The sequence below is a fragment of the Trichechus manatus genome, unplaced genomic scaffold (genome assembly GCF_000243295.1).
Source record: "Trichechus manatus latirostris isolate Lorelei unplaced genomic scaffold, TriManLat1.0 scaffold00018, whole genome shotgun sequence".
NCBI lineage: Eukaryota > Metazoa > Chordata > Mammalia > Sirenia > Trichechidae > Trichechus > Trichechus manatus.
Window position 1 is genome coordinate 24,087,486 of NW_004443954.1, and position 103,935 is coordinate 24,191,420.

Here is a 103,935-nt window from a genome sequence, read left to right on the forward strand (position 1 = left end):
TGACAGACTGGAGAAACCCTGAGAGTGGCCCCTGGACACCCTTTAAGCTCAGTGGTGAAGCCCCACCCGAAGTTCACCGTTCAGCCGGGGATTGGACAGCCTCATAAAACAGAATGGGACTAATGAGGCACAGCAGTGCAGGGACAAGGACTAGAAGGCAGAAGGGGACAGGAAAGCTGGTGATAGGGAACCCAAGGTTGAGAAGGAACAGTGTTGACATGTCATGGGGTTAACCATTGTCATAGGGCAATATGTGTACTGTTTAATGAGAAACTATTTGATCTGAAAACCTTCATCTAAGGTACCAAAAAAAAAAAAAAAGAAATATCTATGTGAGATCAAACTGACACCAACAACTCAAAAGATTTGATGGGAAGCCTAGGGGACAGTGAGTTGAAGATAATGGTGATGGAATAATTTGGAAAAGGACCGTTAGAATAGCAGCACAACTGGAAGAATGTAATCGATGTCACTGAATTGCACATGTAGAAACTTTTGAAATGGTGTAACTTTGGCTATGTATATTTTCACCAAAAAAAAGTTCCTCAAGGTCAAGAAGGGAGAGTGTTGACATGTCATGGGGTTGTTAACAAATGTCATAAAACAATATGTGTACTGATTGTTCAATGAGAAACTATTTGTTCTGTAAGCCTTCATCTGAAGTACGATAAAAAATTTTTTTTAAAATAAATTAAAAAAAGAAAACAATCATGATGAACTTACGTACCTAGAGCAGAAAGACTCATACAAAGCTGTTTACTTAAAATATGGTCTGTGTTCTGGTGCCAGATCTGCGGCAACTACAGAATTAGAGAGTAAGCATTCAGAAACTCATAGTAATTTGAAATTGCAAACATTTTTATTGTATTTTAAAAAAAAATTATTGGTTTGTAATGGATTGAAAAAAAAAAACAACCGAACTGATCCATCAGCAGTTTTGAGAAGCATGGATATAAAGCAAAACTATCAGAAATGCAAGGAGAAACAGACAAAACCATGATCATAGTAGACTTCAGTGTACCTTTCTTAGAAATGTACAGATCAAATAGAACAATAATAGGATATAAAATAAATAAACCAATTGACAACCTTGATTTAACAGATAGCTCTGTACTCAACAAAGAGCACATTTTCTTTTCAAATATCTATGGAACATTTTAAAAAATTACTGTGTATTAGACCTCAGAAAAGCTCTAAAAATTGCAGGAAGTAGAAATCATATAGGATATTTTCTCTTGCCACAATGAAATAAACTAGAAATTAACATCAAAAGGGTAGCCAAGAGCCCCCAGTTCCATACCCCATACCACATGCAGAAGAAAAACTTGAAAATAATAAATTATTTTGGAGAAAGAAATCAAAATGGAAATTATAGAATATATGCAAATAAATAATGAAAGCACTACTTTAAAGCTTATGGACTGTAATCCATGCAGCACTCAAAGAACATATAAATGTTTATATATGTTTAGTATATTTATTACAATATGCGACTGAGGAAGCTAGTAAGACAAAAAGATAAAATTTCAAAAAGCTAGGTTATTTAAGTTTACTAAGACAATACTCTGGCAAGTCTGATCAAGAAAAACAGAAAAATAAGTAAAAAGGACTAGTGACATGACTCTTTGTGTGTCATTGGTTTCTACTCACAGCGACCCCATAGGACAGAGAACTGCCCCATAGGGTCTCCTAGGCTGAAATCTTTACAGGAGCATATTGCCAGGTCTTTTCTTCTCTAGAGTGGCTAGTGGTTTTGAACCACCAACCTTTCAGTTAGCAGCCGAACGCTTAACCATTGCATCACCAGAGTTCCTACACTAAGAGAGAGAAAGAAAGAGGGAGAGGGAGAGAGACAGATTGTGTGTGTTAGGTCAGTCCCTGGGAGGCACAAATGGTTAAATGCTTGACTATCAATGAAAAAAGGCCAGGCGATCTCCTTCCAAAAATCCTGTGGAGTGCAGTTGTACTTTGCAACACATGGGGTCGACATGAGTCAGAACTGACTTGACAGCAACTGGTTTGGTTTTATATATTTTTAATACATAATTATATATATAATTAAGCATAAAGGTTAGATTCCAAATTAGTGGAAAGTTTATTTAATAGAAAATGATGACACAATTAGCACTTTATTTGGCAAAGTATTAGATGCCTAACACACACAGTTGGGTAATAAATCTATGAATAAATTGCTCATACCTCACAAGTAATCAGGACATGCAAAGTAAAATAACTTTATCAGGTGGCTAACAATTCGAAGTGAAAATATGCAATGCTGGTGAGAGCGTAGGGAAAATTGGCCCTTTTCACATCTGGTTGATGAGTACACTTTTGGAGGGCAACTTGATGTGCTCTACCAAATACGACCTGAACATTTCACGTCTAGTGATCCACGCTACTTAGAGATACACCGCAGCACTACCTGCAGCTACAAAAACCAGAAACAATTTAAATGTTCATAATTGGAGAATGGTTAAAGTATTTCTCATAGTTTTGTATAATGTTAAGGCAGATGAATGTATTGATATGGAAAAATATGCAAGACATATTCTTAAAAACAAAACAAAACAAAACCAAGTATCAGAATAATATAATGCCACCCCACCCTGCACTGTGTGTAGGTTTTTACTGCAGAGGGAAGGTCCCGAAGGATACATACCGAGGTGTCAGCAGCGGTTATCTCTGAAAGGGGAGGGAAATGTGGGAGATGGGTGTGGAGAAGGGGCTTAAGGGAGAGGTTCACTTTTTTAGTTGTTCACTTTGTATTTAAATGGTCAAAGTATATACAGACGTACCTCAGAGATACTGTAGGTTTGGTTCCAGACCACTGCAATAAAGCTAGTATCGCAATAAAGTGAGTCACACGAATTTTCTGGTTTCCCAGCGCATATAAAAGTTATGTTTACACTACACTGCAGTCTATTAAGTGTGCAGTAACATTATGTCTAAAAAAAGTGCATACCTTAATTAAAAGTTACTTTATTGCTAAAAAATGCTAACCATTATCTGAACCTTCAGTGAATCATAATCTTTTTGCTGGTGGAGGGTCTTGCTTTGATGTTGATGGCTGCCGACTGATCAGGGCAGTGGTTGCTGAAGGTTGGGGTGGCTGTGGCAATTCCTTAAAATAAGACAATGAAGTTTGCCAGATCGATTGACTCTTCCTTTAACAAAAGATTTCTCTGCAGCACGCGATGCTGTTTGATAGCTTTTTATCCACAATAGAACTCCTTTCAAAACTGGAGTCAATCCTCTCAAACCCTGCTGCTGCTTTAATCAACTAAGTTTATGTAATATTCTAAATCCTTTGTTGTCGTCTCAACAATGTTCACAGCATCTTCACCAGGAGTGGATTCCATCTCAAGAAACCACTGTGTTTGCTCATCCACAAGAAGCAACTCCTCATCCATTAAAGTTTTATCATGAGATTGCAGCAATTCAGTCACATCTTTTGGCTCCACTTCTAATTCTAGTTCTCTTGCTATTTCCACCACATCTAGTTGCTTCCTCCACTGAAGTCTTGAACCCCTCAAAGTCATCCATGAGAGTTGGAATCAACTTCCCAACTCCTGTTAATGTTGATATTTTGACCCCCTCCCATGAACAACGTATGTTCTTAATGGCATCCAGAAAGATGAATTCTTATCCTTTCCTGTCTCAGCTTTTGACAAATCTTTCCTAAGTTTAAACATTTTCAGCTTTTGATTTAAAATGAGATGCGCGACTCTACCTTTCACTTGAACAGTTAAATGGTTAATCTTAAACATTTATGGATTAAATTCACTGTCTTATATGGGTGTGGTTCGTGGCACCCCAAAACAATTACAATAGTAACATCAAAGATCATTGATCACAGATCACCATAACAGATACAATAACGAAAGTTTGAAATATTTCAAGAATTACCAAAACGTGTCACAGTGACAAAGTGAGCACATGCTGTTGGAAAAACAGCACCGACAGACTTGCTCGACGCAGGGTTGCCACAAACCTTCAATTTGTAAAAAACGCAGTATCTGCGAAGTGTAGTAAAGTGAAGCACACTGAAACAGGTATGCTCGAAATTTTATAAAATTCTTTAAAAAGCTTTGCAATTTAACAAGGGAAGAAAGGAAAGGTTGGACAAGAAAAGGGCTGCTGACTTCCTCTCTTCTGTTTTATTCTAAGCAGCTCCAGGGGCTTCATTTTTCATCGATTTTATACATTTGGCTTCTTGGTAAGGTTTTGTTTGAACACAGGGTTCACACAATAGACCTGAACATTTCTTATGACCCTTGAGCACTAACATTCTATAAAAGAGCCTATGTTTCTTATATCCATGTGGGATTAGTGGGCAGGAACATTTAAATCTTGGTTAAGCTTCCTGTTCCACCCATATAAATTCATATATGTTTATGTATAAGACAAATTAGTTTTAATACTAATAATACACAAACAAGAAAATGTGTGGAAAAAGTCTGTGTATGAAAGGTTAAGAGACAAAAAACTAAAAAAACAGTCGGTGACTGTGGAAATGTTTCACCCTTGTCTCCTATCTGAAGGGGTTAGGTCACACTTTAGCTCTAGGGACCGTGTACAGAACTATTTATGATCAATGCTGCCATTACCTTTAAAATGGTGGCAAGTATATGACATATACCCTGATGCTACATTGGGAAAAAAGCATAAACACCAAGAACATGTGAACTGACAGTGATGTTGCAAATTAAAAAGTTTAACCTTTACTGAACAGCTCAAACGCTACTGCATTGTAGGGCAATTAGGCATATACTGTAAAATTTTAAGATACTAAAGTTAGCATTGCTTCTCGATAACCACAAAGTTTTTATTTAACAAAATAATCCTAATTTTCTAGTATTTATCGAAAACAAAAAGCATTTACTCAATTTCCCAGTCCCATGCCAGCCAAAATCATGTCTTTTTAAAGTTTAACACACTCACCTTATTAAAAGACAAAGGTCTCAGATTCAGTCCCCAATGGCAAATGTGTCGCTGTCTTACCTTGGATATATGTCTGATCTAGCATCATTTTTACCTACTTGTGAAAATGAGTGGACATACTTTTTAGGTGAATAATTAAGCAACACACAGTCCTCCTGTTTTTTTTTTTTTTTTTGTCATTTTAATAGAAAAAATACAAGCTCCCATATTACAAAATATATTTCATATTGTTTTTTCAACAGACAATGAATGTAAAAACACTACAAAATAAAAGGATATTGAAAAGCAAATTCCAGATGGAGACAAGACGTATAATGAAGACATTTCTAGAAAAAAGCCTGAAGAAATTTATACTCTGGGAATTGAAAAGATTGCTTTAAAGGACATACGACCCAGAAGCAAGAAAAAAAATGACCGATTATATAAAAATTTAAAACTTGTGTATGGCAAAAAACAAAAACCACAAAATTAAGAGAGAATTCTCTAATTTACAAAGAACTCATACACATTAATAGAAAAAGATAATAGTTCAAAAGAAAAATTGGTAAAAGACGGGAATAGGCAGTTCAAAGGATGAAAACTATTAAAAAGTCCAAATATATGAATATATACTCAAATCTCATTCATAATTAAGAAAACACATACAACCAATAAGACAAAATTTTCTTCACCCAAGAGACAGCAAAAATTAAAATGCCTGATGAAGCTCGAGGCTGGCTGGTGAGGGTGAAGGGAAATCCATACTTCAGTCACTGCTGGTGGGAGTACACATGGGTCCAACTTTATTGAAAGGCAATTTGGCATAATCTACCAAAATTAAAATGTACAAACTCCAGCAATCTGACTGCTAAAAATCTGTCCTATGTGTATATTTGTTCAAAAGCATATATTCTACTTATGGGGAATGCAAAATACTTGGTAATAACAATAAACCGAAAACAGCCCAAGTGTCCATTAATTGGGAACTGGTTAAATTTATTACGGCATGGCCATAAAATAGAAATACAAGACGATTGTGGAAAAAAAAGAATGAAGTATATCTGTATGTACTAAGCTGTATCACTTAAAAAAAAAAAAAAATGGGAGGGGGCATAGAACAGTGCATCAAGAGAAAAAATGGTATACTAGGGTATACTGCAATTCTTTTCTGTTCTCCAAAGGAACTAACAAACTTAGCTATTTTAAGATAGATTCTATGTTAAAAAAGAAGCCCTGTTGGTGCAATGGTTAAGCTCTCGCTGCTAACCGGAACACTGGCAGCCCCACAGGAGAAAGACCTGGTGATCTGCTCCCATAATTACAACCTAGAAAACCCTATGGGGTAGTTCTACTCTATCATATGGGGTCACTATGAGTTGAAATCGACTTGTCGGCTCTTAACAAAAACGATAACATATTAAAAAAAACACAATATATGAACATAAAAAAAAGATGCTAAACCCAAACAAAGAAAATTAAACATAAACACACACGCACCCTAACATAAAGTGCAGGGGCAAGCCTGCCCTCTTCATACAAGATCCTTATATCCAAACTTAAGATGTACATGGTAAATATTACCCAAGGATCTCAAAGTACTTTATTAATATTCATTAATATATTATAGTGACATTAATATAATAATTCATTAATATAATATTCATTAATATAATATAGTGACAAGCTCCATCTCACATGCTGATATAAGACTACTGGGTCCAAAACATCAGTGAACAGGAAGAAATTCCAGGTGTTTGTGTCTGAGGGATGCTCTGACCACTATGCGATCTTTTCTCCTCATGCCACTTCAACTATGTTTCAGAGGCTGATCTTCGGATCAGGTCACCAAAATAAGCAGTGATTGTCTTCAATTTATTGTTAAGAAAATTTTGCTCTATTTCTACCTCCCCTCCAGGTCCAGCTAAGGAAGCCACCTAAAAAAGGAACAGAAGAAAGTCACATAAGCACAATTTCAAACAAACCTTTCACTTTCATCCACAGTGCTTTATCAAACAATACCAAGATTCTGGCTTCAAATAATGAGGCCTCTCAAATGCTCACTGTTACTTCTCAGGTAGGTATTAACGCAATAATTTATGGCAGAAATGCTGGTTGTTTTAGACATTTTTGACCTGATGGGTAAATCCACGGTGCTATGTTGCTGTACTTGACCTCATCTCTCCAATGCCAGAAATTAAGGAACTCAGAGACGAAGGGAAAATGAATAAATCCTTCTCAAACATCAGGTTAATTTACTAACATAGAAATTTGAAGAATAACCCCTTTCCTGAAAAACTTTCTCCTCTTCCACTTCATCTGCTACATCTTACCCTCTCACTCCTTCAACGACGTTTACTGACCATCTGTTACATGATACTAGGAGTACATTAAAAAGTAAGACAGATATGACTGCTGCGCTCATGAGGATTCTAGGCTCTACTGACCACTTTTCCATCCCCAATTGGTGTCTTCTGATGTTCTTTCAGCTTGGACCAACTCCTCCACCTGTTACTCTTTTTAAGTATACTAGAATATAGTGAAGGAACACTGCTGACTCAATAGTTAAGTGCTCTGTTGCTAAATCAAAGGCCAGCAGTTCGAACCCACCAGCCACTCCACAGGAGAAAAGACCTGCAGATTTGCTCCTGTAAAGATTACAGCCTTGGAAACCCTATGGGGCAATTCTACTCTGTCCTATAGGATCGCTATGAGTTGGACTGACTTGATGGCACACAACAACATAGTTGATTATTAAACTCTTCATTAAACCAACAGCACTGTTCACTCCCCACCTCCACATAGTTAACATCAAAAGGATGTCAAATGAATGACTGGACAACATGGGCAGTTAGCTGCTAATGATTCTTTTGTTCCATAAAATAATGCTTACATTTGACTCTGTAACTCTCCAAACCAGCAATGCTCTACCCTAAGTTCTTACACAAACGTGGTTCTATTTTCGTTCCAACTTTTCTCCATCCAGCCTCTCAGAGGCCTATTACAGTGAAAATATATTACCTGCTACCCCATGATCACGTCACCAGAGATCAGCTTATTCATGCAGCAATAAGGAACACCAAGGGAAAGGGAGGGGGAGCCCAGTGGACAGCCCTGAGCAGTCAGGTAGAACATAAGACAGTGAGGGACAGAGAAGGGATACCTGGGATGATTAGGGACAAATAATAGGAAACATGCATTTTCTGTAATTAATTCTGTAATTGTATTGGCAAAACTTTAGTTGTATATTTTACAAAGACAGGTGCTCAGTCTAGTTTGGTTTAGAGGGTTGAGAGAATCTAATTGCAGAGGTATTATATATATTATACCAGCATCTGGTAGAAGGTAAAATTTATCGTGCATTACCAATGAGTATGTATTTTAAAGTATTTCAACTTCCTCTAAATTAAAAAAAAAAAAAAAAAAAAGTCACAGATACAAAAATAGGAAAGAAATAATAGGTCACTGTATGGTACCTTCTTAAAAGAAAAAAAAAGTTGGCAATAACAATGTCAACCCCCACATCTACCCCCAAGGGAACATAAAAGAAATGGGCTGTGTTTATATCAATGGACAAAGATGAATAAAACACACACCCTAATATTTCTTATTAAGGAATACAGTATTTAAAGTGAAACTGGAAATTTGAAAATAGCCAAGTAGTCTTACAGTAATATTTTGGTATTTTTGGGTCAGCCAAATTTTTCACAAGGAAGGTCAAAATGAGGAATTTTGTCTTTAGTTAACCAGTAAAAGGTGTTTTGGTCAGTATATCTAAAACATAATTGTTTTATAATAATTTTTCTATGTGTTAAGTTATAACTTAAGTTCATCTAAACCAAAAAACTAAATATTGTTTTTGTCATGTGTAAATATACATGAAAAAGCAATATACATTTAACATTTTCTCGACTGTACAGTGTTTCATAGATTGCATAGTATTTTTTTTTAATATGGAATAAAGAAGACTTCCAAATTAAATATTCAGATTACAATACATTCTAATTTCCAAAATGCTAACATGTGAAAAATAGGTATAGATTATAATTCAGAGAAATCAAGCAGCATTTCTCCCATTCCTTTAAGCAAGTGACTGTATTTAAAAAAAGTGAGATGGGCAAAGCTGCAGGTTTTTCGTTTCTTTTTTTGTGGGGGAGTGGAGTAGGAGGATGAGTGGATAGAAGAAAAATACAGGTAGAAGAAAAGAGGAGAGAATAACCAAAGCAAAACAGTAAAAACAGCTGAAACAGCAGCAAAAAACCTGCTAGGATAGGTCAAGCAGGAAAAAAAGCAAACCTAAAGGCAAATTTTAATCCCAGTTCTACCAATAATCTGCTGCATCAATTTAGAAAGCCATTTCAATAGGCTTTGGCTTCCCAGATCTGAAAAACAGGAATAGCATCTATCTTCCCAAAAGGAGCATTCTGAGGGAAAGAAAAAGCAATTTCTGAAATTTACTTGGCGGGTGGGAGGGGGTGGGTGGGGGGTAGAATTAACTGATCCTATACAAACGCATGAAGTCCCTGGGTGGTGCAAATGGTTAACTTGCTCAGTTGCTAACCAAAAGGTTGGAGGTTTGACTCTACTACTTCAGAAAAATCTACTTCTGAAAAATCAGCCACTGAAAACACTATGGAGCACAGTTCTACTCTGACACACATTGGGTTGCCACGAGTCAGAATCGACTTGATGGCAACTAGTTTTCGGTTTTATACAAATGTGTGGGTATATTTTTTAATAAGCTGCCAACAGAATTATATTTTAAAAATTCTCTGAGAAGACAGGGTGGTTTCTTCTTCCTCTCTTTACACTTTTTCCTAAGCCTGGACTTGGGTGCTTATGAAAACAAATAGGAATGAAGATATACTTACTTGACCTCATAAATTTATTAGTTAATAAATTACTTTATTCAACAACTATTTACTGAAAGCCTACAGGCTCCTGCTCCAGGCAGTGGTGTATAGCAAAAATAAAGACCAAACTCTCTGCCCTCATGGATCTTATGTTCTAGCTGGAAGAGTCAGGTAACAGATAAATAAAACAAGTGTAGGTTCCTGATCCTGGAAGAACAGGTAAAATACATCGGATCTGTATGTCAAAATATAATAAGAAAACAAGTATCTGTTTAGTGTTTAGAAAGGAACTTAAAAAATATACCATGTTATTTTCAAGTCTTCTGATTATAATAATTCCTAACTTTAGCTTTTTTGTACTTTATTCACATTTTCACAACTACATACATTTTAAAGGTTAGAATTTTGGACTGTAGGTTAGGTAGTTCCAGCCAGTAAATAATACCTTGCTTTAAGCAAACTTATTGTCATCAATTTCCAGCTGTCCTTATCTTTCACCAGCAGGTGTAACTGACAAAATGCTATTTGGTTCCTTCCGCTTTCTTAAAGCTTAATAAACTGAGGATGGGAGGGGTGGGGTGAAGACAGAGGGAAAAGAAGAGGAGTAGATGGAGAAGTAAAGCTCTGGATTACATGCCATATGTTTGTGACACATTAAATATACCAGAGACCTATCAAAAGAAACCACAATTCATTAGGACTGGAACTAGACTAAGGACTGTACTTTTTATAAAACAACTAGATTTTATGTCAGGCAATAAAGTTGTTCTTTGGAGGCTGTCGATGTAGAAATGGGAGAAGGTTCACAATTAAGGTGATGACTTTAGTAAAAGACATGGAAGATTTAAGGGTTATGTAAACATTAACAGAAACCCTGGTAGTGCAGTGGTTAAGAGCTATGGCTGCTAACCAAAAGGTCAGCAGTTCGAATCTACCAGCCGCTCCTTGAAAACTCTACACGGCAGTTCTACTCTGTCCTATAGGTCACTATGATCAGAATCAACTCTATGGCAACGGGTTTTTTTAAACACAACTGCATTTTTCAAAACCTAAAACTGACTTAAATTAAACTGTATAATGAGTGAATGAGAAAAGGTAACTTCCAAACTAGATCCCAATGGAAGAACAGATAATAAATACTAAGAACAGGAACATGTTATTGTAAGAAAGATGCAGAAAAATTAGAGTGCAGAAAAAAATGTCCTATTACTACACTAGAGAAGTGATTAAACGTACAAACCATGCCAGGTAAAGATGAAGACCACTTGTGTGGGGCCCACAGACCTGCCAGTCATGGTGGCAGGACCCACAGGAACGTGACTGTGTGCAGATACCTGGTGCCACACGGGGAAGTGCCCCCACCCCATGGCTCCTTCCTGCCCGTTTCCTCTGCCACAATCAACTAGTAACTACACAAAAATAAAGGTAAGTCAGGTATACAAATTTCTGATGAACACTTCTCTGGGAGGTAAAAGAAGAAAATATTATTTTTATCAGTGGAAAGCCAGGCAACAACCAAACTTACAGATATTAAAATTAGTTCCATTTCTCTGTACATGATAAACAGAAATGAGATTTCTATGCTTAAAGCAAATAAATCTTCATTTTTTTGTTAAAAGTTTTTCAGATAACTTTCTTAATGTTGCCAGAGGCTCTCACAGATACCCTTATTTCCTGTTTCTTTCTTTACTAAATATTTAGTAAAATAAATGTGATTAAAAAAGCCACCGTCGTCAACAAGAGCCACTAGCACACAGATGTGAGGTCAGAAAAATCCTCCTGGACATCAAAACCTAACCTACTTCAGTCTCCTAAGACAGGGCTGCCAATGATCACTTCACTAAGCTTTGTCCCTTACCCAGAACAGGAAACTGGAAATGGAGCCTTGGTGATGCAGTGGTTAAGGGCTCGGGTGGTTCAAACTTACCAGCCGCTCATGGGAGAAAGATGTAGCAGTCTGCTTCCATAAAGATTACAGCCTCGGAAACCCTATGGGGGCAGTTCTACTCTGTCCTATGGGGTTGTTATGAGTTGGAAGCAGGCTTTGAACCGGTTTGAACCAATTTAGTCATGGCCAACAAGCAAAATTAGAACAGGCTCAAATTTTTAAAATTTGAGTGAAGCGAAATGATAACCAGAATGGGAAAAATTACAGGTCAAAGCCCTGGAATGGGAGACTTGGAAGAGGCATAGTGAGCCCTTTCAGGGGCCTGATGCAGGAGACTGGATTATTGCCAAGATTGTGGGGTGTGACACATATCCAAAGTGGCGTGGTTGGCTGCCATTTTTGAGCAGGGCACCGTTTCCAACTCTGCTAGTCAAGAGATTTGGTTGCTATGTAACGAGCAGGCTGCCCTTGTTTTCTAAGAGGGAGATTAAGTTTCTAGCAGGGCTTTGACCCGTAATTTTACTTTCTGGTTATCGTCCTGGTTCCCCCACATTAAAAAAATTTAAGTCCGTTCAGGTTTCAATTTGTCGGCCATGAATTAACCAGGCAGAAATGAAGTCTGCGTTGGAATCGACTTGATGGCAACAGGATATGGAGAATAATAATATATGCAGCACAACAACAAACAATACTGAGCTAATGGTCCAGTGGCAAACTTTCTAAGAGAAAACTTGGCTAATAAACATTAGAAGCTGATTAATTTTTTATCCTTAATTGCAAAGTATGATTAAGCAGTGGATTTCAATAAGAATAGAGTTGGTTAAAAACCTGGGTACCAGTCATTAGAAGAATGAGTGGTATACGTGGCAGGCAGAGCTCACCAGCAAGTGCTTCTGTGTTTTGGTGACTGAGTCCTCCACTGTCTTTCTCACCAAATAGGAATGGAACAGACAGCAGAAATTCTTTTGTAAGTCCCTTTGATTCTCTCATCACTTCAAATTTTATTCACTGCTCGCAATCTCATGTTGGGCTAACAACTGTGGTAACAGATGAATCTTTTCTGCCACTCAGGGACAGAATGGTATAATGTGCTCACAACACTAACCTTGTGATTGTGGGGCAGAATAAATAGGCAAATACTGACCTTCCCTAGTTTACTCGAGGCTGATGATTTGACTTGAGTGATCCAATGAAATATGTGGTCCAATAAACTCTACATGTACCATTCATTCAAGAAGTATTTACTATGCTCCTGTGTTATATCTGTGTGTGTTTGTGTATATGTGTATGCAACATAGTTACTTTAATAGGATGAATGCACTTTTGAGTACCTGAGTTTTAAAGGTTGTGTTCTTCTCTGATAACTTCCTCCTTCCAATTAAAGTCTACATTTATATACGTGATGTAACTTTCATGGCTACAGCCTGGCGGGAAACTGACCTTCACAGACATTTCTATAGGAAAAACGCAGCCTGAATTTCAAAGAGCAGACTCATAAACTTGGGAAACCCAATCCATTTATAACTGCAGGTTGTCATGACATGTTAAATGTTTCTTAACAAAGTCAGCTTCCCTGTAACTCTGTGATCTCTCTCAATCTTGCAATATTATCTCTTACCTCATTTTAAAAATCTACATATGAATAAATTTTCTCCATTTTAAAAACAAAAAAATGATTTTCCCACTGGAATTCTATCTAAATTCAGCACCAAACATACTAATGTACTTGAAATTTCACCCAGTTCCTTTCTTTTATTATTCTCTAGTGTCTTTACAGGGAGCTCTGGTGCACAGTGATTAAGCACTCAGCTGCTAACCAAAAGCTCGGTGGTTTGAATCAACCAGCCACTCCATGGGAGAAAGATGTGGCAGTCTGCTTCCATAAAGATTACAGCCTTGGAAACCCTCTGGGGCAGTTCTACACTGTCCTACAAGGTCGCCGTGCATCAGAATCGACTCAACAGCAGTGGGGTTGGGCTAGTGCCTTTACTCCCTCTAGAGGTGGAAGATATGAATGAACTACCAACTCTTAATTCTAGCAGTTTTCCAAAGGGATCAAAAACGTGTTAAAGAAAAAAGTTAACTCTTTCTCTTGGGCGATTTAACTAGAAAAAATTAACCACAGTAACATTTACACTAAACAGTAAATTTATTTTTTCTCTTTTAATTGTTGTAGTTTAAGGGAAAGTTTACAATTCAAATTAGTCTCTTAAACAAAAATTTATACATGCATTGTTATGTGACTCTAATTGCCTTCCCATACTGTGACAGCACACTCCTCCTTTCCACTCCTGATTTCCCGTGTCCATTCAACCAGCTCCTGACCCTCTCTGCCTTCTCATCTCACCTCTGGGCAGAAGCTGCCCATTTAGTCTCATGCACACTCTTTGTGAGTATCATTTTATGTCCCATAGTCCAGTCTAATCTTCGTCTGAAGAGTTGGCCTCGGGAATTGTTTTAGTTCTGGGTTGACAGAGAGTCCGGGGGCTGCCACTAGTCTCAGTCAGATCATTAAGTCTGGTCTTTTTACTAGAGTTTGAGTTCTGCACCCCAGCTTTCTCCTGCTCTATCAGGGACTCTGTTGTGTTCCCTGTCAGGGCGGTCATTGGTGGTAGCCAGGCACCATCTAGTTCTTCTGGTCTCAGGATGATGCAATCTCTGGTTTATGTGGCCCTTTCTGTCTCTTTAAACTTTAAAATTTCTGATTGTCATTCAAGTACCCAAATATGCCCATCTACATTTAATATCAGGATGACAATATAATCCAGCAAAGATCATACCACCTCTTATGAGATTAGTTATGAAGTGTAATATTTACATATGAAAGAAACAAAACTTACAAATCAATAGCTTCAACCTTATCTGGGAGTCTAAAAAGCAGCTCTGAGCCACATGAATGTAGATACTAGGTTAAATATCAAATTTGATATAAAATTTATAAAATCATACCTTTATCTTGTAACTGGAACAGCACATACTATTTTGAGAGGCCTAATATTTAGACCCACCATCCGTTTGTTGTACTGTGGTGGCTTGTGTGTTGCTATGATGCTGGACGCTATGCCACCAGTAATTCAAATACCAGCAGGGTTACCCCAGGTTTCAGCAGAGCTTCCAAACTAAGACAGACTAGGAAAAAAGGCCTGGTGATCCACATCTGAAAACTAGCCAATGAAAACACCATGGATCACAACAGAATACTGTCTAATATAGTGCTGGAAGACAAGCCTCTTAGGTTGGAAGGGCCTAAAATGACACAGTGGCTGCAACAACGGACTGGGTGCAGGAATGGACAAAGTTTTATTCTGTTATATATGAGGTCATCATGAGTCAGGGGCCGAATCATCAGCAACTGGTAACTAACAACATTTAGACACCAAATCTGTTGCCCTCGAGTTGATTCCGACTCATAGAAACCCTTTAGGACAGAGAAGAACTGCCCCATAGGGTTTCTAAGGAGTGGCTGGTGGATTCGAACTGCAGACCTTTTTGGCTGGCAGCTGAGCTCTTAACCACTGTGCCACCAGGGCTCCCACTTAGACACAATGGCTCATAAATAGATGACTGCCGGCAGGATCTAATTTTATCTCCTAATTCCGAGCAGGAGCCCAGGCTTGCTAATTTCATTTCTCCTTTTAACCCACAGAATCTCAACTCTGGCAGCATGCTACATTCATCTGAGGCTTTGAAAATATGTATGCTTGGGCCCAATTCCAGAAAATAAATCACAGAGAATCCTTCTAGGTGGGCCAGAGAATTGGTAATTTTTAAAAGCCACTCGGGATTCTCATATATAGCCAGAAATGAGAGCCAGTGTTCCAAAGACTAAGTAGTTAATCAAGAATAGGAGGGTATGGCAAATTATTGTTTTGAGTAAGTCCACAAAAGCAAGCGTGTCTGGTTTCTGGTAGAAGGAAGAGAAAGTGTATTATCTGGGATGTGTATTTTTAAATTTTATGATTTCACAAGCATTAAAGCTATCTATTCTTTTCCCCTAGAGAAGGCATGTCATCTTTTCATATTGGCCCTCTTTAAAATCTTACTAACATTGAAATTCTTTCCACAATTACTTTTATAATAGGCTCTTCTAAGTAAAAGACACAAGACTTTATTGAGGGATTAAGGGCTAGAGGTACTGTTAGGAGTATTTTACCTACATATTTCATTTATTCCTCAGAACCACCACAAAGCTAATCACCACTACCAGAAAGCTAGTAAGTGGCAGGACTGAGACTTAACTCAGGGTGGACTGTTAATAGCCATTTTGTTTTAACCCAATTCCTGAATATAATTCACATATTGCCACTTCCATGTCACTGATGTTCCTGCCACCTTTCCTTCAACTCCTGACAATCAAATCCGCTTTACCTCTGAAGTCCAGTTTACATGCTGTATCATCCAGAAGCTTTCCCTGATGTCATCAGCAGAAAGCCAAAGCATTTAATTATGCATTTAATCATTAATTCTTGCATTACTGTTATGTATGTGCTTATCTTCTAATTTCTAGGAAGATGCTGAGCTAGCATGAACGCCGACTCCCTCAAGACCAACACTGGAGACACTATGGGGGAAAACATCAAAATAAAAGATAAGAAATCACTGGAGAGATTCAGGCTGTTTTCTGTTTTGGGTGTGTGTGTAAAGGATGGAGGACTGTGAGTGTTTGTGTGTAGGGGGAGGGTATAATTTGTGTGTGTGTGTGTGGGGGTGTGTGTGGGTGTGTGTGTGTGTGTATGTAGGGAGTGGAGGGCCGTAACTGTGTGTGTGTGTAGGGGGGTGGAGGGTCATGACCGTGTGTGTAGGAGGTGGAGGGTCGTGACTGTGTGTGTAGGGGTGGAGGATCATGACTGTGTGTGTGTCTGTAGGGGGTGAAGGATCATGACTGTGTGTAGTGGTGGAGAGTCAGGACTGTGTGTGTGTAGGGGGTGGAGGGCTGCGAGTGTGTGTGTGTGTGTGTAGGGGTGGAGGGTCGTGACTGTGTGTGTGTAAGGGGTGGAGGATCGTGGCTGTGTGTGTGTGCAGGGGTGGAGGATTGTGACTGTGTGTGTGTGTAGGGCGTGAAGGGTTGTGACTGTGTGTGTGCAAGGGGTGGAGAGCTGTGATTGTGTATGTAGCGGGTAGAGTCGTGACTGTGTGTGTGTGTGTGTGTGGAGGGGGTGGAAGGTCGTGACTGTGTGTGGGTGTATAAGGAGTGGAGGGCTGTGACTATGTGTGTGTATGCAGTGGGTGGAGGGTCATGACTATGTGCGTACGTAGCAGGTGAAGGGATGTGACTGTGTGTATATGTAGGGGGCAAAGGGTCGTGACTGCGTCTGTCTGAGGGGTGAAGGATTGTGACTGTGTCTTTGAGTATGTACGGATGAAGGGTCGTGACTGTGTGTGTGTGTATATGTAGGGGTGAAGGGTCGTGACTGTATGTTTGTCTGTGTGATGTAGGGGTAGAGGGTCCTGACTGTCTGTGTGTGTGTAGGGGGTGAAGGGTCGTGACTGTGTGTGGATGGTCCTGTGTGTGCAGGGAGTGGAGGGTCATGACTCTGGCCTGGAACAGGAGGCGTGTGTCTGTGGGAAGATAAAATACGAAGAAGGGAAACAAGAGATTTGAAACTGCTCTTGCTCCTCCCTCCCCACTGCCTCACTTGCAGAAATGGAGGACTCTGGTCTATGCTCATGAATAAAACAAAGGCATCTAAGAAGAAACCCTGTGCCTGGCAGATGTTGAGAGAAGCAGGTGGGAGCTAACCTCTGGCAGCCACCTTCTCACTTTGCCTACTCTAAATGCCAAAAGCTGGTGACTGACACTCCAGGAGGGAGGACAACCTTGAAATGCTGCCTCTGTCCAGCCTCTCTACCAAAGAGGAAGCCACATCCTGAGATGCTGTTTTGTGAGGTAGTGAGTGAGTTGTGGTCTTGTACCGCCAGGGTTAGCAAGCCCAGAGCTCATCTACCCCATGCCTAGAGGTCATCCCTGGGGTTGACCTAGGCTAGAGCAGTGGTTCTCAACCCAGGCTACACATTACAAGGACCTGCAAGCATCCAGGTAATTGTAAGTGCAGCAGGGTAGAAGCCACTGGATCCTGGCCTGGCCTTTCTCCTTCGGCATTATCTGAGAATCATCAATACTCCTGGGCAAAATTGAGTCCCCTGTCAAATAAGACATCTGAGGACTGCAAGTATTTCATAGAGAAAAACAACAAACTGGATTATAAATTACATTAATGCAGAAAGGCAGTAACAGGTTACAAATTTAAAATTCACGTAAGAGACATATAAAGAAAAATAAGTTATTGGAGTGCAAAAGAAGAAAACAAAGACCAATGCAGAAATATTAAGTACAAAGAATATAACTGCAGAAATAAAAACCACAATAGATGGGATAAACAACAGAATGGATATACCTGAGGAATTAATTACTTGGAAGACCAGATCAAGGTAATCTCCCAGAAGGAAACAGGAAGACAAAACACTAGAAAACACAGATTTAGAAGACTGACATTCACATAATAGATGTCTCAGAAAAAGGAAAAAGATGGTGAGGAGAACATAGTTGAAGAAATAATCGAGCTAAATTCTTCAGAGTAAAAAAAGATGAAAAGATCAGATGAAGAGCTTGGCCAGCTCTCAGAGTGCCATACAGGAGATACAGGAAAAACCCATACCTAGCAACATTTGAATTGGAAGTGAACTGCCAGAGTAAACAAATCAGCCTCAGAAGTAATACAACCAGAACACTTTTTAGAAGTGAGGACAGAGAGACTTCAGCTCCCTTACTTTGGACATGCCATCAGCAAAGAACAATGCTAGAAAAGGACATCACTTTTGGTAAAGCAGAGGGTCAGAGAATGAGAGAAACCTTCAATGAGATGCACTGACATAATGGATACAACAATGGGCTCAAACATACCAATGATTGTGAAGATGGCACAGCACTGGGCAACATTTCTTTCTGTTACACACAAGGTTGCTATGAGTTGGAGCCGACTGGACGGCAACTAACAGCAGTAACATTACAGCAAAATTTAGACTATGAAAGACAAGAGATTTTCACTACAGTGCCTAGCACAAAGCAGATACGTTCAAGTGTTTTCACAAGATGCAACAAAAGATCGACTTAAAGACAACATCAAATCTTTATGAGGCAGTCATTATACCAGATTCAATTCTACTAGGGAAAAAATATCATGATTAAAATAAACGTTTGTGGTAAGAACTGAATAAGGACATTTAAATGTTAGTCGTGTCCTACTCTTCAAGACGATAGTTTAAATTGTTGGTGGCCAAATTAAGGTTTTAGCTGTCTCTGTATTTCTATTTAGGATACTATTTTCAAAAATACCTACCACCTCTATTCTCAAGGTAGGTTTCAGTAGAGGTAGATCTTGGCTTGTTTGGCTATGCAGCATTTGAAACACAACACATTCAATCATCCTTTCAATTACATATTACTATTAAAAACCCAGAGTCCTCTATTTATATATGTATGTATGCCAGGAGCTGTGGGGATTAAGAAGATACAAAAGATCTGGATCTGACAGACACTTCCAACTTTCTAAGAGTTGACAAGCTAGGAACATCTCATAAATGTGTTCTCAGGTAAGGAAATGCGTCTTTTTCTACCCATTCTTTGTAAATAAGCCAGAGGCTCACAGAAGTTCTTCAGTAATGGCTTACCTGGTCAATATCAGCATTTCTCGGAAGAAAGTAAACAATATTATTAGTGATCTTCTGGGAAAGTCTGAAAATTTCAAAGGTGGAGAGTAGTTAAGGAAACAAAAACAGCAGTTATTTTCTGATCAGAGATATGTTCTTTAATTATTGTATCATAACCTAAATGTATTTTGATATGTAATAACAAAGCACAAGTTTAAATTCTCTAATGGCACCTAAGGAGTAGCTTTCTAATTCAGCAGCACAAGGTCCCTGGTAAATCAGAGATTAGAAGTGAAGCCTATTGAATCTATTATCCTAGTGGTAGGAAGCCAAGAGCCAGGAATAGACACTCTCCTGCAGCCATTTCCTAATTACTGTGAAAAGAGAAGGGATAGGAGCACAACGTAAGCCCTCTTTCTAGTAAAGAGTAAAGATGGGCAACTCTGGTCACTGTGATCTATATTCTAAGTTTTAAGCAGCAAGTCAGAAACATGTTTCCTGTTAGAGTCAAAAAGATGATTCCTCTGGGGAGCAGGGGATGAGGAAAGGGGAAAATAATAAATGCTATTCTTTATGAAATAAGCGTTTGCTTCAGTATCTTGGAAGAGTAACCAAAAAAAAAAAAAAAAAAAGACAAAGAATTAGCACACAAGTCAGTGTGAGTTGAAGAAAACTTAAGGCGTGGCCATCTAGATTCTAGGGAGTGGTCTTGAGGAAATCCCCAATTTCCAAACAATATCCTTTAATGCTTTCTAGTTCTTGCTTTGCAATAGTAAAACCGGAATAGCAACCAAAGGAAATATGATCTCACATTTGCTATAACTTTTGGAAATCAACCACCACTTTATTTTTATATATCTACGTTTTAGGCTAAATAGGCTATCAAATGCTATTAGCAAATATCTCCCCTCCTCACCAATTTCTCTCTCTCACACACACACACACAACCTCCTCCTCACGATGGCTGTTATATGTAAACTCTCAGGACTTCCAAAGGATATCCATCAGGAGACATCATCGTCCTAATATCAAAGGTCTCTGCAGTGGCATAGTCTGGTCCTCCCCAAGGAGGGCTGAGGAATACAACATCTGCCTTTAGATGAGAAGCAAGCAGCAGGAAATCTCCACAGATAAACTCTATGTTATCTGCTACCCCATACACTTCTGCATTGTTGCGAGCAAGATCAATCTTCACAGGATCAATATCAATGGCGATCACTAAAAATGGTAAAAACAAAAATGAGTCATTGACATTATCAGTTATATAGATCATCTTTCTAACAGTCTGCTTACCTTCTGTACAATAACCTTCTTTAAAGACTAAAGGAAATTTTGCATATTATTAAGATATTTAGCCCCATATACCAGTGATATAGATTCAACTTAAAAGTTCTTATCTAAAGGAAACCCTGGTGGCGTAGTGGTTAAATGTCACAGCTGCTAACAAAAAGGTGAGCAGTTCAAATCCACGAGGCGCTCCTTGGAAACTCTACGGGGCACTTCTAATCTGTTTTATAGGGTTGCTATGAGTTGGAATTGACTTGACAGCAACAGGTTTGGGTTTTTTGGTTTATTTGCACGCTATGAGAAAGTGTTGTACAAAGAAAATGTGATTAAGGGACCTGGCTTGAAAAATTTTTTCACTCAGTCAGCTTTACTAAATCAAGTGACAATACTTTCTCCTGTAAAATTTTATCTATTTGAGTACACTTTTACCTAGCACATTTACTCTGGCCTGAATTTGCTAACCTCATGGTGCTAGTAGAAACACACAGACCAATCAACCACAGGTACCTCCCGAGTGCCGATGATGTGGGCAGCACCATGCTCTGTGCAGCCTGGACGGCAGACACTTGAAAAGGTCACTGATTGCACGGAAAGCCTATAATGCCAAAATCTCAGAAACGACAAATTTTCCCAAAATGAGACAACCCCCAAAAGAAGACAAATTTGACAACTTCTATAGAAAACACATTAAAAACCTATATAGTCAAGTTACAGAAGAAAAACGTAAAAACATCTGCTGTTGATGTTTAATGAGACATTTTACACAGGAAAAATAATGTTTTCACAGAATAGGCTTTTGTTTAATTCATTGCAATTTTATAGTTACCAAAGCAAACATATGTTAATTTTAGCTCAGTAATTTTAGCTTTCAGTAAACTACTCAAGTGCACCTGAATGTACACTATCATGTTAATGGCAACACTTTACATTTGGAGGGGCTGAGTGGAACCTTGATGAAAATGGAGCTTTTTCCAGAAAATGCCAGTTTCAAAAATTGTTAAAGCTTTTAAGAAATAATGAAATAAATCTTTTATTAAACAATGACTATAAGCACCAATAATGTTTCAAAATCTTGCATTTATAATGCTCTTTTTCTGTTCTAAATAAGCTCACATTTACGTTTAAAAGAGAAAAGATCTTTTTCAGCTATTCAATCTGCTAGGTTTATAGTTCAGGGACAGATGTGCTGATATTAAAAATTCTAAAAAAAATGGCTTTCAACATCAAATCTATTCAGTTAACCCTCCTGTTTTCATCTGCACTTCTCTTGGAAGGCGATTTTGCTTCTGGACTTAACAGAAGAATGTAAGCACTCAATTTATCACATAAATAAAATGCTGACAAATGCAGAATGATACTGTATAGAACCGCACTGACTAGTAATGGCAGCCACTAGCCACAAGTGGCTATTAAATTTGAATTGGTTAAAACGAAATAATACTGAAGATGTAGATCCTTACTCTCACTAGCCATATTTCAAGTGCTCAACAGCCACATGTGGCTATTGGTTACCATATAGGACAGCTCAGATAGAGAACACTTCTATCAATGCGGAAAGTTCTTTTGGGTAGTAGTAATACTGAACTACTAGAATACATAGAAAATGGGAGAAAAGACCTAACAACTGCAAAATGCTTAAGAAAAATCATTTTCAGCCAATAAAAATTTAACATTTTTCTGACTGAACTGGGCTCACAGGACTGATTTATCTGGCAAAAACTGAGAAGAACTTCATGAGTAAATAGCGATTTCAGGGAAAAAAGAAAGTAATTACCATCCTGGTAATTATGAATATAGCTTTTATCCAGTATGCTAGGAAATCATATAAAATTAGCAAATGTCAGGGCTAGGCATAGGAGTAATTGAACAGGGGCCATCGTTCATCAGCACTAGTCTCAAATGATGCTAAACTTCACTTAATCATTTTCTAGCTTCTATATTATGCTTTCCTAGTCAGTATTAAGAAATTTATATAAATTACCACAAAGATGCCTTCCTAGTTAACATTAAGAAAATTACATAAATAATGAAATTCAGTTGAAATCTGCCGAAATGGAAACTAACATTGCTGTGCCAAATATGAAGATACTGGGGAAAAAAAAAAAACATAAGCATCTTTAGAGTATGACAAGAATAAATACCTCTAAAATATCACATTATACTGCATTTAAAAAAGAATTTAGAAAGAACAGGGATATCAGAATCAGAAAAACTGAGTAAAAACCCTGGCTTCACTACTCAGCTATGTCAATTTGGGCAAACTGTTTAATTTCTTCTCATCCCTATACGTCTTCATGTGCTCCTAGACTAAAGATGCATGCAAATGTTGATTCCAAACCAGACAACCGTAAGGATGATGTAATATTTAAAACCAATTTTTAAAGGTTTAGAATGTTAAAGCTGAAAGGTATCACAAAGGTCACCTCAATTTAATGCTCCATTTTTCAGGCGGGTAAATTAAGATGCAATGATATCCAAAGTCATGAAGGAAGTGAGTGGCAAAGTTGGCACTCCCTGTCTACTGTTCTTCCTTTCTAAAGAACAGGTTCTCATTTTAGTATTTTTTGTTTTATAGAATGTTATAATCTTATTCCACCACTTAATAGTTGTGTCTATATAATCTTGGACAAATCTCTTAATCTTTTATGGAGACAGTAAAAACCATGCTTCACAATTTTTCTGAGGATTAAATAAGTTAATACATATAAAGCACTTACAACAGTATCTGATACATACCAGTTACCGGTTGCTATGAAGTCGATTCTGACTCATGGTGACCCTACGTGTGTCAGAGCAGAACTGTGCTCCATACGGTTTTTGATGTTTTTTCAGAAGTAGATCATCATGCCTTTCTTCTAAGGCGCCTCCGGGTGGACTCAAACTTCCAATCAGTTGCTTAGTACCCAAGTATGTTAACTGCTTACACCACCCAGGGGCTCCACTTGATACACAGTGTGTGCTTAACATAAGTTGACTATTATTATTTTAAATACTTGGGATTAAACTATTAATTATATGCTAAATCTCAGCAAAGATATGCTGAAGCACAACAAATGTTCATTGAATGAGTAGAAAATAAAATAGTTCTCTTCCATTAATGGCTAATTACCTTTCTTTTTTGTTAAGGCAAACTGAATGGTATTTCCTCCAACTCCACAGAATGCGTCTACTACAACGTCACATTTGAAGGACTCACTGACTCGGCCAGCAATGTGTTCAGCTATCTTCTCCGGAGTAACGGAAAACCAGCCCTCTGTGAGGAAAGAGTATCTCTGTTAACATGTTCAATTTCAAGAAGCCAAGCCAAGGGCAAACACAGCAAGTATTACTATGTTTTACATACTTTTAAAAAACTTAGCTTCTCTTTCCAAAAAATTATACATCGCCCAGTTTTAAATAAAAGTTTTGCAAAGCTTGTTATAAAAAGTAACAGTACCATTCCTAGTTGCCCCAGACACAACCTTCAATTCTTACCTAGTTCTCTGTAACTTACCTCCATTTCTCCAATAAGAGAATATAATTCTGATTTTTTGTTTTAGGCATTAACTACTGACTAACTACTATGTCAAGCGAAAAGTTAGCTATTCTAACTGGCTAACTTTCCAAACTCCACTGAGTTTCCCAATTATTTCAACCCTATTGTAGAAGCAATGAATAGGATTTGTTCTCGCTACTTTGGGAAAAATTCTCACATCTCCAAAGGGTCAGAAAAAGCAAGCAGATAGCAAAAGGCCTCAGAGCTGTAGTAAAATATACTGCGGTGGGAAGTGCAGAACCCTCATCATTTCAGAAATAAGGTCTTGTGCCCGCTAGAGCAAAGGGATCCTGCCCTCCTACTTTCCCAGCAGAAGAAATTTACGTTTTTAGAAAGTTATTTCTCTGAGCAAAATGATGAGCCAATCTTCCAGTTACCTCACCTTGCTAAACTTTAAATGGTTCCTCACTGCCAGAAGAGTTCAAATATAAACTTCTTTTATGAAATTCAAAACTCTTTTCCAGTCTTATTTCTCTTAACAAACTCACAAGTACTTTCCTCAATATACAACATTTTGGAAGTTATTGTAAGAGGTTCATAGAAGCCCTGAAATTCCACCATAGATCAAGACCTCCTGATTTTGACAGCTAATCAAGACAGATGTCCAGGCAGCCCAAATATGAAAATGCACACTAGTCTGCAAGACTGAGTTAATAAGTTGTTCAAGGTCACAGCAGGAAAGCTCGAGTAAGAACTCAAAGTTTTCAGTGTTAATTCATTAAATTACATTTTTTTGTGCTAGGTATTCCTTCATTGAATGTTCCATATACTAGCTCTATCAACTGCTTTTGTTACCTATGCTAAGATGCAACAAATACAGATTAAATCTGTACCTAAGATTTAAAAAATACATATATATCCATGTTAAAGGGCACTCTATAGAATGGTGAAAAATGTCGAAGTCATGAAAGACAAAAAAGGCTGAGGAACTGTTCCAGGTTAAAGAAAACTAAAGAAACATGAAAACTAAATGCAATACATGATCCCTTCTGGAAGAAAAGAGAAATACTATAAAGGGCATGACTGGGACAATTGATGAAACTGGAAAATGGACTAGAGGTTGATTGGGTGGGACTGTGCAGATAAGATAATTGTGGCTCACCAAAGGGATTGATCAGTTTTGCCTAAAAAGAGAGCCATTACAGAGCAGAGAGAGGAACCCACCACCACCATGGAAGAACAGCCAGGAGCAGAGAACTCTGGACCTGGGATCCTTCACTGAGAACCAGGAGACAGAGAGAACTGCGACACTGAACACAGCGAGAAGTGGTGACAGAGAAACGGCGGCAGGAGAGACTGGCAGGAGATCGTGCAGTGGGCTTCCCAGTCCACAGGGTGAGGAAGCTGCGTGCCTTAGGGCAGGAGGCTTGCTGGTGGAGTAGCGTGCCTCTGGGCACTTACAGGCAAAGCTACAAGATCTCTGTAACACTTGCCTGAGCAGGGCAGAGGCCGAGGGGTAAGAGAGAGGCATGCCTGCGGGCATGACTGGGAAGAGTCTGTCCTGATGGAAAAACTGTATCCTGGGCGTTACTGAACCTCAATTGTAATCTGTTACCCCCTAATAAACCTCATTATCATGAGTATTGTCTGTGAGTTCCGTGTGGCCACTGTAATCAATTATTGAACCCAACAGAGAAGCAGAGAGTGCTGTGGGAGGGATGGTTGTTATCAGAACAGGTAAAGATGGTGGAGAGAGAAGGGATGTCTGATCTCCATCTCATAGGAATCAGCTTTGGGCTGTTGATCTTGATTCTCCTTCCCCCTTGTGAAGTTAGAGGAGGTCAGACTCTGCCCCCATGCCATTTTTACAGGTAATTTTACTACGGTTGTATAAAAAAAAATCCTTGTATTTAGGAAAGACACGTGAAAGTACTAAGAAGTAGGGATGTGATGTGTGCAACCCACAATCAACTGGATCAGAAAAAAATACATGCGTACAGAGAGAGAGAATAATAAACAATTGTGGTAAAATGAAAAACTAGTGAAGCTGGGTAAAGGGGATATGAAAATTCTCTGTACTATTCCAGCAACTTCTCTGTAAATTTGAGATGCTTTCAAATTAAAGTTAAAAATACTTATATACTTTACCTCTGTCCAATTTAATCCCATCATCAAAACGGGAGAAGAGCCTGTACCTCTGGGCCCAGTATTTTGCCAGCTCAGGAACAGCAGCTATCTCAGGAGGCAGGCTATTCACCTTTTTGTTCTTGTTTTTCTTCTTCTTCTTCTTTGTTTCAGCTTAAGTAAACAAAAACAAAACAAAGAATACCGATGCTCACTATGAAAAAAGAAAATCACTCGTGAAATTACCTAAAGGTGTGACACAAAAAATCATTGCTAACTTTGGACTGCACCCAGCATATGCATACAAAGACACACTCAGAGAAGCAGGAGGGTTATTTACAACGGAAACAGCACCACCATTAGATTATAGCCTCCATCTTGCACCTTATCAGCTCCGTGAGCTTGGACAAGTAACCAGGCTCTCTAAGCTCCAACTGTTAATTCCTTAAAAAGGAATAAATGAGTGAATTTAATCAGTATCTTGCCTACTAGGTTCCAGGGTGGCGCAAACGGCTTGCTCTTCGCTACCTAACCTGAAGGTTTGCAGTTCAAACCTATCCAATTGTGCCATGGAAGGGCTGGGGATCAGCTTCCATAAAGACTACAGCCAAGAAAACCCTATGGAGCAGTTCTACTCTATAACACATGGGGTCGTCAAGGGTCACAACTGATTTGACCACAATGGGTTTGTTTTTGCTTTATCTTACCTACTCACCTCATTACACCTGCTCCTCACTTATTTATTCTCGTTATCTGACATTTTGCATTTATGACAATCGTAAAAAAATCTACTATCCAACTGTTTTGTGCATTAACAATGTACCTCTGGCAGTAACAAACAAGTTAGGATGCGAGAGTAACACTGGCTGTGATGGTTATGTGTCAACTTGGCTGGGACATGATTCTCAGTGGTTTGGCAATTATGTAATGATGCAGTCATCCTCCATTTTGTGATCTGATGTGCTCATCTTCCACTTTCGCCTAACACTGACTTTCATGTAACAAGTTGGTCTTTGGAACCTAACCATGTCCATAAGTGATGACTGGGTGTATAGGTATAAAACTTTTATTTCTGTTAGCCAGGACACTTGCTTTGGTTGGTAAAATTATAGAACTCTGAACATTTCCCTTCCCTTCATCTTTAAGATAAAATCTGCCAAGAACTTTTTACACTATAACTTTCAGCCACTAATCTCTGAACCTAGCTATGATCTAGTAGTCATCACAGCCTCTGAGAAACTGAAATGGAGGTCACAGAGCTCCATTCCATAGAGAGGATCTTGCTTATTCAGAAACTTGCTTTTTCTTATATAAACAATTTTCATTAGCTTGGTTATTTGGTTTTAGTTCTGAGCAGATCAGAAGCTCCAACTTAGAAAGATAAGACTGCTGTCACAGTTAAGTATAATGAGCTCAGCAAGAAGTGATGGTTGACAAAAACTAAAACTCTAGCATATTTAAACGGTCCTCAAAGATAGGACTGTCTTAAGATGATCATCTGATCACTGCAAATAGCAAAAAGTGTCATCAAACTTTCTCAACAGAGGAATGATGACATTTTGATGGAACAATTCTTTGTTGGCCAAGACCATCCAATACAGCATTTAACACTCAGTATTAAATGCCAGAATTCCCCAGGTCACTCTAACGACCAAAACCTTCCAAATGCCCCTGAGCAGGCGGTACCACCCCAGGTGAGAATTACCATATTGTGACAACTGGTGTACATGGAAGTAGGCTAGTGTGGGAAAATGGATTTAGAAATCAAAGAACTTGGGACTGAGTCCTAGCTGTACCACGTCCTGGCTATGTGATCTTGGGCAAGCATCTTAATTTCTCTGAGCTTTATTTTCCTTATCTGTAGAGTGAGGTTAATTCTAATTACCTCACTGGACTACCTGATAGGTTAAAGAGAATAAGGCATGTCAAAGATTTTAGAAATCTGCAAGAGCTTATGAACATTAGCTCATGATTTAAACTACCCTAAGTATGCTGTTTAGAAAGGCAAAGCAGTATGTGATACAAAGATCACAGGTCTACACAAACACACACACACAGAAATAAAAGACAAGACTCAAAAGACTCAATAAGGTATATTCCTCAAAACTGAATTAAGAAAAAATATATGAAGGATTATGATAATTGTTTCATAAGGGCAAATCTGAAATAGTTTATCAATAAAATTGACTATTATGTAAATGAAAGCTTCTACCTTATAAACCTCAATGTTCCACTGAATACAATTATTATTTTTCAATTATAAAAAAAATTTGCTATTAAGCACATGAAAAGATGCTCAATATTGTTAATCATTGGGGAAATGCAAACGAACACCACAATGAGATACTACTTTATCCCCACTAGGATGGCTATTATCAGAAAAATGGTAAATAACAAGTGTTAGCAAGGATGTACAGAAATTAGAACCCTTGTGCACTGTTGGTGGAAATGTAAAATGCTATAACTGCTATGGAAAACAATTTGGCTCATCCTCAAAAAGTTACACAGAATTACCCTATGATCCAACCAATTCTACCGTACCCAAAAGATTCGAAAGGAAGGACTCAAACAGATACTAGTAACCGAAGTTCATTGTGGCATTATGCACAATAGCTAAAAGGTGGAAATAACCAAGTGTCCATTAATAGATAAGTGAAGTAACAAAATGTGATATACCCATACAATGGGATATTACTCAACCATAGAGAAATACGAAAATCTGATCCATGCTATGATATAAATGAAACCTGAAAACGTAAGTGAAATACAAAAGTACAATCTCATTTATACAAAATATCTAGAATAGACAAATGTGTAGAGACAGAAAGCAGATTACTGGTCACCAGGGGCTGAGGAAAGGAGGAATGGGGAGTTATTACTTAATGGGTACTAAGTTTCTGTTTGGGGTGATGAAAAGTTTTGGAAGCAAATAGTGCTGCCGTTTCCATGCACAACACTGTGTGACTAGTGCCAACGGACCATATACTTGAAAATGGTCAAAATGGTAAATTTAATGTTGTATATACTTTGCCCCCACACACAAAAAAATGAACATCTGTCTGAAAAAATTCAAACAGTATAAAAGGGCATAAAGTAAAAATGTTACTCTGTTTCCTCCCTATTCATTAAAGCTAACTACTGTGAATACTTTTTTATGTCAATATACCATCAAAAAAACAACCACCACCAACCACAAAAACAAAAAATAAACATAATAAAAAAAAAAGAATTATCAAAAAGAAAGCCAGAGCAACACCAAATTTCAAAAGATCTCACAAGGATTGCCCATGGAACAGAGGGTCAAAGCAGAGACCAATTGCAATGGCATACAAAGTGGTCCTCAAATGCAGTTTCCTATATGCTTCATCTTTTACATTATCACACTTGCTCAGCCAAAAGGAAAGAGTATTCTGCATGCCAAACACAGCCATTAGTGTATTACAGTTAATATGCCTGCTCACGACTTATAAAGAAATAGCAGTGAATCCTTAGGTATACGTGATTCAAAGTGAGGACTACGGAAATACATTAAAGAAAAAATGCATTTATCTAAATCCATTAACAAGTTAAGGGATATTTAGTCTTACCTTCATTTTCTACTTGAAGAGAGTCTGGTTTCTCCTGCTCTTCTGTCACAGTTGCTACTACACTGTCTCCATTTTTTTCTGTTTCAAATTCACCAGGTGAATATACGGTATGACACTTGTCAGGTTCTCGATTACTAGTCTCAAATGGGCTATCACCTTGTGTAACAGACACTTGTTCCTCTGAACCACTACTTGTGCAAGTGTCTTGCGTATCATTGTGAGAAAATGACTCCTTCGATGTTTCCTCATCCATTTGTTCATTAACCCATTTTAAGAATTTCTCTACCTGAAATTTTAAGATGTTAGGAGCATGAATTAATTCCAAACTACACAGAATTTTCCCATCTTTTTTTTTTTTTTTAATTTATTTTGGTTCTTGTAGTTACGACTATATAGAGCAGAACATACATCAAGTCAACAATTTCTGCATGTACAATTCAGTGACACTGATTTCCCACCTGTTTTATCATCTGTAACTTGACTGTCAAGCTATGTCATAATTATTAGCTCTGGTAAGCACACTGCATCACACATGCTCATGTGAGTAATTCTGAGCCAAATGCAATTTCCTATCCTGACATACCATGAACTTATTGAAGATTTCTTTAAAGAGAAGAAAACAGATTAAACACAAGACTATGATCTTTCCTGTTATCAATTAACACTAGGAGATTAAGCCAAACTCGACCAAGTAGCTTTCCATAAAGGGCCCTAATAATATAACTGCAGCATGATGCTACCATTACAAACTTACTTAACTTACTATTGAATCATTAATTTTAATTTTTCAAATTACACAGAGCTCTCTTCAATGGCTCAGGCTACAATCTATGTTAAATGTTACTTATCGTGAAAGAAGAACACTAAAAAGATTTAACGCCAATTTGTCTAAAAGAATAGTGTTTTTTTGGAAAGATCGAGGATAATCTTTTAATGAAGGAGTAGGACCAGTAAAATGAATCGTAATAACTAGGTTTATTCTCTAAAATGTTAATCCAGGCTCCACGTTAGATGTTTGTTCTTGCATCTCTCTAGCAAGAATATTCTTCATAACAGCAAGTATGGCTAACCTTACTGAGAGTTAGTTAATAAGAATGAGCGGTAGACATGGACAACAACCTAGAATCTTCCTCTGAAGGAAATGTGCTAACAGATCAATCAGATACCTAAAGGCACAGCAGCCACATGTATTTTTCCCTCAGCAGTACGTAGCCACTATGTTTCTGCCCTTCATCCACAGATGAACATATGGGGACTACAACATCCAGTGGAGCCCTGGTGGTGCAGAAGTTAAGAGCTCAGCTGCTAACCAAAGAGCGGGCAGTTTGAATCCACCACCCATTCCCTGGAAACCCTAGCGGGGAGCTCTACACTGCACTATAGAGTTGTGATGAGTCGAAATTGACTCAACGGCAATGGGTTTAGCTTTGGTTTTATTACATGTAACATATTATAAGAAAATCCTATAGGATTGACTATACGATACTGGGTAGTCAGTTTCAGATAGAACCAGGGTCACTAAAATATTTATTAAAATATCACCAGCAACCAACTCAACTGAAATATAATAAAAATAAAACCAGCTATAAATTTGTTGCATGCTTTAGAAGTCTGCTGAAGTTAGCAAGGATAATGTACCCTAAGGGTAAAACAAAGTCATCATGGAGTCTGAAATTATATTCCATTGCCCTAAAGAGCTCCCAGAGATGTGATGGATACAAACATTCTGCTCACTGGAATGTGGTGTTTTCCTATAATAGAGAAGGATTACTCATGAAACCAAGCAATTTTCTAATTACTTTTGTTTCCCAGGTACTTGGATAGCAGGTACAGCAAAGTCCAAGAGAAGGGATACGAATATTCCTGTTAACAATGTGTCATGGATTGAATTGTGTCCCCCCAAAAATACCTGTCAACTTGGCTGGGTCATGATTCCCGGTATTGTATAACTGTGTACCATTTTGTAATGTATTTTCTTGTGTTGTAAATTCAATCATTATGATCTAATAAGACGGGATTAGCAGCAGTTACACTGATGAGGTATATAAGATTGGATAGTATCTTAAGGCAATCTCTTTTGAGATATAAATGAAAGAAGTGAGCAGAGACACATGGGAACCTCACAACACCAAGAAAACAGTGCTGAGAGCAGAGTGCGTCCTTTAGACCTGAGGTTCCTGCGCTGAGATGCTCCCAGACCAGGGGAAGACTGATACATCACAAGGACCTTCCTCCAGAGCTGACAGAGAGAGAAAGCCTTCTCCTGGAGGTGATGCCCTGAACTTGGACTTGTAGCCTACTGGACTATGAGAGAACAAACTCCTCTTCGTCAAAGCCATCCACCTGTGGTATTTCCATTATAGCTGCACTAGATGCTTAAGACACAATGTAATATCAATAAACTGGCCTTGAGTTTCATTCTATTAGGATGAACCTGTTACTTCAAAGTTTGATCTTTCACCTTGGATAAACTCAGAATTAAGGCTTACAGTAAAAGCTGTATCAGAATTAGAACTACTAAGATGTTACTTAGACTGAAACAGATGAGAAATTCCCCCTAGACTGTTACTACTAGGCAAGGCAATCCCACCTTTTTATCTTCCTAGACACTACTACTTCATAGCTGTCAAAACACTCCCTTTGCACACTGTTGCTAACTTAATGTTTTTACAAATTTAGTTTACACAATATATGCCTTTCGGAAAGCAAGTGGAAAAGAATCTTAGGTACCTTTATCTCCTGTAGAGACAGGCTTCCTACTTGAATATAACAATTTTAAGAAGGTTGACAGTCCAGCTCACAAAATGAGATTCTATTTTGTAAATATAAAACAAAATTTACACATACCTTACTCAAAGTTTTGCTTTTCTTGCAAAATTGTTTTTCTGATTCTTCGGTAAAGATTTGTTTGTTCTTCGTATCTATTCGTCTTCGCAGGTCCAGGAACTTTGACTTACGCTTCATATTCTTCTCTAGATACTTGACCCGTCGATGACTGATACTTGAAATCCCACCATATCTATGAGCAGAACAGAAGAAGCTGACTCAAACCTTAAGTTCTATGAGTTTAAGAAAAGTTTTAAAGAGAACAAAATGAACAATTATCACTAGTTTTTTTTCCTATTAGCAGCCACCATTTTAATTTCATTTTTAAATTATGAAAATGAAGAAATAAAGTTCAAAAATGCAGAGAAGTTTAAGGTCTAGTTTGTATGTTAATTCTAAACCAAATGTGAAACATCAAAGTTGGGATATCAACATACCAAACACAGAGCAGAAAGCAGAAATTATACAAAAACCAAAAACCCACTGTTGTAGAGTCAATTGTAACTCATGGCAACCCGAGGTGTTAGAGTGGAACTGCTCCATTGGGTTTTCTTGGCTGTAATCTTTACCACTGCCAGGTCTTTCTTCTATGGTGCCACTGTGTGCATTCGAACTGCCAACCTTTAGGTTAGTAGTTGAGTGCAAACCGTTTGTGCCACTGAGGGAGCCTAGAAATTATACAGTGGAATATAATAAAGAAACAGCAGAAAAACATAACCATTGCATGTTATAGGGAATATAATTTTTTCTCAAGGTAGGATGATGTCAAAGTTTTTAACACATATCTGGATATCTTCAAATTATCGAGTGGTCACTAAATTCTTGACCTAAATCAATCTGAGTTTACACAAGAAGAAAATCCCTACTATCAATATGATTAGAGAATGTCTGCTGATGTAACCATCTTAATTTTTATAATCCTAAAAGACTGTATACTGTTAAGCCTTATCTGCTTCACAGCATATGAAGTTACCTGCCATGGAGCCTTCTTTGACTATATCAAGCCTTGTTTGACTCCCTCTCCCTCAACTTATTAGGGACTCAGACTATAATACACAATTAAGTACTTATATAAAATCATAAATAGCTTGGTTTTAAATGCCAGGTCTTGTCTTCTAGCCATATTATAAACTTCTTTATAACAAAAAGTACATCTTATCCTTCTCTTTTTAGTAGAACTGGGCACTTTAAATAGAACGGGATAGTTAAGCTAAATCCTAGTAAACTGAATTAAATATCTAAGAGTGTATTCTAGCAACAGCTACCCAAGTAATTTCTCAATAAAATTACACGTGGGTAGTAATATATTCTGCCAGGAATTTAAAGCAGTATCAGAACAGCCTTTTATATTACTAAACTTAATGATTTTTTAGGCTTATATGATCATATGAAATATAGTTGCCTTGAAGTACCAGAAGGAAGAGATAATCAATAATCTTTAAAAATTACTCATAGTATTATAATTATCTTCATGTACTTCTGAGCTAATTTGGATTTAATTTAGAAGTGAACCTTAAGATAGTCTATGTCCTTCTCTTGCTGACTTCACAATGTGTAGGTATCTATTTGAATTTCACAACTTAAAAAATGAGAAAGTAGGACCTCAAGCCTCAACCCTTAGAAATATCAAAGACCCCAGTGTTGGTTTAAATTGCTGGTGCAAGCTGACATTAACTGTAGGTCTTTAGCGTGCCTTAACTATTCAGCTCGGTCTTCACGTCATGTGCAATAAACTCTTTAGTTGTTCTTATATGATTAGCTACTTATTCATATCTTCCTTATCTTTACACAAATGTCCATAACAGCTTTATCTGTAATAGCAAAATACTAGAAAACAAACCCAATGTCCTTGATAAATAGTTGAACACACTTTGTTAGATCCATACAACAGAGTACTATTCAGCAATAAGAAGCAATGAAGTATTGGTACATGCAATAACCTGGATGGACCTGAAGGGCATGGTGCTTAGATCTTCACTGCACTATTACCTGTAGTAGCCCCAAACAGGAAACAGTCTAGATGTTCATACAACCTAGATGGTTAACTAAACACTACGTCTCTACCAATAGGATTAGGTAAATGTTTTATGTACTGACAAGGAAGGTGTCCATGGTGCACAGTTCAGTAAAAAAAAGCAAGCTGCAGATAATGTACCCTAAGATGCTATTATTTTTCTGTTTTATAAAACAGGAGTAATGTTCATAACATACTACACAGTCATAAAAATACACATATAAATAAATTTGGAAGAATATATGCCAAACTCTTTTAACACTGCCTACCTCTGGTGAATGTTGTAAAGGAGAGATTTTCACTTTTTACCTCTTACTTTGGTTTGAGTTTACTACGTTCGTAACAAATAAAAAAGGTTATTGCAGATTTGAACTTTTCATGGCATGTTTGCTAAATTCCTGTGAGATGCTAGGTGAAAAGAAAAAACTTTGTTTAGAAGTTACAAGATCTGGGTTGAATCCCCCTCTCCAGTAAATGATATGATCTTGACCAAGTCAAAATCTCTGAATTATGTTGCTTTATCTATGAAAGGGGAATAACAAGACTGAATTGTTATGAAGCTCAATCACATTAATATATGTGAATACATCAACTGTAGGGTGGTATCTACAATTCTTACTAACAAAACAGATTAGTGTTTTAACTGTAAAATCTCAAGTGTCATAACATACATTACCACTTATTAACTATCTGAATACCAGAGAAGATACTGAGAAAATGATAGCATTTATGAATAATTACTTTTGTCCTGAGCCATGCTTGAATCCTAGAAGACAACCATTTTCATCAAAGTCTGAATGTGGGTTTTCATCGATGTCCAGTTCATGGCTAAATAAATAAACGTAAACAGTGATAAACCATTACCTCCAGAGCCCAACAGTGCAGGCAAGTATCAAAAGGTGCATATAACCAACCTATGCAAACTTTTTCATCACAATAATCCACCACAGTTCACAAATCTAGGAATGTAGGAAAAGAGTGCTTTTATTAGGATTTTCCAAATGTGATAAAGTATCCAACAGTGTTTGGAACATACTAATAAGTACTCAAATCTTAAACCATGTCATGTAATTATCTCCATTCCTGAACATGGTACAAACATGGACCTCCCCATTTTTTGAAAAACACCCGTAAAAGCTGCAGCCTTAAACTTATCTCCTAGTTCAATTTCCCTAGAGGTTTTCCTTAAAAACAAAGGAAACATTTGAGAAGTATCAACCCAACCAAAATAAAGAAATAGACTGCAAAAGAAAAAATATTATTTAGGAAGAATAAGGCTGTGATACAAGTGATATTAAGAAACCCATATATCAGGGATACCTTTCATAACCTCAACAGTGTGAGCCACAGTGTACCAAGTAAACGAAAACAGTGATGAAATAATTATTACAAAGTTTATCCTTCTAATTAAGTTAAACTCATCAAACATTTACCATGTAACTACCAGGAATATAACTACACACATGGTCCCTGCACTTCAGGACCCAGAGGAACTAGTAGGGAGCTAACAAGCAATGTCTACTAGAAAGAGGGAACACAGTAGAGGCATGCTTTTATGTACTACATTCCTGAGTCTCCTAAACTTGCTCACTGCTCTTTTGAAAGCTGTATTGAACATAAAATCTTAGGTGGAGCAACTCATATTCCGTCAGATAAATGGTTCTGGCTAACGTCCAAATTCTGTAATAATCTACCCTTTCCTTGAGTATCTCTGGCCATTAGCATTTGACCATATCCGACTTTAGATTATTCTCTACTTGTTTCTTTACATGTATGAAGAGTATAATAGAAAGAACACTGCCTTAAGAAGCAGTTGGTCAGGGCACCAGCCTTATAGCTGCCATTCTATTGTTGCTATGTAACTCTGGGTAAGGCCCTTATCCTGCTTTCCTTAGTATTCCTGTGTACATAAGGAGAGCATTAGATTTGATATATCTGAAGTCTATTTGAGGAATAAAACTCTGTGATTATACCCAGACTTTTTTTTTTGGGGGGGGGGGGGAATGAACTTCCATGAGAGAGATCCTATCAAATTATTAAAAACTACCATCCACTGCACACTCATTGTGTGTCAGATAATACATGCCAGTTCCAATCCTTCCAATCATCCCCCCAAAACAGGTACCACTTCCATTTCATAGATGAGAATGCCCAGGGCCTTCTTGTCTGTGTGTCCTGCCTCTTCTCCGCACAGGATTAGCAGTGTTGTACATAGACCAAGTATTTCATAACCACTCACTCATGTCCACAAACACTTATGTTAAGACATTTTGGAGAGAGAGGTGATGTGTAACTTGCCTCCTCTTGAGTTTAGTTGGTTTACATTCAGGTGGATCTTCTTCACTCTCATCTCCATCAATATCATTGGTATGTGGTCTTTCTTTGCTTGTGTTTGCTCCTGAAGATTCCTGTGAATCTAAAGAGGCAGAGATATTGCAGTGGATTTTTCCCCTTTACTATAGGTTTGACAACTCTTCTGCCATTTGCAAAAGCAATCAAAAAATTTCAGTGCCTCTCCTGCAACGAACTGTACACGCACACCAGGCACACTGCCAGACCACACCCAACTACATATTGTGTGTGTCTACCTGCAAAGTCTGAGCATAAAGAAATGCATAGCCATGCCTATTAAGGTTTAAAAGTTTCCATGATGTATTTAAAAAGTCAACTAAAACTACTTCTTCAGAGCTGTTCAAGTAGTACAATTAACCCACAAAGTTACCTTTGTGATAGCATATTCAGATGGAATTTTAATCTAAATGATTCTGAAGACAGCATGATCACAAACGGATTTCTCTTTATTAAGAAGCAAATATATTTCATTTTCCCTGTCTTTGTGCTTTATTTTCAGAGTGGAATAAAGTGGGCAGAGTGGGACTAAAAGTTGCAATGTGCCTGGAGAGTAGACAGGGGAGTGCTTTGATGATTTAGGGAGAACACCCAAACCACAAACAGTAGAAAACACAGTCACATAGAAATGCAACATACACTTTATATTTTGACCTCAAGGGAGGATCTAAATCAAAACTGAACATCCTTAAATTGATCCTAATGGCAGACACACTAGCACTAATTCCAGAAATGGCCAATCTATAAATGTAACTTAGGGAACAGGCAACAGAAGGCAGAGGCTGGGAGAAGGTTTATTATGTTTGCTAAAGGAAGAAAAGTAGAAAGGGAGGATAATCAAAGTAATATAAAGCAATAAAATAGGGGCCAATACATTGACCAAAATACATACTAAAAATTTTATGGTAAAAATAAGTACAGATCAGTATCAGAAGAGTACAGAAACGTAGAGAAGAATATCAGAACACTAATATAAGCTCCACCATAAGAATATATACAGAGAAAATAGAAATAAGGAAGTAGTTAGTTAGACCTCCCCCAGATTCCTTCAGTAACTCTTTTAAGGAAACTCTCAACTAGATGAAGTAAGATCTGCAATCTGAGATGAGCAAAGCAAACCCAATTGTTAAATGAAAGGTTACAAGCTTTTGCTTCACATAGGAATGAGGCTGAGAAGAAAGTCCATATATACCAGACTTCTCCAGCATCAAACATCAAGGACGCCAAGATGACATCTATAATCACTGGGTTTTAGGATGTTCAAGTTACAAAATTTCCTGCTCTCCCATCTCCCAGTGCCACTAGTTCCCTTCTCCCTAGCAAGAATATGCTCATCCTGCCATTCTCAGTGCTTTCTTTACTCCTGACAATGGCACCAGTCCGCACGAGTTTTTTTTTAATCACTTATTCAAGAACCATCCAAGTTTCTTATCCTGTATACTTTACTGATGAGACCTAACTGAAATCTTTCTACGTAGTTAAAAATTAATATCATGCCCTCCTGAGATTCTTTATAAAGCAAGACTTCATTTGTCCAGAATGAATTCCACATATGACTCACAATGAAGTTTGCCTTATGCCAAACTTATGCTCCCAACCACTCTTGAACTCTGTTTCTTATAAATTCATTTGCTCTGGAGAACCTTGGAAGTTCCAAGCTCACTCTAAATTAGATTTCTCATGGGATTTCCAAGTTTTACTTCACTGGCCACCAAGGTATAAGAAGCAGCAACGGTATCTTTGAGAATTCTATGCAAGTATTCTTTTTGTTAATATAAAACGGTAATAATTTGTGATACAAAAATAAGATGGATTAAACCATTTCATTATTATAAGAATGTATTTAACATCACTTAACTCTATCATAAAGGATTAATGTTATTTTGCTAAATAGATTCATTTTGCTATCCATTACTGAACCGAGTAAGTCTCGACTGATCTTACCCTGAGCTGGAGGATTTGTGTTTCTAGTCCTAGTCATGTTGCTTTTCTTGGTTCCTCCATCACATGGTTCACTTTGGCCAGAAGCGGGGCATTCTCTTCTGCTGCTAACTTCACTTAGCTCTTGAAGGCCATCGTGATTTTCAGAAGACTCTAACTGGTTTTGTTCTACTTCCTCTGAATTCAGAATTATATTACAAATTCTATCAAGTATTTCATTATGATCTTTATCACTTGAACTAGAGCTTTTATTACTAATTGTAACAGATGAAGATGGAAAAGAAATTAAGTCCACTTTCACACAATTTTCATCACTGTTGCTGTCAACTTCTGTTTGAGATTCACAAGTATCTGTATCACAGCTTTGTGAAGCATCAAAAGTCCAACCCTGAGCTTCCCAATACTGAAATTGTTCCAAATAATACCAATAGAGTTGACTGTAATGTTGCTCCCATTCTTCCTTTGTGTCAGGAAAGTTCCAAGGTTCAGAAGATAGTGTTTGACCTGTATGTTTTTCTTGCCAGCTTTGCCATAATAGCCCTCCTCCATATTCATTCCAATACTTTTCCCATTTCTCTGTAATTTCTAGTTTTAGAGATAACGTATTTTCAACAGGAAGATTTTCAGTTTCAACGTCTTTTCCGCTTTGAATTTTACATGTTCTGGTGTTCTCATACTGTTCAACTGAAGACGGACCTTCTGAAGCCAAAATGTCGTCTTCGTCATATTCTTCTCTCCAAGATTCTCTCATAATTTCATCTAAGTACTTCTTCTGATGTTTTTTCTTTTTTCTCTTAACTTTATTTTTAGCATTCATAGACACCTATATCAGACAAATGACAACTTGAATATAAATGCACTTCTTAAACTGTAAAACAAACTAGAATCCAAATCTATTTTGACATTAAAATAAACAAAACCCACCCTAGACTTTTAGTTACACAAACAAATGTACTTCACTGTCTATGTTCCCAAGAGAAAGAAAAGGCACACGTGGGGCACATCACAACTTGCAAGTTTGGTTAATTTATAAATACACACTTAAAAAGAGGTGGAATGCTCTACTTCATGACATACATTAGAACTGAGATAAAAAAATAATTCATTGGAATATTTTATGAAGAACACTAAGAAATAGGAAAAATAAAAGTGAATTAATACTTACCTCAAAATTCTTATGCATAGATGTTCCACCAAATTGAAGTGGCAGTCCCATGCTTCTCATGAGTTCAGCCTCAGAATCAAGTTCACTTTCATCTAGGACTATATCTTTGCTGCCATGTGTTTCTGCACTGCCACGGGAAAGATCACCTCCCTCCTCTTCTGTAGTCTGGTCTCCTATAGACAGCATGTTAGCTTAAAGAAAATTTAGAGGCACGTTTTATTGTCCTCATTTTAAAGAAGTAGAACCTGAGACCCAGAGTGATCACATGACTCTCCCAAAGTAGAAGTAAACAAATGCTATGATTTTTAAGATGAGGGAAAAAAAGGACGTAAGGGTAAAGAGCGCTAGTAACAAAAATAGCCAACTAAGAATCAAGAAACAACTTCTAGTTCCAGCTTTGCCTGTCTTCTATCCATCCAGCTGCCCATTCAACTTATATTTATTGAGCATTTGTTCTGCGTCAAGTGCTATGCAAAGTACTGAGGACACAAGAGGGAAAAGGGTAGACAAGGTCTCTGTTCCAAAGGTAGTGTAACCATGGGAAACACACTTAAATTTTCAGATTCTGTACCTGCAAAATTACTGGACTAGATCAGTGGATTTAAAATTATGACTTATGTAGTCACTTTACATTAAAGAAAGGTAAGTGATATATCATCAAGCCTCTCAGATATTTCAGTCACAAATGGGATTTAGATACTGGGATTCTGTGTAAGAGTTGATTTAATGAAGGGGCTCTGGTATTAAAAGTTTGAAATTCACTGAACTGGAAGATCATTTCAAACTGTTTGATTCTATCTAGTTTTTACAGTAAAACTATTTTATTATAATAAGTTTTACTTTATCTTAATAGGATTATCTAATAAATCATACCACTAATCAGACAAATGCCATTCAAATGCTCTGTTTAAAATGTGAGATAATAGCTATTTTGCATATTAGCATACTCAAACTATCTTAAAGATTGCAGCTCAATGATCACAGGCAACAGAACAGGGAGTCTTCCAAAGGAAAAATGGAGACTAATAAAAAAGGAATCTCATGTGCACAAATTCTACTAAAGAGGTTCCTAAATGAGAGAGGCAAAAAGATACCATTTAAATAATGAAGGAGATTCTACCCATCATTCCATTCAATAAACTTATGAAAGCTCAGGAAAAGAGCAAAGTGGGGAAAATGAACCAGCTAACTTTTATGTTTCCTTCACGGTACGCTTATTTTCTTATGTTCTGTGGGCGGCCTTGTGTTTAAGTTAAAAGATTTTCAAGGGTAACCAAGACATGCTTTACTTTTGTCAACCTTATTAAAAGATCTATGTGGAAAGGACAAATGGAGTCCTGGTAGGGAAGTCTAAGAGAGAAAAGAAGGTTTTGTTAATTAGGTTAGGCTTAATGTACAGACCAAATTCTATTTGTTAACTGGGAAAGTTAACCCTTTACTTCATGCAGAAAGCTTTTGAGGTTTACTTGGAATTTATCCTGAATCATTTACCTATATAACAAAACTTTGATGAAGAAACCATACATTCCCAACTTTCCAAACTTCAAATTCCAAGTTGCTCTTATCTAATGGCAACAACTCAAGAAGAAATACTACACAGAAAAAACAGGCTACATCAAGTCCATCCAATAGCTACAGGAAAATACAAGATTTACTTTAACAGGGATTCTAGAACCATGGTATAATAGAGAATGAAGATGGTCTATGATTACAGGATCACTTCTCACTTTTCATATTTTATGCTAAGAAATTAATACAACACTATAACAAATTACAGACAAATGAATACAGTATTACATTACCTGCATTATTGCTATTGCCTTTGACATAGTAGCCTTTTAATCCCAAATTGCACAATATTCGATCCCTGTGAAGCAAATTAAGCAGTCCATATTAAAATAAATTAAGCTATAAATTTAGAGAAAAAGTAAACTCAAGGCAGTATAATTAATAATAATGCTCCTTAGACAGAAAAGCAATCTGCTAATAAATTCTCCTCACCTATAATATATAGTATTACATATCTCAATGGGCTTGTTTTAAGGATTGATAGCTTATGTAAAATATTTAGCATAATGCCTGACACAGTAAGCATTTATAAATATAACTGCTAATTATTAAAATCAAGTGGTAGGTCCTCCTAGATGCTGAAGGGGAAGAATCCTATCCTCCTTATGATATACCAACAATGAGGTGTTTTCTAAACTTTGTTGGAAGAATTGAGTAAAAATAACAGTAAGAAGATTTCACTTATGCATATGTAAATCCACATGCAGATAGGCTAAACTATCCATTGCCCAACAGACCAGAGAGTCATGGTCTGGGCAGAGCTTATTTTGGGGAACTAATATACAACAAAGTTCTCATTTAAATATTTTATCAAACTGAAAAATAAATTAAGATAAAACAATTCAGTCTCACTAACTTTTGAAAAACAAAAAAAAAAAAAACCCAAAAAAAACCCCCATTGCTGTTGAGTCGATTCTGACTCATAGCGACCCTATAGGACAAAGTAGAACTATTCCACAGGGTTTCCAAGGAGCGCCTGGTGGATTTGAACCACTGACCTTTTTGGTTAACAGCCTGAGCTCTTAACCACTACACCACCAGGGTTTCCAATCTTTTAAAACAGCGACTGGTTAAACTTTTCTTTACATATCTACTTCTAAAATTTTTCTTTATCTACTAAGATTAGTAATTATATAAACAAAATAAAAGTAACAGGATACTTCAAAAAAAAAAAGTGGAAGATTTTGTTATTAGTATTTTCATATCAGTAAATTCAGTAACTGAATTGTTACTCCAATGTAACGCCCACAATAAGGCCAATTTCAAGTCCTAGCTAACACTACTTTTGTAATGGAGTTACAATAAATTCAACAAAATAAAATCCTCATATACCTGATCTATTTCATATTCTCCTGTCTCTCTGGCAGCATGCTCATGGCCACCAAGAACACGGGACACTGAAGAGAGAAATGGGAACCACACAGAGGGGATCAGTGGTGCACTGCCAGCACCCAAGGATACGGGGCACTAGGTCCGGTGCAACAGAGGTCCATTACAGTTGGAAGACTGCACATATTGAGTAAATAAGTAAATATGAGGATAATGACAGCCAAGATTCTCCTTGTTGGGGAAGGTTATTTAAAAACACAGAAACAGGGAAGGCTAGAAAGAACCCTAAGGTGTTGGACTAAAATTGGAAATATTGTTACGAGGTCATGGTTTTTAAATTTATATACATAGTAGATATAGATATAGTTTTAAATGTGTGTAGATATGTGTATGTATGTAAAATATACACATATATACATAAATACATATGTGTATATATATATATGGACACACTGTCTAACTCTTGTCTGCTGACAGGGTGTAGAAGCACTGACAATCTAGAAGCAATAACCACAATGAGCACCCAAATCTTGGTATCTAAATACTATTTTCCACTAAAAGGAACTAGGGTGCCTTGGAGAAACAGCAATTCAGTGTTGAAGCATGAACTGTAAAAAATGAGCCTGGGTCACCCTGTTGTGCCAGAAGATTAGGAAGCACTCAAAGAATACTTGGGACATAACAAAAGGACAAAGGAGCAACCACGAAGGGGCCCCATCAGCCAAATCTAAGACAATGAGCACCAAAATAAGTGAGTAAAGAAATAAATGAGGAGAGAAGGGAAGCGCTTCCTTACAGTTGAACGCTAAGTAACGAATGTAGACAGAAGGAAACAGAGAATCACTATCTGCCAACCGTCACAGAGGTAGCTGATTCAGGTGGAAATTGTCAATGAAGGCGAAGGTGTGTGTGTTTGTTGAAGAACACAGTACTGATATAATGCTGGACTAACTCCCTACAAAATACTAATTAATCCAAAGGTTACAGTGGAGAAATCTGACAGACACGAACATGACTAGGTAATCAAGGTCAATATCACTAATCGGTCAACATGAAGTGTCACTGATGTGATGAACAGAGAAGAGTACAGTATGATTTCTGTGGCATTCCTGCCAAGAAGGCAGACCCAACTCTGTTTCTGACAAAACATCAGATGGACTCAGGTTAAGCAGGGTCATCCTTTTTCTGTTGGGTGTGTGAAAGAGTGGGAGTGAAAAATTTTTCTAGATAGGAGGGTATTCACAAGACATAGTAATTAATAATATACAACAGGTTCCTAGGTGGGATCCTGGATCAAAAAAGAAAGAGACACATTGTTGGGACAGCTGGTGAAACTTGGAATTTGAATCCACTACTGTGGGTTATAAAAAAACCTGTGGTTGTCAAGCCAATTCCAACTCATAGAGATCACATGTGTTACATAATAGAACTGTTCCATAGAGTTTTCTTGGTTGTATTGGAATTGAATTCATGACAACAGGTTTGGTTTAGGTTCTTACTATGTTATATGGTGTTTATGTAGGAAAAAATCCTTGTTTTGGGGGAAATATACAACAGACTATTTAAGAGAGCACACACATCCCTGTGGGGAGAGAGATGGTGCAAACACTGGTGATTGTTAACAGTTGGTGAATCTTGGTGTGGGAAAAATGGGAGTTCTTTGTATATTTTTTTATGTTTGAAATCATTTCAACATGAATTACTTAAAAAACAAGCAAACAAGTAAAACACATTATTTATAGTACAGTGTTATAACAATAATAAAAACCAGTAACTCCACATCCCAACATTTTCCTGTGTTCTATTCTAGGCTTTGTACATAAGTACATAAAATATTTAAATAACTATAATCATAGTGCAAATATTATTTTACATTCTGATTTGACAATTTAACACAAGTATTTTTTATGTTACTACCAAGCCAATGGAGCCCTGGTAGTGCAGTGGTTAAGAGCTTGGCTGCTAACTAAAAGGTGTGCAGTTTGAATCCACCAGCCACTCCTTGGAAACCCTATGGGTCAGCTCTACTCTGTCCTGTAGGGTCGCTATGAGTCGGAATCAACTCAAAAGCAACAAGTTTCAGTTCTGGTTTACCAAGCTCCTGTAATGATTCTTTTTAAGAGCTACATATGTATCATTTAAATTACATGTCTTTTTCATACTGATTATGTATAGAAACTTGAATGTAGACATGAAATAGAATATTACTTCCTCTGAACTTTCAGCAGGGCACGCATCCCCCAGGACTTCTCAATGACTACTGGTAGCAATTCCAAGATCACATCTCTAGGGCTAAGCTAAAGAGTTAGTTTGTCTGAGCATTAATTAATCTCAAGGAAAAAGCCATTCTTTTTTGAACTTACAGCAGCTTCTAAAGGTGAAGTAGAGTCTTTAATGTGTAAGATATGTATCAAATTATCTGTAATGACTAGGATGAACATTTTAGATCAAAAAGACTCAACTCAATGTAATGGTAATTGAATTGTATTTTAAATAAAGTTGCTTTAATTCATACCAGTTGAATATTGTTTTCTAGAGGTATAGTGTAACAGAATTTTACTCAACTTTTTATGTTTCATAATTTATATTCCCTCCTTCGTCCTTCTTGGAACAGAGCCTTAATGGAGATAGCACCAGGACCCAAATGGGCTATAGACTAAGTATGGAGAAGCCCTGGCTGGCACTGAAGGCAAGTGGACTCATCTTTCTTGGCCTGCAAATCCAAGATACAGCTAGGTAATCTTTTCTGGTGAGTTCCTTGGTCCTGACCATGCAATCTACATGCCTTCTTAGAATGTAGGTCAGGAAGGTCCAGAGGGAGAAGCAGAAAGATACTTTTTCATGGGTGAGAGGTGAAACAGGTGCCAAAGGTTATTACTAGACATCACAAGACTACTTCCAATAGTTTTGGCTATTATATAATCTTCCAAAAAACCAAACCCATTTCTACCGAGTCAATTTCAACTCATAGCAACACTATAGGAGAGTAGAACTGCCCCATAGGCTTCAATGGAAACAACAGAAAAAGTATGAAATGGAAAACAATTAGTGTCTGGCACTTAGTAAGTAATCAATCTGGTCTATATTTTTTTTTTTCAATTTTGCCAATTCTAGTGGATATTTTTAGTCCTTGTTTTGCTTGACATATTAGCAATCTCCAATGCTGGTTACTCCTTCCTTGAAACACTTGGTGACAGTGTATGTTCTGGGCTTGCCTTCTACCTCTCTGTCCCCAGTTAACACACCTCTTCTCTTCTGACCTTTAAAAAATGTTGGAATTTCTCAAGGATGGATTCCACCGTTCCACTCTCCCTGTTGCTAAATTAATGGCTTCAATTATTATCTAAAAATGGATGGCTTAAGTTCTTATGACAAGCTCAGATGTCTCCAGAGCTCCAAACCAATGTATTCAACTACCTATAACATCTACTATTGGATATTTCATACACTAGCTGCCACTGAGTCGATTCCAACTCATGGCGACCCCACGTGTGTTAGAACAGAAAATGTGCTCCACAGGGTTTTCAATGGCTCATTTTTTGTAAGCAGATTGCCGGTCTTTCTTCCCAGGCGCCTCTAGGTGGACCTGAACCTCCAACCTTTCGGGTGCATTAACATACGCATCATCCAGGTATCTCAAAATCAGTATGTACAAAATTGAACTCACGACCTACTCACTGCTATCCCAAAATAAAAACCATGATTTCCAATGGTCTCCAGCTCACTGACAAGCATCAGCATAAGCCAGAAACCAGAGAGTTATTCTTGACCCAGTCTCCTCCTTTCCATCCTTTATTGCCCACATCCAGACCAATTCCCCAACCCCAACAATTTCTTACCTATCTTTTCCCCAGTTTCCATTTCCACTGCCATTGATCCTAATTCAAACCATCATAATCTCTTCCCTGGATAATGGTCATAAAAGGTTCTCCTCCAAACTATCCTCCATTCTGTTGCTGGAGTAATCTTTTCAAAGTGCAAATCTGATCATGTCACTCCCTACCTTAAAGTCTTATAATCCACAGAGTCCTGCATGTTTTGGCCCTGTCAACTATCTCACCAATACTATCTCCTATCTTTCTTTCCCAGTCACTGTGTTTCAGTTTTGCTGGCTTTCTTTTGAACCTCCAAGGGGTTTACGCAGGGTTCCCCCTCTGGACATGTTTCCTCCCACACAAACTTATGAGTTACCAGCTGTCCTAAGCTGACTCGAACTCATGGCAACTCCATGTTTGTCAGAGCAGGACTGTGCTCTGCAGGGTTTTCAATGGCTGATTTTCTTCCCCCGGAGGTAGATCACGAGGCGTTTCTTCTGAGGTGCCTCCTCAGTTTGTCTCCACTCACTCTTTAGACCTCTATTCAAATGATTACTTCCTCAAAGAAACCTCGTGACCCTTAGAGAAAGATTAAGCTGTTATCATAGCATACTTTCATAGCACTTATAAAAATAATTAACCAGGTGACTGTATAAATGGTTGTCTTAATATTGATCTCCTTTCCAAGAAAGTTAACACAATGGGGGTAGGGACAGGCTCTGTCTCGTATCCCAGGGCCTACCAGGGTACCTAACACAATAAGCATTTGTTGAATGAATGCATGAATACAAAGACAACGGATTTTGTTTTGAGAAGGTCTACTTTTTACATTAAATTTAACAAAACATTTAATTTCTTTTTGGGATAATTTTCAGATTATTTCACAAAAACATGATTGATAATTAAAACAAAATGATTGGGAAGTAGGGCACTCTCAGTACTGTGATTATACCTCAGGCATAAGAAGATATTTTAAAATTCTGTATTGATATGAATAGTAACAATCTCTTCAAACTTAAATTTACCACATTAAACATACCAAAAAGCTATCACATAAGATTCATTTCTACAGCATTTGATTCTCACAATAAGCATGTGAGATAATTAGGCCAAATATGCATATTTTAGAAATGAATAAAGACTTAAGTATTTTAAGTCAAAGATACAAGATTGAGAAAACCATTCCTAGAATCCAGTTCTATATTCTGCTTTTTCCTATACACTAGCTATCTTCCATGCAGGGCAATTTTTGCCTGATCGAAACGTTTTTCAAAGATAAAAATATCTCAAAAACTGATGTAAACATAGCTAAACATTTTATCTTATATAATCATTAATTCTAATTATGTACATTTCAACTTTAATGGATCTTAAGGTTTTCAAAAAGATGTTCACCAAAACAAGTATCCAACTTTAAAACCGCACCTTGTGACGTCACACCCACTAAAACGATTACATTTTAATTCCATTTTCTTGCAATATTTAAATGTGTCCTCAATTTATAAATATGAAACGACATGTTAGCTAGCACTTTTTTTTCGTAACAGCTTCCAAAGTAGGTTCAGTCCTTCACGCACTAATAACGGCAGAAAGTGACCACTCTGTATAATGTCTGGGAACCTTTTTTCTTTAAACATCACCTTGCCTAAGGGTCAAATACTCTAGCCCCAGTTTCAGGGATCAATTACAACTACTTCGGTAACACGTATATTTCTGAGAAATGGTCGTACTAGTAATAAGGAGAAACACGTTCTTACTCCACAAATGCCCTGGTGCAGAGGCAGCGGATCTTATAATCCTCCTCCAGGTCTTCAAAGAAGAGAAACATTTCGGCGACGCGGCTCCACTTTTCGCAGCACATTTTACCCCCTCAGAGGCAGCCCTGTTACACACGGCACCCGCCAGGCCTCCGCTTCGTTACCCGAGACCCACGGGAAGCCTCCCCGGCCCTGCCTGCACTACAGACTAGGGGTTAGGAACGAGCCTGGGACCTCCCGCAAGCTCGAGAGGGGCCGCCAACGGAAGTGGCGGGAGAGGCACGGGAAGGGGTGGTGGCGGCACCGGAAGGGGTGGTGGCGGCACCGGAAGGGGCGGGACCACGGGGGTGTAACACGAAACGCAGCCCGGGCTGCAGCGGCTTTTGGCTTTTTTCTCACGGATGCGCCCGTGGCTCAAATCTCCGAGCTTTACTTAGACGTCCGACCACCGGGAGGCTCCCGCTGCCGCTCGCTCCCGCCCGCCCGAGGTGCGTCGCATCTCTTTCTTGGCTTTTCCGCGTTCCTCTCCGCCCAGCGTTCGGGCCCGCTTGCCGTCTCGCCCGGTTCAGAGCGGGGAAAGCCGCGCGTCGCGTTTCCCGGGGCCGCACATGCGGCCCCGGATCCTCAGTCGAGCGGGAAGGTCCTACCTGAGTTCTTTCTTTTTTCGCTCCTCATTTTCCCTCGCGCTCAAAATCCTCCGATTTGGCGTGTTTCGTCCAAACTTAGGGGGTGAAGCGAGGCTTCTCCTACCTCACTGAAGGTCTCTAGACTTGCCCAGTAGACATTTTTCGAGCCCGCTATGTGTAAAAGCTAAAGGAAAGTATGTGAGGATTACGAGAGTTTAGAGGGAGGCCTTATGGGAAGTGGTTAAGTGTTTGCATCCTTGGAATCCTGGTTATGACCCTTTACTGGTTGTGCACCCGGGCAAGCACCTTAACCTGTCTGAGCTTCATGTTGATAATCTGTAAAATGAAGATGATTTATATTACCTACGTCATAGGGCTGCTGAAAGGGCTTTTGCATCAAAAGGTCTTTACGGTCAAGTCTATTCCCACCCGTAATAATCCTATAGGACAAAGTAGAACTGCCCCATAGGGTTTCCAAGGCTGTAAATCTATATAGAAGCAGACTGCCACATCTTTCTCCCTCGGAGCGCGCTGACCTTTCGATTAGTAGCCGAGCGCTTTAACCACTGAGCCACCAGGGCTCCTCAAACCTTGCTTAGGTGCTGTTAATAGTTTGAGTGGGTGCACATCTTGCAGGCTCCAGGTGCGAGCTCCGTCCCGGTGGTTTGCAGTTATGTAAAGCAGGTCTGCCCTCGACTGCTAATAATCTAATAAGAGGAGTAGATGTAAACATAAGTAGAATAGAGAAAACTGGAGCAGCACTGTTGGATTTGAGAAAGATGTGTGGTATTCGTTGAGATAGCCTAGGCAGCTTCGTCAAGGAACCAAGTCCGGACTTGATTTTGTTGGAGGTTTGTACTATTAAAGACAACGGGCATTGGTATTTCTTTAGAACTGCATAAAACTGAAGTAAAATGCAGACGTTTAGGACGGTCACCAATATTTTGGCCGCATTTACCAGTGCAGACAAAGTATTGGTGGAAAATATGGGTTGAAATAGTAGATTAATTTTAAAATAAAAGGTTTATTCCCATATTCTTTACTTCTGCTCTGCTTTGATGTCAGAGATACGCTGACTTCAGTGACTCAAGGTAAGTGCTGCATAATTACAGATGGTGTGTAATTTTGAGTTGATTCTGACTCATAACAACACTATAGAACAGAGTAGAACTGCCCAATAGGGTTTCCTAAGAACTCAGGTGGAATAAGCTCGAATCCACCAGCTGCTCCTTGGAAACCCTATGGGGCAGTTCTTCACTGTCCTATAGGGTCGGTATGAGTCAGAATCCCCTCAACAGCAAGGGGTTTGTTTGTTTGTTTGTTTCTGGTTAATCTTTACAGGAGCAGATCAGATCTCCAGGTCTTTTCTCCTGCCTGAGCCACTGGTGGGTTCCAGCAGCTACCGTTTTTGGTTAGCAGCCAAGCCCTTAAACATAGTGTCATCAGGGCTTCTAAAATACATCTGTATAAATGTGCGACTTTTTTTTTTTTTTTTTTTATCAGGGGCTAGGTTAAAAAAAAAATTAAAAACTACCAAAAAAAAAAAAAACCCAAACCCGTTGCTGTCAAGTCGATTCCAACTCATAACAACCCTATAGGACAGAGTAGAACTGCCTCACAGTTTCCGAGGAGCCTGGTGGATTTGAACTGCTGACCTTTTGATTAGCAGCTGTAGCTCTTAAACCACTATGCCACCAGGGTTTCCAATGAGAGAATAGTAGTAATCAAATAGAAGATTTTAACTAGAAGTTGAAGGGCATTCTAAGATTTTTTTTTTTCCAAAATAACCTTGAAGGGCAATTCATATCAGAACTTAGAATTTGAAGCTTGAAACCTAAAAGGTGTTTTAAAAAGATGTCCACTAAAAGCAATGGATTTTATATGGTAAAAGGATTGGGTTTGCCAGGTATCTTGACTGAAGTGTTAGATAAACTTCACTGTTTCTCACGGTTTCAAGTAGGATGCTTATTCGCTAAAACTGAGTACTAAACCCTCAAAAAAACCGATTGCTGTCGAGTTGATTCCGACTCATAGCAACCCTATAGGACAGAGTAGAACTGCCCCATAGGGTTTCTGAGGAGCGCCTGGTGGATTTGAACTGCTGACTTTTTGGTTAGTAGCCATAGTTCTTAACTACTGTGTCACCAGGGTTTTGAGTCGATATCGACTGGACGGCAGTGAGGTTGTTTTGTAAAATTGAGTACTAGACCCCTGTTAAACCATTTTTAAATATGCAGAAAAGAAAAGGAAAAATTAATTTGTAGTTCATTGAGTATTTTTTTAAATTGACAGTTTCAGAGTGTTCTCAATGTGGCTGATACACAAAAAGTAAGGAATGGATCTGCTACCATCCGCGATGGTAACAGTACTGGTAATGGGTGTTTAAAAGCAGATATATTCCCTTAAAGTCTCATAGAAAACAAAACAAAAATTTATTAGTTTTTTAAAATATTCCTATAAGGTTAATTATAGTAAATGTACTTCACCATCAATATCAGTTAATGATATTTCAGCTTGTCATCCTTTTTTTACAGATTAAAATTGCATGAATTCCAGATGGGAAAAATGATACTTTCCACGTGATTATAGGACTGTGTTTTATTGTTGGTTTTTTCTTTTTTTGTGTGTGGTAGTAGTAATCTGGAATTTTGGTAACTAAAATATATCTCTCAGAAAACATCTTTTAACAATTACAGTTTTTATTGGATTAAAATAAAGACCATGGTAAGGAGTCAAGTACAGCCTTTGATAAATTGGAGGGGAGAAGGGCTTGGCAAAAGTAGAGAGAAGACAGAAACCGCAATCTTAATATTTTCAGCCTTTCTGTTAAAAAAAAAAAAAAAAGAATGTGTGATGGAAACTAGACTAGGAATTAGGAGAACTGGATTTAAGTTTGGCTCTTCCCTGTACTAGTATTGTGATTGGGCAGGTCCGCTTAGCTTTCTGTGTTTAAATTTTGTTTTCTGCAAAATTAACCACTCACTGAGTTCTAAAGCCTCTTAAGTTATTAAAAGTAAGTCATTTTATCAGCTCCAAAGTGTGCTATTCAGACTCCACTCATAGCTCTCCAGTGGCAAGTTTTAGGACACTGTCCTGGTCCACATTTTTATCAAAAATTTTGGATGAAAACAGTTCAGATCTATAACTAGCCAGCATTTGTTAGGTGCCTACTAGTTATTTGCCAGGCCTTACTCTAAGTATGTACATTTTCTCAGTTAACAATCTATTTTGTTTACTAAATATCCCTGGTGCCTAGAATAGTGTCTGGCACAAAGTGCTTGCTCAGTAAGTATGTGGAATGAATGAATGAATGACCCAGTGATGTAGGTCTTCTCTGGACCACCCCCTTTCGTGTACACTGTAACCTATCATTTCTTGCTTTGTCAAGGACATGCCCCCTGCTGTTTATCTTTCCCCATAGCACCTGTCATCATTTGATGTAGTAGTATTTATTAGTTTTTTTGTTCATTGTCTGTCTTCCCTCTCTTGAATGTGAGCTGCGTGAGGTCATGGATTTTGTTTTATTTACTGCTATATATTTGGAAAATGCTTGATACATAGTATGGTACACAGTGGCTCAGTAAATCTTTATTGAATGAATTATTAACTCTGTTTTTCAGAAGACAAAACTGAGATACAGAGAGGTTAAGTAACTTGTTTAAAGTTGTATAGCCAGAGAGTGATAAAGTCAGTATTCCAGTATAGGGCACCTATTCCCAGTTCATGCTCACCACGCTCTCTGTTCCTGAAGCAGGCTGAAAGGATGGACTATGCGTGTCTTAGAACATGAAAGTTAATAGGATAAAATGTACAGCCTTTGCTGGCTTCAATTTTTTTTTTTTCAGGTACAGTTTGTGGAAATACAAAGTAATACATTTTTAACTGATTATGAGTTAACAGTATGATCTTAAATTCTGTTAATGATACTAATAGCAAACACATGGCACCTATTAAATGTAAGGTATTATTCTAGGATCTTTACATATATTAACTCAGTAAACAGTATCTGTCCTATGGGACAGATAGTATTATCCCAGTTTTACAGATTTTTAGCAAACTTGAGGCACAAAGAGCTTTTTCTACATGCTATTCTCAGTATCAGAGCCCTGGTGGCGCAGTAGTTAAGCGGTTGGCTACTAACCAAAAGGTCTGCAGTTCGAATCCACGAGCCGCTCCTTGGAAACCCCATGGGGCAGTTCTACTCTGTCCTAGAGGGTCGCTGTGAGTTGGAATTGACTTGATGGCAATGAGTTTTTTTTTTTTTTTTAATTCTCAGTATCAAATAACTGGAGTGAAATAACTGGCGAAAGGTTAAGAAGCCAAAATGTGAAGAATAGTTGAAAGAATTAAGAATTCTGACTAGAAAAGGGGATTTGGTGACTCGTGATACCTGTCCTGAAACTTGAGAGGATGTTTAATGGAAGAACTAAGTCCAGAAGGCAAAAGTTATAGTGAGGTAAATCTAAGGGAGACCTTTCTATTAGATTGATGGATGGTTTTGAAGATAAAATGGGACAGCTTTTGAGTTTTCCGTTCTGGAAGGGTTTAAATCAAGACTGGATGACCATTTGTGGAGGAGGTTCTTGCACAAGGCACTGTTTAGATCTCATGAAAGTTTCCATGTAAGCTCTCTCATTGGAGCTCTGCCCATGCACTGTTGCTCTTTCCTCTACTGTATTCATTAAGCATGTATAATAAATCGGAATGAGATTGAGAGTCAAAGGTAATTTTATTACCAGTTTGGGTGAGGAGATGTAATAAAGAAGGTTTTAAAATCACAAGATTTTACAATCCTGTTAGAAATTCACCACTTTTTCCTTTCGTTTTAACCACTCTGTGTTCAAGAACAAGTTTCAGAGTCTCTTCTGACTTCCATTTTGGTCTTTTTTTTCTCTTCTGTTTTTTTAAAGACCTTTTGCTTTCTTTATATATGTCATTCCACAATTTGTCTGGTCTTCAGTCATGTGTTCAATGCATCAAATCTTTTCTTGTTGTGGTCTCTAAGTGCAGGTGGGATATACTCAAGGTTATACTTTGGCTCTTGTGGACTTGTTTTAATTGTCTTTAACTTGAACTAGCATATGAGCAATTGATGGTCTGTTCTGCGGTCAGCCCCTGGCCTTATTCTGACTGATGATGTTGATCTTCTCCATTGTCTCTTTCCACACATGTAGTCAGTTGATTCCTGTGTATTCCAGCTGGCAAGGTCTACGTGTATAGTTGCTGTTTTGCTGTTGAAAAAAGGTATTCCAATGAATAAGTTGTTAGTCTTGCAAAACTCTATTGTGCGATCTCCCGAGTTGTTTCTGTCACCAAGGTCATACTTTCCAACTACTGTTCCTTCCTCTTTGTTTCCAACTTTCACGTTCCAATTACCAGTAATTATCAATTACCAGTCAGCCAACCAACTGAAGAGATCCATTTTCGTGCCCATTCCAAAGAAAGGTGATCCAAAGGAATTCGGAAATTATTGAGCAGTATCATTAATATCACGTGCAAGTCAGAAACAGGCGCAGCAATATATTGACAGGGAACCGCCAGGAATTCATGCCAGATCCGGAAGAGGACATGGAACAAGGGATGTCATTGCAGATGTTAGATGGATCTTGCCTGAAAGCAGAGGATAGCAGAAAGATGTTTACCTGTGTTTTATTGACTATGCAAAGATATAGTCATGGATAACATTGCAAAGAATTGGAATTCTAGAACAGATAATTGTGCTCATGCAGAATCTGTACATAGACCAAGAGACAGTCATTCAAACAGAACAAGGGGATACTCTGTGGTTTAAAATCAGGAACAGTGTGCGTCAGTGTTGTATCCTTTCACCAGACTTATTCAAGTCTATATGCTGAGTACAGAATCCAAGACGCTGGACTATATGAAGAAGAACGTGGCATCAGGATTGGAGGAAGACTGTTTAACAACCTGTGATACGCAGATGACATAAACTTGCTTGTTGAAAGTGAAGAGGACTTGAAGAACTTACTGATGAAGGTCTAAGACTATTGCCTTCAATATGGATTACACCTCAACCTAAAAAAGACAAAAATCCTCACAACTGGACCAATAAGCAACATCACGATAAATGAGAAAAGATTGAAGTTACCACGGATTTCATTTTACTTGGATCCACAGTCAACGCCCATGGAAGCAGCAGTCAAGAAATCAAACGATGCATTGCATTGGGCAAATCTGCTGCAAAAGACCTCTTTAAAATGTTAAAAAGCCGAGATGTCACTTTGGGGACTAAAGTGCACCTGACCCAAGCCATTGGTATTGTCATATGCATGTGAAAGCTGGACAGTGAGTAAGGAAGACCGAAGAAGAATTGAATCATTTGAATTATGGTGTTGGTGAAGAATATTGAATATATCATGAACAGCCAGAAGAAGGAACAAATCTGTCTTGGAAGAGGTATAGCCAGAATGCTCCTTGGAAGCGAAGGTGGTGAGATTTTGTTTCAAATACTTTGGACATGTATCAAGAGGGACCAGTCTCTGGAGAAGGACATCATGCTTAGTAAAGTAAGGGTCAACAAAAAGAGGAAGACTGTCAATGAGATGGATTGTCACAGTGGCTGCAAGAATGGGCTCATACATAGCAACCATCGTGAAGATGGTACAGGATTGGGCAGTGTTTCATTCTGTTGTACATAGGGTCAGTATGAGTCTGAACTGATTTGACGACACCTAACAACAATTAGAAATTGGAAATGAGGCTAGATTACTGTGGCCAGTTGTATTAAGCAGTAAGAATCAGTTCATTAAAATGTTTATTGATTTTTAGAATTAGGAAAGACTCCTTTTTAACTATTTGAAAGGTTATCATAAATTTTGTTAATTTACAGTATTTAAAAACTTTTTAGTGAGATATAATCACGTACCGTAACATTTACCGTTCTAAAGTATACACTTCAGCGGCTTTTAGTATAATCACAAGGTTGTACAACCGTCACTACTATCTAATTCCAGAACATTTTCGTCATACCCGAAAGGCACCTGTGTACCCATTAGCCGTCACTCCCCATTCCCAGCTCCCCTGACCCTTGGCAACCGTTCATTTATGTCTCAATGGATTAGCTTATTCTGAGTATTTCTATAAATGGAATCATATGTTATGTGGCCTTTTGTGTTTGACTTATTTCACTTAATAAAATGTTTTTAAGATTCATCCATGTCATAGCATGTGTCTGAACTTCTTCTCTTTATGGCTAAATAATGTTCCATTGTATGTATACACCACATTTTCTTTATCTGTTCATCAGTTGGTGGGCACTGGCTTGTTTCCATTTTTTGACTATTGTGAATAATGCTGCCGTGAACCTTCACGTACAAATTTTTGCATAAATATATGTTTTCATTTCTCTGGTGTGTATACCTAGGAGTGGAATTGCTGGGTCACATGGTAACTGCTTAATTTTTTAAGGAACTGCTATGCTGTTTTCCACAGTGGCTGCACCATTTTACATTTCCACCAGCAATGCATGAGAATTTCAATTTCTCCACATCCTCATCAGCACTTGGTATTTTCTGTATTTTGGATTACAGCCATTCTAGTGGGAAAAGCTCTCATATTTAATAGTATTAAGTTTTGCTTTGTTGCATTATAAATGATCAAACACTGGTAAATTATAATTTTCGTGATCCTACTGTTTAAATGGATTGATAATAATGTGTACATAAAGTTCAGGTTGTGCTTTTTTATCTTGATGTGTGCTGTGTTCACCTTGTGTTACCATAACATGTCCAGATTTCTTATAAGTAAATGCTATTGGTTACAAGATGGCTAATGTAAATCCTCCGTCCTTGGAAGAAAAATTCAAAGTGCATGCCCTCCTAATAAGTCAGTTAGCAAGATGATTTTGGCATAAAGACAGCATATAATTGCATCTTATGTGTCTGTTTTTCCCTCTTCATGATTTATTCATTTTCTATCTCATTCCTCAAAGGATTTGAGATGATTTTCATTATGATTATATAGTATGAAATAATGATAAAAAATCTCTAAGTGTGGAATCAGAACCAGAGAAAATATGATGAAAGAGGGAAATCTTATGTGGGAAAACACAGTCATAAGGGCTAACATAGTTGTATCATCGAACTTCAAATAGGACTTTATATAGTGACACACATACCTGGGAGACTTGGCTTCAATTCCCAGCCATTGCACCTCATGTGCAACCACAGCCTGTCTGTCACTGGTGGCTTGTGTGTTGCTATGATGCTGAACAGATTTCAGCAGAGCTTCCAGTCTAAGATGAGGAAGAAAGGCCTGGCTATCTTCTTCCAAAAATCAGCCAATGGATCACAATGGTCCAATCCTCACCGTGGGGTTGCTGTGAGTTGGGGGCCATATCAATGCCTGCTAACAACAGCAGCAAACAATGTGTAGACATGCTGTCACTAAAGCAATGGTAGTGTGAGTATAATTTTTAACTGTGATACGCTAATGTGGGGCTGTAGGCATATAGGCCAGACAGTTGTAAATGTCTCTTGTAATTTATTTTATGGAAATTCTAACCCTAGGTATTAATGATCATTTTTTAAATCATGTATTTCTTCTTTTGTATGTTATACTTTATCAGAATACTTACATTGGAGCTTGGGACAAGATACCTAATTTCTGGTAAGTCAAGTGACCGTTTAGAGAGTGAGCTGTACAGCTGTATTTTCAGTCATCTGTGATTTAAAAGAATTTTTAATGACTTTAAAATAATAATAATGCTGATAAATTTTTATTATTGCATAATGTCAGTTTCAAGAGGACAGCTTTTCTGTAAACCTGTTTCTCTATAAAAGACTATCCAAAAAAGAATAGCATTTCCTAAAGAATTGGGTTACTCTTACTGAATCAGATATTGATATTTTTCTTTTGTGAAGAATAGTTGGCTTAATATAACCTAGTTTAAGATACATGTGTTAAACATGATCCACTTTCAGATATGAGTCAATTTGTTAAAATCAATCTGAAATTTCATTCTTCGTCAGCTTTATTTTCCCCTCACAATTACAGCTTACAAATTATTTGAAAAGCTAAATTTCATGAGAGGACAGACGAAAGTTTATAATTTTCACATTTAAATCTGCAATAAAGATAACCGTTAACAATCTATTCATTTTGGTATTAAGAAATGACTATTAGTATTTATGCAAAGCAAAATATTTAATATTTTTGCTGTGAAGAAAGTAACGTTGGATTGTTTTTCACTTCTAGTGACAGGATTTAAGAGCTGCTATGACAATGAAGGAAGAAACTGAATTTATCATTTTCACCTAAAGAAAACATGATAGACAAAAATCAAACCTGTGCTGCAGGACAGGATTCTATGCCCTATATGATTTGTCTGATTCACATACTTGAAGAATGGTTTGGTGTGGAGCAACTGGAGGACTATTTGAATTTTGTAAACTATCTCTTGTGGGTTTTTACACCACTGATACTTTTAATACTTCCTTACTTTACTATCTTTCTTCTCTACCTTACAATTATTTTCTTACACATTTATAAGAGGAAGAATGTATTAAAAGAAGCTTATTCTCATAATTTGTGGGATGGTGCAAGGAAAACCGTGGCAACTCTCTGGGATGGACATGCGGCAGTTTGGCATGGTAAGCAAGAAAACTTTGATCTCTATGTTGCTATACGTATGTGGTGCTGGAACTCTGTCATCATTCTATTTTAATGACTGAGAAGATACTGAAAAATATTATGGAAGGGATACATTTCCTTTCATTTATTTGTGCACATTGTGCATATATATGTGTCCTTAAAATTACTTTTTCTAAGTACGTTAGTTTCCATTAAGAAGCACACAGCATGGCAGACTGTTACCATAAGCTAAAATGTAATAATTTAAGACATTTACAAAAGTAAGAGAATAATTAATTCAAATATTATAGAAGACTATTTTGAAAATGCTTTCATTATTTAGCATCTAATTCTAACCTATTCAAAATAAGTTTTACTTTCCCAGTGTAATATATTTTTAAAAAATGAAATACTAAATATAATTTACACACCAAAATTTACCTTTTTTCTGTTTGATTCATTCCGAAAGTCATCATGTCTTTCTGAATGAGTGAGATGGCAGTAAATTTCCTCTAGTATATTCATTCTTGCCTTTATTACTTGAGAAGTGTGTTTCTTTGTTTGACCATCACTAAAACTGCTCTCTAGTGGCCTATTTTCATGACTTGGTGTTTTTCTTTACCAGTTTTCACTTTGTTATTCTGCTAATTCCTTATTTTTGGTCTTTTGTTTTTAAACTGCACACAAATGCAGAGGATTTGTTAGGCATTAACAAAGATACTACTTTCTGTATCATGTTGAGCAGCAAAGTAGTTTCACAGAAGGACATGGAAGGAAGTGCCGATTTTAAAATATATACTTAAGGATTTATATCACTGAATTATAAGGTTGCCATTAGCGAAATCATTGGTGACATGCCTGTTAGGGAACTTGTTGTCATTTTAGTACTACGTACATACATATTGCATAATTACGAATCTTTGAGTACTTGCTGTGCCACACACTGTCAAATGCATAATATGCATTAATTCCTTTAAACCTCCTAACATTATAGGTTCTGTGTATTATCACCATTTTACCCATGAGGAAACGGGGGCATAGAGAGGTTGTTATTTGCCTAAGGCACACTAGGAAACATCTAGTATTCATCCTCAGGCATTCTGGCTGTAAAGCCTGTGCTCTTTTGTTATTTGTGTCGTGTAATAAGTCTGTCCCAGTTTAGGGATTCAGGGCCAAATGTAGTGTATTCAACAGGTTTGCAAAAAGAAACCGTGTGCCTTTGATGTATTGAATTCTTAATGTTTACTTACTAATACTACAGCTCCTGCCAGTCAGTACAACTCTCCTACCTTCTCATGGTTATTTTATGTGAGACAGATTATACCTCCGTATCCCATGTCTGTGTATCTGCATAACTGCATCTGTGTGAACAGTTGCTGTTCATTGTCTTCAAACAGTGATGCAAAAACTCATTGGTGCTGTTAACAATACTCGTTGGGAATATATATTCCCCTCACACACACCTCTTATATTTCAGGAGAATATATATTGTAAGAAATTCAAATTTATATTTCAGTAGACATGGTTTATCCAAGTGCATGTGCTAAACTTATTTTGAGATATTTTAAAATATGTATTTTTGGCTCAGAGGAAGTAAAATAGATGAAGTTATTAGCCTGTTTTAATGCTTTATTATGATAATAATACTGTATTAGGTAAGTTTAATTATTATTCTAAGTTTAAGTTTTTTAAAAATTGATTTTCTTAACCTGTTGTTCAGTGATATATGTAAAAGGCATTCGTGGGCATGTGTGGATATTCTGTTGATGTCAACACCAAATTTTAATTCATGCTTTTTAAAGAATCTTTAAGAGATTCATTTTTAATAATAAAAGTGCTCATTATAAAAAATGTGGCAAATACAGAAGTATAAATATGAAGAAGAAAAAAGTCATCTAAAATTTACCATTCAAATGAGCTCTTGTCAAAATTTTGTTATATCATTTTTTATACGTGTTTGTGTATTAGTCATACAAGTATTTTTCACGTCATGACGTTATTCTTCAAAAATATAACTTTTAATGACCGCATGGAATTCTATAAATCGTTTAACTAATTTAATTAGTTCATTATTATTGAATATTCAATCTCTTTACAAATTTTTACTATTTTAAGTAGTAAATATTGTGCAAAATTCTATCCAGTGTTTTCTGTGTTAAAGTTAAATATGAATGGAATTTTACCTGTATGCTTGTGTAATATAAGTGCTGTATGTGATTTTTCAAAAAAAACTCTGTGCTTCTCATGTTCTGGGCAACATAATGCCTATATACTACATCTTCAAAAAGCATTAATTTGACATTTCTTAAATACCTACATTTCTAGGTTACAGGGTGATGGGTCTGTGAAGTTCCTACCTTCATATTGTTCACAGTTTTTAAGCTGTAAATAATTTTACTTATTTTTCAAAAAAACGTTATTCCTGGAAAATATGAATGACATTTTAAAAAGCTGGATTCTTAATATTTAACAATTTCCCCTGAAAATTAATGATGAGAGAGAGTTCTCAACAAGATATCCAGATGTTTTTGAGAAAATTAAAAACTATATATTTTAGCAAAACTGTAAAGGTAATGATGACCATAGCTCTCACTTCAGGAAAATAAGGGGTGCTTTGTCTTTGGGAATTTCAGCTGTTTTATCTTTTATTGTGTATGTATGTGTTACTGTGGCTTTTGTTTTTGTTTTGCGAGGTCCAGTTTGTAACTGGTTCAGTTCATTAGCAACAGAAAATTTTGGAAAAATGAAATGGTTTGATTAATTAGGTAGGCTGATAATATGGTTTATTATATTGTGCAAATTAATGATTTTTTAAAAAAACAATAGACCACCGTACCACAAACTCTAAACTTTCTTTGACTTCATATTTTATTATTATTTTTAGAAATGGACACATTTTATTCACTAAAAGTATTCCACAGATTAAACCATATGTAAGAAAGTTTTTATGGAAAATTAAATCAAGAAAATAACCCCTTTCTCCTCCAGTGGCATAAGCACTTTTCCTTTCACCTGTCTATCACTCAGTGAAGGACTCCTCAAAAGTTCCCAACCAGGCTCTACTGAGTTGACTGGGTGACTTTGGGCAAGTTACTTTTCTTTTTACACCGACTATGATTTTTTAAAACTTTATTATTTTAACAAAAATTTAGAATTGTGGTTGCAAAAATAGTACAGGGTCCTCATATATCCTTCACCCAGCTTCCCCTAATGTTAACGTCTTCCGTAACCATAGTGCAATGAGCACATTAACAGTGGTACAATATTGTTAATTAAACTACAGGTCTTATTCAAATTTTACCAGTTTTTCCACTAATGTCCTTTTTCCAGAATCCCACATTGCATTTACATATTGTCATGTGTCTCCTTAGTCTCTTCTTATCTGTGGCAGTTCTTTAGTTTTTTTCTGTCTTTTATTACCTGGACACATTGAATAGTACTGGTCAGTTATTTTATAGACTGTTTCTTTTTCTAGGTCTGATGTTTTGCATACTTGGATTGAGGTTATCCATTTTTAGCAAAGATGCCACAAAAATGATATGTCTTTTTCAGTGTATTATATCAGAGGGTTCATGATGTTGATACGTTTTATTACTGATGATGTTAACTTTGATTACCGGTAATAAGGAGGTGTCTGCCAGGTTTCTGTACTGTAAAGTTTTCCTATTCTGTGAAATGCGTTGTTATAAGGATTCAATGAAATTTCATGTAAAGTATTTAGCAAGTTTTCTATTACATACTAAGTGTTCAATAAAATTATAGAGCACCTTTCTCAGATCATTTGGAAGGCACTAAAATGCATATTCTGCGCGATGATCATTATTAAGTTTAATTCAACACACCTACTATGTTCAAGGTCCTTATATTCAAGATAGTCTTAGGCTATCACATTTCTGACTGTTATCCTCAGAGAAAAAAATGCATTTTCCCATCCAATATACACGTACGTACTATTTTATGAAAAGTGTACTTTCTAATGTGATTTACTCTGTTTTCTATTATACTCTCTTTTATTTAAAAAGAAAAATGTTGGTCATAACCTTCTAAGTGATTTCATAATTGACTAAAATTGATTTCACAACCCACTAGTAAGATTACAACCAGTCTTTAAAAACCAGGTGTGTAGGTTAGCATGTGTAGTTGTTGTTAGTTGCCATCGAGTTGATTCCGGACTCACGGCGACCCCATATCTGTAATAGGAAGTGTGGTGGTTCGGGAAAGAGCATAGACTTTGAAATTAGACAGATGTGGGTTTGCATCCTGGACACACTGTGTGACCTTGAGTGAGTTATATGGACTCTTCTCACTTAGGCTTCCTCATCTGTGCATGGTTTTTGTGAGGACCAAATGAGAACAGTTATTAATGGTTCAGTGCAGTGCCTGCGTGTTGTGACCATAAAAGGCTTGAAAATGTTGGACTAGTGTGGTAAATCCGTGGATGCTTTCTGAGCAGGGAATGGTATGACCACTGTGCTTCAAGAATGACACAGATCCCCTTTTAGCTCAGTGGTGAAGCCTCTCCTGAAGTTCACTGTTCAGCTGGGGATTGGACAGCCTCATAAAACAAAACAGGACTAATGAGACACAGCAGTCCAGGGACAAGGACTAGAAGGCAGGAGGGGACAGGAAAGCTGGTGATAGGGAACCCAAGGTTGAGAAGGGACAGTGTTGACATGTCATGGGGTTGTTAACCATTGTCATAGGGCAATATGTGTACTGTTTAATGAGAAACTATTTGTTCTGCAAACCTTCATTTAAGGTACAAAAAAAAAAAAGAATTATCTATGTGAGATCAGATTGACAACAGCAACTCAAAAGGTTTGATGGGAAGCCTAGGGGACAGTGAGTTGAAGATAATGGTATTGGAATAATTTGGAAAAGGATAGTGAGAATGGCAGCACAACTGGAAGAATGTAATTGATGTCACTGAATTGTACATATAGAAACTTTCAAAATGGGTTAACTTTGGCTATGTATATTTTCACCAAAAAAAAGGTCTTCAAGGTTGAGAAGGGAGAGTGTTGACATGTTGTGGGGTTGTTAACTGATGTCATAAAACAATACGTGTACTGACTGTTTAATGAGAAACTGTTTGTTCTGTAAACCTTCATCCAATGTACAATAAAAAAATTAAAAAAGAAAAAGAATGACACAGATCGACAGATCATGTTTAGTGGCTCTGTGGTGAACTATAGTTTTTGCTAGTAATTGAATTGATGGAGTTGAATTTTTCCCACCCCAGACACAACCATGTGTGCCCCTCAAATGTGTGGTTTGTACATGAGAAAATCAAGGAAGACTGGTGCAAGAGTGAGGAGGTAGCACCCTTACTTGGAGAGAGGAAAGGGAAGGCGTGTCCTGCAGAGGGGTAGCTGGAGAAGGGTCAGAGTTGGGTGCTGTTGGAAGTACTTCGGAATCATGAACTCATGGATTTGGTATTATGTATATAGTTCAATTTTTTCTTAACTTCTTATATTCTGGAAAGCTAGAGAGAACCCAAGGAATATTATGGATAGAATCTCTGAAAGGAGTATTTTTTATTTCTCTGAAAATGTGTCCAATGGGACAATTGATCCTTTTGGTAACTTCAGTCCACCTCAGTGATTCTTTTGTAGAGCCTAAACTGAGTTACTTTAACTAGTAACTCAGCCAGCGTGTCAGTCCATCTCCTTGAGCGTCTTCCTCTTGTCGCTGACTCTACCAAGCATGATGTCCTTCTCCAGGGACTGGCCCCTCCTGATAACATGTCCAAAGTACTTAAGACAAAGTCTCACCATCCTAGCTTCTAAGGAGCATTCTGGTCATACTTCTTCCAAGACAGATTTGTTCTTTCTTCTGGCAGTCCATGACCGCGCTGCCTTTGAATTGATTCCGACTTACAGCAACTGTATTCCTTGCCTACACGATAATTCAAATGCATCAATTCTTCTTTGGCCTTCCTTATTCATCATCCAGCTTTCTCATGCATATGAGGCAGTTGAAAATACCATGCCTTGGGTCAGGCACATTTTAGTCCTCAAAGTGGAATATTTGCTTTTTAATACTTTAAAGAGATCTTTTGCAGTAGATGTGCCCAATGCAGTACATTCTTTGATTTCCTGACTGCTGCTTACATGGGTGTTGATTGTGGATCCAAGCAAAATGAAATCCTTGACAACTTCAATATTTTCAGCGTTTATCATGATGCTGCTTATTTGTCCAATTGTGAGGATTTTTTTTTCTTAATGTTGAGGTGTGATCCATATTGAAGGCTGTAATCTTTGATCTTCATCAGTAAGTGTTTCAAATCCTCTTCACTTTCAGCAAGCAAGGTTGTGTCATCTGCATATCACAGGTTGTTAATCAGTATTCTTCAATCCTGTTGCCTCATTCTTCATATAGTCCAGCTTCTCAGATTATTTGCTCAACATACAGATTGAATAAGTATGGTGAAAAGATAAACCCTGACACACCTTTCCTGATTTTTAATCACACAATATCCCCTTGTTCTGTTGGAACAACTGCCTCTTGATCTGTGTACAGGTTATTCATGAGCACAATTAAGCATCCTGGAATTCCCATTCTTTGCAGTGTTACCCATAATTTGTCATTCACACAGTTGAATACTTTTGCATAGTTGATAAAACACAGGTAAACATCTTTCTGTTATTCCCTGCTTTCAGCCAAGATCCATCTGACATCAGCAAAGATATCCCATGTTCTACATCCTTTTCTGAATTCTGGCAATTCCCTGTTGATGTACTGCTACAACCGTTTTTGAATTGTCTTCAGCAAAATTTTACTTATGTGTGATATTAATGATATTGTTTGATAATTTCTGCGTTCTGTTGTATCATCTTTCTTTGCAATGGGCACAAATTTGAATCGCTTCCATTGAGTTGGCCAGGTGTTCCAAATTTCTTGGCATAGACAAGTGAGCGCTTCCAGCGTTGTATCCATTTGTTGAAACATCTCGATTAGTATTCTGTCAATTCCTGGAGCCTTGTTTTTGGCCTTCAGTGCAACTTGGTACTTCAGTATCATAGGTTCTTGATTATATCCTACCTCCTGAAGTGATTGAACATCGACCAATTATTTTGGTACAGTGACTATGTATTCCTTAGTTAGTTTTTCATTCAAAAATTCATATACCAGTTGTTTTGTGACATTGGTTGCAATCCCTGCAATGTGTCATCACTCTTCCTCTTTCCCTTTCTACCCTGGTTTCTCTGTGTCCATTTGTCCAGTTTTCCTGTCCGTTCCTGCTGTCTCATCTTTGCTTTTGGGCAGGTGTTGCCCATTTGGACTCATATACTTGATTGAACCAAGAAGCACGTTCCTCACATGTGTTATTGTTTGTTTTATAGGCCTGTCCAATCTTTGGCCAAAAGGTGAACTTAAGGAGTGCCTTCAGTTCAGAGTTAGCAGATGTCCGTGGGCCATAGTCTTGGGAGTTCCTCTAGTCTCTGTCATAAGACTAGTAAGTCTGATCTTTTTTTGTAAATCTGAATTTTCTACTACATTTTTCTCCCACTCTGTCAAGGACCCTCTATTGTGACCCTTGTCAGAGTGGTAGGCAGGCACCATCTAGTTCTGGGCTCAGGCTGGTGGAGGTTGTGGTTAATGTGATCCATTAGTCTTTGGACTAATATTTTCCTTGTGTCTTTGGTTTTCTTCATTCTCCTTTGCTCCAAACGTGTTGGGACCAATAGATGTATCTCAGATGGCCACTCACAAGCTTTTAAGACCCCAGATACTACTCACCAAAGTAGGATGTAGAACATTTTCTTTATGAACTATGTTATGCCACTTGGCCTAGATGTCCCCTGAGACCATGGTGTCCAGCCCTCAGCCCCAGTAACTCAGTCCCTTAAGGTGTTTAGATGTGTCCAGGAAGCTTCTATGACTTTGCCTTGGTCAAGTTGTGCTGACTTCCCTTATATTGTGTGTTGTCTTTCTGTTCACCAGAGTTAAGACTTGTCTCCTAGCTAGTGACCTTCCATCTTATTTTGATGCTTCCTGTGTCATTCAATATTTTGCCCATAAAAACCGTTGCTGTCAAGTCAATTCTGACTAGTAGCGACCCTTGAGGCCAGAGTAGAACTGCCTTATAGGGTTTCCAAGGAGCAGCTGGTGGATTCAAACTGCCAACCTTTCAGGTAACAGCTGAGCTCTTAACCACTGTGCCGTGTAGAATCCTTCAATATTGCAACTTGAGGCTTGAATTTTCTCTTCAGTTCTTTCAGCTTGAGAAATGCTGAGCGTGTTCTCCCCTTTTGGTTTTCAACTCCAGGTCTTTGCACAGTTTGTTGTAATAACTTTGTCTCCTTGAGCCGCCCTTTAAAATTTCCTGTTCATCTCTTTTAGTATGTAATTTCTTCCCTTCGCTTTAGCTGCTCTACATTCAAGAGCAAGTGTCAGAGTCTCTTCTGACATCCATTTTGGTTTTTTTTTTTCTTTTCCATCTTTTTAATGACCTTTTGATTTCTTCATGTATGATGTCCTTGTTGTCATCCCACAACTTGTCTGGTCTTCGGTCATGAGTGTTCAGTGCATCAAGTCTATTCTTGAGATGGTCTCTAAATGTGTGTGGGATATACTCAAGGTCGTACTTTGGTTCCCGTGGACTCGTTTAAATTTTCTTCAGCTTCAACTTGAACTTGCATGTGAGCAATTGATAGTCTGTCCCTCAGTCGGCCCCTGGCCTTGTTCTGACTGATGATATTGAGCTTCTCCATTGTCTGTTTCCACAGATGTAGTCGATTTGATTCCTGTATATTCCATCTGGTGACACGTGTATAGTTGCCCTTTTTGTTGTTGAGAGAAGGTATTTCCAATGACTAGGTCATTGGTGTTGCAAAATTCTATCATGCGATCTCTGCCTTGATTTCTATCACTGAGGCCATGCTTTCCAACTACTGATCCTTCTAATTTGTTTCCAACTTTCGCATTCCAATCACCAGTAATTATCAGTGCATCTTGATTGCATGTTTGAGCAATTTCACTCTTCTGAAGTTGGTAAAAATCTTGAATTGCTTCATCTTTGGCATTCATGGTTGGTTCATAAGTTTGAATAATATTCATATTAACTGGTCATCTTGTAGGCCTATGAATATTATCCTATCACTGACATCATTGTACTTCAGGATAGATCTTGAAATGTTCTTTTTGACAATGTGACGCCATTCCTCTTCAATTTGTCATTCCCGGCATTGTATACCATATGATTGTCTGATTCAGAATGGCCAACACCAGTCCCTTTCAGCTCACTAATGCCTAGGATATCTATCTTCAAGCGTTCCATTTCATTTTTGACGACTTCAGTTTTCCTGGATTCATACTTCGTACATTCCATGTTCCGATTACTAATGGATGTTTACGGCTGTTTCTTCTCATTTTGAGTTGTCCCACATCAGCAAATAAAGGTCCCGAAAGCTTTACTCCATCCACTTCAGTAAGGTTGACTCAGCTTTGAGGAGGCAGCTCCTCTCCAGTTGTATTTTGAGTGCCTTCCAACCTCAGGGACTGATCTGCCAGCACTATATCAGGCAAAGTTTGGCAGCTGTTCATAAGATTTTCACTGGCCAATTTTTTTAGAAGTAGATCTTCAGGTCCTTCTTCCTGGACTGTGTTAGTCTGGAAGCTCAGCTGAAACCTGTCCACCATGGGTGATGCTGCTGGTATAGTGTGGCATAGATGTCAGCATCGCAGCAACAAGCAAGCCACGACAGTATGACAGTCTGACAGACGAGTGGTGGAGATTGTGTTATAGGAAAGTTGTAATTTAATTGATGGCTCTTGCCGTGGTTTTTTTCACTCAGTCCCCTTCTCATTTCCTTAGCTCTTCACAACCTGCTTATAATTAGTAGTATCATGTATTCCTATGGTGCTAAATGTCTGGATTATTTTTAAGAAGACTAGCAGATTGAAGAAAGTGTTTGATGGTTCAGAGATGTATGAGTCCTTGAATAATCATGATTAACAGTTGAAAATAGTTGTAAGTTCTTATATTGTCTGTTAGGTTAGAATTTGAAGGTATTTTTTTACCTTCTAGATCCTGATCTTATGTGATTTTTCCATGGAAGCCAATATGTTGTTTTTATTCAGGAACTTTCAAAAAATTAGTTTTCCAAGTATTGTACAAATAACCTTTTTTTCCTAAATCATTTAACTTCAAGTGTCTACATTAAACCAAACCAAACCCATTGCCAGCAAGTTGATTCCAACCCATAGTGACTCTGTAGGACAGAGTAGAACTGCCCCAAACAGTTTCCAAGGCTATAATCTTTATGGAAGCAGACTGCCACATCTTTTTTCCGCGGAACCTTTCAGTAAGCAGTCAAGCACTTAACCACTGCACTACCAGGGCTCCTTGTATCTTCATTACTCTAATGTGTATTTCCTACAAACAAGGATGTTCTCTTAACCTCAATAAAACCATAAAATGAGGAAATTAACATTGTTATATTACTAACATCTAATCTTTAGATCTCATTCAAATTGATAGCCTTTCCATTTGACTGCCTTCTTACAGTTCCCATCTCTGCTGAAGTTCCTAATTTGATTATGTGTGTTGTCTACCTTTTCTACTAGATCCTTTAACATGTCTTTATCATAGTTATTTTACTGTCTGATAGTTTCAACATATGGATCTGGTTCAGCTGATTGTTTTATCCTGAGAGTAGATTATTTTTTTCCTGTTCTTTTGTGTGTCTCATTACTTTTTATTGAATTTTGACATTCTTTGTAAAAGAATGGTAGAGACAGGTAAATGGTGTTTATGCCTGGAAATTGGCACTCTTTATGTCAGGCCATTAGTGAATGGAGTGTCAGTTGATTCAATCTGGCCAGTAGTTGAACTGGGTTTGGATTTTGTTACTGCTATAGTTACCTTCAGTTCAGCACAGACATCAAATTCCTCCTGCTGCTTTGTGCATAGTATAGGGCCTGGAGTGCTGGAGGGTTTTTCTTGATGTTCCTGCTCTATCCTGTATGCCTGTGCTCCTGCCTATCCTGATGTTCCTGCTCTATCCTGTATGCCTGTGCTCCTGCCTATCCTCAGCAGAAGATTGCCTTTGCTTGTGACTCCATGTGAGGCTTTTGGTGGGTCCACAGGAGGGGCAGTTCTTGGCTTTCCTGGTTCTGCCGATGTCTTAGGCAGGCCCTGTGTGCCTCGGGCTCAGGATTGTCTTTCTTGGTGTTCCTTTCCCTCTTCCCTTTGACAATCAAACTTTGCCTCGTATAGGTAGGCGTTTGAGTAGGAGCAAATTTCCTGCCCCTCTCCGCAGTGGTTATATCATTCCAGGATCCTGGGCTTAAGCAAATTTCCTGCTGGCCATCTCTTGCCTCCCAGGAGCAGACACCTTTGCTTCTGCCCCTTCCCCAGCAATAGTGGACTTGAGACTGGGGGGTGGGGAGGATGTTTTCTGCCCCTCCTAGCATCAGATATCCTTTGCACATACCCCTTTCTTAGAGGGGGTAGGAGGGCTTCCTGCACCTCTCCCAGTGTCATAATTTTTGCTTTTCTGAGAGAAGCTTCCAGGAAGCAGGTCATATTTTGTGCCTGTACATGGCTAGGAGAGGCACCCTTGGGTTTCTGGCCCAGCCTCTAATTTTTGTGACAAGCACCCACTGAAGACCTGTGGAGACAGTTAGTGAGTGAGTATGACTCTCTTTGTTTATGTGTGGGACTCATAGGGATTCTACACTCAAACACTAGCCCGTTCTTGGCTTTCAAGAATGTGCTAGCATTTCAGTTGTTTTTTTCTTACCGTTTTTATGAGAGCTGCCTCTTCCTCCCATACTGTTTTTTGTCTCTCCTTGGAGGGGCTTGTCACACTTGGGAGCTCAGCTTGCCTGGTTGCCTTCTAATCTCATCTCTGAAATGCTCCAGAGAAATTACGTTTTTGTAGACTACCCAGCCGTTTCTTGTTAGGGTGGGAGCAACGTTCTCTTGGGCCTATAGTATTTATTCTAGTTTTCCCCTTTTCTGTATTTGTGACCCTTTCTCCAACAGTGAGATACCTGGTTCACGTTATCCTTGATATGTAGACTGATTTGCTCAATACCCCTGTATGTAACCAATCTCCCATCACTGACACTGCCCCCTACCACTTGTGGATACCCTCGCACCCCACTCAGGCTCTGACACCTTGTGCTGGTGAGCCCCCTTTCCCGTGAGCCTCCTCACTCCACTGGGGCACTAACTCCCCACCCCAGACCACCACCCTGCGTGGATGCCTTCTCACGCTGTTCAGGCTGTGACACCCTCCATTAGGCCATACTCCCTGAGGACACTCTCACCCATTCAGACTCTGACACCTGTGCCCGACCACATGTATGTGTGGATGCTCTTCTTACTTCACTCAGAGCTTCCATGCTTACCACCCCCCAGACACTCTTTCTCCACTCAGGCCCTGGCGTCCTCTTCTCCTGTGTGGATGTTCATGACCACTCAGGCTTTGACTCCTTGCTCTGGGTCAGTCCTTCACAGATGCCTACTTCCCTCTGACCCAACTCATGGCTCCAGAACTGACTTGCTCCAGAGGGGACGGGAAGAGAAAGGAAGAGAAGGGGATAGAGGAAGAGAAGTAGGAAGGGTCATGCACGTTTGTAAGAAAAGACTGAGTTTCTGTATTTACTAACCATCTTTTAGTACAAGGAACCCTGGTGGCACAGTGGTTAAGAGCTACAGCTGCTAACCAGCAGGTTGGCAGTTCAAATCCACGAGCTGCTCCTTGGAAACCCTATGAGGCAGTTCTCCTCTGTCCTGTAGGGTCGCTATGAGTTGGAATCAACTCAACGGTAATGGATTTGGTTTTAGTACAAAAAAACCTAATAAGTATATATTAAGTATCTGTCTGTATTTTGTCTTTCTAACAGGTTATGAAGTTCATGGGATGGAAAAAATACCAGAAGAAGGACCAGCACTTATAATTTTTTATCATGGAGCTATTCCAATAGACTTTTACTACTTCATGGCTAAAATTTTTATCCATAAAGGCAGAACTTGCCGAGTAGTAGCTGATCACTTTGTCTTTAAAATCCCAGGTAAACTTTCACTATAGATAGTGGTATAAAAGTGTTCAATTAACATGATTCTATTGTATGGTAGTCTCCATCTTTGAGAGCTCTATATCGTTTGGAAAAACTTTCTGCCTTTTTATGGTAATGCACTTGGAACCTCAGTTTGAGAATATCCGATTAGCTTGCTTAGGTTATAAATCTAAATATAAAAACATTATGGCAAAGTTTATCTAATTTATTTCTTTATTAACAGGTATTTAGTCATTTTTCAAGTTAAACCCTGAGCTTTAACTTTTAAAAAATAAACCATAACCTTTATAAAACAAATTAAGTTATATTTTGATATAGAAGGTAGCTGAGCCTTCATATGATAAATTTTTCCATGAGGTATTGATTTTTGGAGTTTAATTTTGCTGTAATTAGATTTTGATTACTCTTGGTTTGATACCAAACTCAAACCCATTGCCATTGAGTCAATTCTGACTCATAGTGACCCTATAGGACAGAGTAGAACTGCTCCATAGGGTTTCCAAGGCCATAAATCTTTATGGAAGCAGACTTGCCACATCTTTCTCCCATGGGGCGGACTGGTGGGTTCGAACTGCCAACCTGCTGGTTAGCAGCTGAGGGCTTTAAACACTGAACCATCATGGCTCCTTCTTGGTTTGATAGTAAATCAAAATTAGTTTAAAAAAAAATTAGCCAGGATGTATTTTGTCTTCATGTAATAATATATTGCCTGAGAAAAACAATTCTAAAGAGTACGCTGTGTCCATCATCATACCTGACTGGCCTGGTAGACTTACTACTCTAAGGCTGAGGACTGCATACTTTTTCTTCTGTTCATAAAGGCTTTGTACCTTTTTTAAAAAATTGCTCTTAAACTCATTGAGACTAAATCTTGTTTCTTTCTACTGCTAAATCACTAGAAACAAGCCAAGAAAGTGTATAGTGTGCCCTCTGGAATTAAAAGTGCGAAGGCCAACCAATCAACCAGACAGAAATTGAGCAGTGAATTAAACAGCGATCTACTTCAGTGTCTTTCATAAGCTTGGTTAATGCTTTGGGTATCATTGTGTCACTAAAAGGCCGTTCGTACTTTGTGTATAAACTAAATAGGCTATAATGTTTTCCTTTAAAAAGTAATGTAATCACTTTACAACAAATTTAGAAACTAGAGAAAAATCATTATAGTCTCGCCATCCTAACATAACCAGTTATTGTGATTTATTTTTATTTTTCATTTGCATATTTTCCACGTATTACGCAAAATATATTTTTTGAAAATTTAATGGTAGCATTAACATTTTACCACGTTCTACAGGGAACAGTTTTAATGAGTGGCTAAAATATTTACTTAACTAGTTTTCTCTTATGGAACATTAGTTGTTTTCATTTTTTTTCCTTGTAAATAATAGGATGTGAATATCTTTCCAAATTTTTTTTCCTCTTTATGGTTCATTTAATATTTTAACATCAGTTTACCTTAAGTCCTTCATCACTTCCTGAAAATACTCTTGGTTCAGGTAGGCAGAGATCTTTAGACCTATGATAAGTTTGGTTAGTCTGCAGTTTTCACCATACATTCCCATATTTCCTAGTTTCAGATACATACTAACATCGGTCTTATGAAGTTCCAGTTTAGAATTTGATTCAGATACTTAATCACTGACAGGATTGTTTCTTTCATCCATAAATAGTTGTGGTTTGAAAAGCTATAGAATTAGCTGTTTCTGAGTCAAACACCCTCACTTTAACAAAAACTCTTAATGAAAAATTTAATTGTAGAATTTACATCATTTAACTTTTAATTTTAATGGGTATGATGATGGTCTTGCCAGTTTTGGTAGGGCCAGGCATAGTCAGATTCACATTCATTTGAGTGGTTTTCTTTCTTGTAGGGTTAATGGAAGATTAGATTTGTGATTGCTGATGGGATATCATGATTGCTCTAATAAGTACTTTAGACAGTGTTTAACTGTGAGATGCAGTGGAAGGAACTACTGACTAGACATACCTAGATTGGAATTTCTGCTCTGCCACTTAACTAAGTATGTGACTTTGAGCAAGCTCCTTACCTCTGTAAACCCAAGTTTCCTCATCTGTAAAATGGGTGTAAGAATCCCTGTTTTCCAAGATTGTTGTGAGAATTACAGAGTTTGAATATATAAAGTAGCAAGAATAGTTGGTGATCAGTAAGGAGGTGATCAGTAAGAAGTAGCTGTTACTTCACCAGCAATATTAGTCTATGTTAATCTTAAGAGATTTTGCTGACTTAAAAAAAATAAGAATTTACTGATTTAAGTATAGATAGTGCACTTTGTAGGTTGTGATGATTTTTTGCTCTTGAAGAATTGAAGAATAAATACTAAAGATGTATTTAATGCTAATTTTCTTACAGGGTTTAGTTTATTACTTGATGTATTTTGTGCTCTACATGGACCAAGAGAAAAGTGTGTTGAAATTCTGAGGAGTGGTCACTTGTTAGCTATTTCACCGGGTGGAGTTCGAGAAGCCCTAATTAGTGATGAAACCTACAGCATTATATGGGGTAATCGTAAAGGCTTCGCTCAGGTCGCAATTGATGCAAAAGTGGTGAGTTGTATGAGATTAGTTATTAAAGTACAGTTGAATTCAAAATAAAAACTTAGTGAGCAAAAGTATATGAGAATTTAGATATTTTCACTGTAGTGCTTTAAAAATAGCGTATATGACTCTTTACAAAGAAACAAATACTTTATAAAGACTAGAGAAGTACTCCTTGTTCATAGGTAGCCATCTTAAAACAGTCAATCCGGAAATTTGGAAGAGTTCTAGCAAAATTTTGTTTTATATTTTAGAAGCACCTTTTTTCATCTGATCTGTAAAATTCTTTGTATTCCTTCAGTTACATTTTTTTTTTTTTTTTCATAAGTATAACTAGTCAAATTCCATGTATTTTAATTCTTTGGTGTGATTGAATTGGGACCATTTTAGTGACTGTTGTTGATTGGTTTAACTACAATTCTTTTATCTGTGACCAGTTTATATAACAGTAGGACTCAGTATGTCGTATTTTTTGTCAGCATCAACTGTCTGATATTGATGTGATTTTTAAAAGACTTTACAAATGAATTTTTCAGTAAAATTAAGTGTTCCTCCATAATTCTCTGTAATTAGTCTACTTAGTAGATTGGAGAATGTGAGCGCCATTTTGTTTTTTAATTCTGCCTTTGGAAAGTATTTCCCAACTTTTTTTTTGTCTCTGTATTATACTTAATCCTATGAAACATTTATTACTTACAGGATGTTTCTTCTTCATTTTCTGTTTGTCTTGGTTTTGGCTTGTTTGTCAGAAAAAGAAATCATAGTACCTTTGACAGGGTGTTGTCTTCCCCAAGCCAGTTAAAGATTGCTGCCAATAACTCTCAATTTTTTTGAGTACCCATTGCTACCACATAAAGAGACCAGTCTGCGCCCTTAGCTTACCTGTCCATCTTGCAAATAAAAACTTTTGATTAAAAAGGAAAAGATGATGGCTGACTCATTCCTAACCCAAGACCAGTATTTGAAGAATGGAAATTTTCTCTTTATTTTTTAATTACAAAGTTATAATAAAATAAAATGTGTTGAGCTCTAGTCTCTCCTGTACATATGTATGTGTCTTAAATTTGCTGTAGTGCTTTATTAATGTGATTCCAGTAGAAGAGTTAATGTACTTTCCAAGTACTTAATAATGAACAATGTAAGATTTTCAGCAGTACTGTCCTACAGTAGACTATAAGCTCCCTGAGGACAATGCTGTCTTTTTATATTCTAAGTTCCAGTACAATGCACAGTACTTAGTAGGATCTAAGTATGTTGAATTGAGTTGATTTTTGTTTCTTTAAATGCATAATATTTAAGCACTAGAGGAAAGGAGCCCTTTGAATTTAATTTTGTTTATATTATTGGTGATATAGAAATTTAATTTATAGCACATTTTACTTATTTTCCAAAAAATCATAGGCACTGATGTAGAAAACAAAAACTTAGACTATATGAATAATAGACTACAAAAAGATATATGCACGATTGTACAAAAATGAACGATAATCTATGTCATGTATATTAAAACTGATGAAAACTGAAAACCTAATCAAAGTTTAATTTTCAGGTTTATATTTTGTAAGAATTATTTCTCCTCTAAGTCTTAAGATGAGATGACAAAAACATATGAAGTCGTATAAATGTATCATGGGATTCTAATTCCTTATCCATAAATTTGTAGTTTTAAGGAACATATTGCCCGGAAGAAGACTGGAAAGGAAGAAATGATCTAGAGAAAGGGTCGCCTTTCCCAACCCTTTTAAAGAGTTTCTGGATAATTAATTAAGATAACCTGTTGTTGTTGTTGTTAGGTGCCATGGAGTCAGTTCCAACTCATAGTGACCGTATGTACAACAGAACGAAACACTGCCCAGTCCTGCACCATCCTCACAGTCGTTGCTATGTCTGAGCCCATTGTTGCAGCCACTGTGTCAGTCCATCTTGTTTCAAAGTCGTCTTCTTCTTTGCTGACCCTCTACTTCACCAAGCATGACATCCTTCTCCAGGAACTGATCCCTCCTGATAATATGTCCAAAGTATGTGAGATGTAGTCTTGCCGTCCTTGCTTCTAAGGAGCATTCTGGTTGTACTTTTTCCAAGACAGATTTGTAAGTTCTTTTGGCAGTCCATGGTATATTCAGTATTCTTCACCAACACTACAATTCAAAGGCGTCAGTGCTTCTTTGGTCTTCCTTCGTAGGTCATTATATTAAGGTTTTTGTACAAAACTTCAGAAAATTTATGAAACAGCTTTCTACAAGTAGCAAAAGCCTTCAACACTAGTAATTTATAAAATAGCCTTATCAGTTAGATAAATATTATACTATCCAAAATTTTGTAGCGCCTTTACAGTACAGTAAGTAGGTGACATATGTAATTATTCCAGTGTTGCAGATGAGGAAACTCAGGCACAGAGAGATGAAGGGCTTGAAGGATCTGGTCAGAAAGCAAGGCAGAAGCAGAGCAGAGCGCACAGTTCAGGACTTCAGGCAGCTGGTGCTATTGCCATCTCTGACTGCATTTCACAGTGAGTCAGCCGACATCGAGATTAAAAGGGCCTTCCAGATACCGGAGAGAAGTCTTTCGATAATATTTGAATATAGTTACAGATAGCACAAGTATCCCATCTGAAAAAATTCCTTAATAGTCCTCACAAAATTGGTAGTCCTAACCAAAGTTTGAGCGAGAATTTAAGACTATTGTTGCTGGATTAACCACATTTAAATTGTGACATAGTACAGAAAGTAAGGGGAAAAACCCAGATTGTAAATGCAAGTTCATAAAATATTGATAGAAAATAATTAAAGTTCATCTGAAAGGTGATACACTTTTTAATATAATGTAACTTTTATTTTGTGAATTCCTGAGAATTATTACTTTGATGAGAATTTTTAGGTGATCTCATATCTGAGTTGGATGAAAAAGTTAGCCTACTTTGTTTGGAAAGCGAATATCAGATGTGAAAGAAAATAGCATTTTTTTCAATAAAATTATATATTATCTCACTTAATCCATAAAACAGTCTTTGAGATAAGGATAATTATTATTATACTCATTTTATACATGAAGAAACTGAGTCTTAGACATGGTAGCTTGTCCAAATGCTCCCACTTTTTTAAAAAATTTTATTTATTGTTATTGTTGAGAATATGCACAGCAAAACATAAACACCAATTCAACAGTTTCTAAATGTCCCATTTAATGACATTAATTACACTCTTTGAGTTGTGCAGCCATTCTCACTCTTCTTTTTCTGAGTTGTTCCTCACCCATAACATAAATTCACTGCTCCTAGGTTCCTATCTAATCTTCTGAGTTGCTGTTATCAATTTGATCTCATATAGATAGATCTTAAAAGAGAATAATGCTCAAGGCAGACCTTTTTCACTAGTTAAGCTAAACTGTATTGTTTGCTTTTAAGAAAACTTCAGGGGATATTTTTGATTTAAGGTATAAAGGTTGTCTCAGGGCAGTAGTTTCAGGAGTTCCTCCAACCTTCATGGCTTCAGGAAGTCTGGAGTTCATGAGAATTTGAAATTCTGTTCTGCATTTTCCCCCTTTTGATCAGGATTCTTCTATAGAATGTTTGATCAGAATGTTCAATAATGGTATCTGGCACCATCCAGTTCTGGTCTTATGGCAAAGGAGGCAGTTAGTTGTTCATGGAGACAATTAGACACACATTCCATCTCCTCCTCCTATTCCTGACTCTCCTTCTTTTTCTGTTGCTCCTGGTGAATAGAGACCAATTGTTGTGCCTTGGACTTCTGCTTGCAAGCTTTTAAGACCCCAGGTACTACATAGTGAACTAGAAGTTAGAACAGAAGCAGTAAACATCTTATTAGGCCAGTTAACGGGGGTGTCTCATGAAACCATGGCCCTAAACTTCCAAACCAAGGAACCATATCCCATGAGGTGTTTGGTTGTACATAAGCAGCATCAGCAGCTACTCACTCTGTTTTTTTTTAACTGAATTTCTTTTTTTTTTTTTTTTTTTGCCATTTTAAATGTATCTATCACACAACTTTTGCTGGTTCAACTTTTTACAGGTATACAACTTACTGACAATTAAAATAATCGGCTGTGTAACCCTACCCTTAATCAATGTAATTTTTCCATCACCTTAACCCTACCCTTAATCCATGTAATTTTTTCATCACCTTTAAACTGCCGCTTTTCCCCTCCCTCTCACCTCTGGTAACCACTAAGAAACTTTATTCTCTATACATTTTCCTTGTCTTGTCTTTTTATGTAAGTGAGGTTATATATTTGTCCTTTTGTGATTGACTTATTTCATTCAGCATAATGTCTTCCAGCTCTATCCATATTATAGCATGTATCAAGACTTCATTTCTCATGCTGGCTGAGTAGTATCCCATTGTATCTATGTACCACATTTTGTTTATCCATTCCTCTGTTGCTGAGCATTTAGGTTGTTTCCACCTTTTGGTCATTGTGAATAGTGCTGCAGTGAACATTGGTGTACAAGTCTCTGTTTGAATCTCTGCCTTCAAGTCTCTTGGGTACATACCTAGAAGTGGAATTGCTGGGTCATATGGTAGTTCTAGTTTTAGTTTTTTGAGGAACCCCTACACTTTTCTACAACAGTAGTACCATTTTGCATTCCCACCAGCGATGGGTAAGGGTTCCAGTTTCCCCACATCCTCACCAACATTTGTTACTTATTTACTTATTTTATCTTAGCCATCCAAATGAGAGACTGAAATGGTATCTCATTGTGGTTTTGATTTGCATCTCTCTGATGTCTAATGATGCTGAGCATCTTTTCATGTGTTTGGCGGCCACTTGAATGTCCTCTTTGGTGAAATGTCTATTCAAGTCTTTTGCCCATTTTCTGATTGGGTTATTTTTCTTTTTGTTGAGTTGTTGAAGTTTTATGCATATGTTGGTTGTTAGATTCTTGTCGGATATATGGTTTCTGAAGATATTCTCCCAGTTGGTAGCTTGTCTTCACTTTTTTGGTAGAGTCTTTTCATGAACAAAAGTTTTTAATTTTTATGAGGTTCCATTTATTTATTTTGTATTTTTCTGTTTGTGCTTTTGTTATTAGATAAGCCTTTATTGAAAGCTAGGCCTGACAGCGTAACTCTTGCTTGCTTTTCAGAGTTTTGTGCTTTTAGTTTGCACATTTAGGTAGGTCCTTAATCCATTTTGAATTTGTTTTTTGTGTACCATGTGAGGAATGAATCCCATTTCATTTTCTGCATGTGGCAATCAGTTTTCCCAGCACCATTTATTGAAGAGACTGTTCTTTCCCCGTGGAATAGACTTACCACCCTTGTCAAAAATCACTTGACCATAGATGTGTGGGTATATTTCTGGACACCCATTTCTATTCCTTTGGTCTCTGTGTCTATTCTTATACCAGCACCAGGCTGTTTTGATTACTGTGGCTGTATTGTTGTTGTTAGCTGCTGTCGAGTTTGTTCTGACTCATAGCGACCCTGTGTACATCAGAACGAAACACTGCCTAGTCCTGCATCAGCCTCACAATTGTTGCTGTGCTTGAGCCATCATTGCAGCCACTGTATCAGTCTGTGTCATTGGAGGTCTTTCCTGGACCCTTTACTTTACCAAGCATGATGTCTTTCTCCAGGGACTAGTCCCTCTTGATAATATGTCCAAAGTATGTGATAAGAACTCTTTCACCTTCCTCCCTTCTAAGGAGCATTCTGGCTGTACTTCTTCCAAGACAGATTTGTTGGGTCTTCTGGCAGTTTATTCAGTATTCTTTGCCAGCACCGTAATTCAAACGCATTAATTCTTCTTCAGTCTTCTTTATTCATTGTCACGCTTTCGCATGCATATGAGGTGATTGAAAATACCATAGCTTAGGTCAGGTGCATCTTAGTCCTCAAAGTGACATCTTTGCTTTTCAGCATTTTAAAGAGGTCTTTTGCAGTAAATTTGCCCAGTGCAATAAGTTGGTTGATTTCTTGACTGCTGCTTCCATGGGTGTTGATGGTGGATCTAACTAAAATGAAATCCTTGACAACAACCTCATTATTTTCTCTGTGTATCATGATGTTGCTTATTGGTCCAGTGGTGAGGTTTTTTGTTTTCTTTATGTTGTGGTGTAATCAATACCGAAGGCTGTATCTTTGATCTTCATCAGTAAGTGCTTTAAGTTCTCTCCACTTTCAGCAAGCAAGATTGTGTCGTCTGCATAATGCAGGTTATTAGTGAGTCTTCCTCCAATCTGGATGTGGTGTTCTTGATATAGTCTAGCTTCTTGGATTACTTGCTTAGCATACAGATTAAATAAGTGTGGTGAAAGGATACAACCCTGACGCACACCTTTCCTGATTCTAAACCACAAAGTATCTCCTTGTTCTGTTCGAAGGACTGCCTCTTGGTCTAAGCACAGGTTCCACATGAGCACAAGTAAGTGTTCTGGAATTCCTGTTCTTTGCAATGTTATAATTTGTTACGATCTACACAGTCCAGTGCCTCTGTATATTCAATAAACTGCAGATAAACATCTTTTTGGTATTCTCTGCTTTCAACCACAATCCATGTGACATCAGCAATGGTATCCCTGGTTCCACATCCTCTTCTGAATCGGGCTTGAATGTTTGAGGAGTTTTCTGTCAATGTACTGTTGAAACTGCTTTTGAATGATCTTCAGCAAAATTTTACTTGCATGTGATATTAGTGATACTGTTTGATAATTTCCTTATTCCTTTGGATCACCTTTCTTTGGAGTGAGCACAGATATGTGTCTCTTCCAGTCAGTTGGCCAAGTAGCTGTCTTCCAAAGTTCTTGGCATAGACGAGTGAGACTTCCAGCACTGCATCCAGTTGTTGAAATATCTCTAATTAGTTTTCTGTCAATTCCTGGAGCCTTGTTTTTCGCCAGTGCTTTCAGTGCAGCTTGGACTTCTTCCTTCAGTACCACCGCTTCTTGATCATATGCTGCCTCCTGAAATGGTTGAATGTTGACTAGTTCTTTTTGGTACAGTGACTGTATATTCCTTCTATCTTTTTTTGATGCTTCCTGCGTCATTCAGTATTTTGCCCATAGAATTCTTCGGTATTGCAACTCGAAGCTTGAATTTTTGCTTCAGTTCTTTCAGCTTGAAAATGTCAAGCATGTTCTTCCCTTTTGGTTCTCTAACTCCCGTTTTTGCACATTTCATTTATACTTTACTTGGTCTTCTTGAGCCGCCCTTTGAAATCTTCTGTTCACCTCTTTTACTTTATCATTCTTCCATTTGATTTAGCTGCTCTATGTGCAAGAGCAAGTTTCAGAGTCTATGACACTCTATAGTATGTTTTAAAATCAGGAAGTGTAAGTTGTGCTTTGTTCTTCTCTTTCAACATTGCTATTTGAGGCCTCTTGCCATTCCATATAAAGTTGAGGATTTGTTTTTTTGTTTCTGTAAAGAAAGCTGTTGGAATTTTGATTGGGATTACATTGAATCTGTAGATTGCTTTGGGTTGTATTGACCTCTTCACAACATTAAGTCTTCCAGTCAGTGAACATGGAACATCTTTTCATTTATTTAAGTCTTCCTTAATCTCTTTCAGGAGTGTTTTATAGTTTTCATTATATAAGTCCTTCACTTCCCTAATTAGATTTATTCCTAGGTTTTTTATTCTCTTAGATGCTAGTGAAAATGCAATTGTTTCCCTGATTTCCCTTTTAGATTTCTAATTGCTGGTGTATAGAAACCCAGCTGATTTTTGTTGGTTGACCGCTATTAGCTCTAGAATTTTTCTTGTGGACTCTTTGGGATTTTCTATATATAGGATCATATCTCCACAAACAGATATAATTTTACTTTTTCTTTTACAATTTGAATACCTTTAATTTTCTTGATTTATTGCTCTGCTTGGGACTTCTCTATTAAGTATAATCTTGGCTGTTGGCTTTTCACATATGCTCTGTCTTTTATTGAGGAATTTCTGTAGTAGTCCAATCTTCTTTAGGGTTTTCATCAAGAAAGGGTGTTGGATTTTATCAAATGCTTTCTCTGCATTGATAGATGATCATGTGGTTCTTTTCCTTTCTTCTATTGATGTGGTGTATTACATTCATTGATTTTTGATGTTGAACCATCCCTGCATTCCTAGAATAAATCCCATATGGTCATGGTGTATGACTTTTTTAATAGGCTGTTGGATTTTGATCTCTAGTGTTTTGTTGAGAGGATTTTTGCATCTATATTCCTAAGAGATATTAACCCGTAATTTTCTTTTCTTGTGGTGTCTTTTCCTGGTTTTGTTATCAGGGTTTGTTTGCTTCATATAATGAATTAGGGAGTATTCCTTCCTTATCCATCTTTTGGAAGGGTTTAAACAGCATTGGTGTCAATTCTTCTCTAAATGTTAGAATTCTCCAGTGAAGCCATCTGGTCCAGGACCTTTTTTTCTTGGAAGATTTTTCATGACTGATTTGATCTCTTCACTTGTTATGGGTCTGTTGAGATTTTCTATTTCCTGTTGAGTCAGTTTGGATAGGTTGTATGCTTCTACAAATTTGTTTATTTCATCTAGGTTATCCAGTTCGTTGCCATACATTTGTTCAAAATATTATCATAATTTTCTTTATTTCTGTCAGTTGTAATGTCCCCTCTCATTTCTTCTGTTGGTTATTTGCATCTTTCTCTTTTTTTCCTTTGTCAGTCTAACTAAAAGTTTGTCATATTGATGTTCTCAAAGAATCAACTTCTGGTTTTATTGATTCTCTGTTTTTCTGACTTCTATTTTGTTTATTTCTGCTCTGATCTTTGTTATTTTCTTTCTTTTGGTAGGTTCAGGCTTAGTTTTCTCTTCTCTTTCTAGTTCCTAGAGTTGTCAAGTTCGGCTATTAATATCTTTTTTCATGTAAGACATTTATTGCTATAAGTTTCCCTCTGACTGCTGTCTTTGCTGCATCCCATGAATTTTGGTATGTTATGCTTTCATTTTCATTTGACTCTAAGAAATTTGTGATTTCTTCCTTGACCCATTGAAAGTTTAATAATGAGTTGTTTAATTTACATATGAATGTTTGTTTTCCAGGTTTTTTTCTATTACTGATTTCTAGCTTCATTCCATTGTGGTCAGAGAAAATACTTCGTATGATTTCAGAGTTTCTAAATTTGTCAGGACTTGTTTTGTGACCTAATGTGTGGTCTGTCCTGGAGAATGATCCATGTGTAGTGTAAAAAACCAAAAACCTGTTGCCATTAAGTCGATTCCAACTCATAGTGACCCTATAGTAGAACGTATATTTTCCTGTTTTGGGGTGGAGTATTCTATATATGTCTGTTAAATCTGCTTGGTTTATAGTATCATTCAAGTCCTCTGTTTCCTTGTTGATCTCCCTTCTAGATTTCCCTTCAATACTGAAACTGGTGTATTGAAGTCTCCCAGCTATTGTAGCACTATCTACTTCTGTCTTCAATTCTATCAGTGTTAGTTCTATATATTTAGGTGCCCTGATGTTGGGTGCATATATATTTATGACTGTTAAATCTTCTTGATGAATTGACCCTTTTATCCCTATATAATGTCCATCTTTATCTCTTGTAACAGATTTTGTCTTAAAGTCTACTTTGTCTGATATTAAGATTGCCACCCCAACTCTCTTTTGGTTATTATTTACATGGAATATTTTTTTCCATCCTTTCAATTTCAACCAGTTTGTGTTCTTGGATAAGTTGTGTCTTTTGTAAACAGCATATAGTTGGATCATGTTTTTTAAATCCATTCTACCACTCTCTGCCTTTTGATTGGAGCATTTAGTCCATTTACATTCATTGTAATTACTGATAAGAAGTGACTTACTTCTGCCATTTTGTTATTTGTTTTTTGTGTGTCTTAAGCGTTCTTCATCTTTGTCTTTTACTACTGCTTGCTTTTATATTTTGTTGGTTAATTATAGTGAGCCTTTTTGGTTCCTCAGTGTGTGAGTATGTGTGTATGTGTGTGTGTTTTATATATTTTCTTAATGGTTGCCATGAAGATTACATCTAAGAGCTTGTATTTATAACATTCTAGGGTAACTTGGTACCAACTTAACTTCAGTAACATACCAGAAATTCTATATCTATACTGTTCCTCCCCCACCACTTTTGTTGTTGGTATCACTAATTATGTCTTTATATTTCATGCGCCCTGTAACATAATTTTATCCTTGCTTTTTATATATTTGTTATTAAAAAACATGAAGGACAAAACATTTAGAATTATCAAGCATGAATATCTTATTACTAACCCTTATACTTTGCCATGCATTTCCCTTTATTAGGGATCTTTCATGTGTAGCTTAGAATTACTTTCTGTTTTTTTCCCTTCCATCTACAGAACTCCTATTAGTATTTTTTTGTAGTGTCAGTCTGGTGGATATGAACTCTCTCAGCTTCTGTTTGTCTGGGAATATTTTAATTTCACCCTCATCTTGAAGGATAGTATTCTTGGTTGACTTTAAATATATCATTCCATTGCCTTCTGGCCTCTAATGTTTCTGAACAAAAATCGGCACTTAATCTTATTGGGGATCCTTTGTATGTGACTGCTTCTCTCTCACTGCTTTCAGGATTCTCTCCTTATCTTTGATTTTTGAGAGCCTAACTATGTTTTGTGTTGGTGTAGATCTCTTCGGGTTTATCCTGCTTGGTGTTCTTTGAGCTTCTTGGATTTGTAAATTCATGTCCTTCATTAGATTTGGGAAATTTTCTGTCATTATTTTTTCAAATATTCTTTCTTTCCCTTCTCTCGCTCATCTCCTTCTGGAATTCCCATGATGGGTGTACAGTAGCCCCTCCCCCTTTTATCTGCATTTTCACTTTCCGTGGTTTCCATTAACTGTGGTCAACCGCGGTCCAAAAATGTTAAACGAGTAGTGCGATGAAATCTTCCTCTGTCCCACTCTGTCCTACCTGGGGACCACATTCACATAACTTTTATTACAGTATAGTGTTATAATTATTCTATTTTATTATTAGTTATTGTTGTTAATCTCTTACTGTACCTAATTTATCAACAAAACTTTATCATAGGTATGTATGTATGTATAGGATAAAACAATGTATATAGGGTTCAGTACTATCCACGGTTTCAGGCATCCACTTGGGTCTTGCAACATATCCCTTGCGGATAAGGGGGGGACTATTGTATTAAATCTCTTGTTGTCCCATAATTCCATTAATCTGTGCTCAGCCTTGTTGAACCTCCATTCTTGTTGCTCTTCAGCGTCTGTAACTTTAACTGTCTTACCCTCTAATTCACTGATCTTTCTTCTGCCTCATTAAATCTGTTGGTAAGTCCTTCCGTTGTGTTTCTCATTTCAGTTATTGTCCCTTTCAGTACCTCTTTTTTAGATCCTCATTTTGTTATTGCATTGCTTTCCCTATTTCTTTTAGCTCTTCGTCTAAGTTTTCCCTTAATTCTTTAATTATGTTTAATGTTGTATTATATTCTTCCATTTTTTTCATTATTTGGTAATGAGTTGCAGTCAACTCAAAGGCAGGGGATTTTGGCTGGATGCGCTTTCAACTCCCTTTGTCATGTTCATTTGGATCGGCCGTTGTTTCTCTTTTCTTTGTATGTCTTGTTATTTTTTTTGTTGGGACATTGATAGTTTCGAGAGTATTAACTTCCTGTTTTCCCCAGTATTTGGTGTTTTTGCTCGCAGTACTTTCTGCAAGAAACTCTTAGGCTATGTCTTAGTCATCTAGTGCTGCTATAACAGAAAGGCCACAAGTGGATGGTTTCAACAAAGAGAAATTTATTCTCTCACACTCTAGTAGGCTACAAGTCCAAGTTCAGGGCATCAGCCCTAGGGGAAGGCTTTCTCTCTCTGTCGGCTCTGGAGAAAGGTCCTTGTCATCAGTCTTCCCATAATCTAGGAGCATCTCAGCACAGGAACCTCAGGTCCAAAGGACGCGCTCTGCTCCTGGCGCTGCTTTCTTGGTGATATGAGGTCCCCAATTCTATGCTTGCTTCCCTCTCCGTTTATTTCTTGTAAGATAAAAGGTGGTGCAGACCACACCCTAGGGAAACTCCCTTTACATTGGATCAGGGATGTGACCTTAGTAAGGGTGTCACAGTCCCACCCTAATCCTCTTTAACAAAAAATTACAATCACAAAATGTAGGACAACTGTACAACACTGGGCACCATGGCCCAGCCAAATTGATACACACATTTTTGGGGGGACATAATTCAGTCTAAGACAACCACACATTACCGGAAATCATGGCCTGGCCAAATTGATACACACATTTTTTGGGGGACATAATTCAATCCATAACAGGCAGACAGAGCCTTTGGACTTTGCTTTTTCCTCTCCCTCTTTGTGATAGCTGCTTCTCTCTCCCTGGTTTAATTAGGATTCAGAAGTTCTAGATCTCAGTTTTCAACTTTTCAGTCTCTCACAAACACACCAGAGAACACGTGTTCAGTCTCTCCACTGGCAGGCACTGCCATTCAGGTGAAATATTGTATACTAATTAATCTGTACACCAGGAGGCACAGTCCCCTCTCTCTGGTTATTACTCCCTTCCCTATTCTGTTTCTGCAAGCATGTTTTTAGTCAGAAATTCCACACCCAGTGAGGCCCCTGTGGGGCTGGTTGTTGCCCTCTGGTTTTGCCCGAGACTTCCTTCCCTGCTCTGTGGGGGCTGCTTATATCTGAACTGGCATTTAGGGGAAGCACAGGCATATTTTCCTCCATTTCAGGAGGAAGACAGGCTGGCAGTCCCTAGAAGGATCTCCGAGAGATCTGTTGTGGTTGGGAGAGCAGTCTCCACTTGGTTGCCCCACGTCCTGATTGCACCATAGGGAATCTTCTGTAGGAGTTTGTATCAGTCTAGCAGTTACCAATTGGTTGTAGGGTTGTCACACTCCAGATGGACCCCCAGTGAGATCTGCCTTGTTGCTATCAGAGCCCGCCCTGTAGGTTGGCTGTGGGTGTAGCCTCCACTCAAGATGCTTGCTTCCTAGCACACCGCAGCCTCAGTCAGCAGTCCTCAACGCCGACCATAAGGGGGAGCAGACAGACCCAAACTGATCCCCAGGGAGGTCTGTCCTGTTGGTTTCAGAGGCCTGAGCTGTGGAATGCACAGGAAGGCAGGTAGAGTGCTGACTGTGGAGCCAGCTCCACTGCAGGGAGCCTTCTGTAGCAGTTTGCAACAGCTTGACAACCAGCAATTACCAGGTCGGGGAGGAGGTGTCATACTCTGGTCAGATCCCCCATGGAGGTCTGCCTTGTTGCTATCAGAGTCCCTCTGGTGGATTGTTGGCTGCCATTGCAGCCTCCACTCAAGACTTCTGCTTCCTAACACACAGCAGTCTCCGTCAGCAGTCCTCAGCACCAACCGGAAGTGGGGGTAGACTAACCCTAATTGACCCCCAGGGAGGTTTGTCCTGTTGGTTTCAGAGTCCAGAGCAATGGAGTGGGCAGGGAGGCAGGTAGAATGCTGACTATGGGAGAATATTTCACTGTGGGGATCTTCTGTATCAATTCACAGCAGGCTTGTAGGTGACAGTGTCTGGGTTGGGGAGGGCTTGTCACTCTCCAAACAGACCTCTAGGGGTGTCTGCCTTGTTGCTATCAGAGCCCTCCCTATAGTATGTTGTCCACTAAAGATGCCTGCTTCCTAGCACACAGTAGCCTCAGTCAGCAGTCCTCAGCACTGACCAAAGGGGATGCAGACAGACCAGAATTGACTCCGCAGGAGACACATCCCATTGTTTTCAGAGACCTGAGCTGTGGCGTGCACAGGAAGGCAGGTAGACTGTTGACTGGGAGCTGACTGCACTGCACTGGCCTTCTGTACCAATTCGCAGTAGGCTAGCAGCCGACAGTGTCTGCGTGGTGTAAGTGCCAAAAGGGCCCCCAGGATGTCTGCCTTGTTGATTTAGAGCAGAAGCTTAGGGTCCTATCTCTTGGTACAAGCAGGGGCTATGGTGGTTAGGGAAACAGCCTTTTTTTCTGGGGCCACTTCCCCAGTTCACAGCTACCGGTGACCCCTGTGGCTGGAGGGAGGGGCAGGGATGATGGGAGAAGCAGTTTTCCTACTGTATGCAATTCGTTGATTTATTGATTCTTGCCTATCTGCAGTTCCCTGCTGCTTTACTCTGCTTCCTGATTCGGAGTCCCTCGAAGCCAAGCACCATTTCCATGTTGTATTTTTAGGGGAGGGTCGGATCGATGGTCTGTTTATGCTGCCATCTTCCCAGAATCGATTCCCACTTTTTTGTGCCAGGGTTAAGACTTCATGACTATTGTAAACTGATTCCCCAAGAATAATTTTTAAAAATACATTCTCTTGCTCTCTTGCTCTCTCGATCTCTTTCCCTGTTGATGGCTCTCTTGCTCTCACTTGCACGTGTGTGTGCGCGTATACATACAGAGACATGTATATATGTAAACAGAATTCTAGGTTACTTACACAATTACTTTGTGTACAAAGGATGTACAAGAAAAGGAGAAAAATTGTACTGCAGTGTCAAGCTGTAGTAGGGTAATGCTTGTGACTTTAAGGCTGTAAGGTCGAATGCAAATTTAGAAACCATATGCCCAGGCTATAGCCTGAAACACTGAACCTGCTAGGGTCAGCCTTCTCCTGTTTGTTTAGTTGGTTTCAGAGATGTCCAGCCTCCAGAGAGTTGACTGTTTAAGGGATGACACATAACCTGCATAGTCTTTACAGAGATACTTCATAACAAACTTTGTAAGTCAGGCCATTGGCAGACATATCCTGCAGTACTGACCGGAAGAGGCAAAGTGATGTGCATAGGAGTTGAAATCTTTCTGTTCCTCCTTGGACATTCTAAGTTCTCAACTCTAAAGACATTTTATAACTATTTAAAAACATTAGGATTTCAGCCATCATTTTATTTTATAAAACTAGTGGTGGTTTCATAGACCATGATTTTTTAAAAAACAGTTCAGTGTACTTCATCGTATGTGTTAGCTTTGTTAATTAGCTCCGTCAAATTTTAAATCTTCGCCTGACTGCTTTTCTTTACCTAACTTCCCTCCTCTTCCTAATTGCCTTTGAGATTTCTTCTGCCTAGTTCTGATCCTTTGTATTCAGAGAAGGCAAACTAAGTTTTTAGAAACATGGTCTACCTGCTCTGTTTACTCATTCGTTAATTCACCCATCACTTTTTTTTTAAACACCTGATCTATTTCAGGCATTGTTCTAGGTGCTGGGGATACAGCTGTGAACAAACAAATGTCGCTGATATTAGGAGACTTCTGCTCTGATAAGGAGAGACATACAATAAATAATTGTTTAGTTGTATGTGAGGTAATACGTTTTATGAAGAAAGGTGTGCCTGTAGTCTCTTTTCTTCAGTACACCACATTTTACTGTTTCTAAACTTAATAGGGATGACTTTTTGAATATCAGCTTATTTGAATATTTCAAATTCTCATTAAGGCATATAATTCTGTATTGGCCAAATACTGATGGTGGACTATAAGTAACGTGGTCCTTGCCATACGTACACATGCGCACACACGCAGGTTTATCTATTCTAAAACCTTAATTCAGTATAATTTGTGTACCTTTTAAAGTGTTTTATGTTTTATCTACCTCAGTATTTGCAGTGGTATAACCTCTTTATATGGTACTTTATTCATTATTTTATGACCTTTAGTTAAGGTCTCCATTTTTAAAAATCTAAATCATTGATATTCATGGAAAAATAAAAATCATGAACTTGTGAGCCGAAATCCTCTAAAATTAATCATATAAAGAATTCTTTAATGTATAGTTTTTCCTTTTTTTTCAGTTTTTGCTTTTCATTGATGTTAAACATTTTAGATTTAATATGCTCACCAAAGTGGTAATTCTATGACAGCATCTTGCCAAAACCCATGTCATTTTCATTTTATGTAACTTTCCTCTTAGAATCTCTGACTACTATCTTTCAACTTTTACTTCAGTGAACATACTATTCAGTAGCTCATTGAAACCAATTTAATTTACCACATTCATTTTATTTAGTGAGACTAGTGATTACTGTAACTTCTATTTTGAGTTTCATGGGTTTATGTGGAATGTTAGCCAAGTGCTAAGTGAAATACCATATGTTACCACTAGAGGGTAGTGTTTCCAATTTATAGTTTTACAAATGATTAAGTTGAATTTGTTCTGGTAAATCACACTAGTGAAGCGTAACTTTATTTTAAAAGATCTTATTTTCATAATTTCAAACAGACCCTCAAAAATTTGCATTAGTGACTCAATGGAGACATTGAATGGATTAATGTATTTATATTTAATTTGAATTCTCTGTTTTTTTAGCCCATTATTCCTATGTTTACACAAAATATTCGAGAAGGATTTCGATCATTAGGAGGAACAAGTAAGTTCTGATTCATGTGGTTTTTCTAACTTAAGTGTAATATTTAAAATGTAATACTGTATTTAAAATATTTGGGCTTTTGAATTCTGTAAGTAACCCTTCTGAATTATTACTTTAGAAAATGGATATATTATTTAAATATTTTTTGTTCTTTTAAAGGTCTAAATGATAACTGATTCTAGCTAATGGTAGTTCTTAGACTTTAGATTTTTGTTAAGACTATTGTATACATACTGAAACTTACTTGTAATGGCTTTTAAAATTTCAGAGCAAATTACCTAATTTATTGTGTTAACCCATGTTGTTGAGGTTTAGAACAAATTTACATATTGCCCAGACTGTCCTTTTAACTAAACCCTGAAGAAATTACAGCTTAGAAAAGAATGATAATATGATATTGAACTAAAATTAACAACCTAAGGAGATATCATTTGCTTTGTTTTACTTCAGTCATTTGTCTTTTTTTTCCCTTCTACATTTTATTTATTTTATTGTTGTTGAGAATATACACAGTACACCATACACCAGTTCAACAGTTTCTACATGTATAATTTAGTGACATTGATTACATTCTTTGAGTTGTACAACCATTCTCACCCTCCTTTTTTGAGTTGTTCCCTCTTCATTAACAGAAACTCACTGCCGCCTAAGCTTCCTGTCTAATTTTTCAATTTGCTGTTATCAGTTTGATCCCATATAAATAGTTCTTAAAAGAGTATAATGCTCAAGGCAGATTTTTACTAGTTAAGCTTAACTATTGTTCGGTTTTAAGATGACGCCAGGGGATATTTTTGGTTTAAGGTTTAAAGAATATCTCAGGACAATAGTTTTAGGAGTTCATCCACCCCCCATTGCTCCAGAAAGTCTAGAGTCCCCAGGAATTTGAAATTCTGTTCTGCATTTTTCCCCCTTTGATCAGGATTCTTCTATGGAATCTTTGATCAAAATGTTCAGTAGTGATAGCAGGCACCGTCCATATCTTCTGGTCTCTTGGCAAAGGAGGCAGTTGTTCATCGAGGCAATTAGCCATACATTCCATATCCTCTTCCTATTCCTGACTCTCCTTCCTCTTTTGCTAAATAGAGACCAATTGTTGTGCCTTGGATGGTCACTTGGAAGCTTTGAAGACCCCAGGCAATATACAACGAACTAGCAGGTAGAACAGAAGCACTTAACATGCTATTAGGCCAATTAGGTGATATGTCCTATGAAACCATGACCCTAAACCTCCAAACCAAGGAACCAAATCCCTGAGATGTTTGGTTGTATATAAGCAGCCTCAGCAGCTACTTTTTTTCGTCACTATTGTAAATATATCTGTCACGCTTGTCACTTCTTGTTATTTTAATAATTTGAATCATAATACAAAATTTACATTGAAAAGTTCTTTTTGCCTATCATTGTATATTGATAACAAAATAAGCTTCGAATCTAGTTACAGAAGCAAAACAATTAGATGTGCCTTTTTTTTTTTTTTGCAATGTCTATGTTTTATCTTTTCTGTTATGAAGTTTTCAGTTTGTATTAGTACTCTGTGGTTTATATATTATTGTCGATTGATTGTTTTATATTCCTAGCACTATTATTGTTAGTGATCTTAGTGATTGTTATTAATGAGTTCCTCCTGTAGAGCTTTAACCTGCCATTGCTTCTAACTTTGCTATATTGTTGATATTGCATTATGTTTTTGATTCCATTAGATCTTAATTTCCCCCCCTTTTTTTTTTTTCAAATTTAGAATAGAAGGGCAGATTAATGGGATATTTAACTTTTGTGGTGGAATTATTTCTTCTAATTTTTCTCAGTCCATTTCTTCTTCAGAATTAAGTGGCGGGCCAGAAATTATTCCTAATGTGGTTTCTCTAATTGTAAAGTGTTTTTCTTTCTTTGTTTTTGGACTGCTTTTTGACTTTCCTGACTTTAAAATTGAGTACCTTAAAAATGAGTATCTAGTGATTTCTTTTTTTGAGTATAATTTTGGATTCTTTTGATAATTTTTTAAAAACTTACATCCATCAGTTTAGAGTATTACCACTTATTTTTTAAATCCTGCTGAATTTCAGACTTGGTCATTGGCATTAATTAATTCTTTGCTGTATTAGTTTTGTTCTTCCTAATTACAATAATGTTTTTACTTACTTTGCCTATTGTATTGGTGCATTACAGTCTCATTTTACATAAACTTATTTTATGCTTCCATAATTTTTTCTTTTATTCATTTAACTCACTTATTTGTGAGATTTCTAGAATCATCAGCTTCTGCCTTTTGGTTGCCAGCCTTTCCCTTTATTTTGCTATGATAGTAATTGGTTTGTCTTTTAAAGTTTTTATATTTTTAAAAGCTCATCTTTTAAAAAAGTGTTACATGGCATTAGATGGCAAAGTATCACCTCATCAAAAAGTATTAATTTCTATGCGGCGCTTCTCAGCCATCTTCCTTATAAGTCTTACAGAATTAAATTTTGAAGTTTACAATTACATGCTCAGAATCTTTAACCAATTAAAATGATTTTGTTTACTTTAAAACAGGATTGTTTAGATGGCTTTATGAGAAATTCCGCTATCCGTTTTGTCCAATGTATGGAGGTTTTCCAGTAAAGTTACGTACCTATTTAGGTGATCCTATTCCGTATGATCCAAAGATGACAGCAGAAGAATTAGCTGAAAAGGTAATTATTCTTTCTTTCTTAGTCTTAGGAAATATTTGCCTTTTCAATTATTATATTTTAAGATGTCATTTTCTATTCATTGATATATGCTAGGTCAGTGGCTCTCAACTAGGGCTGACATTTGACAATGTCTGGAGACATTTATTATTTTCACAACAGGAGTTTGAGAGTGGGGAGTGCTACTGGTATCTAGTGGGTAGGCCAGGGATGCTGCTAAACATCCTACAATGCACAAGACAGCCCCCACAACAAAGAACTATCTGTGTCAATAGTGCTGAGGTTGAGGCACTGATAATTTAAAAGTTCAGTAAGAGATGTTAGAAGAAGAAAAAAAGCTTCAACCTTCATGAAAAGAAACAAATCATTCCTTCTTGTAGAAATATCTTGGTGGGAAAATAATAGTGGTTGAGAGTGTGGGCTCTGGGTCAGATTGTTCTGGCTCCACTATTTGCCAGCTGTGTGACCTTGAGCAGTCCGTGCCTCACTCTCCTCATCTTCAAAGCAGGGAAGAGAATGTAGTCCCCACTCAGAATTATGTGTGAGAATGGCATGAGATCACACTTGCCATGTGGTAAGTGCTCTGTGAGTGCTGGCTGCCGTTGTTATCCTAGGAACTTACAGTCCAGTAGGTGTGATAAATAACCAAGTCAGTGTTTATAAGGTGTTGCATGTTACAATAATGGCATTCCAACAGCAAAGCTTCTCAGCCTCTGCACTATTGACATTTTGGGTGAGATAATTCTTTGTTGTGGGCTGCTGCCCTGTGCATTGTTGGATGTTTGCCAGCATCCCTGGGCTTCACCCACTAGATGCCCACTCTTGTCATGATAATCAGAATCTTGCTAGACCTTGCCACATGTCCCCTGGGAGCAAACCCAGGGCTTGAGAACCACTGTATTAGGGTATTGTGAAAGCACAAAGGAAAGCTATCTAAATCAGACCAGGGAAGCCTCCTCAAGGGAGGAAGTGCTTGAGTTGAGTTTTGAAAGGCAAAGAGAAGTAGAAACCACATTTTTCTGGGCCTTATATTTCAGACTAACAAATTTATCTACCAAATACATTTCAGTTAGGATATGCTTCTGTTTAGAAGTGGTCGCTACTGTCACTTCTACTGATTTTTTTTTGCGAAAGCAAGCAGAAGTATAACCTTTTTCTTTCCAGTGGTTTATGAAGATTACTGGCTATTACTTTACTTAGAATATTGATGGAGGAAAGATTGCAAGAAGGGAATAAAATTAATTCTGGTGGCCCAAATGAAGGGTAATAAGAATCCTTTTGTGTGTGTGCTTTCATTATACCTAGACCTCCCATCCAGCATTGTAGCTACGTATTAATGAAAGCATACTCTTCAAGAGCAGAGATCATGTTAGTTTTCTGTCTCTGGTTCCCAGCACAGTGTCAGGTGTTTAATTAGATCTCAAGAAATGTTTGATGAGTGGGTGAATGAATAAGATAATGACCCCCTTATCTGTTTGAAAGGGAGAACAAGGTACAGATTTGAAAGATTTTTACAGACGTAGAATCCACCAGATTTGAAAACTAATTCTGTATAGTTACCTGCAGGATATCTGGAAATATATATATGTAGGTTTTTGGAAATATTAGGCTGGGTGATTCAGTCAGCTTTGCTAGGTAATGCCGCACTAACAAACAACCCCAAAATTCCAGAAGCTCATGGGTAAAATTTGTGTCTCATTTGAGGTACGTTTCCGCTGAGGCTCAGCTGCAGCTTTGTTCATGCCCTCTTTACTCTGGGGTTCAGGCTGAAAGAAGAGCCTGATGTGGGGCACTGCCATTCGCATGGCAGAAGGAAAAGGCCAGGACTGGAGCCATGAGGCAGCTCTGAAAGCTTCTGTTTGGAAGTGGCTCCCATCACTCCCACTTACCTTTTATTGGCCACAGCAAGTCACATGGCCACACTGAAGTTCAGTGGGCAGGATGTATAATCCCTCCACAGTATGGCCTGGTAGGGAGGGGCCTGGTGGAAGAGGTGATGAATGACTGTAAGACAGTCAGCCATACCAGGACCCAGCAAGATTCAGGCACTTAGCAAACGATGTATTCAGTGAATCAGCTACAATACTGCATTAGATGGCATGATTCAGATGGAGCAGCTGATGGGGGGGCAGTTTCAGAAAGGTAGCACTGATGATGCGTTGTGTGCTTTCTTATCTATGAACTTCATTCTTAGAAAACTTACTTCCAGTTATTCTACTGGTTCATTAAGTATACTCATAGTTTATTTCTTTTCTACTCTAAAAGTAAAATCCTATAACATTTTATATTAGGGTCAGGACATATTCTCCAAGCAGCATGACTCCTCCTCGGTCCTTAAACAATACCTTCTCAAACACAGCTCCAATACCTTTATACCATGGTTGGAACCTTGCCCTTTGATGTTATGTGTGTGTGTGTGTGTGTGTGTGTGTATACATATATACACACACACACAAATACGTACATATGTAATATATGTAAAAGAATTTATATATATTATATATTATGATACACACACACGTACTATTAAGGCATCAGCAATACCCATCAGTTTTAACTCCCAAATTGCAGTGTGATGGATTGCTTTTCTTATGGCCTTTCTTCCTGTCATATTGTAACTCCCACCCAAGTGATTGAGTGAAAAAAATACCCGTTGCCGTCGAGTTGACTCCGACTCATAGTGACCCTATAGGACAGAGTACAACTGCCCTGTAGAGTTTCCAGGGAGCATCTGGTGGATTCGAACAGCTGTCCTTTTGGTTACCAGCCGAAGCTCTTAACTACTATGCCACCAGGGTTTCCAAGTCATTGAGTAGGACTATGCAAATAAGGTAATTGTGGCCCACCAAAGGGATTGGTCAGTTTTGCCATCCTGCTAGGCTTACAATGAGCCATCCCAGAGGTTGGAGGAGCGGATCTCTCCACCACCAAGTAAAAAGAGCCAGGAGTGGGGTGTGTCCTTTGGACCCGGGATCCTTGCACTGAGAAGCTCCTAGAGCCAGGAGACTGAAACAGAGAGCTGTAATGCTAAAGATGGTGAGAAATGGTGGCAGAGAAGTGGTGGCAGCAGAGGCAGAGTTGGGTTTCCCAGCCCATGGAGCGAGAAAGCTAAGTGCCTGCGGGCAGGAGGCTTGCTAGTGGAGTAGGGTGCTTCCACGCACTTGGTGGAGCTAGGTTTGCTGACCCACAGAGCTAGAGCTGAGCGCCTTCAGGCAGAGGCTTACTGGCAGAGTGGGGTGCCTCGGACACCGATCAGCAGAGCTAGAAGAGCTTTGTAACACTTGCCTGAGCAGGGCAGAGACCAAAGGCCAGAGAGAGCCATGCCTGTGAGCACGGCTGAGAAGAGACTATCTTGATAGTACTGTATCCTGAGTGTCCCTGAACCTGAACTGTAACCTGTTATAATTTAATGACAGAAGGAAGTCATTGGCAATCTTTACAAGAGTTGTATTTTCTTAATGCATAGAACTGATATTTCTTCAGCCAAAACTCCTTCCTTGATACCTCAGTACATGCTAAACAGAGTCTATACATTTTCACTTGGTATTTAGCTCCCTTCATGATTTAATTAAAACTTGATTTTAAAGGTTTATATCCCCCAGGTTTTGAATACATACCTGAGACTTCAGCCAAACTGACTAACTTGTCGTTCCTTAGACAGTTGTTTTCTTGTGGGTTTTTTTTAACTCATACTTTTTCCTTCACTGTTCCTAAAATCTTTCTCATCCTTTGAGACCCAGACCAAACAGTACCTGGTCTTCCCCTGGTCCGTGCCCACCAAAGGGCTCTCAAGTTAGAAGTTCACAGTAATTTCTTGTCACATCTTGGGTGATACATATTACAAATGATCCTACATTTTAATTATTTTGTAGTTATTTCTATTTAGAGACTTGTTTAATGAACATTATAGCTTCCAAAGCTGCACTTCATGGACCACAATCTGTGTCAGTCACTATGCCAAGCGCCTTAGTACATCATCTGAATTTCATTTAATCTATATAATAACTGTGAACTAGGTACTATTCCCATTTTACAGATGTGAAAACCTTTTTGGTTAGACATATTTTTAAAATACATTTTTGGGCTAGGGTTTATTAGTTTTACTTAAAAAAGAAATGAAGCACCAAAATTTATGAAAAGAAGGCTCATTGAAAAAGGTTAGTGTATAAAAAGGAAGTGTGTATGTGTGTGCATGTGTGCACTTATCCACGTGAGTAAAGAACCTTTTTAAATAGCCATAAACTGATTTAAAAGTAATAAAAGGTTGATATTTGCCATGAATTTAATGGGAATCAAATAATTTTAGAAGATTTCTTGATATATCCTAATTGACTTTTCTGTTGCTATGACTTAATTAAAATTTCTGTTAAACTTTTTAGAAATTGAGGTAATGAGCTGAAGTTTGTCAGCTCATTCTTAATTTTTTCACCTTTTCCTACTGTATGGCCTGATGTAATTGTTTGGTGTTTATGATGATGAAGGAAAAACACACTGGAGTTTATTTATGGCTGGAAAGGACTGAAACTTCTATTTGCCTACTGGAAAATTCCCTACTGTTGTTCATTTCTCTCATGTTTTTATTAAGTTCATTTTAGTGTTTATTGTGTCCAAGGCATTGTTATGCACTATGCTGGAGAAATATTAAGATGTTTCTGTCTTAAGGAGCTTGTAGTTTGGTGTAGAAAATAGTCATGTGGGCAATAACTGTAACTCAAGGTATAATAAAAGCAGTATGGGTAATGTGCTTGGGGTGTACTGAAGACATCATTAATTGTGAGGGGAGAAAAACCCAGTTGTCATCAAGTGGACCATGACTCATAGCGAACCTGTGTGTGTCACAGTAAAACTATACTCCATATAGGGTTGTCAGTGACCGATTTTTTGGAAGTAGATTGCCAGGCCTTTCTTCTGAAGTGCCTCTAACCAAACCCCAAACCAAACCCCCTGCTGTTGAGTCAATTCCAACTCATAGCGACCCTGTAGGACAGAGTAAAACTGCCCCATAGGGTTTCCAAGGAGTAGCTGGTAGATTCAAACTGCTGACATTTTGGTTAGCAGCCAAGTGCTTAACCACTGCACTACCAGGGCTCCTTGAAGTGCCTCGAGGTATACTCAAACCGCCAACCTTTTGGTTAACAGCTGAGCACGTTAACCATTTTGCATCACCCAGGAATTCCATCTCAAAACTAGCATTATGCATTTCCTTTCAGTTTTGGGAGGAGATGGGGCTAAATTAGGGAGTACTTCTTGAAAGTAGTAGTGTATAAAAATCTTTACATAATAAATGATCTATATTGAGAACTAAAATAATAATAGATTTTCTTTTGTTTTCTTCATAGACAAAGAATGCTGTTCAAGCTTTGATTGATAAGCACCAAAGAATACCAGGAAACATTATGAGTGCTTTGTTAGAACGTTTTCATAAAAAACAAAAGATCAACTAGAATATGATTTAATACATTTATATTGATATGTTTGGTTCTATGGTACTGACTTATAAATTTTGTAGTGTCTATAATTAGTATTTTTTAAAAATCACATTACTAAGTATCTTTCTTGGAACTTGTTTGTTCAAAATTGTGTTGTTTTAATTTTGTTTTTGCAATCAGTTGTGTCAGAACACTCATTACATGCCTGGTAATTCAGAAAATGATCATATTTCATTTGTAAGTTCCTAATAATGTATGATAAAACATATGGATTCTTGAAGTTAGGTTCATTAATAACAACAATTCAGGTTAAACAAGCATTCCTGAGTACTGCATCTGATTTTTATATTTGTTGCATTAAGTTAATTGTGAAAAAGGACGTAACCCAACGTACAGATGCTTAAGTTAAAAAAGTCCTGCTCTTTGATCTGCTCTTCATTCCCTTCCTGACCTCAGACAAGTCACTTAATGTTCTTGTGCCTCAACAGTTCACCTAATACGATAACACTATGGTGAGGAATATTATTTTAAAGCTCTTTATATTTGCTGCAGTTGATAACTGTAAAACTGAAATTATATCTGAATTAAACAATACCAAGATCTTTTACAGTTTTTATATATCTGTGTATATATATATTTTGTCCTTAGGATGTTTAAATTATTCCTTCAAATATGGTATCCAGTTGCCAAACACAATCAAGAAGATGTATTGTTTTGAAAATTGAGTAAAAAGGAAATTAGGAAAAATAAAATTTTTAATTATGACTATTTTTAGTATTTATTAATTTTTTATAAGATTCTATAAACAAACAATACATGGTGCACTGTGCATTGTCTAACATGGCGTTTAATAGCATAAGGTTAAAAATCACTGTCATGTTCTGCGTTTTGTATGTTACAAGGCTGATTGTAGGCAGACGAAAGTAGAGATAAAGTTCTCTTTTGTCCAACATCATGGCTTATTCATTTTGACTTTGCAACTAGTGAAATGGTTTCTTGTTTCGATAAAAATATACTTGAATGGTAAATTTACATGAACATAAAGCTCTGTGAAAAATTAATGGCTTTTGATTTGTTGTCTCCTTGAAAACTGAATTTTAAAAGTATTTAAACAGAAAAGTATCAGAAATCAAGTTCAGTATCTCCCTTTTGTAGATGTTAAATTACTTGGACTTGCGTATAAATTTTTGTATTACCATTGTGTATTTATGATATGTGTAATGTGCATAAAAGGAAACTGTAAAAATGAAAGTAAAGCAGAATTGTAATCCATTTTCTTATGGCATTGCATGTGATATTTTAAAATGATTATTTTTAAGTTTTACTATTTATACACTTCCCACCCACAATCATATTCTATTCTCTCAGCCACAATGAATAAACTTTTCAATGTAATAAATATATTTTAGTTTCAGTGAAAAGGGTTAATTAATGAATATTTACAGTTTTTTCTCCTCTAGCAAGTGAGCACTGTTTGGTTAAAATTGATAAATACTTCCTGAATTAATGATCATAAAAGAAACGAGAAAACTGTTTGGAGGCAACTAGTGGATTTTAAAGACTGAAGAAAGAACAGAATTCATTGCTAATGTATCAAAAGCTATTATTTCTACAGTATTTAAATTTTACTGCATTATTCTTAAAACTATTTTTTCTGATACTCAGACTAACAGGAAGTCTTCCTATCTCACTTGATAAGATTTTTATCTTTGCTATTTGAATTTAAATACCATTTATATGAGCCAGAGAATATGACTAAATGTAGAAATGTAAGAAATCATGGAAAGGGGATGTATTAGTTCTTGACCCTTTTGGGGGGGTGTTTACTGGTATGAAAGCCAGGGCCTCTCCAGAAGCATGCACACACACATGCATACTTTTATGGTACAATTTTCCTATCCTAAAAAAAAAAAAACTGATTTGAAACCATTTAAAACTTACAGAAGAGTTGCAAGCATGGTGCAAAGTATTCTCCTGTGTACCCCACCCAGATTCTCCAGTTGTTAACATGCTGCTACATTTGTTCTATTCTTTCTTCCTTTCTCATACAGATCTGTATATTTTTTCTCCTAATTCTCTGATAGTAAATTGCGGAGATCATGCCCCTTACTCTTGACTGTAGTCCATCCATTTACAGAACCACAGAGCAATGATCAAAATCAGGAAACTTATTGTTGCTATAATGCTGTCTGTAATACATTGATATAATCCTACAGATCTTACTCAGATTTAACCAGGTGTCTCAGTAATTCCTTTACCTTAATTTTTCTTCTTGATCCAGGATCCATTCTAGGTTACATGTTGCATTTAGTTTTCCTATCTCTTTAGTCGTCTTTAATCTGGAATGGTTTCTTAGCTCTATTTTAGTGACACTGACATTTTTGAAGAGGATAGGGCATTTATTTTGTAGATAATCCTTCAATTTGTTTTTGCCTGATATTTTTTCATGGTTTGATCAAGGTTATGTACTTTTGGCAGAAACACAACATAAATGATGTTGTGCTCTCTCGCCAGTGCTTTGCGTCAGGAGGCATGTCATATTGGTTTGTGTCCTTATTATAAAGTGCTGGGAACTGATCACTCTGTAAGATAGTGTCCACCAGATGTCTTCCCTGTGAAGTTAGGATTTTTCTTCTTTGAAATGAGTAAGTAGTTTACAGAGAGATACCTTGAGACTGTGTAAATATCTGTTCCTCATCAAAATTTCACTATGATTTTAGCATCCTTTGATTGGTTTTTGCCTGAATAAATTATTTCTGTGAGAGCTTAAAAGTGTGATTTTCTAACTCTCTTATTCTACATTTATTAATTGGCATTCTACTATAAGGGCTCAAACAACGATTGTGAAGATGGCACGGGACTAGGCAGTGTTACGTTTTGTTGTACATAGGGTCTATGAGTCGGAATCGACGGCACCCAACAACAGCAGCTTCTATGAGGAAGAATTTTCGATCTCCTCTTCCCCACCTTATTTATTATCAATATAGTCTCATGGGATTCTTACTTTATTCAAAGGGTTATGCATATACTTGTGATTTAAATGTCACATCCTATGAAGCTTATAGCATTTATAAACCACTGAAATAATAGGTGTTGACAGAGTATGTGGATGTGTTTTTGTATTTGTGGATATGATTATTTTTCAGGTTCACAGATGATGCCCATCTGCGTGAGCGTAATTGAGACAGTAGGTGTGAACTCTAGGTCCCTTCCGTATTGCATGTATTGACTCCTGGACATCAGGGTGGTCTGTGGTGTTAGGGTTATTTTGGCATTCTGGGTGGCTTTATGGTATTCTTTTATATTATAGTTCAGTATCTGTTAAACATTTCTTCTGTTTTAGTCATCTCATTTTAATTCTGTCTACAGCTATTTACTTACCTTACTCTTACCTATTCTCTAATATGTACCACCCAGCAGTGTTGAAAGTTAAGTACTCATTATTTATTTGGAACCTTTATTCAAACATTGCATTTATCATTATTCTGCCACTTAGGATTATTACTGAATAGGTCATACAGAATACATTAGTCAACCCAATATGCAAAATCAAATTCAAAGAAGAAACTCTTAAGTTTTTAAATTAGCTATCTATATATATATTATAAAAATCAAGATTATGACCCTAATCTTGATAGCTCTAATTCAGAAGACACCTTTTTCTCAAAGAAATGACTCTTTGCCTCTCCTAAAAAATTACCTTATTTCTAACACAGAACTACCTTTGACTTATTCTGGGTCAATAAATGAAGAAAAAGGATTCTCAACAAAATATAAAATATGTAAAAGATACATACAATATACAAATACAAATGAAATATAATAAAAATATATAAATATAATAAAAGCTCCATAATTTTCTGCCATTGAAAGTGAGCTTGATCTTGGTATCTGTTAACTTGTGGAAGTAAAAGTACACTCTCATTCTTTAATTTTTATTTTATTAAAGCAGTGCATGTGCCAAATAAAGCTTTAATGAAAAAGTGGGAGACCTCTGTCCTATCTCCCCTCTCCTCCCAAGTCTCCCACTCCAGACAAACACACTTTCAGGTGTTCTAACTTCACACTTCCGGTAATGATCTTTAACTAACATGCTTATATACTGCCATTTCTAGGTTTATCTGCTGATTTTCCTACTGATTTCCTACTATGAAAGATAATTTAGTTTTTTTACATCCACTATTCCCCATACCTCCCCTATACCCATTTTTCTAAAAGAGTTATCACAGTTTGAGATTAGTTTTATTTACACTGGTTATTATTGCACATAGTCGTACACACATAGTTAATACAGAACTATTTACGCATAGTTTTTACAATATGTCGAAACCGTAGTGGCAGTGGTTAAGTGCTATGGCTGCTAACCAATAGTTCAGCAGTTCTAATCCACCAGGCGTTCATTGGAAACTCTATGGGGCAGTTCTACTCTGTCCTGTAGGGTCACTATGAGTCGGAATCTACTCAACAGCAACAGGTTTTGGTATTACAATATGCAAATAGGTTTACAGCTGAGACACGCGGTACACTATAATTAGATTTCCTTTCTCGAACAGCTTTCCCCCCTCTCCTGTTGAATTGGTAAACATTTCATTTGATTAATTTTCTATGGGCCCTAATAGTTCTTCCCCAGACAGTTAAGCACATCAGCCAATTTGTTTGCTCCACTCTTTTTCTTGGTGGTAAATCTCCTGGAGTGTTCTGTATTTCTGTTGCAGTCTGAGGTAGTTTCTCTAAACCTGCTGTGTCATCCTAGGAATTCATTTGACTTCTCTCCTTTGAATCCCTGCTTCCTGAATCCTGTTCTTCATTTCTCATGGTTTATGCCCACTTTTGGTGAAACACATCCTCTAATGGTTTCATTTTCTGTTATCTTCTAATATATATTGTTTCTCATTTAAGATGTTTGATACCATTTTGATTCTGACTGCTTTATATGTGATCTCTGGTTATATTGTTTTATCCCAAGTCTCCTCAAATTTTTTGATACTTGTTTAGTTTTTCATTCATTGAGTTAGTAGTTAAATCTGGAAATTTATATTATTTCTAAGAAATTTTGTTTCTATTTTTTGTTTTTAGTATTTAAAATCTCTGAGGAATATATAATGTATCTAAAATGAATATAATATATACATACGTTGGTGTGTGATTTTTCTTTCTTTTTTTTTTTTTTTAAAT

The 103,935-nt window shown here is 37.5% G+C and overlaps 2 protein-coding genes across 10 annotated transcripts; one reads left to right on the forward strand and one right to left on the reverse strand.

Moving 5' to 3' along the window:
* Nucleotides 1–5,105: 5,105 nt before the first annotated feature.
* TGS1 (trimethylguanosine synthase 1) lies at nucleotides 5,106–48,783 on the reverse strand. 6 transcript variants are annotated; one of them, XM_004372587.2, is made up of 13 exons: nucleotides 48,544–48,783; nucleotides 41,876–41,940; nucleotides 40,074–40,246; nucleotides 38,912–39,731; nucleotides 36,917–37,034; nucleotides 35,360–35,446; nucleotides 32,626–32,797; nucleotides 29,779–30,064; nucleotides 26,216–26,365; nucleotides 23,702–23,845; nucleotides 20,307–20,523; nucleotides 19,327–19,405; nucleotides 5,106–6,854 (listed from the first exon to the last, which is right to left on the reverse strand). In XM_004372587.2, exons 1-13 carry the CDS (start codon nucleotides 48,645–48,647, stop codon nucleotides 6,732–6,734), a joined length of 2,538 nt encoding a protein of 845 aa, XP_004372644.1. In that variant the 5' UTR covers nucleotides 48,648–48,783; the 3' UTR covers nucleotides 5,106–6,731. The 6 variants fall into 6 exon arrangements, with proteins under 6 accessions (XP_004372644.1, XP_023583568.1, XP_023583572.1 ...); XM_023727800.1 differs by having other exon boundaries at nucleotides 40,074–40,264; XM_023727804.1 differs by having other exon boundaries at nucleotides 48,517–48,669.
* Nucleotides 48,784–48,905: 122 nt separating this feature from the next.
* Nucleotides 48,906–102,316, forward strand: TMEM68 (transmembrane protein 68). Of its 4 annotated transcripts, XM_023727805.1 has the most exons (8): nucleotides 48,906–49,031; nucleotides 57,757–57,797; nucleotides 58,386–58,780; nucleotides 71,622–71,789; nucleotides 74,167–74,360; nucleotides 90,605–90,665; nucleotides 93,195–93,334; nucleotides 98,671–102,316. In XM_023727805.1, the coding sequence occupies exons 3-8, from the start codon at nucleotides 58,456–58,458 to the stop codon at nucleotides 98,773–98,775; spliced, it is 993 nt and encodes a 330-aa protein (XP_023583573.1). In that variant the 5' UTR covers nucleotides 48,906–49,031; nucleotides 57,757–57,797; nucleotides 58,386–58,455; the 3' UTR covers nucleotides 98,776–102,316. The 4 variants fall into 4 exon arrangements, with proteins under 4 accessions (XP_023583573.1, XP_023583574.1, XP_023583575.1 ...); XM_023727807.1 differs by lacking the exons at nucleotides 57,757–57,797; nucleotides 58,386–58,780 and having other exon boundaries at nucleotides 48,946–49,031; XM_004372588.2 differs by lacking the exons at nucleotides 48,906–49,031; nucleotides 57,757–57,797 and having other exon boundaries at nucleotides 57,812–58,780.
* The last annotated feature ends 1,619 nt before the right edge of the window (nucleotides 102,317–103,935 follow it).

Excerpts from the sequence above, each read along its gene's own strand:
- TGS1 (XM_023727800.1), bottom strand. The coding sequence starts at position 48,647 with ATGTGCTGCGAAAAGTGGAGCCGCGTCGCCGAAATGTTTCTCTTCTTT. Across the intron at positions 41,941-48,543 it reads TGCACCAGGGCATTTGTGGA|GGATCGAATATTGTGCAATT; the intron begins GTAAGAACGTGT and ends TTTGCTTCACAG. Across the intron at positions 32,798-35,359 it reads AAGCATGGCTCAGGACAAAA|ATATGGTGGGATTTCAAGTA; the intron begins GTAATTATTCAT and ends TTCTGCTCATAG.
- TMEM68 (XM_023727805.1), top strand. The coding sequence starts at position 58,456 with ATGATAGACAAAAATCAAACCTGTGCTGCAGGACAGGATTCTATGCCC. Across the intron at positions 71,790-74,166 it reads CTTTGTCTTTAAAATCCCAG|GGTTTAGTTTATTACTTGAT; the intron begins GTAAACTTTCAC and ends ATTTTCTTACAG. Across the intron at positions 90,666-93,194 it reads TCGATCATTAGGAGGAACAA|GATTGTTTAGATGGCTTTAT; the intron begins GTAAGTTCTGAT and ends ACTTTAAAACAG.